Source organism: Spermophilus citellus, assembly GCF_964194105.1.
Source record: "Spermophilus citellus genome assembly, chromosome: 1".
In the NCBI taxonomy this organism is placed as follows: domain Eukaryota; kingdom Metazoa; phylum Chordata; class Mammalia; order Rodentia; family Sciuridae; genus Spermophilus; species Spermophilus citellus.
The window spans coordinates 28,196,750-28,320,761 of record NC_138182.1 but is presented as its reverse complement, the minus strand read 5'-3'; the positions used below and the strand labels follow the sequence as shown (position 1 = coordinate 28,320,761).

The 124,012-nt window shown below is 39.5% G+C and overlaps 1 protein-coding gene across 1 annotated transcript; it reads right to left on the bottom strand.

Moving 5' to 3' along the window:
• Positions 1 to 10,057: 10,057 nt before the first annotated feature.
• RXFP2 (relaxin family peptide receptor 2) lies at positions 10,058 to 72,732 on the bottom strand (the record flags this gene model as incomplete). Its single annotated transcript, XM_081308640.1, has 18 exons — positions 10,058 to 11,384; positions 16,797 to 17,015; positions 20,315 to 20,725; positions 21,501 to 21,730; positions 24,229 to 24,300; positions 26,832 to 26,903; positions 27,005 to 27,076; positions 30,552 to 30,623; positions 31,564 to 31,635; positions 34,361 to 34,432; positions 35,466 to 35,537; positions 37,114 to 37,185; positions 37,806 to 37,877; positions 45,959 to 46,030; positions 47,242 to 47,347; positions 50,725 to 50,802; positions 53,400 to 53,546; positions 72,690 to 72,732. The coding sequence occupies 18 exons, from the start codon at positions 72,730 to 72,732 to the stop codon at positions 11,125 to 11,127; spliced, it is 2,214 nt and encodes a 737-aa protein (XP_081164766.1). The 3' UTR covers positions 10,058 to 11,124.
• Between the last annotated feature and the right edge of the window lie 51,280 nt (positions 72,733 to 124,012).

Below are 124,012 nucleotides of genomic sequence, written 5' to 3'. Positions count from 1 at the left end.
GGCACAGCTACTGCCACTGTTGCGGCTAGGCCAGAAGCACAAGCCAGGGCAGTCCCTCTGAGAGCATAGTGGACAGGTAAGAGAATTAAAGGAATCTGTGTTTTTGGGAGCCCTCTCTGGGTACAGAGCCTTTGGAGATCAAGGACATTGCCCAGCAAACCTGAAAGATGCACAGGATAATATCTATACGGCAGGAAAGAAGCTGCCATCTCTCCAGGCAGCCTGTGGAGGACAAAGGAAGGAACCACTTTGCAGCCAGTGCATGGGGGTTAGCAGCTGAGGGGGCCAATTCCTGGCAAACCCGAGTTTGGTCTGAAATTCAGGTCCAGTGAACACATGCTGAGTGACATAGAGTGCACTTAAGTGACCAGGAGAAAATCAAACGTGGAGAGAGGTCTACATAGGGAACAACTGTTGTAGAAACCCACCTGGCTTTACCTCCCCACCTCCCCCAATTCTACTGCTTGCAGAACCAGCTGGGAGAGACACGGTACTTGTACTTCGAAGGGCAGGGGGTGGGAGAGATTGTTTGGAGACTGAACCTAAGACCAACCTAACAAGGGGTCTGCGGGTGACGGAGGGGACTAAGAATTGGCTCCTCCACCACAGGAGTGGAACCCAGGGGAGATCCCTGGGGTAAAGTCTTCCATCATGAACCAACAAGTATTGGGCACTGGAGATGTGCTGATTTAAAATTTCCAGACCAATTAGCATTCAGTGAAGAGACTAGAACCCACTAAGCCTAAACCCTGCCTCCAGGAATTCCACCTATGGGATTACCTCTCCTACTCCAGTAATCCAGAGCCCCACACTCCAGAAGACCTCGCCTGACATGCTGAGAAGAGAAGCTGAGAATATTTTAACTCCAATGGAAAGAATTCTTTAACTTTTCATCAAGATTTTTTTTTCTTTTTTTAAATTCTTTTTCACTGTTTAGTTGTGACCTTAATGGTACATGGGCATTTATACAGTTTCCTACTTTTTTTCTTCTTCCCATCTCTAGCATTTTTAAAGCCAGTTTTTAAAATGGATTAGTTTTTTTTAATGAACTAGGATTTTTAATTAGTATATTTTAGTATTCTTTTATTTTTAATTTAAAATTTTGCAATATATATCTATATATTTTTTCTCCTACCTATCTCTTCCTCTTGATTCTTTTTTTCTGCTAATAGCCAATCTCTTTCACTCTTCCTTTAATCTTTTACTCCTGTCTTCTTTCCTCCTCTCTCATAATCATCACATTCTATATCTCTTCTGTTCTCTCTCTGTCCACCATTTGAAAATGTAAACCCTTTTGCAAACTTGCTGTATTTATTATAGGCAATAACTAATCATATCATTTCTGTGTATTGTGATAATTAACATTGTACACATCATAATAGGAATTATTTGCTTTAATGTTATATATTGTTTGCATTGGTTGTTGTTAGTATTTGTCTCCCCATAAACAATGAGGTACTGGAAACATTCAGGGATACTGTAAGTCCACAGAGTAGAGACTCTATTACCTTAGATTCATACTGTTTCATGGATAGACACACAAATGACATGAAAAAGCAAGGAAACAAATCACCCCGAGCAAACAAAGATACTCCAATAACAGGATCCAACAACACCACAGTGGAAAAAATATCAGAGAAGAATTTTAGAATGTACATAGTTAAACTGATTTGTGACGTAAAGAATGATGTAAGAGAACAAATACAAGTTGCAAAAGATCACCTCAATAAAGAGAGAGAGATTCTGGGGAAAAAAATCAAGCAGATATCCTTGAAAGGAAGGAAACAATAAGCTAAATTAAAAATTCAATAGAAAGCATCACTACTAGGCCACTTGGAAGACAGAACCTCAAGCAATGAAAACAAAATATATAATCTTGAAAATAGAGTTGAAGATGTTAAGAAACCAGCAACAGAACTTCCAAGAACTATGAAATAACATGAAAAGAGCAAATTTAAGATTTATTAGAATAGATGAAGGCATGAAGATACAAACCAAAGGAATGTACAATCTTTTCCATGAAATAATATCAGAAAATTTCCCAAATCTAAATAATGAAATGGAAAATCAAATACAAGAAGCTTAGAGGGCCCCCAATGCACAAAATTACAACAGACTCACACCAAGGCACATTATAATGAAAATGCCTAGTCTACAGGATAAGGATAGAATTTTAAGGGCTGCAAGAGAAGAATATCAGATTATATATAAGGGGAAACCAATTTGGATCTCAGCTGATTTCTCAACCCAGACCCTCAAAGCTAGGTGGTCCTGGAATAACATATACCATGCTCTGAAACAAAATGAATGTCAATCCAGAATCTTTATCCAGCAAAATTAAGCTTCAGCCAGGTGTGGTGGAGCATGACTGTAATCCCAGCAGCTCGGGAGGCTGAAACAGGAGGATCATGGGTTCAAAGTCAGCTTCAGCAATGGCAAGGCACTAAGCAACTCAGTGAGACCCTAAATAAAATACAAAATAGGGCTGGAGATGTGGCTCAGTGGTCGAATGCCCCTGAATTCAATCCCTAGTACCAAATCATCATCATCATCATCATCATCATCATCATCATCTTCTTCAGATTTGAAGATTAAATAAAAACCTTCTATGATAAACAAAAGTTAAAAGAATTTACAACTAGCAAGCCTACACTACAGAACATTGTCAACAAAATATTCTATGAAGATGAAATGGAAAAAAAAAACAAGTGAAAAACATCAAAGAGGAACTACGCTAAAGGAATTAAAGGAGAATTAAAGGAGTGAATTAAAGGAGAAACTAATTCAAACTGAAAACTAGAAATAAACCTAAATGACTGGGAATACAAATCACATCTCAATAATAACCCTGAATATTAAACTCATCAATTAAAAGTCACAGACTCACAGATTGGATTAGAAAACAAGACCCAACAATATTCTGTTTCCAAGAGACTCACCTCATAGGCAAAGATATCCACAGACTGAAGGTGAAAAGATGGGAAAAAAACATATCACTCAAATGGATTGCATAAACAAGCAGGGGTTTCTACCCTCATATCAGATAAAGTGGACCTCAAGCCAAAGTTAATCAGAAGGGACAAAGAAGGCCATTTCATACAACTTAAGGGAATTATACATCAATAAGATATCACAACTGTAAAATTTATGCCCCAAACAATGGAGCATCTACAGACATCAAACAAACCCTTCTCAATTTCAAGAATCAAATAGGCTACAACACAATAATACTGAGTAAGTTTAACATGCCTCTGTCACAACTGGATAGATTCTCCAAGCAAAAACTAAACAAAGAAAGTATAGAAATAAAAAATACAATTGATGCTGAGAGCCATAGCCAAGTAGGAATGACGCATGGCATTTTTGGTTGAAAAGTGACCCCAGCAAGCCATTGAGATGATAATGATTATGTTAAGATCTGCATTCAATTAGAGATTAGACCCCTGCTGTCTGCCTAGGCCTGCTACTTTGGAGCTCTCGCTGGACTCCAGGAGAGTTACCATTGGTTGGGGAAGTGCAGTAGGAGGGATTTCAGGAGGAGGGATTTCCTGTTGGTGTAGTGGGTCCCGGGAGAAGGCTGCGTGCATGGCATTGGCGGGAGGTTTGGAAATAAAGCTTGTTCCTGCTTGAGTGGCTCGTGATTTTGTGCCCAGCCAGACTGCGGCAAATTGATAATTTAGATTTAGCAGATATATATAGAATATTTCATCCATCAATGACTGAATACACTTTCTTCCCAGCAGCACATGGATCCTTCTCTAAAATAGACCATGTTATGTAAGCTATCATATATGTTGGCATACAATTGTAATATTATCTTAACATATTTTAAGCATCTGTAGGATTGTTTTGATAGCTCCCTTTCCATTGATATTAATTTTTGTGTTCTTGCTTTTTTCTTGATTAGATTTACTTGATTTTTATCAAATTTTAGCTGTACTATTTCTTCTCTATTTCATATATTTCTGCTTCTACTCTTATTTTGTCTTTCCTACTATATAATTTGAAAATAATTTGATTATTATTCTAGCTACTTTCTGATACCAATACTTTAAGTTATAAATGTTCATCTGAGTACTGTTTCATCCCAGAGATCCTGATATTTTAAGCTTTTATTATCAATTAGTTCAAGGCACTTTTTATCTACTTTTCTTGTGCTTTCTTCCTTGACCTCTGAGATATTTCTCAGTGTGCCATTTAATTTTGAAATAGTTGACATGAGGGGGTGGAGGTCTATATATCTTAATGTGATTGATTTCTAATGTAATAAATCACATGTAATTATTTGCATGATTACAAATAAAAAAGTAATAGAAATGCTTTTTCTATTCATTGTATTGGTTACATACATCTCAAATCTGATCAAATTGCATACTTTAAATATGTGCATTTTATTGTACTTTAATTTTACCTCAAAAAAGCTATGGAAAAAAATTGTCATGTAATTGGTTGATGGGATTAAAAAGTCAAGATTAATATGAATAATGAAAATTAGCTCCTTCTATAGGGAGGTTGGAATCTGGGAGACATCCATAGAAGGCAAAAGTCAGGAAGCCAAGGACAAAACTCTGAAAATTTATACAGAAGTTTGAGGGACAAAAAGGCAAAGAAGGTGTTCATAAAGATTTGAGAAGAAAAAATACAGAAGTAGTTTAGAACAGGAATGAAGTATGTCCTTCATTTCAAAAGAAGAGTTTAAAGAAGGACTCAGTGGTCATTGTCACAAATTCTTTAGAAATGTGATGTAGCGAAAGAAAGGAACATGCCCATTAGGTTGGCATCATGGCGACCTCAAGGAGGAGAGGTCAGTGGAGTAGAGTGTGTGGAAGCCACAAGGGTTAGTTGGTCGGGAAGTCAAAGCAAGATGAGATGAGGACAACAGAGGGTTTACCATGCTTTGAAGATGTTCAGCTATAAAGAGAAGGCAAGACTAAGATAACCAAGGGAGGGACAGGATGAGAGGCAGGCCTTTTATAGGATGAGAAACGTGAGCATTGTGAGATGCAGAGAAGTTGCTGCTAGAGAGGCACAGAAGAGAGAGTACACAGCTGGTGCCACAGCGCTGAGGAGCAGAGCCCTCCTGGGCAAGAACCACGTGTTCACTCATGGATCCCATAGGGAAATCAGATTTTTTTTTAATCCTACAACCCTTTCCCCAAGAAAATACCGAGTCGTAAGTGATGGACATGACTGTGCACTTGTGACTATGTTAGAGGAGAATGTAAGCAGCAGACCTACTGTACGCTTATGTGAGAGGACCAGTTTATGAGTTCAGGTTAAAATGATTGCTTGTTCATTAAAAAAGAATAAAGTTATGGCATTTGCATATAAATGGATAGAGATGGAGAATATCATACTAAGTGAAGTAAGCCAATCCCAAAAAAACAAAGGCTAAATGTTCTTTTTGATAAATGGATACTGATCCATAATTGGGGTGGGGGGCAGCATGGGAAGAATGGAGGAACTTTTATTGGGCAAAGAGGAGGGAAAGGAGAGGAGGGGGAAAGTGGCGAGGAAAGATGGTGGAATAAGATGGACATCATGTATTATGCAGCACTAAGAAATGACAAAATCATAGAATTTGCAGGGAAATGGATGGCATTAGAGCAGATTATGCTAAGCGAAGCTAGCCAAGCCCTAAAAAACAAATGCCAAATGTCTGCTTTGATATAAAGAGAAAAACTAAGAACAGAACATGAAGAAAGAGCATGAGGAAAAGACTACAGTAAACAAAGACGAATCGGGGGAGAGAAACGGAGAGAGAAGGGAAAGCATATGGAAATGGTAGGAGACCTTCAAGGATACATAAAATTATAAGAGGTTATGAGGGGCAAGGGGGAGGGAAAAAAAAAAAGGGAGAGAATTGAACAACAGCAGGGGAGGTAGAGAGGGAAGATGGGAGGGGAGGGGAGGGGAGGGGGGATAGTAGGGGATAGGAAAGGTAGCAGAATACAACAGTCACTAATATGGCATTATGTAAAAATGCGAATATGTAACAGATGTGATTCTGCAATCTGTATTTGGGGTGAAAATGGGAGTTCAAAGCACAAATTGAGTCTAATGTATGAAAGATGATATATCATGAACTATGTAATGCGATAAATAATCAATAAAAAAAAAAAAAAAAGATGGACATCATTACCCTAGGTACATGTATGACTGCACATATGGTGTGACTCTATCTTGTATATAACCAGAGAAATAAAAACTGTGCTCCATTTGTGTACAATGGATTGAAATCATTCTTCTGTCATGTATAACTACTTAGAACAAATTTAAAAAAAAAGAAAAAAAATGATTGCTTTGTTAATCATCCTGATTACTCCATCACAAGATTTTGCTGTCAATAGGTCATCTAACTTTTAAATTGTGACTGACCTGCTTTCGAAAAACCTTACTGTACGAGATGTTCAATATTCTTTACATGGCAGAAAAGTGCCCCTGTTGGAAGAAGTGGATTTCAGAATATTTGTGCCCTCTGCATTGATTCTTCCTTCTTTTGGAATTTTTGAGATGGGGGCTAAGTTGCCCATTCTGACATCAAACTTGAGATCCTCCTGCCTCAGCCTCCAGAGTTTCTGGGATTACAAGTGTACATCACCATGTCCAATTTTAATTCCTCCTTTTAGTTTCCCAATGGAGCACAAATGGGCATATAAAAAGTTGCCTTTTTTACATGTTTTTATTAAAGCATGAATATCCCTGGGAATTTGGGAATTTAATGATATTGGTGCTTCATATTAATTTTTAGGTGCTTAACACTGGGACCCTCAAGATAAGGTTTTATCTTCAAATACATAATAGATTTGATTTTACCAGAAAGGGGACCAGACATCTGTTTTTGTGATATGAAATGATTTTAGGGAAACTCAGTTACAGAAGAGATGAGATTTAAAGATATTGTCTGAGGTTATGCAGGTAGTTGATGTTGAATTGAAACTGTCTCCAGTCCCCTGATTTTTGACCCTGAATTTCCTTGCCTTAAATGTGTGTTGCCTGTAACAGGAAAGGATATGGCTTTCATTGCAAAATTAATGAAATTCAACACCACAACACCATGAGTTCATATTATTGCCAAACCATTAAAAGTCTTATTGGTTCCCATGTGGTACAGAAATAATTTCTTCTTATAGTGAAACTAGTTATGAGTTGTGAAGTGCCACTGGGGGCTGGAGCCAGACTGTTGAGACAGTAGGAGATCCCTGTTCTTAGATCTGCAATTTCATAACTTGGCCTGTGGCTCCCTATTTCTTCATTTTTAATTTATTCCTTTTATATGTGTCATGTAGGAAAATATCCTGAAGACTTTTCTAATGAAATATATTGAATAATGGGTTTCAGTCAGCTTATAGATTTTAGGAAGTGTTTCTCAAGAACTTTAAAGTCATCCACTGAGAAAGTCATTTAAAAAGAATCACCTAATTTTGTTTCATTTTTGTGGTTCTGGACTGAACATTACCATTATCATTATTAATGTGCATGTTCTATCTTGCCCCAAAAGAATGTAGACAACTGGCTTATAAACACATAAATGTAAAGAGTGTGCTCTGCAATCACTTCTTATTTCTCAGAGTTAGGGAATAAGAAAATGGAAATAATTATCTTCAATGTTTTGTTTCTTGAGTAAAGAAAAGGCAACTTTTTATATGCCCATTTGTGCTCCATTGGAAAACTAAAAGGAAATATGCCTCATATGAATTCCTGGTTAATTTTGGAAGCTATAGTTATTAGCTACGCGTAATTTGTGATGCACTATCACATCTCGTTTCTATTGTGTGCACGCTCTGGAGCTCTACATTAATTACTTACTTGAGAATAGTAGAGTGGATTGAAGAATCATCTGGGGTCAGATAAACTCTTGAACATGTAACGTGAGCAAATATGAAGCAAGTCATTAGGAGGGTGCGGGGTCTGCTATTGCGGCTTCATGAAGCCATGGAGTGAGTCCAGGTAAACCTGGCTCTGGTGCTCAGGTGGAAGGCGGGGGTGGGGGGAGGTGGTACTGCTACCTGTATGTAAAGCTCAAACAGGAGTAATATCATTTAAAACCTTTGATCTTCAAGAAGCTACTTCAGCAACTACAATGGGGAGACACAAACCATTTTGACACAAAAAAGCATTGAACTTTAAGAATGAAGGAAAATGACCAACAAGCTTAGCTATTTCCAACATAAATAATTCATATACTCTCTGTATTCTCTTCTGAGGCTCCACATTGACTGTTAAGAATAGCATTTTCCTTTCAAGACATGATGTCAGTCACATACAGAAACATCATAGGGATGTGGAGCAGGTGATGTATCTTTAACCTCTCCCCCTGAGAGGTAGCATAGTCTATGGCATTTAAATTCTGGGGTGATATTGAGGTAATGTTTATATTTTCATAGAAAATGATTCATGAACTCAGGTGGTATTTTCATAATCACATAGAAATACTATGTTTGGAAAACAGGTTTTATGTAACACAAAAGATTTCATTCAATCCAGCTAAAAGACTACTATTTGCAAAAATCATACACATTTCTAATGGCCTTCCATTTGTGCAGCGGTGTGGAATGAGATTATAAGTCACTGAGCTATGAGATTTCAAATTATGCTATTCCTTGCAAGTTGTTGACCAATACTTCACTTCTGTTTTTCCATTTCGCTGCCAATTTCCCTGAAGTCTCAGATCTTCTTCTTTTCATCACGCCAACTGCCCAACAACACTGAGCTGATGTTCCCCAAAACTGACCATTCTCAGAGGATTGGTAAATGGACTGTGGACAGTGCTTTTCAAAAATGGGAGATACATGTTTGTACCAAAATTGAAATACCACAGGCTTAGGGTCAATCCCTTATTTATGCTCCTGCTGTTGGGAAATGAATCAGGAATAAGTCATCTGGTGATCATCTTAGTCAGATTTCTGTCACTGTGATAAGATTATTTGAGATAAACAATAAAGAAGGAAAGATTTTTTTGGCTTATACTTTCAGAGGTTTTAGTCCATGGCTGCTTGGCTCTGCTGCTTCCGGGACTGGGGTGGCACAGTGTATCATGGCAGAAATGAACAGATGGAGAAAACCTGCTCACCTCATGGCAGTCAGGAAGTAAAGAGAGAGGAAGGGTTTGGAGTCCCAATAGTCCTTCAAGAGCATGCCCCGGATGACCTACCTTCCTTTAGTAGATCCATGTCCTCCTCCCAACAGCACCACAGGCTGGTGACCACGCTGTGAACAGAGGGGCCTCTGGGAGACATTCCAGATCCAAACCATACAGGGATCAAGGACTGGCGAAGGGCATTGCATAAAATGTCAGTGAATCTAGAGAACAAGTTATGAAGCAGTTCATCGTATCGAAGAGAAAAGAGGGAGAAATGTTTGAAACTATAAGAAAAAAGGGCAGCCTAGTTAAAGGGTAGGAACGTCATTTCGAAGAGCCTCATGGGAAGATTTCACCTCTGGGAGAAATATATGACTTGATCAAAATGAAAGAACTCACATTATGACGTTAGTCAATATTAAGTAAAGAAGTAAATGACCAGGATGACTGTGACACACAGACTCTGAGTTACTTTGTATCCTGGATGGCGCTGGATAAAAGGGTATCTTCATCACCCTAATGCCAGGTGCTGTGGCATTCTTGGTCAGATCCATGTGTTTTATCTCTTTAAAGGAAACTCATAATGCAGTGAATGTGAAGAAATGGGTTTAAGATGTAAGATGTGGGCCGGGGGCTGTGGCTCAGTGGTCGAACACTTGCCTAGCATGTGTGAGGCACTGGTTTTAATTCTCAGCACCGAATATAAATGAATAAAATAAAGGTCCACCGGCAACTAAAAGTAAATACATATATGTTAAAAAAAATGTGAGATGTGTCTTGTTTAATGAGACTCAGCGCTTCCCAGCTATATTCTTTATCAGGAGAAACATGCTTATCAGTCAGTGAACCTTATTCATGGTTATCATTAAACTTTAAATAATATATGGACAAATGCAAAATATATTTTTATTTTTCTCTTTTTTCCCCCACATATAAACTTTTAGTATAAAAATATCCAGGCCTTCACAAGCATTTTTCATTTTTTGAAAAACAAATTCAAACTGTACTGATCTTTTTTTTTTTTTAAAGTATGTGTAGGGGATTTATCCAAGTAAACAAATGTTCCCAAATCAAACTACTGTTCTAATTTCCTTCAAGACTTCTGGCCTTGTGTTCTATGAAGACAGAAGTTACCAGCAATAGAAATACTGCTCTAAAGAAATTATACTTTAAAAATACTAAAATACGCTTGTTGGCAGTTGGGGTGCCCAATTTTTCCTTTGTACCCAGCGAAACTTTAGGAAAAATATCCTTTTTAAGATCTTAGCTCTTTCTTTTTGAATTATTAGCGGTATTTTTTTTTCATTTTTAAATACAAATGCAAAATGAAACACAAAGTCAATGTCATTGCATCTATAGTCAAAAATCTAACCTCTGCTTCAAAGTATCTTAGGTCTTCTGAGCTTAAATGAAAGCCAAAAAGGCAAATGGTACTAGGGGTCATCAATGGGCCTTTCTGGATCTGTTAGACATGGCAACTTTGTACGAAGTTCTGCTCTCAAAGTTGCTACTCCAGCAGCCTCTGTAGGTAAGACTTGGGGTAGGTGGAACATCTTCAGAAATCCTTTGCTGTCCAAGCATCCACAGGATGCTAATAATTTGGTTTAATACTATGAGAGCAAGGAAAGAGATGTCAGATTTATGTTACCATGGCCACACTGGAATAAGATGTTGTGACTGTACTTTAAGGACAGTGAAACGATGTAAAATGAAGAACATAGAGTGTCTACATGTGGGCATTTGAGGGCAGGTTGGTGGTGCTGAGTAGCTAGAGGTCAACGGCATGTCAGCCTACCCTCTCTGGAGTCACTGTGTGTTTCAGGCATGTAAGGTGAGGAGAAGAGTCCTTCAGTGCCGTTCCCAGCCCAGTTCATGTGTAGTAGAGCTGCCACCGGAATGCAGGGCCAGAAGTCACTTATTCCACTGTGTCGGCTGTGCCGAAGGGTTGCCACTGACCAAGATGAAAAGCATTGCGGTTGCTATCTTCCCAAAGCCGTACCTGTTTTAGGTACCCTTGAAAGTCCAGTGATCCAAAGCCATTACTAGGAAACTGGTTTCATTATACTGTCCCCGAGGGTTATTTTGTTCAAAACCCCAAGTTTAACTGAAGAGGAGTCATCTGTCCACACAATAGATGTAGATAGACTTTTTTTTTTAATTTTGAAAACGGATTTCCTCCGATGTTTATGCAGCAGTTGTTTCAACTTGTCCTTAAAGAAACTGGTGGTGAGCGTGTAGAGGATTGGGTTCAAGGCGCTGTTGACTGGAAGGAAAAAAATCACTATCCAGGAGGTGATTGTGCCTGGAGAAGGAAACAAAGCATGAAAACGAATTGAGGGTCAGGGTGTGTGTGTGTGTGTGTGTGTGTGTGTGTGTGTGTATGTGTGTGTGGTGCTGGGGATCAAACCCAGGGCCTTGCACATGGTAGGCAATAGCTCTACCACTGAGCAACACCCCCAGCCTGAAGGTGAGAATTTAAATAGACAAACACAACAACACTGCAGACAATGCTATTCATGAGAGGGTTACATAGGACATTTGTATTTCTTCTTACTTCAATGAGAAAAAATATCTTTGTTGGAAGAATGCAGGAGCTACAGGTTCAAAGTCTTCCCACTTAACTTTTCTGAGTTTTAGTAACTAGCTTGTCGATCCTTGGGACAAAACAAGAGGAAATAACTGAAACCTCTGTAAGCTAGAAATCGCTATGCCATGTATTTTTCTTGTTTTTATTGCCTTCACTTATAGAAAAATTAGAAAATGAGGAAATAATCCATAGAACAAGACCAGAAAACTTCTGGTCCAGAAGCTAGATTTGACCTTGGCAGTAACTCCATCCGGTCCTCAAGGCTGCCCTTGTGTACCAGAGATCTTATTTTTGAGGGGGAAATACTTGAAGAGGAAAGAGGAATGTGTCCCCCAGGTTTGATGAATTCTTTTGTGTGCAGTCTTACATCTGCTAATAGAATATTCAGGAAAGAGGCCAGAAAAGGCTTTTTGTGAGGAGAAATTTGGAGCGAGAGTGTCCTTCCCCAGTAGATCCTTTGCTGGGTTAGAATGAAATGCATTTCCCCCTTTTAAAGGCAACCTGCTCCTTTGGAGAAATACTTCTTAGCTCATTGACCCTGGACAAATCCCTTGCTGTCTCTGACCCTCACCGACCTTCTCTGTATAAGAAGGCTGCTGATAGCTGGCTGCAGTGGACATCCCTCTTCAAATTCTCACACCTGACCAAGATGCTGCCTCCTTCCATGTGGTCAAAAGCTCAAAGACCTCCCGATTGGGCGAAAAGCTGGGTAGTAAGACCAGTGGGACTTCCCCTCTTTGGTACTCTCTGACTCTGTCTCTAATCCTGCAATTTTCTAATCCTTTGGCCACTATAATTTTATTCTTCTCTTGACCTTGCTTTGTTTCTTATATATTTTAATTCTTCCTCTGTTTCTTTGCCATTTTTTCTCTGCTTACCTGACCTCCCTTCCCCCTCCTTTCCTTCTTCTTCATCTCTCTTCTCTCTTCTTCTGTATTTGCCTCCCTCTTTCCCTATCCTATATTCTCTTCCTTCTTCTTAGTTTTTTAAACGGACAGAAAATCAGAAAATAAAATCTATACCCTATCTCAGATTTATTCAAGATTTCTACTATTTGTTATTAATTTTTTTTTAAATTAGATGATCTGAACAGTTAATGAATGAAGAAAAGCTAAGTCGATTGGTTTTCGTCTGTTGTTCCTCACCAAATGAATTACGAACAGTAATCCTACCCCAACCTGTTGGAGAAACAATTCTTGAGAGCACTTACTTTCATTTAGGCAAAGACAAAAGGGCCGTGAAGACTCCATGGGTAATTTGCACTCTGCATGAGGCTTCCTGTTAGTCTCAGGGAGACTCCTAATTTAAAATCAGCAGCTGAGTTCTGGGACAGGAGGGCTAAAGCTGGTTTTATCTTTTGGGCTTTGTGATGGATTTCTTTCCTAGATCCACCAAGGTGTCCCAGACAAACCTCCAAGTAGTGAACATAAATGTAAAGGAGGACTGATGTGTGGCTCAATCCTGTTTCCACAGGACATTTTTTCCTGTTCTAGGGACCTTCATGGAGGTTGTAGTTAAACTGATCACAATCTAACCTGTCCCAGGCTCTCCCAGGAGGCTGGTCATTCCTGCGGCCATCAAATGTCTTTGCTCTCCAGTGGCCTCCTGATACTAAATCGGAGAGTGTTGTGGGCCAATTTTGACCCTAACCCCACCAAATATACACATTGAAGTCCCAGAATTTATGAATGTGACTATATTTGGAGACAGAGCTTTTCAAGAAGTAAGTAAGTTAAAATGAGGTCATTAGGGTGGTCCTATTCTAATCTGACTGATGGCTCCAAAGGAAGGGGAATTAAGGACCCTGGAAGAGAGATCCAGGATGTCCACACCGAGCAAAGGCCACATGAAGACACAGCAAAGACTTCTATCTGAATGACAATGACAGAGGCCTCAAGAAAAACCAAACTGCAATAGGAATTTGGGGAAACAGAAAAGTGTCCCCGAGCTGTTGAAATGCAGGAAACCCCCATGAACCTTGGAAATGTGAAACAAGTATTCCTAAGCAACACCTCCTTGTCCTTAGTCTGTGTTCCTGACCTGGGCCTAGACCAGTGTTCTTGCCTGCAAAAAGTAACACAGAGGCAATGCACAAGCTCTGGAAAAACTGGAGCCAAACTGTGTGACTCTGCCCTGGCTCCATGTCTAGTGCAGCCCCCACTGTCCCTCTAAATATCAACACTCCACACCAAGAGGTTTCGGTCTCTCCCTCTGGAGATGGTCCGGCATTCCTCCCTGAATGTGTATTCTTTGCTTTACCTCAAAGGATATCTCTTTCTTTATGAGATAGGGATTTGAGGACAAAGAGAGAAATGCTGGGAGCTATCTAGAAGCCATGTGTGAAGTGAAAGCGTGGTTGTAAATCTTGAGCAACATGCCCTTGGCCCACCCCTTTATAAAATGAGGGAAATACGCAAGTCCAGGGAAAACTGGTGTGAAATTGTGCAGCTCCACCCTGGATCCATCTCCAGTCCAGTCCCTGATACAGCCCTCCTATAAATTTGGACCCTCAGCTCAAGTTAGGGCTGCTTCTCAGTCTTGAGATAGCCCACATTCTACTTTGGATGTATATCTACCTTTCCTAATGAACTTCTGTTTTTTGACTTTGTCTGGTTTCTGCTGAAATTCTTTTTGCCAACAAGTGTCAAGAATCCCATTGGTCCTGGGTTCAGTTCCCCCTTGCTTCTGGGAACCTCTCGGACCCTTCTCTGGAGACATCTCTTCTCCTGTGACATCTTGATATAGCCTGCATTCTCCCTTGAATGTGTATCTGCTTTCATAAATAATCTGTCTCTGTCTCTAACTGGTGAATGCTAAAATTCTTTTCTATCTCATATGCCAAGGACCCCATTTGTCCTGAGTTGAGCTTCCCCTCTTTGGGAACTCCTTGGACTTTTGGTGACAAAACCTGTGGTCACTTTGATCTTGGTTTCCTAGCTTCCAGAACTGTGAGAAAGTAATTTTCTGTGATGCTTTATTCTGATAGCCCTTGTAGTTCAATAAAAAGAGAAAAAGCCTCAAGGAGCTAAGATTCACAGAATATTAAAAAAGGGAAGACATATGAGAAATCGTCTAGGTGAGATGACATTTCTAAGCTCTCTCCATGGATCAATGACTGGGTCAGGACTGGAAACTGGATCTCCTGTCTCCATCCTTTCCATCATCTCAGATAAGCTCAGCTTCTCTAATCAAGGAGGGAAGCTCTGCTTGGAAGCTCACGTGTTGTGGGTGGCCTTGTGTGTTCCTGACACAGGTCATTCTTCCTAGGTCACAGGCCAGCAGAAGCTTTTTCATTTATAAAAGCACTTTGGAAACCTCAAAGATGAGTAAGGCGTGGTCCCCTTGTTCTGAAGCTTATAACCTGGAGGGGGCCATGGATCCATTCAAAATCAGTGCTGATGTGGGTCAACTCAGGAAGGCGAGGAGTGCAGTGCAAACAAGATGTGGTGGGCAGTTATGGATCTGGCTGGATGGAAGGGGTGAGAGAGGTCTGGAAAACTACTTTAGAGGAGGGAGTACTTGCACTCAGCCTTGTAAGTCAAGAAGGGGTGTTTAATAGGCTAGAAAGGATGGAGAGTACAATCCAGGTAGAGGGAAGAGTTGAGCAAAGGCTGATGTCATTTCAGAAAAGTGCAGAAGCAAAAGCCCCATCATTCCAAAGGGTCTGATCATCGAAAATGTGAGGGTGGGGTGGGAGATAAGAAGCTTTACGATGCTAATCCCAGCATTTGGACTTTATTCCATGAACAACGGAAGCCAATGTACAGTTTAGTCCTACTGAATTTGAAATGATAGGATGCTAAAATTGAGATATCCAGGTAGTGGTCATAGACTGGACATTATTCAAGAGAACATCTGTGACCATTAATATTTAATGGACTCTCCTCTTCATGTACAACTAGCTCTGCCCAAGTGATCTCACACAAAGTCTTTTGGCTTCTTCTCTTACCACCCAGGCCAGCAAAATCTCCCAAGTGTTCAGTCCTGATCTCCCTTCTGATTTTAACTCCCACTTCCCTGGTTCAAGGGACATCTATGCTTGCTTGTGAAAACGAAGCCTTTTGGTTAAAGGACCACTATGGCCATCCTGTGCCATGTGCAACAAGGCATTTGACAAAGTTTCACACAATTGTGCACAAGGCAGAGGGAAAGAGGTTGCTATGGTTGCTTATAGATCTGCTATCCACTGAAATGATGAGTTTTTCAATCAACAAGAGTCAGGCTAGAGCCCTGGGAGGCTTCCAGATGATTGTGATCTCTAGATCCCAGAAATGGCTTCAAGTAGAATTTTAATTTATTATTATTATTATTATTATTATTATTATTATTATTATTTGATACTAGGAATTAAACTCAGGGGCACTCGGCCACTGAACCACATCCTCAACTCTATTTTGTATTTTATTTAGAGACAGACTCACTGAATTGCTTAGCACCTTGCTTTTGCTGAGGCTGGCTTTGAACTTTCAATCCTCCTGCCTTAGCTTCCCCAGCCGCTGGGATTACAGGCGTGTGCTGCGGTACTCAGCTAAAGTCCTAATTAACAAAAGGTGGTTTTCTCTGGTTGAAGTAAGACTGTCAGTTGAGAACCTGGTCTTTGGGATGAGGCACGTTTACGGTACAGCTAGCATTCCATAGAGCCCAGTGTGACTGACATTTTGGGGCTAGGACATGCAATAGACTGGTGGTTCTATCTAGTTGTGTGTATCATCAGAATCACAGGGGAGCTTTTGCAAAGCACCCCTGTACATGCCTGGGTCTCCAGAAACAAAATCAAAACCTCTGGGTGGAACCTGGCCATGTATATTTTATTGTTGTTATTGTTGTTGTTTTCCATGTTTCTGGTTAAGAACCACTATTTAGCTCATGTGCAAGCAAGATGCTCAGACTTATTTTCTCCCTAGCTCCCATTTTTTAATTATTCCTCACTGAATTGCCCTACTACCCAGTTTCCATCTCAGCATTCCAGTTACAAAACACTAAGGGAAATAATAACTCTTCATACGGAGGTCACAGGTGTTCATGGAGAATTTACTAGGTGTAAGGCACTGTCCTGGATTCTGTTCTCATCCAACAAAGGGCATAAAAAAGGAATGTAGTTGAGAATGACAGAGGGAACTGACTGACCTGGTATTTCCACTTTGAGGAGGGAAAGGATTTTAACGACAAATACAGGAATCCAGCAGATGGCATCAGAGAACACAATAAAAAAGAAGCGATTTGCCACAGCCACCTCTTTTCCAATGTGATTCCTCACTTCTGCTGTCTGCAAGGCGGTTTTTTGGATGGAACAGAACATAGTAATGTAGGAAAACACAATGATGAGAAATGCCAGCAAGTTTACACCTGTGGGGAAAAGCACATCTCTTAACATCTCAGGTGTAGAAGTCAATGGTAAAATACTGGGGAACTTAGATGTTATGGCACCTCTTGTGCTTCCAAGAAGCATTCTTTTGTATCAGCCTAGGGTTATTCTGTTAAAATTCCTGAGTTTAAGAAAACAAGATAAAGGAATTGGGTTTTCCAACTCAAAAAGATGTCAAAGACATAGATCCTTTTTTAAAAAATATATTTTTAGTTATAGATGAACACAATGCCTTTGTTTTATGTGGTGCTGAGGAGCGAATTCGGTGCCTTACATGTGCTAGGCAAGCGCTCTATCACTGAGCCACAATCCCAGCCCAAAGACATAAATCCTTTATGAAAAATTATAGACTTCTGAAATTCACATCTAGATATATTAGGAAGTAAACTCTGGCTTTTCTAAAACATAATAAAGCTATTTTTGTTCTCACAACCTGCAAATTCAAACCTTAAGGGATTGCTATAATCATACACATGTCTCAAAAAATAAATACAACCCCATTTCCTTATCTTATACATATGAATAAGATAACCTTGTTATTTATCATGAATAGAATTGCCTCAGAAACATTATTCCTTGTGTTGTTTGGTCTTAAATAAAAATAATACATAGAACAAAAATGCTTTTTTTTTTTTGCTTATTTTTCTCTAGATTGCTCACAGTATTTTAAACAACTATGGGTTCAGAACCCTTTAGATTCATCTCATAAAATGAAGTCAGAAAGTTACAAATTTAACTATATAAATCACTCTTTTGGGGCCAAATATAGTCCCAAGATTCTCACTTAGCCTCACTTTCCCTGAGGCACAGACTTTATAGTCTCTTAGTTTGCTCTATTCTTGCTGTAATAAAAACCCTAAGAGATTATCTCATTCTTCATAATGAACATAAAATTTGCACAAATTTTCATAGTTGCTTAAAACATGTTTAAGACATAAATCCTTTATGAAAAATTATAGACTTCTGAAATTCACATCTAGATATATTAGGAAGTAAACTCTAGCTTTTCTAAAATGTAAAAAAGTTATTTTTGTTTTCACAAAATAGGCTCGACTGTATGTAAGATTGGTGAAGTCTAGGAAAAATAATTTAAGTTCAAGGCTATTTTTTTTTAAACCCAAATGCTTCATATTCTGTGGAATCTCATTATACAGCTAAACAATGGAGTTTTATAAAATTGGTGTATCTTAGGCCAGAAAATAAAATGATGGTTAGAAAATGCTCCTCCAGACCAAATTCTGAAAACAGACTTCCAGAAAGAATGAAAAGTGTGTGTTCTCAATATACCGTGGTAGTGGATGGATTGAACAATAGGGGAAGCTACACTACGCTGACAACTTTCCTCTCAATCTAAAACTGTTCTTTAGATTATTAAAAAATAAAAAATTTAAATTAATTTTAAAATTGTATATTCTTAAAACAGAAAAAAAAGTATTCTAGGACGAGCTCTAGGACTCCTATCACATGCAAACCATGCATGTGAGGCAGTGACAGACAATAAGTATGACAGCAACAAGTACATGGTGTGTGTGTGTGTGTGTGTGTGTGTGTGTTGTGTTACTATCTCTGTATCTGAAATACATCAGAGGTTCTTAACCACTTTTAGTGGACCCCATGCTTTAATTGTAAGATCCAGTTGCACCAAACTTTTTTTTTTTAATATCTATTTTTTAGCTGTAGCTGGACACAATACCTTTATTGCATTCATTTATTTTTATGTGGTGCTGAGGATGGACTTAGAACACCCCACATGTGCTAGGCCAGCGTTCTACCGTTGAGCCACAATCTCAGCCCCTGCACCAAACTTCTTTAGTCCAACATCTGGACCAGCCCCTGGCTTCGGGCCTCGGAATCCACCGTGCCTTTTCCTAGCACACGGCCCCCACACCCACCTTCCTCTGCCTTCACTTAGCTATGCCTCCTTAACCTTTGGGCCTCCATTTGGATTCGTTTCTTCTGGAAAGCCTTCCGTGGTGCTCAGGTCTGGGACTCCTAGAACATCCTGTACTCTTCTATCGTGGCATTTATAAGCCTGTGATGTAAGGACGTGTTTACTGTCTCCATCTTCCTCTGCAGCTGGTGAGGTTTGTCAGGGCCAGATCTATTTTACCTCTAGTACCCAACAGAATGCACAGCACACGGCAGGCGCTGCATCCATCCTGTTGACTCAATGAATGTCATGTGGGGTGTGTGTGTCTAGGAAGTGCACCTACCCAGGATTAAGGAAGAAACGAGTCATGAGGGATACAGAGAACAGCCTACTCTACCCTGGGAGTGACATATCTATGAACAAAAGCTACCACACAGGGTGGTGTGTGAGGAGTATTATCAGAGGGGTGCAGGGGGAGTATTTTGTTTTCTAGAGGAGGAAGAAAAGGAGTAGATGGAGAAGAAGGGGAGCAATGGTTAGAGCCAGGTGGAACAATGGTTAGAGCCAGGTCATGATGAGTTGTAAGTGACTCATTTAAGCCTGGTCTTGAAAGTGGTAGGGGACCATTGAAGGTCTCTGAGCAGAGGTGTACCCAGTCTTTGGATAGGGAGGGAGATTATAAAGGGGGTGGTGAACAGAAAAATGGGAGGAGGGGAAGGTCTGGAGGTGGAAAGACCAGTATCCGCTAAGGTAATTATCCCAGGTAGAGGCAGGAAGGTTTCAAACTGAGACAATAGCAGCAGGTCGAGGCTGGAAGGAGCCTAAGACAGAGGCACAGTTTCATGAATATTACTTGGTGGCAAAAAAGGACCACAGAACTTGTTGTCTACATGCTGATGAGGAGCAAGAAGGGAAGGGGAAATGAAAATGGTCATGTGCTCTAATTAAAGAAATGACCCAGGGATGGCCTTAAGATTAAGCAGAATTAATACACATTATACTATAGAATTTAAAAGAAAAACACTTTAAGGTGCTAAATTTGTCATTCGTATAGGGTCTTTTCTAAAAAAAAAGGGGGTTCATAAACCTGGGTTGGGTTTCAGGACTAGGCACTAAACTAGAATTCTTCCAGCTCACAGTAACTGTATGTATACATGAAATCAAAGGTATATAGAGATAATAAAAAAGAAATCCACAAATCCCAATAGCATGTCTTTGTTTTCTGCACTATATCTCTGTAATAAAAAGTTAAAGAAAAGCTTCTAGAAATACATAGAACTTTTCTTTAACAAGGACAGAATCTTGACTCTATTTCTTTACTTTCTGAAACAGACAAATCTACCTTTTGCTGAAGTTTGTGGTATTTGCATCGAAATGATGTTTACCCAGGAAATGAAGAATAGAATTTACCTAGGAAAATTCCAAGAGAATATCCTCTGCTTCCAATATCTTCTGTTTGGTCGTAATAAAGTGGGAAACATACTCCATTTTTCCCATAAAAGTTTCCAAAATAATCCTCGCTCCAAAAGGGAATTACAGCAATTAAAAATCCCAGGGTCCAGATGCAAATGAGGATGACCAAGGTCTGCCGCTTCCCGGGACGAATGTTACTGAAGGGGAAGACGATGACCAGGAACTTCTCCAGGGTTAAGAAGGTTAGCAACAGGACAGAGACTTCGGTGGACAGCATGGCCAGGAACCCCATGAGGCGGCATGGTAAACTCTCCATCCACAGCAGGGCATACTTCTGATATTGCCCTCGGTATTTTATATCAAAAAAGCCAATGAAAAACAAGTAAACGCCCATCAGACAGTCAGCACCTGTGGACCAATCAAAGCAACTGATCGTTCCCAGCATCTCTCATGTTAATTTTCTGATTAGGTCTGTCTAGCTCCTTCAACCTGTATTTAATGAACTAGTGTAATCATCTACTGGAATACCAAGAAGCCAATGGACTTCAAAATCTATGCTATTTCTCAAGAACCACACCATGACTTTGTTTTATAATTAAAAAGTGGGGAGGTAGGACCTTTTTGCAGGGGAAGAGCTAGGTTTAAACCCTAAGCATGTATTACTGGCAGTGAATAAAAGGTATCATTTTCTGAGCTTGAGAAGTGTGGGTGTTACTGTAATTGAAGTTAATTAAGCTTAGTTTATAACCCACAAAACCATCTCCATAATCCATCACTTGAATTATCACTTTGTTTCCCCATTTCCACGACATAAACTCCCAGGGTAGGTCATTATAAGATTATGCAAATTATAATATAACTATAAGGGCTGGGGCTGTAGCTCAGTGGCAGAGCACTTGCTTAGCATGTGTGAGGCACTGGATTCAATCCTTAGCACCACATCAAAATAAACAAATAAAATAAAGCATGCTGTCCATCTACAACTACAAAAATATTAAAAAACATATATAGCTACAAAAAACTACATTTATATATTGCAAATAAATTTTCCCACCATATATAGTTCATATTAGATGTCATTTGTTGAAGATCTCTCTATACAATACATATGCTACATACTATATATCTCTAGCACAGAGCTCATAGAAGATACCCTGTCTACTTATATAGGAAACATACTTACAACAAAGGATTTTGATGGACATAGCGTGAGTTGTATTTTCAGCTTTAATGAAAGATCTCATGCCAATGACAGAAAGATTTCCAAAGCAGGTAATGAAAGCTATAACCCAGACAAATATTCTGAGGATATTGTTAGCCAAGAGGTCCTCAAATGAAGAAATGCCGTCAGTCGAGGGCATACATATTCGGACATGGGGAGCATAGGAGCAGTATCGAAAGTTTTTGAAATAACTAAAGTCAAAGGGAAAAAAAGAGTCACTTCATAGTAATGATACAGAAACTACAGCTGCAGGTAGGCAACTTCGCTATGTTTGTTTGCTTTTGTTTGTAGTGACTAGCTAATTAGAGGGCTCTTCATTAAATAAGGTGTTACTCTAGGCAGTGTCCTCTTAGAGATAAGGAACCTAAAGGACATGGAAGTTCAGAAGTGGCTTGGCTGAGAGCCAGGGGGAATTATGGGAATTTGAAGCCTCAGGGGCTCTATTCTTTTTCGGTGTTCACATTGGATTATTCTCTCACTGGGTATTATTAGAAATGGATTATCATTGCTAAATCTAGCCGACATCCAGGGACTTGTGCTGGGGATGTAAGAATTCTACTGTAGCTTACTGAAAGCATTCCTGGTTTGTCCTTAGTATTAAATAGTGAGGTCTCCTTAAAGTGCCTCCTTTTCCCTAACATGGGCAGGTAAGGGTTGGTTTCTGAGACTAGGAAAATTCAGCCTCCCCAGAGTGGGGAGGAGAAGCAGCCGCCTTAAACACAGATTACTTACCAGGGTCTGGAAGCACTTAATTTCTAGAGGAAAATATAGATTTGTTCAGATTTGTTTGTGGTCACTGAATTTACGAGCCGGGGAATCTCGAAGTGTTGGAATTGGTGAGGTCATTTGGCTTATGGCCATCCCCCAAACCTGTGTGTTTAGGATTTTCTCCCATAAAACTAATTTCTTCTTCTTCTTTTATTACCTCTGTAAGTTCATTTCTCTGTTCTTTTTAATTTTTTTTAAAGTCTAATCCCTTTTTTTTTCTCATCTCCCATCATAGTTTCTACGCAAGCCAGTTAAACAAAGCTTTCCTCGGCCACAATGACATGGCCTTGGTGATGGGACCCTGGGCTGCCCTGAGCCACCTTCTGCTCAGAACAATAACTTCTTCTAGCCCTCACACAAGCCAGACTCAGGCCCTCCACAGAGTCTTGCTATTGCTTCTCTCTGATTGGAAGATTCTTCTCCTGGACATTGATAGGACTGCTCCCTCCCTTCCTTCATGTCTACTCAAATGCCACGTCACTTTGACTTCTACCTAAGTCATCTAAATCCTCTTCCTATGCCTTCTTCATTTTGCTTTACTTATTTTCCTAGCATTTAATACCTGATTATTTATTTGTTTGTTTACTGAGGTTCTAAAGCGCCCCAGGACAGACATTCTCTTGTTCCTCACTGTGTTCTCAGCATCTAGAAGAGTGACTGGCACCTTCTAGGTACTCAACAGACATTTCCTAGATCAGCACGTGGGTGATGGATAATCAAGAGCTGGGTGTGTCAGGTAGAGACACAGTCCACCTGCCTAAGATTTGGTATCCAATTAGAAACTTGACATAGGATTTTTATTTATTTTTTTCTTTTCCCTGACACACATTTGACCTCTTGGTTCTTTGGATATTCCATTATCTCCACTGTCTTCTTTAAGTTCTTCCACTGTGACCAGATAGCAGGTGGAAGGGATGGAAGTGATGAGGTGGAGTTATTTCAATGAGGAAAGGACGGGGAAGATGAAAGAAATCAGTCACTCATCAGGGAGCGAGCTAAGCTAATATTGGTTGGGTCCTTCCTGACCTTGGCTTGAGGCCTATATTGAAAATAGGAGTTTCTCCATTGAATTCTAAAGCATCTCTATTCTAAGAACACCTCACCTCTGCCTGCAACAAGGAACTGATAGCCTCTTTAAATATTTATGTAATGGTGCCACAGGAAGGGAAATGAACAAAACCACGTGGGTATGCGCCAAACACCTGTCCATCACGCCTCTACTGTAGCACAGACTTAAACAAAATGTTCTCCCAAAAGAGCACCTTCACATCAACACTTTCATCCACTTGCTGCACCCAACTTGTGATCTTACGAGTGAGTCCTCCCTATTTTTGTGGATAACAATGGTTAATTTTTGAAATCATGAACATATAGATTATACAGTTGATAAAGAAATGATTATGTTATAAACACATATATCAACACAACTTCGTGCACTTTAGCCAGATATATTAAAGTGACTTAACAAAAACTACTAGAAAGATTAATTACCTCCATTTTGTAGTGCACTTAGTAACAGTAACAACACCTGGAATTTATATAGCATCTTGCTTCCTAAGGGCTCAAATCTTAGAGCAGCCGACTGCTCACTCATGTGAAGTGAATTAATGTTTCCAGGTCGCCTGAGTACCACTTAGCCAGTGACTTCATCTTGTGTAATATGTGGCATTCTGGTACCCTGATCTCTTATTGGGCCTCAATTGGATAAACATCGTGTTTCCAGAGAGAAGGGTCATTCATGTCGGCGCATCATAATATTGAACTCTATTTGACAGGGACCAAAGGTGACAAAATTAAAAAGTTCTCAATAAAAGACTTTTGTTGCATAAAAACACATTGCAGTGATACAGTAGACAGTAGACAAGACAACATGTGAAACATTTCACTATGTTTTCTTGTCCATTCTTTCATACATACATACATGTGAGAAAGATTCCTCATGGGTTGGAATATTCCTGTGTTTATATTTGGAATCTCTATCCTTTCCAGGTCTCTGGAAAATATACACAATAGGTTTAATGTTTCTAGGGTTCAACTTCATTAATAATTGCATTCTTTGTCAGCTCCTCCAAAGGTTTCAAAATTTTATGTTACCAGATCAAATTAGGAGGGAAATTTTAGAGTATGCTTTCTCAGAATATTATTCTTGGAGTTCGATTTGTCATTCACAGGCAGAACTACATTCCAGTAGAACATTTTCATTCATTTCTTTGGTTTAAAAACGGCAAGGGACTGTCGACTTGGGGCCACCATAAGCTGAGCAGCTTTTCCCTTCTGGGCCCTTCTGTCATGATGTTCTGCCTCACCTCAGGCCTATAGCAACTGAGTCAGCCAACCATGGACTAAACCTCTGAAACAGTAAGCCCAAAACTTCTTCTCCTCTAAGTTGTTACAGTCAGGTGATTTTGGTCACAGTGATGGAGAGCTGACTAACACAACCCCCAGTGGCTCTCACTCTTACAGTGAATGCCCTCCTCTTGGAGTATGGATGGAATCTGAGATTATGACGAGAACTGAGTTCTCACTGGAGGGCTCATAGGGGGGGCGTCATCTAGTTACAGGAGCCATGTATGTATTCTACAGGAGTTCTTTAAAATCTGAGCATTTTTTTTTCCAGTTGTTGGCAGTAAAGTTTATGAGAACCCAGTTTAGGTGGCTTGTACTTCCAACGTACAGAACTAGGAGATAATGAAATGGAGATTGCTTTAAAAAAAAATAGTGAGGGGCTGGGTTCTAGCTCAGTGGTAGAGCACTTGCCTAGCAGGTGTGAGGCCCATCCTCAACAATGCAAAAACCAATCAATCAAAATAGGCAGAGCTGTCTTGTGATTATGAAGTTGGTCTGCAGTCTGATCTGATCACATAGAAGTTAGAAGGTTCCATTCAGGGCTGGTTCTCCCAACTTGTGAACATCACCAAAGTGAATTTTGTGGGAAACTGAATTTAAATATCCATTTCTTCCCGGTTTATGGATCGTGAGGGTTGAAAAACCATGGAGGCAGCCAGAGTAGCTCCGGGTAAAGACAAACATTTTCTAAGAGTGGGAAGCATAATTCTGATTCCTCTACCTCTCTTTAGATACCCTCAAAAGGCTTCAATGAAACTGGCCAACTGTTTTTCTTTTCTTTTTTCTTTTTTTGGTACTGGGGATTGAACCCAGGGGTGCTTAACCACTGAGCAACATCCCCAGTTCTTTTTGTTTTTTATTTTGAGACAAGGTCTTGCTAAGTTGCTTAGGGCCTTGCTGAGTGGCTGAGGTTGGCCTTGAACTTATGATCCTCCTGCCTCAGTCTCACGAACTGCTGGGATTATAGGCATGCATCAACATGCCCAGCCCTACACTGTTAATTTATCCAGAAACTTCTACAAATGAAGACCCTCTTTAGACTGAATTACAACCTCTTTAGGATAGTGTGCATTAAGAGCTACTATGTTTTCAGAAAAGAGATGGAGGAAGAACAATCTATAACAAACAATCTATAACAATCTATAACAAAGGAAATGTTTTGCTTTTAAAAATATATGATTGAAAGATGCCTGGCTTTTTGTCTGTTTCTTTTTGGCTAATCTGAATAGGGATTTCCTAATATGGTTCTGAGTTTCCCTTTGCCTATCGGGTCCTTCATAGAGGAGTCACTTTACTCTCTGAAACTCGAGGGGGCTCTTATACTACGGAACCAACACATGACTCTAGTAAGAAACTCTGAGCTCCTTCCAAAGGACCTCACTTTCTTTCTTTTTCTCTCTCTGTTCCTCTTTGACTAATCACAGCTTTAGCTTTATGTGGATGATGTGATTGTGATTAATACCTTCTAATATCCTAAAACACAGAGAACTTAATCTTGCATTAATTTCCAATAAAAACCTATTCAACAAAAATAAAAAGTGATATTAAGGATTGATCTTTGGAATTAAATAAAGAAATGCTTCAGGCAGAAATCAGGCAATACTCTGTTGAAAACAAACAAATAAACATTAGCCAACAAATCGTCACCTAGGGAAAGAAATTATGAGGTTCAAAGAATAATGGGTAGAGTTCTTGACACCATTGAAACCTAATCTGATTGATGTTTTAAGATACTAAACAACATTACTTATCTACATATTTTTGAGAGAATTTTTTTACCTATTGAAAAGTAAAAATCTTGCAACATAGACCGGTTTCACGTAGCTTCTTACAGAAAAGGTAAAAGGGAAAAAGAATAATTTTCCATAATTCTAGAAACAAAATTATTGCAAATTTAATTTTTTGTTAAAATTGTAGGATGAGATTTTTCCATATGAACCCAGTTTTCAGGAAGAAGAGATATATGTTTCAAACACAGAAAGTGGCTTTGATACAACTGAATGGTAAAAAATGTGCCTCTGCTATCATTCAGTATATAATTGATGGTAGCCGTGGTATTCACAATCACCTGAGGGTGCATGCTCCTGTGTGTGAAACACCCATCTAAAAATCAATGTGTCTCTCAGTAAAATACATCCACTAAAATGATAATGGACATAATTGTGATATTTTACTTACAGAGACTGAAGTTGTTTAAGACTTCCAAACTGGTTCTTGTGGAGATACAAAAGAGGATTGGATGACAGGTTCCTTTTTTACCATTGGAGGAAGGGGAAGAGAAGTATGGATGTTATTATTTCGAAAACCTAAGATGTTGCCATTTACATCTGATGATCATGAGAAGAACTTACAGTTTTTGGAGAAGCTTCAGGTCTTTAAACAGGTGGACTGGTAGCTCCATTATCATGTTGCTAGACAGATCCCTGTTGATGACAGTGCAAACCCAAAGCAATTACCTTAGAAGTAATTGACACAGTTATCACTCTGCAGAGTTATCATCACCCCATTTTGATATAACAGAAAATACGAATTCAATTTAATTAACCTGGTAACCTGTTACACAACAAGGCCGTGTGAGTCAGCCAGAATGGATGTATTTTCCACCACTTACAGGCTTGTGACATTTCTTTCATCCAGTTCCTGTCTGGAATTTCCTTTCACACCCTCTCCAACACATCCTGGCTTTAATATCTGCTTTGATTAATTTCCTCTGTTTTAGGTACTCTTTGTACTACCACTCATGCTCCTGATTCCTACGTGCTTCATGTATGTGATCTCTTGTTTATCCAAATAACCTTTTTTGAGGTCAAGTCTTGCGTCTTCTATTTATTTTGCATTCCCACTGAGACAATCCACCCACATCATCTTAAATGGACTAATGTTTACCTCTTAAATACATTCCTACATAGGACTATTTTTGTATAAGCAAATGAGAGTTTAGAATTAAATATGATAGCATCATTCAATCTGTGTATGCTGGAATCAGAAGAAATCAACACTGTTTAAGAACCCAGAATATCTTTCTGCATCAGAGAAAATGTAAAAGATAAAACAGATGCACAATTGCCTAATTAAGAGTGAACAAAAAGTCTTAACTGTTCTTGACACTTTGGAGCTGCTGACGGAAATGTGGGAGTTACAACTAAGAGTTCTTTCCTTAAAGAAGCTTTAATTTAGAGTAACAACTACTGTTCATTGGGGCCCAGTGGGAGGTAACTAGGTCATTGGGGGCCTTATCCCCCAAAAGAGATTAAGGTAGTTCTCCTGGGATTACAGTTAGTTTCCATGAGAGTGAGTTTTGCATTTTTAAAAATGCAAGCTCATCCCAACCCTCTCTGGCTTGTCGTGTGTCCTAACATGTGACTCCTTCAGTACATACTAAGTCCAAAATGTCATTTGCCGTGACGCCTTCACTAGAGGCTGCATCAATGGGGCTACCTGATTTTGGACTATCAGCCTCCAAACCTTGGGTTAAATATACCTATTTTCTTCATAAACCCAGCATCAGGTACTTTGTTATAGCAATAGAAAATGGACTGATATAACTAGATTACAAATCAAGGAAAGAATGAAGCAGGTGCAATCACAGAAGGGAAGACAGTAGGTAGAAGAAAGGAGTCATCAATCTTGGCCTGAGAAATTAGGAAGTGTTTCAACAAAGCTCAATGATTTTAGGTGGGGTAAAAGATGAGCAGCTTTTTTAGGTGACAGTAAAGTGTGACAAGAGAAACAAATTCTTGGAATTGAATGTTGTCTTTAGGAGTGGTCCAACATGGGTAAAGGAGAAACAACGTGGGGGAAACATAGTAAAAGTGAGACTGGAAGTTCTTGGAGATAAGATGGGAGGGTTATGAATATACTCCAAGGCAGTCTTCTGCAGAACAATTTCCAGGCATCAGAATCACTGAGGTTTCTTAGAAAGATCCCATTTTCAGGTATCCAACCCAGAGTTACCATATCAGAATCTCAGGGAGGAATCCTGATAACTTGGATTTAAACTAATAAACCTGTGATTCCTCTGCACATTAACATTTGAGAGCCATGTCAGGCCAAACATCAGGCAACAAGGAGTGAGGACATTGAGCAGGATAATGGCATCTTAGGCTCTAAGTCATGGGATGACAATTACATCAGGAACAGAAAGAAAGGCTGAAATGCTAGAAGAGAGAATAGAGGTAAGAGGCTTCTTCATGGCCAGGTGAGAGCTGATGAAGACTTAACAGGGATATTAGCATGGTTTAGGGTCTGGGAAAACAGCATATTAAGAGAAAGCAGAGGACCAGGGAGCAGTCTTCAGGCTTGGCTGCCAGGGAGGATGCCACAGCCACGTGATGGCAAGTCCAGGTGAAGGAGCTGGCAATGGGGTAAGATGTGCTGCTACTTTAAACAGTTTGCTTTTGAGGTGATTCTCATGACATCCGAGCACCAGGTCCTGCGAGGTAGGAACTCTAATCTGGAGGTCCAGAGAGGAGGAGCATACCTGGATCCTGGCCCGGAAGGAGAGCCACAGGTGTGTGTGGGCCAGAGAGAGCAAGATGGTGGTGATCTCGTAAACCTAGACACTATCCTTGGAAGTGTCAGATAGAAAAATAAAGTACACTCTTCTGGGGGAAAGAATTGAGGGGCCTCATGTACTTATGCTTATTCCTCCCCAGGAAGAATTTGATGTTATGATGGCAAATTATTCAACACTTGTAGAATCAAGACTTGTTCAAGTTTAGTCTATCGACTTCTGAATTTTTTGAAGCTCAGAGCAAAGTGGATTGAACTGGATAGTATACTGGTGGTCTTAAAATCAGCAAGCTAGTATCTCTTAACTGGGGGGATCTATCGACATATAAAATAAGATGAAGATTAGGGAAATTTTCAAAATAGAACTCCAACTCACTGTTTCCTTAAGTTTACATATAAAATAAGCCCCTCTTTGTCTTGGGCTGCTGCCCACCCCACCTGTAACTCAAGTCCAGAGACTGATGAGGAATGGCCCTTTAAGGAAGTCTGTTCTTAATGGGCTACTTTTAATTTTTTTGTCATAAAATGATAATATTTTTCATTATGTAGAGCCTTGCCTATTCTAGTTACTTAGTAAATATTTATAGATTTGATTGATCATAATTGTTCATGAATTATTTTTTAAAATTACTTTTAAAATCACATTTATTTATTTTTTTCTCCAGTCCTTTCTGGATTAAAAAACAAGATGTAAAAAAAAGGGAGAAAGAGTTTTTTAAGACATTAATTTCCATTTTAAGGCCCCACTTAGAAGGACCAGTTCTTTACCCTAGTTGCTATGATTTTTAGTTTAATAGACAAATGAATTTTAATTTCCAATGATAACCATTATGTGTGTGGGGGGGGCAAAGCAAAAAGTTTTATATTTATAAAACAAATATTTGAATAGAAAAAGTTATAGGAATTCCTTGAATATTTTTCAATTTTTCAATGAGCCCAATCCCTGTGCTACAAAAGTCATAATTTCTCAAGAGATAAGAATTTTTATTCCTCATGCAATTATTATTAATATCATTTCAGTCAGTCCGTTATTCATTCAGCAAGCATTTTACTGAAAATTAACTATGCTCCATCCGTCAGAGATAAATGATCTCTGTGTTTAAGAAGATCTGGAAAACTCATTTACTCCCAAACATACATACTCATGAAATCACCCAAAGAAAATAGGTAGGGGAACTAGAGTAGGCTAACTCCATATTAAGCCCACTGTCTGATTTTAATGTGCTCTGACCTTTAGGATCATGTTGATTTTCTTAATTGAATTTTAACATCCAATAGTCTACAGGATTTTGATTGCCACTAGTGGAAAAGCAGTCTCACTAGTCATTTAAGCTTATAATCCTGGAAGAAGCAATCATATTCTTCCTAGTAGACGATGCTACTTACAGTTCTCCTAAATTTTTTAATGAAGAAAATGTCTTCTCTGGAACAAAATCAATTTGATTTCTAGGCAGAAACCTGTAAGACATGGTGAGAGTCAGCACCGTGGGTTTGCGTCTGCTGTCATAAATCAGTCATCGTTGGGAGATGCCACTGATCCGGCTGTAATCTAATAAGCCTCCTTTGAGATCTCAAAGGGAGGCATCTTCTGGTGTGGAACCTGAGGCAGGAATGTCTCCCTGACTCTCCAGGAAGCGCTCCTATGAGCAACTGGAGCTGCCGGTGTGGTCTGTAAACCTGCACTTGGTTTGGATTCTGATTGTTTTAGAAAGTGTCTCTTTCTCGTCTTTCTGCATCATTCTTTTCTCCAATCACCCATTCAATCAGCAATCGTTACCAAGTGCTTACTATCTGTGGAAAACCATAATTAAAACAAACACAAAATACTTGTGTTTTTCAGCTTACCAGTGCAAGATGTGCCAATTGACCAATCCTTCTGTCTTCCCGCCCCCAGAACAAGCATAAGCAGCATTCAGAATCACCAGTCAGAATCTTTGGCCAATCAAATACGTTAGGTTATTTTCCCTTTAGAATAAGATCATATATATATGCATATACTTTATTTTTTCCTTCAGGAAGAGAGATTTCAAGTGATAAGAGTCTTTGGCAGTAATTGCTAATCCTTGTACACCTAATCATATTAACATCTCATTTCACTGCCAACCTTTGGGTTAGGAAACGAACTTTTGGGAACCAGGGCAGCTGATAGTGTACACAGAAATGACAACTTCCCTCAGGATCAAGGAGCCAGCGGAAGACCCCCATGGTGGGCAATTTAATTGAAGTCTCAGCTCCACCATCAAGATCAATAAATCAACCTGTGCACTCTCCTACTACAGCAGCTTCAGATCAAGGCTGCAAACAAAATCCTGCCTTAACATTCATTGCCAATTGTTTTCCTCAAATTTCCAAATATATCAGGTCTCTCCTCATTTACTGAAGTTCATTGGGTACTTACAGCACGGTGAGCGCATCGCAGGACAGAAAGGTGGAGTTCGTAAGATACTTGATTCGATTACCTTCCAGGTCCCTGAAAGTCATGGAGGGAAAGTATCTTGAGTATTTTTGTACAAATCATATGTGGACAGATACATTTTGTTGACATAGCTGTTCTGAACTTTGTTTTTACTCCAATCCAAATTTTACTATATTTTTCTTATAATTGTTGCAGGGCTATGTAATTTATAAATGCCTCTTTTCTCTTTCCAGTTAATGTTAAAGCTTAATAAAATTGAGGAAAAGGGCAGCCTAACATTTGGTAAGTGTCTCTCTGTTCTGGACACCACATTATCAATGATAATATTGTCCAACCATCATATTCTGCCTCAGGTGCTCTTCTGCAATCAACACTTGAGGAATCTGAGATGCTTGGAGGTTCCTTTTCCACCTGGTCATGCATAGTAGGTGGTAGAACTGACCCAAATCAGATCTGTCTGAATCTAAAGCCCAGACATTTAACTGTGCCTGAGGTATCATGGATTATTTTATTCTCACATCCTTCCCAATATCAGGTGGATACTTTTGTTCTATTTTCCTGAAGGAGAGAATCAGATTAAAAAGTTATCTTGCACATACTGAACACCAGCGTCAGGCTATGTGCCTCCTGGTCTGTGTGATGCCAAAGCACAGATTCCTTCCCCTATAACTTCAGTGATGCCACGGTCCAGTGTGTTGGTGCTCATTGTGTGGCAGGAACACAGCCTTGGCACCACCGAGGAATGTATTACAATGGCTCATTCTCAGACTCCACCCAGACCTACTGGGTCAGAAACTCTAGGACAAAGTTCCAGCCCCCTGGGTCTTGGGAAGTCCTCCTGTTGTCTGTGATTCCCATTAATGTCCACAAAGCACAGGAGGAAGATGTCATTCTGCCAGCTGATTCCTTAGGACAGTGGCATCCCATATACTCTGGAAATGCCACCCAGAACCTTTGTGAAAGGCAGTCTTGCTTTAAGCAGTGCAGGGGAGAAAAAGAAAAAGTCAACTTTCCTGCCAACTTATATTTATAGTCAACTTCCTGTAAATTCTCCAAATAGGACAATAGCTACATTTCTGCTTCCGAACTCTTCTCATGGTCACACTAAAATCATACAACTCTATATCATGTTCCTTTAAATCCAATTTTAAAACCATTGTAAAGATTTTTGTAGGAACTCAATATTATTTTTCCATTTGAAAAGCTATGATTAGGTACAATAAATGCTACACTCTTTTCGATGTCCAAGTATTGCTGAGAAAAACAGGAAAATGTTTTTCACATTCTCACCCTTAGAACACTTTGGAGTCATGAAAGTAACTATCCCACTTGAAGGCAAGTGAAGGGGGAGAAGAGGCCAGACCAGTACAAGTTTTCTCTTGCCCTTAAGTGGGAGCAATTTGGATGTGACTTCTCACTTTTCTATTTTCTGGGCATAAGGACTCTTTCTCATTTGTGATCAGGTCATCTTGCTAAATCTGTATTTTCACTGGGCATCTATTTTCTCCCATGGTGGTTTTGGGAGCTTACGGTGACAATGAGCATGCCGGGAACTAGGGCTCTAAGGCTGGCTCCTGATCTCCTTGCTGTCCTTCCTCCCATTGGCTGGGAGGCCAAGCAGCCTGGGGCCCTGATATTCTCTTGCTCTTTCCTGTTTATTTCTCATTGTGCAGAGGTTCTGTGCCTAAATACTTTCCCACTTATTCTTAGTTTTCTTCTCATGCTTTTCAGACCTTATTTCTGCTTTTAATAATGGCACACTTTTATGGGTCCTCTAGTATTTTAAAAGGCTTTTGATAATAGATATAAACTTAAGTACATAGAAATAAAAGTGAGTAAACACAATACTGCCTAATAGAGTTTAAAAAGAAATTTTTAGTTCAGAGAAGAGTATCATTTTATGGGTACTAGTCCCTTGACTGGGTTACAAGAGGAGTTCTGGGGGTTAGTACATTCCCTATTTTTACAAGGTGGGAAATCAATGGCTGTACCAGCCTCGCTGTTGTAGGAGACCATTAAGATTCATGTGGCAGAGAATGGTGGGTAGGGGTGGTGAGGCCATAGTGTAAATTAAAGGAGTCTTTTATGTATGAGTAGCTAATATTCGTATTAGCAATGGCTTGGCACATCCATCGAAGGTTTACTGAGTACCTACTGAGTCCAAATACTGGGGTACTGAAATCAAATATTTCATTTCTGTCCTTAAAGAACTTAAGAAACAATAGAGGAGAGATGAACAAGTAAACCAGTGATTATATGATCATATACCCTGAGACAGCTGGGAGAGGTAGAAAATGGGGGCACAGTAGTTTTGTAAGAGGTGCAATGGAAGTAAAAACGCAGCCACAGAAACTGGCTGGAATGCCAGGAACAGAGTCCCCAGAGGTGATATTTCAGTTGACTTTGGAAGGAAATGTTGGAGTTAGCCAAAAGAATAAGGGAGCCAGAGCTTTCAAGTTCAAGGAACAGAATGTACTTAGGGAATTGGTTGCAGAACCAGTGGATCCGTAAATCCGGAAGGAAAGGACATTGGAGGAGGGGCAGGAAAAGAGATTACACGGGGTAAGAGATGAAAAATAAAGGGTGTTGGGTGCTCAGGGAGAAGGTCGAATGTCACTCTTGCACCTTTGGGAGCCCTCAAAGGATCTTAAAACTGGGAAGTAGCAGGATTAGATATTTGATTTTGGGAAAAAAATAAGATGGACTTTCATGAATGAATTTCGTGGCTAGTTTTTGTATTCTGGAGAAATAACAAATTGAACCTTGAATGAATACTCACATCCAGTTGAGTTGAGGCATTTGGGTGCACATCTGCGTGGGAAGGGCCTCTAAGTAGTTATTAACCATAGATCTTTACATAAAGAAAATATTAGTTAGAAACAAAATTATATGACATCTTAAGAACAGTATTTTTACTATTCCACAATTTAGAGATTTGCATGCCAAAATGAATACGAAGAATGAAGACTTTATACATAACTACCCCTTCAAAGTGGTCTTTAAATAGGTGATTGGCAAGAACTAAACAGCAGATGTCAAAGAAGCCATGAATGAGATATATCCTAATATGATGTGAAACAAAAGCATGTATATAGTAGTGATTTTGAAGTTCATGATCATTTTCCATGTATTCCTTAAGTTTGAAATCATTTCCAGTGCCATAATCCAATGTTTCTTCTTAGGGGAAACATTAATCATTTGTAACATTAAAGGGCCATATTTGAAACCACATTAAATTTAAGGAATGACAGTGGGGGAGACTTGGGAGAAAAAACAACTCGGGAACATGTGAAGTCTCACGATTAATTTATGACATGGTGGTCCCTTTTGACAAATGGAAAAATAATGACGCCATATGATTAACTGTAAAGAAACATAATAATCTCCTGCAGATGAATCATTACAGTATATTAATAAACAGCAAAAACATAATTATGAGAACAGCTCTGTTGGCAGGGCAAAGATTCTGGAATTTCCAGTGACTTTTTGCTGAACAAAAGCATATTTTTCTCTGTTAAATATGAAGTTGGAGTCAGGCTCCTGGGAGATCCTAATAGATTTAAATGTAGTTAGGATATAATAAAAATGAATAGGATACAAAAATGAATCTTTGGTCAACTACTACAAATAAAAACATGCCTCAGGACTTTAAGAAATGGAAGGGGATCCAAAAACAAAATGTCAACTAGTAGGCCTAAAATATACATTATAATCTAGTTAGATGTTCCCTTTGAGCCATGGGCAAGAAGAAGGAACACAGGAAAGGTTATGACTAATAAAATTTTTAGTGGATTTGAGGTTGTTTTAAGGCTTTTTCTTTAAGCTAGTGTTCAATTTCATTGTAATTTGCAGACAGATATATTGAAAGAGAGATGAACACTTACAGGAAAAACAAGGAATTTAATCCAGTAAACAACTGCTGTGAAATCCTGGTTATTGGATTGTCGTCTAGAATTCTGACAAAACATATCAAAAACATTTCCAATGTTAGACACACTTCTGAAATAAAACCAGAAAAATAAATAAATAAATGGTCCATTCCCATCTTGCCTCCTCAACACCTGGCCTACTCCTCCTTGTTCTTCCGCATTTGGCCCATGTATTACTTTCCCGAAAGCTCTTCCTTCACCCCGTAGCTAGAATATCACTTTCCTCCAAATTTCTGCAACTTCCATCCCATCACTTATCAAGTTGGAGCCTGATGGTTTGCTTTATTTCCCTGTATCTACTTTCTGCTAGACTTACAAGCCCAGGTATTTTTATCCTTTATCTCGGAGAGCCTGGTCCAGCATAATTCACACTTATTGGGTCCATAAATGCTTTGACTATTTGATTGGCTGAATGGAGAATGAATGCAAAAATAATCTTTAGGAAATTAAGAGATGGCTCTTTGGTCTCATGATATATTTAACAAGATCTGTACAAATGAATGAACGGATGTGATAACTATTCATAAGGACTTGGCAGGTGAAAGAGTAAACATATTTGTATATTCAAACCACTGTCTTAAATTATATAGAGTATTTTCTGTCTTGTAGAAGAAACTAGACTATGGGGAAATAGGTCACCTTCTCTCTTGTTGCCTTTGAAATCAGGTGTTATTTCCTAGTATTCTGAGGAGTCCCAAAGGGTAGGAAGTAGAAAGGGAGTTACAATAAGCACCTACTATGTGCCAGGAGTTTTGCATGTGGCATTTTATGTGTATTATCTGATTTAATCTTCATGACATCCCTCCTACAAAGGAATTATGATTATAGTTTACAGATAAGAAAAAAGAGACCTAGGTAGATTAGGTACATTGCCTGGGAGATTAGGCACTGGGTCAGGCACACACAAGTTCTGGATGAAGCCAAATTCTTGGCTTTTTCCACTGGTCCAGGACAACCTGCAGAAGATGAGCAAACTCACTCAAAGCTTTCTACTGCCCTTTGTTAATTGTCCTGAAGAAAGCAAAGAAATATGCCATGAGAGTCCTAGAGAGGGAGCTAGCGACTCAGTCTGGATAGTGGTGAAATGCCATAAATTACCATATTTTCACTTTTCTCTGAATGCTCTGGGAAGTAGAATAAGTCCTTAACTTGCTTACTTTCTGGGTCAGTGGTTTGCAACAGAGGGCGATTTTTCCTTGCAGGAGACATCTGGCAATGTCTGGAGACATTTTTTAGTTGTCACAACTCTTGGAAGAAGAGGTGTCCTACTGGCATCTAGTAGGTAGAGGCCACAGAAGGTGCTAAACATCCTAAAAATGCACCAGACATTCTGTTTTCCCTGTCTCCCCTGAATGAAAAATTATATGGGTCAAAATGTCAGTAGAATTGAGGTTGAGGAATCCTGCTCTTGGTGAACAGGCTGACTTGGCAAGCCTAATGCTTGGCAATCCACTGTCTAAACTGCTTGGGTCAAAGTGCTCCAGATTGTGTGCCAAGGAGAAACAGAATAATAAACAAGATACCTCCCAAAGCGGAAACAGCACTGTTGTGTATCATGAATACTGTGATCATTTATGAGGGAAACGAAATCTGGGATACTTACAGCCATGTTAGCTGATGTAAGTCTTTGAATACTCCAGGTCTGAGAGTAGTAATGCAGTTGTGGTTGAGATATCTACAAATAGCACGGGTGAGTTAATAACGCAAACTCAATACTCCATTTTAGTCTCATGTAATTAGAATATGAGCCACTGATGATGACTGTAAAGTATGGACATCTGCTTCTGAAAGCATTTTGCTGGCTGAGCAGAGGGGAAGACACCCAGGGATGATCAGAAGCTACAAATAACCACACGTTCAGTGTGTTCAACACGAGGGGCAGGGCAAGAGTAGTGGCCAAAAGTAATGCTCAGGGTATTGCATTATGGTAGAATATAAGAGTACAATAACTAAATATGTGGGTCAATGTTTGTTTTTATTCTTTTTTTGGCCACATCCTTAGTATATTAATATTTTCGGAAAGCATATAGAGATGGTTAGGAAAAAAAACATGCTAAAATATTGTGGAAGTGACCCAAGTTGGAGAAAACAATGTTATAGAGAGTCTTCATATGTTTTCTGATAGTATCTAAATCTTTGAATAATTTTTTAAACATAATAATTAATCTGAGTATTTTGTGATAACCTGTTCCTCCCATTTCTCTACCACTAAGTCAAACCTTGAAAGCCTACCATTCTACCCTTTTAGTTTGCTTAAATTTACACCCATTATTTAATCACAAAGACGTTACTCACAATATTTGCAGATTATATAATCCGAAAAATGCTTTCCTGGATATGTGTCTAAGGCAATTATGCTGAAGAAATCTGTTAGGAATAAGACAGAAGGATCAGGTAATTATGGTTTATGGGCTTTGCTAGTTTATTGAACATGCTCTTCACTTGAAGACAATTTGTGCAATTGGCTTATAAAGCGCAAGGTCCTATTTGCATGTTGGGGGCAGGTGTTGTTAATGAGAGATGGTTTTGAAGTAAGTCAGTGCCTACTGTCTGATAGCACCTGTGCAATGAAATTTGGGCATCTCTGATTTGTACTCTGGTGTGATATGTTGTGTCTGGGTATAATCCTATTTCTACAGGTTGGAGCTATGGCAGCCTCTTGTTCTGACTGGCAGGAGTTACTGGCCATGAGAGACCAGCCAGCCTTTTCTTCGAGATTTCTCTCTCAGCACAGAATTGAGTCTTTAACTCCTCATCCCTCCTCATTCTATTCCCATGAACAAAGGAGGTGGCCAGTTTTATTCTTTTCCATTTCAAGATGCAAAGTAAGAAGCCTAAAGTGAGTTAGTGAGGTGCTCAGGATTCCACCCATCATTGAACTGGGTCTACTGTGCCCTCTCAACTCATAGGATTGTGATTTACTTCACCTCTGAAGCAACTTAACAATATACTATTGATTCAGTAATAGTGCTTTCAGGATTCTCAAAGTAAATAATTTCCATCTCCTAGAAATGAGACAAAAGGAGGAGAGCCTTGAATTAATATTTTTTCTTTTTTGACATATATATTTATTTTTTAGTCATAGGTGGACACCATGTCTTTATTTTACTTTATGTGGTGCTGAGGATCAAACCTAGTGCCTCACGCATACTAGGCGCATGCTCTACCTCTGAGCCACAATCTCAGCCCTTGAATTCATATTTTCTAAAGGCTTCCAGGGGCAGGGATTAGCCACACAAATCATAGTAACTAATTAACATACAGTTTTCTGAATGGTTTTGATTTCTCTTGTTTTGATTTGAATTGATTCCTCAAATATTACACAATATTGTCTTAATTGTCATGGTACTCTACTTCACAGTATAGGCAGAACATGTGCTTATTCTGTGTCTGGTTGCACTTTGAATTTTCTTATAAAATAATTATTCCCTAACAGAGCATTCCAGCATTTGCCTTCGCATCATGAGTGTGGTACAGGGGTGCTAAGTTATTGACAGCCTTAGATCTCAAGGTAGCCCGGTAAAGCCAAGGTTAGCTTCCAGTTACTAGCAAACCCATTCTTTTAGCCCAGTATAAAAAATGTCATTTTCCTGGGGGACCACCATGTGGAAAGGGTTGGTACTACAGAGCACATGTATTACATCTATAGTGATACACAGAGTATCAATTTCAATGCTGAAAATAAACTTGAAACTCAGTGTGACCTTGTGCCCTCCCAACCCCCTATCCCCTGCACCATGTGTGTGGGGAGATGCTTCATAGTGCAGCACAAATACTGCTGTTGGTTTAAGGTTCTGCTATGAACAGGATGAACCGACATGGATCAATATCTGTTTTAGCATTTTCAGAGCCCTTGGACTGATGTAATGAAAGCTAATATGGTGAATTAGGTTACAGAAGCAAATGAGAATAGAAAAAGAATATCATACTCCAATAAAGGTATATTGAACTTTCTTTTAAATATAAAATTCATTACCTAACTAATGCTATTTATGTTTTATTTGAGATGATCAATCGAAAAGTACAATGCATATTTTACACAAATCTTAAGGGATAGGTACAGTTATAATCTTGTGAATTTGACCTTGTGCTTTTCTCTTAGAAGTCAAAGGCAATAAAGAATAAAACCAATGATCTGTATGATTCACCTGATGTGTACAAACTATCTCCCTTCACTGATGTCACTTAAGCTCCTTAATTAATAAAGAGCTTCTACTCCAGTTATCTGCTCAGCTGGCTGGCTGCCTCCACGTTCAGACCTCGAGTCTCAAGTCTCAGGTCTCAGGCATAGACTGCTGAACTTAAACTCCATCTTCAGTATCTACTTTCTTCTTTGCAGAAGAGTAGCTTAGAGAATGAGAGGGGAAATATGGAAACATGATAATTTGGTGAGTGGCGACCTCCTCTTAGCCAGAACTTAGATATGTACCCATTTAATACACTTTACACTGAATGGCTTTTCTAAGAATAACTTACTGCTTCATGAATTCCTGCTGTTTCAGCTGTCAGAATTTTCAAGCAGAAACACCAGGAATTTATGTACCGGAAACTAAAGCAAATAAATGCTTTAAAGACATGCATAGGCTATTTTTTTTTAATGTGACAATTTGTATTCAAGAGCCAGGCAAACACCTTGAATTACATTTTGTTGCCAATGATTGCATTTAACAACAATCCAGTTGAAGAAGGATTTCCTAATTTTTATAAGGTTTGTGTTACAATGAGGAGGAGAACTGCTGTTGGTTTCCATGGTAGCAGTGATAAAGTATTAGAGTCAATCCCATAACTTGTATTTTATTTCTCTGAAAGGTCATCTGAAACTGCTTTTTCTTTCTCAACTTTAGAAGGTCCTGACATTTTAAAAGATTATTAAAGTGAATAAATTGACCAATGATAAAAGCATTCAGAACAGTTAAGCAACATTTATTCATCTGGCAATTAAAGTTTAATTTTGATTTAGGCATTTATTTTACCCAGTACCTACCTGACCTCAATTCTACTGTATTTAGAACATTCCTGACTGGGGACTTGTTTGACATTAAATTCTGTACTCTCTTAGGATAAATTTCAATACAGCCAAAATATGCAGATGAACTTTACTCACTCAATAGACTCAAAAACAGGTTTTTGCATGCCTTTCTCTGCTAAAGCCAAATAAAATCTAGAATCTTTCCCTGGTATTCAGTCTCTCCGATTATGATTAAATGACCTCTCCAGAATATGCTACATCTTCTGTGGAAATTCATTTTCTTTAGGCAAAATGTCCAGTTCACCCTTTTCCCAGCATCCTTTTAGTGTTCTTAGTTTACATTCTTTTGTTCTTTCTTCTAAATCTGATCCTTACCTTCTCTTTAGTCCTGCATGTTGGTTCTCATCCATTGGGAAAACACTGATCCTCCCAATGTCCATAAGTATGTATGCTATAACATCCACGGCAGGGGAGTGGGGTACTATACGGTACTGTGAGGACCCAGGAGGACCTCCAACTCAAAAGGCAGCTATGGTGGCCCAAGAGTGCTTCCTTCACAAATCAAGGATGAATGTGAGGGTTTCATGAAAACGAAATCATAGTTGACCCACCGCATGTTAAAAAATCAGAAAGAAAAGTACTCTGTGGGAAATAAAAATGTACTTCTGATGATACTGTAGAAGTAAGAAGGTCTTTAAGAGAAGTGTAAGCTGGCCTTCTGGGACTTGCTTATAATGTTGTGAGAATGTAAAGAAATAACCAGTTGGGCACGGTAGTGCACGCCTGTAATCCCAGCAGCTTGGGAGGCTGAGGCAGGAGGATTACAAGTCCCAAGCCAGCTTCAGCAATTTAGTGAGGCCCTAAGCAACTCAGTGGTTGCTTAAAAAACAAAAAAGGGCTGGGGATGTGGCTCAGGGGTTGAGTGCCCCTGGGTTTAATCCTCAGTAGCAAAAAAAAAAAAAAAAAAAAGAGGAAATAACAGCATATTTCTCAACTCCTACTTTGTCCCTGTCTCTCACAGAAGGTGGCCTCAGGACTGAGATGAATTGAAAGGCTGTGGAGTTGGGGTAGGGAAAGTCCAAGATAGAATTTGTTAACCAAAAGGAAATAAAGCCCTCTAGTTTGTACAATTTATCTTAGCAATCGAGAAACACCAAAAAACGAGACCATCAAAGCAAGACAAATTCCAGAGGAATCTGGAGCAGCTAGAAAATTAGAGATGGCCAATGTGGTTCTGATTTTTCAGAAGGGGAAGTAGTAGGTTTTACAAGTTATGGTGAATGAGCTCCAAGCAGGCCTGCTGAGCTCCTAGAACAGGCTATGTCAATGTTGCTTTGTGAACATCTCAAAAACAAAGTGAACAGGACGGTTCATGAGAAACAGGACATGCCCGATTAACTTCAATTTCTTCTTTGAAAGACTGACCAGAAAAAACCATGGGATATATACCAGTATATCTATCAGGCACTGACCAGGTGGTTTGTGATAGACAAAATAAAGAATCATATAGTCCTTATCAGAAGGATGATGATGAAGGACATGTAAAGACAATTTGGCACTGTCTTCTTCAATATTTTACTTCATTAGTTGGTTAAAATATTGAGTTCATCTTATTTGCAGATCACAGAAATCTGGGAGGAATAGAACACACATTGGATGATCCAAAAAGGATCATCATTTAGTAAGAAAAATTGAATGTAACAGGATGAAGCTGACTAGTGATACATAAAGGACCCAATACTGCCTCTTAAGTGCTAAGTGTACAAGTATAAGAGGGAGCACATGTAGTCTCAGCAGTGACTCAGATGGCCTAGGATTAGGAACTTTAGGGGCAAGATCCACAGGAGTTAAGGGAGGTAGTTACCAGGGGTCTTCCACATGTCATGTAAGCACTCTACCACTGACCCTACATCCACACTCTGCATTTAAAAGTTTGTTTCTTGACTCCTTTTCTCCATTGTAGTTTAAGCTCCATAAAGAGGGGGCTTTTCACCCTTGTTGTTGACTGCTGTATGCTCAGCGATTGGCCCCTTGTAGGTATTGATATTTGTTGATGGGATGAAGGAACAGGTGGACTTTGCTGGCCTTTCCGCTCCTGCTATCCATCTGGCTCCTCCCTTTTCCTGATACCAGTTCCTGGGGATGGTTGGGTATTTACTATGTTGGTTATTTGGGCTAATGTATGTTAAACTGAGGAGAAAAACCAAGAGCAGTAGAATAAGAGGGACACAGTGGAATTGGGGCAGGGGGAGTTTTTTCTGGGAGTTTGAGGGGGAGTAGTAGAAGGAGCTGAGAAATGAAAGGAAAGGGGATGGGGAGGAAAAGAGGTATAATGAAGCGCTGCTGACTATTGTGCTGCTGTAGGATATTTGAGCAATGCTTGAAAGGGATGTGAGTTATTTTCAAATCAAAGTTTAGGTATTGGATGGTTTCTTTTTTTGTTTCTCTTTTTTTAGTACTGGGGATTGAACCCAGAGTTACCTAACCATGGAGCCACATCCTAAACCCTTTTAACATGTTATTTAGAGACAGGGTTTCACTAAGTTGCTTAAGGCCTTGCTAAGTTGATGAGGCTGGCTTGGAATTTGCAATCTTCCTGCCTCAGCCTTCCAAGCCGCTGGGTTTATAGGCGTGCACCACCACGCCAGGCCCCAGATGGTTTCACTGACGGAAACAATACTCTTGAGATTGGATCATATGGGCTAATGCTTCCTAAGGAGCATAGTCAGAAGGTTTGAGCCAGCTGTCTGACTCTGGACAGACAACCTTTCTTCCAGAATGGGATCCTTATTCCTACCCACTTCACCAACTTTGAGGACCAAAGCCCAAATAAGAACTCCAAATTCTAGAATTCTTCATAAGCTTTAAAAAGTGATATCTAAATGAAAGGAATTATATTTCATCCCCTGTGCTGTATCTTGTATATAATAGACACTTAGTGTTTCTCGATGAGGGTCTCATAATCTCTTTTCTATGAGATTCTGGGAGAAATAAGTTACCTAGGAAGCATTAAATAGCAGCTCACATGGAGAGAACCCCACTGGCTAATGTTCAGGTCATGATGTGGTTCCTGAAATTCTCAGACAAGGTAGAATTAAACATTTACTTGAAGAAGTTGCCAGCTGATCTTGGTAATGAAGGTTAATTACTAGGAAAATATAGGACTTGAATTACTCCAGTGCTTGAATTACTCAGTGGACTAGCAGTTACCATGCAAGAAAGTATTGACATAGAACAAAGTATGATCACTGGACAGGAAAGGACTTTGCCTGAGAAATCTTATTTTACCTCTCCGACCTAATCCTCTAGTGACCCTTCTACCTCCCCAGAAATTGGCTTTCCCCATATTAGGGGGCAAAAGATAAAAGGGTGAATCTGCATGGGTCAGGATAGTATGAGTTGGTACAAATATAGAACAATTTCTTTCCATCTCTAGGTCTTTTTTTTTTTTTAAATAAAAAATAAGCCCTGGTTTGACCATGAGAAGACCCGGGCTGTAATTTTGACTCTTTCACTGTCTGATTGTAGATCTTAGATGAGTCATTTAATCATTGTAGACTTTAGTTATCTCATGTATAATAAGTGGATCTAATTAGAAATTCTTATAGCTTCTATGACACTTGATGATAGAATTGGCTTGACTGTCCACAAAGGCCATGTGTTAAAGGCTTGGTCCCCAGGTTGGAGCTACTGGGAGTTGGTAGAACCTTTACGGGGTGTGGTCTAGTTGGAAGTCTTCAAGTCATTGGGGTTGTTCTGTTGAAGGTGATAGTGGGACACCAGCTCTTTCTTCTTCCTCATTGTCTTTCACTTCTTGATCATGAAGTGAGAAGTTTGGTTCTTCCATGTGCTTCCACAATGATGTACTGCCACAGGCCCAAAGCAACAGGGCCAACCATTCATGGACTAAAACCTTCAAAATACATTTGTCATGGACTGAACCATAATAAGCCTTTTCTCTTTATTAGTTGATTATTCCAGGTATTTGTTATAGTGATGAAGAACTAACAATTTTAACAGCTACTCTGAAACAAGATGCTTCCACTTTTTGTTTCTGCTAGTACTATTTTATTTTTCTCCCTTGAGCATAATTCAGGTATTGCAAGAACAATATTGATTCACAAAATGAACATGCTGTGATTTTAAGAGTTTCCAGGAAGATTAGAAGCACTGTGGTTAAAATTTCCTCTCCAGGGGAGCCTAGAAGCCCAGAGCTAATGCATAGTTACACCCGTGTGACAATGACAATTTTACCACATGTTCTTGGATGGTACAGAAGTCCTAACTGCAGCTGGGATTTACAGAGGTGATCTTCAAACTCAGGTAAGGTTGAGTATCTATGTTCATACGAGACCACCTGATGGACTTCCTTCACCGACTTCCTTTTTTTTTATGAGGGAATCCATCCTTGGGATTCATGAACGTGGAATCATTGTTGGTGTTTCCACCCAAAGATTCAGATCATTTTTGTCTGGTAGTTTATTTTGCAAATTTCATACAGCTAGAAACTTTTTCTTCTATGCTCCATGTCAAAGGATAAAACACAAAGATGAAGATATAAGCATGCACAGCATTAGCTTGCTGATTTTGTTATCTAGACTCATGGTCCTTTTGGCAGGTATAGCTCTCTAGTGCTCCTGGGGTACTGGCCAGACACCAGCCCACCTTACAGAGGAATCATATATGAACCTGTATATTTTTCACCTATTAAATATGAAATGAGGTATCCCATTTTGCTGATAGGAATGTCCTTTCCCTCTATCCAATGCAACTTTTCAATTAAATTGCTTCATTGTGAAGAAGATGGTAAGTTATTCATCATCATAAGGTTGCTTAGTGAGTAAGGTATCAAAGAAAACCATATGCATAATACTAAGAGACAGTTCATGAAAACTGTGGTGGAGATTGATGATTCATCCCTAACCTCCAACAGAGACCACCTCTATATTTCCCAATCCCAGTTATCTTTCTTGAATGATGCTGGAAGCATATTTGCCCTTTCCTTCTCACTGAATTCTAAATGCTGACTATGCACCACTACTTATTGATTTTCTCTTTCCTCAGATATGCTAATGTACTGATTGTACTAGAAATGTGTTTTTGCCCCTATTACCCTGGGGAGGTAGTCTCTGTATCCTGAGTTTTAAGTGATTTGACTGTTGTTATCTATGCTTTCACTACAGTACATGTATTGCCTCTGCATTGTTATTTTCCAAAACTTCTTAAGGAAAAATATGGACCTATGTAATTTCCTATTGAAATATTTATCTCAACTCTAAGTTAACTCTCTGAAAAAGTTTAAAATAAAATCAGTTCAGCCACTTTAAATCATGGAGTGGAAAGATTTCATACTTTTAAATATTTTATTTTCTAATCTTAAATTTACAAACATAAATTAAGTGATAAAGATGATAAACTTCATGTTTCATTTTGTTTTTATAAGGGTTTTCCCATAAATATGCTATTAATAGCTACTTACATCTTTTTAAGTTCTTTGTATTTGGTGAAAACTTTATCTGGAAGACTGTGGATTTTGTTTTTCTTTAGAGACCTAAAATAAAGTAAAGGAGACTTTATTATGGATTTTTATGGCGAATCAGACTCTTTTCTAGAAGCTGCATGACTGGGAAAAGAATATTTGCTGAGGTTCCATGGTACTAAACACACATTTGAACATGACTGTAACTGAAAACTTTTCATTGGAGAATAAAAATTCAGATAGAAAAACAAAGGTACAGTCATGTCAGCTTAGCCATAGGACACATTCCGAAAAGTGTATTGTGAGGTGATTTTGTCACCTCGAACATCAGAAAGTGTGCTTACAAATGGGATGTGTGAAGCCTAAAAGACATACTACTTTACAGTTAATTTTTTTAATAAGTAGAAGGGGTGCATTCTACAATGACAATATAAAGTATAGGATAGCAAATACTTAAACCAGTAGCATAGTCATTTATTATCATTATCAAGTGTTGTACGTGATACATAATCGTATGTGCTATGCGTTCATATGAGTGGCAGCACAGTAGGCTTATTTACATTAGCATTATTGTAGTAGTAGCTGTGCTAAGATATCACAATGACTATGGCATTCCCAGGCAAAGGAATTCTTCCGTTCTATTATGATCTTACAGTACCACTGTTAGACATGAGATCCTTCATGCATCGCATGACTGAAGTTTGCAGATATTTTACAAATTTAGCCAGTTAGTAGAATAAACGAGAGAATCTATGGTGATTCAACTTTTTCTTTTACTCTCTGGATAAGTTAATAAAACACAACAACCAAAAGCAAAACAACCAAAGATCCTAACTAACTCAAATATGCTCAAATGATGATGTGATAGCAGAGTTCTGAGGCTCTTGAAAATTTCCAGCAAAAAGCAGAAAAGTTTGCATGATATGATAGAACTAGCTCATTGATCTTTCATTCCATATTGGATGAATTATAAACATTAACAATGAGATGGCATAAGTGAGTGTGTTTGCTTTTTAACATTTCAGCACAGGCAGATTAGTAGCAATACATAAATCAGAAAATAATTAAAATAAGTGCTCCAGGCCTCAGGCATTTGTGAGCTGAATATTACCAGATCTAATCTAATATACAGTGTTGAAAACATGTCCCTCCTATAGATGAAGCATGCAGAATTCTCTGACGACTGGTTTTAAATGGAATTTATATTATTTTTTCTGATATAATTTCACTGGAAGGTTTTCTTGTGACTTTAGGAACAAATATCATCCCAATACTGTACTCACAGTAATGTCACGTTGGTGGAAATCACAGGCACAGACTGCAGGCCGGCATTTACACATTCCAATTCGGTTTCTTTGCAGTCACAGTGTTGTGGATACTGGCTTAAAACTAGGAGCAAAAAGAGAAAGGTTTTACTTGGGGCAAAAAATGCATTTTTTGTATTTATGACTTTGTTAGAATAACAAGCTTTGTCCTCTTTTCATCAAATACATAAAATTCACATATGTTAAATGGACTTATTTAGTGCATAATAAAAGCAAATAAGCATTCTCTCCTAATAGAGTATGGACTAGTGTGGCTTTCAGTGGTCATATCAGAGGTGTTTAACAGGTGAGTAGAAAGAAGTCACAGACATGTTCAAATAGCATAGAATCATATGTTCTTGTCAATGAAGTTTTTTAGTATGATTGAGTAAATCACAATGGAAATGATTGGGTTAGTTGAATTCAACAGCACAAAATAGATGCTAATAAATTTTTATTGATTAAAACTTATCTCACATTTTTTTCCCCTGTCAGACTTAGAGCTATGAGAAGAATTAGACACAGATTCTGCCACAGCCACTAATGTGCCCTATTAAAATCAATCCAATCAGATATCCTTTCATTTAGGCTCTTTGGTTTTTTTTTGTATAATTAATTTTAAAAAATTTGTTCTTTTTAGATATACATGATAGCAGGTGCATTTTGACAAATTAAATATACAGGGAGTATAACTTTTTGGTGCATTTATATGTGAACATAGGAAAGTAATGTGGTTCTTTGTTTTTCATTACCACGAAGTTGAGAGTAGAAACTAGAAGTTGTTTACAAAAAATTAAAGTTGTGTATAGGTTGAGAAAACCAAAGATCCATCTCTCTGAATAAAGAAAATGTTTTCATAATTTCCTCTGAAGGAACCTACAGAATTATTAAGATAATGGCATACAAAGGAGTATGCCAAAGGATTATTTGGAGGGGCAAGGCCGGGTTGGTCCATGGGACAATCACAGTGTGTGCGTGTGTGTGCTTGTGTTAGAGTAAGAGACAGAAGTGGGGGAAGGGGAAGAGAATATTTCTGGAATCTTTGCTTTCTTCACTAACCTTATGGATATTGATTTGATGCAGTTAACAAAGTGAGATTTGTGAATTTTAAATTTATATTTTTCATTATTTATTAAAATATGATTTCTAGTTGTCCTGCTTCTTTTAGATCACTTTTAAGACAAATGTTCTTTGAACAGTGAATTTAATAGCCAGAAAACTTATTATTGAGTACTTACTTAATGCAAAATATACTTATAGTGTATGAAGTTTAGAAACTATTTTATGTTATCTATAGCAAAAGTTAATGTAGGTATGATTACTTCAGTGTTTGTTCACACCAAGAAGATTATGGTTAAACTTTTAGATTAAAAACCTGTGGTGAGAGACTCTTACTTGATAATAAAAGGATTTTATATGGTCAAGCTATGTGTTGTCTAAACCAGAAATGTGGGTATAACCCTTCACCTTCCTGCCCTGCAGCCCAGTCTGCTTACAGGTTCTGTGAATTTTTTGAAAGGTCTCTTGCATCTCCTTCTACTTCACCTGTCCTTATGGCATTTTCTGGGCTCGAATTCATAGTGTTTTCCAGAGCATTGTAATACACATGGTAATCAATATCTCCTTTTTCATTCTTTCTGTTTAATCAGCATGATTGACACTTTGGCTCAAATAATTTTTTTTTTTTTGTTGTGGAGGCTGTTGTGGGCACCACAGGATGCTCAGCAGCACCTCTAGCCTCTGCCCACTGGATGTCAACACAACCCACTCTGCTGTAGCTTGGATCATCAGCAATGTCAGCCAACACTGTCCAACACAGTTGTCCCAGCTGAGACTTGCTGTTCTCACCCATTCTCTGCAACACTGATGGAGGAATTTTCCTCACATTTATTTCTGATCATGTGTTCTCTCTCTTTATTAAAAAACAAAAGAGAGAGAGAGATATAAAACAAAAACCTAACCCAAACCAACCAAACACAAAGGTCCACAACTTGAGTGACTGCCCATGGAGTATAGCAGTAAGTTCCAAATTGGGATCTATATGAGTCAACCCTTTGTAGCTGAGAAAGAAAATATTAGAATTTTTAGTTACATTTATTCTAATTTTATCATTTTTAATTTGTATACATTATATGCAATTAAGTTTACAATAAGTGAGCTATATATAAACTAGCATTGTATAACATCCAGTCAGTCATCTCTTGATATCTGGGGGAGACTGGTTTCAGGAACCCAATGGATACCCAAATCTGTAGATGCTCAAATTCCTTATATAAGATGTTTCATTATTTGCAATAGAACCTACACACATCCTCTGGTATGCTTTAAACCATCTTTACATTACTTATAATACCTTATGATACAATGAAAATAATTATTATATTGTTTTTTTTAGGGGATAGTGACAAGAAAAAAATCTGTACAAGTTTAGTACAGACACAATTTTTTTTCAGGATATTTTAATTTATAGATGGTTGAATCCATAATTATAACTATGGATACAGAAGACTGATTGTATACTGTTAGTATAGCATAATGTATATCAAATTATATATACCATATATAATATATGCATATAACATATATGTTATATATATTATTATATATAATATGTAGAATAATTATATATAATATTATTATATATATGTTATATATGTATATGTTATATATATTATTACTGCTATGATGTGAAGCATGTGTGGGCTGAGACCACATCTTAGTTATCACTGTACTTTAATACCTAAGGGGTTAGAAAGTATTGAGTGCTTAATATCTTTGTTGAAGGAAATAATGAAAGGGAATGAGAACCTTACTGTTTGTCAAAACTATTCAATATTCATATATTCCTGTAATCATACACTGATACATAAAATAAACATGAGTACAGATGGTCATTTTCTTCTATTATTTTAGTCCCATGGACAGAGGGTAGACCAGTTGGCCAGCAAAATACATTAAACTGAAATTAAAATTCAGAAGCAAATTTATTGCACTACAGTAGTCCCCACTTATTCACAAGGAACACAATCCAAGACCTCCAGTGGATGTCTGATACCATAAATATTATGAAACTTTACACTCACACACACACACACACATATATAAATCACTTTTATTCTATAAATATTTACTAATGTAAAGTTTAATCCGTAAGTTAGGACAGTGAGAGATGAATAATAATAAAATGAACAATTATAACAATATACCATAATAAAAGTTATGTAAAGGAGGTCTCTCTCAAAACATTATCATTATTATCTACAGTGCTGGGAGACAAATCCAGGGCCTTGGGAATGCTGAGCAAGCACTTTACCACTGAGCTACACTCCCAAGCCCTCAAAATACTCATTTTAGACTGCAGTGAAACATAAAGAGGGGGAACTGCTCTACTCATAAAAATACACCCACCACAAGTCATGTTTTTTGAAATGCGGATACTGTCTTTGAACCAATACCACTTACAGCACTCCTGTGTTAATGTCACGTTATTAACATTTCCAAGGACTGTGCCAAATATGGTTGCCCATCCACTAGTGTCACCTGTGAAACGGTGATTAATATGTCAGTTATTCTAGAAATCAGAATCATATTATAAAACAAAAGTATAAAAATTTAATAATGAAATGAAATGAAAATTCGTTTAAGCAATAGAATGACCAATATTTTAAATACATAGTAAGAGAGAAAAAGCTAGGCAAACATCTGTGGGATTCTCCTTTTTTATAATTACAAATATTTCAGATATATTTATCATAAAATGAAGAACACATGTATATTATTATTTTATATAAGTGTCTTGAAGATATCACCCATTTCTAATCCTGATATTTTAAGTGTTTGACCTTAATTTTGAGGACCTCAGAAGAAAATAAAATCTGAATTTTCTTTTTGTCATATATGTATACTGCCCCAGGTTTATGTAGACTCATGCTTGATAGATATGGTAGATTCTGCAAAATTTACATCATCTGAACTTTTAAAATTTTATTTTGTTTGTTGCTGAGGATTGGACCCAAGGCTTTGGGTATGCTAAGCACATGCTCTATTGCTGGGCTAGCCCTCAACTAAATGACCTTTAGAAAAAAGCAAAACCAAAGTGCTTATTAATAAAGGGTAAATTAATTAAATTAATAAATTAATAAAGTCCTGTTGAAAAAAAATATTTACTCAATTTGCCATGAAAAAGCGTCAATCTTCATATGTTCATATGACCTGTTTATTTGCCAAGTATCCTTTTTTAGTGATAAAATCACATTTTTTTTTTACAAAAAGGAGAATTAATTTTGAAGCATCATTACTTGAGCACATGCTATGTAAATGATAAGATCTGTATTATTATGTATGAAGCTTAAGTTCACACAAATCAAAAAGCAAATTTAAGTAATTGCCAACAGACTTCTTTGATCCCTGCAATCTTTAATTTAGTTCTGCTTCTGATTAATATCCTCTATGATTCCACTATGATGCCTTCAGTTGTGTTATAAGCACCTTCAGAGGCATTATTTACTTTGACCTCAGAACATTCTCATGAGGGAGATAAATACCATGTCCCTGATTCTCATGCAGCAAACTGGAGATCTCTTTGAGTGACTTGCTCATTGGCATCCAGAGAGCTGCCTTCAAAAGTGAGCACGTGATTAAGTTCCTACTGTGTCCTCTACTATTCTAGGCCCTGAGGACAGCAAAGCAAGTGAGACGTGGGCCTCTTCCCAAGGTGTTTATGTCTAGAAAGAGAAACAGGTGAAAAGATAAGACAGGTCACTTCAGTGTTTGTAGAGGTAAGCCCGGGGTGCTCTAGCAAGAGGGAGAAACTGCACCCATTAGAGAGTGAGAGAAGCTTCACTGGGGCCAACTGAGTGTGTCCCCTCTCAGGGGAGGGGACTCCTGAATGATCTTAGAGGAGAAGTAGGAAGGTGGGAAAAAGGGAAGATGCGTGAGTAACCCGGGCAGGAGGGTGGATGACAGTCAGACAGCTGGCACTCCTGGTCTCTGCTGCCCTACTTTGATTGTTGGTTGGGCCTTCTATGGCAGAACACACACACAGGATTCCTGCAGATTCAGGAGGTCTGTGTTCTAGTGTCTACTGTGGGACTAAGTAGACATTGCAGACTCCATATCACTTCCCTACACAGAAAAATAAATGTTAATTTGGACAATGTTAAATTGGCAAATATACAGACCCAACATTGGCCTGTATGATCCTATGTGATCTGGCTGCTGTGTGCCTCTTCATCCCCTGTGCATATCCTTATCTAGTCTGCTTCTACCACCCTGGCTTCTCTATTCCTCAAACCTGTCATTCTATTTCGTTCAACCTCAGGACCTTTGGACTTGCTATTTCCTTTGCCTGGAATTCTATATCCTCCAGAATGTTTTGTGACTTCTTTCTTTTGTTTCATTTAGTTTTCAGTTCAAATGTCACCCTCTTAAAAAGATTTTCTCTGCTTATATCTTTAAAGTATTCTTCCCTCCAAGACACTTCCATCTCATTGTGCTGTTTTATTTTCTTCAGGGCTCATATCAGTCTGAGTATTTAACTCATTGATACAGGTTTATTATCTTCTTAGTTCACACTATCCATGTTCATATTGACCTTGAGAAGGTCAAGACGCTGGACTCCCTTGAGCTAACTGGTCCCAAAGATTGGAAAGCCCCGGGCACATTGTCGACACTCAATATAGGTCTGTTCAGTCAATTAATTCTCTAGGTGACTTCCTTCACATTTTATGGGTAGTCTCACAGCTGATTCAAATGACCAGCCATAGGAGGTGACAGTCATAGGATCCCTTAAAGTTAAAATGAGTACTCAAGTAGATTTTTAAAATGAAGTTCCGATTTTCACAAAATATAACATTTCATAATCCTGTGTATCTCATTCAAGCAAGTTCTCCATATGAAAATACAAGTCGTTACCACAAATTGGGGAGTATTTGCATTAAAAAGGGTTTGCGTAGGGAACACCAAATCATCTCTTCCAGGTCATTGCAGATCACTGTCCAGCTGGCCACAGTTCGGGGGCTCAGCAGGAAGGTACATGTGGTGTGGGGGGATCTGGGGGTGGGGGATGGAGGTGGGGGTGTGTGGGGGTGTGTGGGGGTGGTGGGGATGGGGGGTGGACTCCACACGGGACTACTCACCGCAGTTCTCCTCATCTGCGCCATTGCCACAGTCGTCCACACCGTCACAGTGAAAAGCCCGGGGCAAGCACTTGGTCAGATTCCCACAGGGAAAATACCCTTTTTGGCACAAAGGAGGGATTGTACTGCCTTGAGTCTGTGCGAAGTCTATGTGAAAGGGGGGACAGAAATCTCATGTAAGAGAACCCAGTGTGAGCATGGCGGAGCCCTTTCTATCCCGTTGACTTTTTAAAAGAAGACCAGGTTGCCTCTGTCTGCTGTTCTCGGTAGCCGCTGCTGTGGCATCCTGAGTGAACCAGTTTAACTGACAGGGACCCACCCAGAGGTAACACACACCATCCCGAGAACAGGAACAAGGTTCATTTTGAATTTTCGCATTTCAGCTGAGTGATTTTAGCCAGAGCCAAAGGTATTGTCTGACTTCTGCTTGAAATCAAGGAGTGGTCCACACTTGGAAGCAGAAAGGCAAAATCGTGAGTGAGATTAAACAGATAGATGGAAATATTTGAGGTGAATTGTGATTAAAAAGTAGATATATGCAAAAGGACTGTTGGAGTATGAGGGAGAAATCCTGCACCCTATTAAAATTGTATCTAACACTTATTGAGTTTACTGTGCACCAGGCACATTGCACCGTACTTAACTAAGCACTTTGTTAATCCTTCTTTCAACCTAAGGGTGGGTGGTGTTATTCTTCATGTTTTAGGGATTAAGGAAGTTGAACATTTTGCCTGTCATTCACCTAGAAAGTGACACAGGGAAGGTCTACCTCCTCTTAACCCATTGGGCTCAGAGGATACCAATCAAGTCTGGAACCTGCATTCCAAAAATCACAAGCCCTCTATGAAGACGATTTAAAAATTATCTTCTATGTAGGGAACATACGAACAAGGAGAACTGCATACATTCTAGGTTGAGAAAAAAGAGTACAAGAAGGAAATACAATGAACACTCACACAAGTATTGTATCTATGGAAAGGATGGACAAAACAATTTCAGAAATTTAGATGTACGAGGCATTCTTTCAATTATAAGAGACTATTTTCTAGAAAATAAAGAGACATGTTCTTTGTAAATGGACTTTATAAAATTATAGAAGTTTGTGTGTTTTTTTTTTTTTTTCTGAGAAAGGTATTCGAGTTGAAATTTCACAGAAGTTGATCTAGGGAGAAGGTGGAGAGGAATGGTCATAGTTCCTGAGGACTCACCGAAGGGAGCTGGACAGATGTTGGCAAAGCGTTCCCAACCACGCCACTGAAGGTCAGCAGGGTGACCAGGAGTTTCTTTAGGCTGGTTCAGGGAATGAAGCTTTCTTAACATACCAAACTTTCATAGAGCATCTACTTTGTATCCTGGGTCTTTCCTAATTATGCATATCAATGGCGACTGTGCCTAAGGGTGTGATGACCTCTACGTAACAATGAGAGAAGACAAACTGGGTAACCAAAGGCACTTCTATTCTGGTTCTTGGGGAAAATGCCCTTGTGGGGCTTGGGCCCTCTAGCAAATGCTGCCTTGAGGCCAGGCATCTTCTTCCAGACTCCACAGACTCTCCTAATGTAGGGGAAGCTGCTGGCCCTCCTCGTTTGACAAATGATGCATTTGGTAAAGGGCAGGAACAGGTTTGGGCAGTAAAGCTCTATCTGAATAGCAAATGCACGTTAAGCCGTCAGTGACATCATTAGAGAGGATGAGTGGATTATTTGAGCTTTAGTGGTTTAGACCAGATGACCCTGGAGATTCAGCAAGTGCATAAAAACAGAGCCGCTGGCCGTCCTCAGGGGGCACCTGAATGTCATTGTTCAGTCTCTCAAGTATCTGCTGCTACATCTTCTGGGCCTTCCTGCTAGAGGAGGCCAACCTGCAGCGTGGCCCTAGCATGATCTCCTGCCTCCTATCTTTTGTTTTTTGTTTGTATAAAAGCAAAATATTTTCTCTTTGCTTGCTGCAGTTGCAGATGAATGATTTAGTCTCAGCAACCAGGCACAAGGCCAGTCAAGTTGTGACTATTTTAGGAAGTGTTTCTTCGCTGTGTGACTCTGGAGGTTGGCCTGGTAAACATGTTCACATGGGGGAGGCCAACTGAGCCACAGATATTAACATCTCTTAATTTTTTGTTTGTAAAAATTTCTATAGAAGGCAGATTTCTAAAACTTAGTTGTCTTCTCACACTTGGAATGTGAATAAGTGAGATTATTATTCTTAGTGTGGTAGCTTTGAAATTTTTTAAAATAGTAACTCACAGTTAGAAGTAAATTTTACACACACTAACCGCTCACTCACACATCCATCCACACCTATGTACACACCCAAACACACCCATGTTTCTTTCCCTCCATATACCTCTAGACACCTCTGCATACACCCATCACACCCATACTCCTGCATACACTCCACACACCCCAACACACTTACACAATGGAAACAGAATTTCTTGAAATATTACTTAACCTTCTACTCTCTGGGATGAACTCTGAAAATTATTATTATTATTAATTTTTTTTGATACTAGGGATTTAATTCAGGGGCACTTAACCACTAGCCACATCCTCAGCCCTTTTTAAAAATATTTTATTTAGAGACAGAGTCTCTATGAGTTACTTGGGGCCTTGCTAAGTTGCTGAGGCTGGCTTTGAACTTGAGATCTTCCTGCCTCAGCCTCCCAAGTCACTGGGATTGTAGACATGTGCCACCATGCCCAGCTATTATTCTATCTTATTCACTTGAAAAGAGATCACAAGTCACTAAATTGATTCATGATCCATGAATGAAATTCAGCCTACTCTTCAAAGCACCAGAGCTGGATTAGGATTCTTTTTGCCATTCATTATGTGATCTCGAGTCAGCTATTTCACTTCTTCAAACCTTTGTTTCCTTAGATTTAAGGTGGGGTTACTGTGAGTCTTTAATTTTGGGATAGGTCCTGTAGGCCCAGCATCCTCTATAGTACACAAGCATTAAATACGGGAATGCCTGGCTCAGAGTGAATACTGGCACACAGGCAATCTCAACTCACGGTACAAAACCAGGATTTTAAGAAGGAAGCTCTAGCCAGGCATGGTGACGAATACCTGTAATTCCAGTGACTCAGGAGGCTGAGGCAGGAGGATCCCAAGTTTAAAGGCAGCCTCAATAACTTAGCAAGACTCTGTGTCAAAGTAAAAGATAAAAAATACTGGGGATGTAGCTTAGTGGTAAAGCACCCTTGAGTTCAGTCCCCAGTACCAAAACCAAAACCAAAACCAAAGAAACAAAAAGAAGTAGCTCTGCAACATGAGAGCTTACTGTGCCTTAATGTTTTAAGATTTTGTGTGGCTTCTATCTGTGAAAGAAAAAAACGCAGACTATAACAAAAGCTCCTCCTACTTCTTCATGTTTACTCTATTTCAAAAGTCATATGACATGATTTTTATTTTAAGCCATCTCAAATTCTTTTTCTTCTTTCTTAATTTTTTTTGTAGATGGACACAATACTTTTATTTTATTTATTTTTATGTGGTGCTGGGGATTGAACCCAGGGCTTCATGTATGCTAAGCTAGCACTCTACCCCTGAGCCACAACCCCAGCCTCTCAAAGAGGGAGCAGGGCGTGGTGGTTGGGAAGGAGGAATTCAAGTTCAAGGCCAGCCTCAGCAACTTATCTAGGCCCTAATCAACTTAGTGAGACTCTTTTTTTTAAAAATATTTATTTTTTAGAAGTAGTTAGACACAATAGCTTTATTTTATTTATTTATTTTTTTATGTGGTGCTGAGGATCGAACCCAGGGCCTTGCACGTGCTAGACGAGCACTTTATCGTTGAGCCATAACCCCAGCCCCAGTGATATCCTGTTTTAAAATAAAAAATGAAAAGGGCTGGGGATGTGGCTCAGTGGTTGAACACCCCTGAGTTCAACCCCCGGTACCAAAAAAAAAAAAAAAAGAAAGAAAGAAAGTGTTGAAGGAAGGTTGTAAATAATCAATAAGCAATAAAAATGTCCTTTCAATCTCTTGATTGTAGTATTTTCTTAACATTTGGAAGGGAAGATGAAGCATTGGATGGAAGGGAATGTTTAAATGGGAGGCTGAGGCTGTCTGGGTACCACACTGTGAGACTGGGATGTCCTTCCTTCTGGGGTTCATTCTGAAGATTTTGTGAGTCCTTTGAGGGCTGGACCCAAGTGCATGCCTTTCCTCAGATGCAGACTTAGCTAGAGGCAGAGGAAGACCAGCAGCCAACTTTCGAGGATAAGAGGATTCAAGATTATTTCCTTTTCCCCAGAATATTAAGTGTCATTTAGTGAGTATGGACAAAGGGAGGGGAAGGGAGAGAGAGCCATGCATGCAGAGACCTGCCGATTGTGTTTCTCATAATTCCCCATTTCCCACCCCAGAGTGGCATTGTCCCAAAGTCATTTCAAGTAAAAATTGTATATGGAAAAAAAAATGAATCAGATCTACTTCTTATCCTTTGCCCTCTGCATCCTAAATCTCTTATTTTCTATCTAGTGTCTGGTATTATGTGGCACTCAATAATTTTTTTTTAGAGAGAGAGAGAGAGAGAGAGAGAGAGAGAGAGAGTGTGTGTGTGTGTGTGTGTGTGTGAGAGAGAGAGAGAGAGAGAGAACTGTTTAATATTTATTTTTTAGTTCTCGGTGGACACAACATCTTTGTTTGTATGTGGTGCTGAGGATGGAACCTGGGCCGCACGCATGCCAGGCGAGTGAGCTACCGCTTGAGCCACATCCCCAGCCCAATAATTTTTTTTTAAATAAGTGAACTAATGGGTCATTTGGAAATAAAAAAATGTAATTGAAGAAAGAGCCCCTTTCAAAATTTAACCTTCCAAAAGTTGCAGGCTTATGTTTTTATTCTCATGAAAAAATATTGTCTAGTGTTCAATGAACTTCCTTGATCATTCTGATCTGTCATTATCAAATTTAAATGATAATGAAGAGCCCCTGCTGGATTTTGGCACATACTGAAAAACCAAACAAAACGAAAAACTGGCTTGTTATCTGTAGGAGGCATATTCTGCTGTCTATTCCTTCTGCCATCTGTGGAAGATGAAAGAGACAGTTTTATTGAAATTTGGAGATTATAAAAATGGAGGATGCCTACATCAAAGCAATATTGATAGCTTCCCCAGCCATTTCTATGGGATCCCTGCCAAACACACAGCTGAGGGGAGATGGGAGCATGTGAAAGAAAATTGCTCAGTAATAGTCCCTCCTCTCTCTCCAGTCAATATTTTGGACATGTCCATGCAAAAGGCTTATAAAACAACTCCATGGTAGCCCTTGGAAGCCCAGGGGACTGCAGTTCAAGGGGATTTTTTGCTGTCCACCAACACTTGCCCTGAGTTATTGGGAACCAACAGATGAGAATGGTATTCTAGCTCTCAGTTTAAAGAATCAGTGAAAAGCCAGGTGCATGCCTATAATCCCAGCAAATCAGCAGGCCGAGGCAGGAGGATCTCGAGTTCAAAACCAGCCTCAGCAATTTCATGAGTCCCTAACCAACTTAGCGAGACCCTGTCTCAAAACAGGGCTCAGTGGTTAAGCACCCCAGAGTTCAATCCCCGATACCAAAAATAAGTAAATAAATAAACGAGTGGAGATATGCAAGTCCCTCTTTGCTTAGTCTGGTTTTCTGCTGATGGTAATCACAGGCAGAGCTGAGGAAAGCCCCTGTCCTCTCACCCTGCAGCTCTGGCTGACTCTCTCCCACACGAATGCCAGAGATGATGGTGCTGTGGTTCTGGGAGGAGCACAGAGGATACAGGTCAAGGAGGCCATTTCCCAGAATGCACCACTGCTAGTGGTGCTTCACCCAATTCAGATGACATTGTCACCGAGGAAAGCAAGGGAGCTGGAGAGGAACTGGAGGAATTGCAGAGGAAGCCTCTGCCGTGAACACTTTGGAATAAATGCACCAGATAAATGTTTAACACCTAGACCATGTTAGCTGAGTGCCTACTATGTGCTAAGCTCTGTTACTGAAAGAGACAGACAAGGTCCATTCATTCCTACCTGGAGCTGTGGTGCAGGAATCTCTGAGGGGAGTAGCAACACCACTCTGGATAGCTCCCATGCAAAACAAGGGTGAATCTAGCTCCATCTGATGAATTCACAAACACACTCTCTCCTCACTTCTTCGAAGAGTCCGAGTATCACTAAAAGCCGACCTTTGCAGGGTAGATAATTTATTGTTTGAAGAAAATAGGAATTTCTTTCTAAAAAAGCCATTTTATTAAAAGAGAGAAATTGGCCTATCCATTGGTTTTCTTTAAACTTGGAAATCCTATGCTTTCTGTAGCTGTTTTGGTCTCCCTTCCCTGATAGCATTGCTTGGCCACATCAATCATTCTATGCAGAATTTCAATCCAGGTTCATTATCACATTTACTCCACCTCCTTCCCAATTCAAAAATTCCTGTCTTAACTGGATTTCTCTAAGCCTCTATATTCTGTCATGTTCTGGGACAAACTAACCACCTCATGCTGCTGAACGTCCCTTGGGACACTGCTCAGGGACTTCCTGCGGAAATTATCACCCTGTCTTTTGTTTCAGATGACTGCCTGATATTTGAACAGATAGATTTGGGGAAATGTTACCCACATTTGTGGAACAGAATATAGGCTTGATATATTTAAAATAAAAAAAAATTCAACTTGCCAATATTATCCTCACCAGGGATGGGTTTCTGCCTTACATCTTTGCCTGGGAGTCTTTATGCATGTCACACTCTGAAAGCTGTGACTCTTGATGGGTTGTAAGAGATTGAAGGAAACAAGATCTCCCAAAATACCTCTTTGCTGACCAGTAAACTGCCTAAACCTCAGGTATATGTATGCATGCATGCATTTAGGTCAAAATTTTGTCTTTGTGAATTTAAATGCTCATGTTGCTGTGCATGATTTGGGAGGCTACTTATTCTTCCTGAAGCCTGCCTGAGAACAATGACCTCCTAGAACCTGCAGAGCAATGGGAAACACGGAAGGGTGTGAGTGGAGAGAGTGGAGAGACAGGCAGTGTGAAGCCCTGTGGAAATGTGCCATGGGGAACATGGAGGAGGGAGAGGCTGGTATTGTAAATTTGCCTCAATCCATGGCCTTCCTCTGTGTCAGAGAATTTTTCCTGGCTCTTTCTCTCAATTTCTAGTCCAATTAATTTACACATTTACCTGCATTCAAGAACAGGACATGCATCTGAGTAGGACATACCATGTACAAGTATGGGGTGTTGTTTGTGAGCCCTGTCTGTGCTGAGCTGTATGGAAACCACAGTTGCCAGCCATGGCTGGGGAATGTTGCTTTTATGATTTTACGATGCACAAAGGATGAACCCTCCATTGATGTTCCATACTTCACTTAACCTTACTTTTAGACTTTCACCATGAATCATTTCTTTTCTTTCCTTTATTGTCAGTATCTTGGGCTCGCCACTGTATTTTTAAACATATTCTTGTTCAATCAGGTCTCAGGGATTGAGGGTGTAGCTGGGTGGGACAGTGCTTGCCTAGCATGTGTGAAGACCTGAGTTTCGTTCTCAGCAACTCCACTCCTCCCCTCTAAAAATCAGGTCTCATCTTCAAAGCAAATCAATCAACCAACCAAACCAACCAACCCACCCAAATCTGGTTTTACCCATGTGCTTCTAGAAGACTGAGAAACATTCTTCTCCTATTTATAGTTACATTTCTCAGAAGAATCATACAAGTCAATGTTTCCACGTCTTTATACTCTTTGGTTCTTGAATCTGCAGCTTGTCGTCTTGGCCCTCCTGCTACACTGAAATGCTCATCAAAATCAGCATATTACTCAGCACTAAAAAAGAATAAGATCATGGCATTTGCAGGAAAATGGATGGCATTAGAGCAGATTATGCTAAGTGAAGTTAGCCAACCCCCCCCCCTCCCAAAAATGCTGAATGTCTTCTCTGGTATAAGGGGAGTGACTCAAAATGGGGTAAGGAGGGAGAGCATGGGAAGAAGATTACCTCTAGATAGGGAATAGGGGTGGGAAGGAAAGGGAGGGAGAAGGGGAATAGCATGGATGGTGGAAGGAGACCCTCGTCATTATATAAAATACATGTATGAAGATATGAATTTGGTGTCAACATACCTTATATACAAACAGAGATATGATAAATTGTGGTATAAAGGTGTATTAAGAATTGTAATGCAATAATAATAATAATAATAGTAATAATAATAATAATAAGAGGGCTCATGTATAATGGCATAATTTGGCGTGAACATACTTTATATACAGAGTTACGAAAAATTGTGCTGTGAATGGATAATTGTGATTGTAATGCATTCCACTATTGTCATGTATGTAAGAAAAAGAAAATCAGCGCTGTCCCTTCTGTTACTAAATCCACAGGCACTAGGGTGAAAGCTTTCTTCCCTTGGCTTGGTATTGCCGCTGCGCTGCTTTTACTTCCTCTTCTACCCTGAAGGCTTCTTTCTGTCTCCTTCTCCTTAATTCGCTGGCTCCCTGCCTTCCTGCCTTTTTTTTTTTTTTTTTGTCAATACCCTGAAATTCACTGATATGCACTAGGTGGGAGGTTTCCAGGTTTTTGCATTTCTTCAACCAATAAAATCAAAGAATTTAAAGGGACCAGCAAAAAAGCTGCAAATATTTTAGTTTGTCAATATGGATGTTGAAAAAAACTCTCGGCTACTTTATATTTTAATATTGATTTATTAGAAGAATCGTCCTTTATTGTTGAAAATTAGAACCTATCCACAGGAGAAGAAAACAATCCTTTGAAAGGAGTATATTTGGCTTTGTAAAAAACCAACTTACTTATGCTCCTAGTAGGCTGGTGAAACTTTCATTCCTGACAGCAGGGGTCTGGAACACAGTGTTTGGAACCGTGTGTGAGAAAACAGAATCTGGCAACGTGACTGGAATTCTCTAGGGAGGTCAGCCCTCTTGCTATAACTCACACATATTTTCTCCTAGTTTGTCACTTGTCTTTGATTTTGCTTGTGAGAGGAACTCCAGGGATAGAACTACTGGATCCTGACTTGAAAATAACCATGCGAACTGAAAGTAGAAGGTAATTTACTTGACTTAATTAAGGGTATCTATGAACACCCGTAGCATACAATATACTTGATAGGAAATGTTCTCACTTTGAGAATGGGAAAAGGACAGTCATCTCCACTATTCCTGCATTTGGTCAACATTGCACTGGAGGACTTAGCTGATGTAGTTGAGCAAGGAAAGCAAATCGATAGTATAAATATAGGAAGAAATACAACTTTGACGCATCATGCATGATATGACCACGGACATAAAACATTCAAAATAATAAATTATTGGCATTGTGGGTTTAGCAAGGTTTACTATAAAATCAATTGTGTATCAGGAACAAAGAATTGGAAAATAAAATGATTAAAAATATGGCTTTTATGGGGCTGGAGTTGTGGCTCAGTGGTAGAGTACTCGTCTAGCACATGTGAGGCCCTGGGTTCGATCCTCAGCACCACATATAAGTAAATAAATGAAATAAAGGTATCGTGTCCAACTACAACTGAAAAATAAATATTTTTTTAAAAAGTGGCTTTTTCTATGCTATCAATAATCTCATATATTCAGGAATAAATCTAACAAAAATGTTTAAGACGGTTATGTGATGTATTAATGTTACTGAGAGATAGTAAGAATCTAAATAAATGGAAGATAATATTTTAAAGATGTTAATTGTTTTCCAAGTTGATCTGTATATTCAAAGCAAGCTTGATAAAAATCCCAAGAACATGACATATACACATATAGGAATGGATAGGTTGATTCTAAAAGGTACATGGTATCTCCAAAGGACAGGAAGAGCAGGACACTGTTGAAGAGGGAGAACAAGGGGAGAGAAGTTGTCATCTGTGTATCAAGATATCATAATGGTACTGTAATTCAGGCAGTGTGATACTGGTGCCAAGATTGAAAAATTGACCAATGGAACAGAATAGAAAGTTCTGGAAAAGATACACACATGACATTTGACTTAAGACCAGTGGTGCTGCAGAACAGAGGGAGGGGAATAATTTTAGGTAGATTATAAGTGAAATATGCAAGGTAAAATGAGTGTTTCTGGAAGATATGAGAGGAGAAAAATCTCTATGATAGAGGAGTGAAGATCTTAAGGATCATACAAAGGAGAAAAATTAGACAAAAACACTAATCCTGAAGGAGAAATGCTCAGCATATGTGAAAATGAACAACTTTTGTTAAAAACGAAAAATTACCATTAAGAGACTGCAAGTTGAACAATAGAAGATATTTGCAAAAGCTGGTATTTAGAATATATACAGATGTCCTACAAAGCAATGAGAAAATGATGAATGGTAAATAAAAAAAAAAACAGGCAAGAGACTTGAATGGGCACTAAACAAAAGAAGATATCCAAGTGACTAAAAACATCTAAAGATATTAAATCTAATTTGTAACCAGGCACATGCAAATTGAAGTCATTCAGATTACTAGTATTGGTATAATTAAAAACAAGATAAAGATAGAGAGTTGAGTGAGCAGAGATGAAGCCATGCATGTTTTGGAGTGCCAATCAATGGGAAGAGCTGTGTGTCATGGTTTACTGAAATGGGACCCTTGCAAACCCTATGAGTCAGCAATTCTCTTTCTAGGTATGTGCCCATAGACTGCCTGCACATATGCACCCAGAGACTCCTAGGAGAACATTCTCAGAAGCATTAGTCACCATATCCCTAAACTGGTATCACTCCAAATGACTTTGAAAGACAAAATGGATAAAAAATTTAACATATACTTTAATGACATATAAATATAGACTTGAAAGTAAGGGAACAAAAGCATCCAAAAAGATTTCAGATCAGGCATAGCCTGTGGTCAGTTCTCCTTTAACTTTCTACGGTTAATCTTGTATTCCATCAGGAAAACGTTCCTGGCAGTCAGGACTTTTATAGTAATATGATAATGAGATTTGAGCATAGCTCGACTCTATGTCTGAAATGCAATTTTCCTCCTTCTACACTTCCTCTTCCTTTGATATTCATCTCAGAAGTCATTTCTAGGAAACCCTTATCCATTCCTAGACCACTTCAGAGTATGATCTTTCTCCTTCCCCAACCATCTCACACATGACTCTATTGTAGTATTTATGGCAATGCATTCTATTTTTTTCTTTTTTCTCATAGTTCACTGTTATCATTCGTTAATTCATTATTCTCTTAATGGGTAGAAAAGTTCCCAGTTTCTAAACTATGCCTCAAAAACTGTTGTCTAACTCGACATTTCCAGGAATAGCAATATTGTTTCCATAAGGGAGCCACATATACCTAAATCCCCGTATGTGGTGTGGGAATGACATGATTTAGGTTATATGTGACTTATAAGTAAACAACATTGCTAAGGCCAAACTGGGGTGTATACGTGTTGGATAAAATATCCATGTGGGTTCAGTGCCCACAGAAGCTCTATGCTCACCTTCTGCTTTTCGTTTATCATATACTAATGCATCATTTTTTAAATGCAGACATTTTTGCTTGAGGCCATCTCAGCCTCTCCACTTTTCCAGTGGGTTCTGTATTGGTTGGGCTAGGGTAGCCCACATTGGTCTGGGAATCAGATGGTCACAGCACAGGTAATTTCTTCACACTTCTCTTTTCACAAAACTTACAATTCACGCAGACAAATGGGCAAAAATAACCTAGCATTTGTGAAGCCCTGTGCTATCAGGGAGGATGACTTACTTTTCTCAGTAGATGATTTTTAGCTTTCGTTATTACAGTAAGAGCAGCATTTTTTAAAGTGGGAAACAGGAAACAGCCATAAAGGAAATGGCTTCAAATAAGGGAACAGGGGTTTTCAGTAACACTCAGCATAGATTATTATCTTTTTCCTGCCTATAAGGACGTTTACATAAAGACTCTCTCATCTCACCCTCAGACAGCAGTTGAAGCTTTTAAGGAAATCTTTTTGCAGAGGTCCTCCAAGACAGGATGGAAGAGGAGCAGCTATACATCTTCTAAATTTCTTATATATCATGGATTTACATAATAGGGGAATGGGAGTAGAAATATCTACAGCAATAGAGATACTATTTTTACCCCAGGTGGTTGAGACTGAATGTCCCAAGCAAGATGTGAATAAGAGAGAAAAATGGAGAGGGAGGCAGAGACAGACAAATAGGCAATGACCAATCTAATGTCCTCTGGCTGGACCATAATCAAACAAAAAAGTGGATAATGAAAGCCAGGTGATGAATGAGAAAGAGGATCTGGCCACAAATGCAAAACCCCTCTTCTCAAGACATCTGATATGAGTCAATGAATTTCTTCTAAAGGATGGAGTGATTAACATCGAGACTGATGATTAACATGGAGACTGATCTGTAGGTAAACTTGGATATTAAGGTTTTCATGTATTATATATAAACAATGGATATTATGCTATCAAGAAGCTCTATGTTGATTATTAGACAATGTAGGGTCACCTATTACGGTCATCCACTTAATTTGTCCTTATAAACTGCCGATTAAAAAAACATTCAAGTAAAATTAATGTGTTAAATAATTCAGGTGGATTCAATTAGCAATCACAGTACACATGAAGAGTAAAATAGCTGTCACATAAAGAGGTAGAATTTCTTAATAGAAAAAAACCTACTTCTATTTTGATGTGCAAACCACCATGCCGGTATTTCCAGAAGTGTGATCCATGGGAACAGGTTGTCAGAACCATGTGGAGGGCTTCTTAAATATGTAAAGTCCCAGGTCCCTTCCCTGATCTATCGTACATTCAGGGATTAGAGTCCTACATAATCTATCTTTAACATCACAATTATTGATATGATTATTTAATATTGTGGACAAAGCTGAGAGATTATTGGGTATGCTGAAGGCCAAATGCTAGTTAAGGTCATGACTTGACATGGGTCTACTGATCCCAATGAAGCAATCCAGTCACTCTGCTGTCCTTACCACTTAACACATACAGCCTTTCATTTCATAACTCCAAATCTCCCTGTGTGCCCGCTCCCATCCTGTCTCTGATAAAGTGCAACCCGAGGAATCAAAACCACCTTCTCTTTTGACTTCTGGATCAAGGTCACCCACTGTGGAGCAAATCTTGACTCTGCTTCCATGTCATACTCCTTTCCAAAGACACAGAAAAGATTGCTATTAGCTTTTTCATTCAAGCCTTTGGGTCATAGGAGAGAAAAATCTCCATCAAATATGAATAGAGAAAAAGCTACTGTTTTATGGGGACCTAAAACCATGATCTGCAGGGCTGTGACTGTCACCTGCAGTGACTGAGCCTCTGACAGAGGAACGGGAGGGAACAGTTCTGCCTGAACCCCCAAGGTTGTGGTTTAAATAAAGCCTCTTGCCTAGGGTCAGCAGGAAAGCAGTGTGGTCCTCTGGAAATGGGACATAGGATTGGAAGGGGGTCCTCCACAAGCAAAATGTCTGAGATACTAACATAAGCTATGCTTCAGATCTGAGTACTGTGGAGGCTCTAATGAGAACACTCATCGACAGACAAGGGCAGGAGAAAAATCTCTCCAACTTCATGCACATGTCCAGGATGCCCAAAAGGGAGAATTCATATTTGGAACAGAGCTTTAAAAAGTAGTTTAAAGTATGTATGCTTAATATTCTCAAATAATGAATGGAAGAAAGAACACCATGAGATAAAATCAAAGTTTATAAAACCAGAACATACAGCTTTAAACACAGTTGGAACTAGTAGAATGAAAATGTAGTTGTTAAAATTAAACAACAACAACAACAACCTAAGGGGATAAATAAAAATAAACTGTAATCAGAGAACAAGAGAATGAGTTAAAGCCTTATTTTTCCTCATCAAAACAGATTCTATTAACACTGAACTTCTCTGGAAAAGAAAATAGTCATTCTACCCCTGGTGAAGATAATGTAGTAGAGGATATTGTGGACCAGAATAGGGTGACAGCTGGAACAGATCTGTATCACCTTAGCAGAAACCTTTTAGAGAAATCTGATGTAATATTTATGTCTATTTTTAATTTCAGAAAGCTGATTTGATGCATATGCTATAAATTATATAACATTTCCTACCAGATCTGGGGCAAAATTCCATCATCAAATACATTCACAACTTGCTATTGCACAAACATGAAATTTTGTTATCATGCATAAATAGACTCTAAATAGCCTTTGGTCTATTCTGAGCAGATATTTTTAGGCAAAGGTGATCAAACTTTCAGTTAACACAGGTTTTTGGATTTCCTAATTGTAGACAAATCACTAGGACCTAAAAAAGAGCAAGTCAGTATTAAGTACTGAGATACAGTAGTCATTTAGCTCTGGTTGGTGACCGACCACTGATCAGGCCAGGAGATGATGAGATAGAGACAAAGAACAGAAAAGAAGTCAGGAGATGATGGGATAGAGACAAAGAACAGAAAGAAAGTAAGGGGAGGAGACAGGAAGTCACTGGGGAGGAAGCTCACAGCAGGAAGTGATTAGAAGTGAGGAATACTGGAATAAGGGGACAGGTTGAGGGACTGGATGTAGCCAAGGTGGACATGCAAAGGCAGATGTGAGTAGCCAGGGTGGGAGCAGATGTGGGAATTAGAGGGGGTGGGAATTAGAGGGGGTGGGATGTAGCAAGGTCAAGGACACAGTTGGAGATTAGAGCAAGAAGGTTGGAACAGATAAGAAAAGAGAGGAAGATTTCAGTGTGGAGGAAACCAGAAGAGAGATGTGAGTGAGTGGATGAGATGTGGATGAGATGTCCAAGACAAATGCACACAACAGCGAGAAGAGGAGAAAAACTCAAGAAATGAACACATGGAAAAAAGTGACAGCTTCATAAAATACCAAAGAGGTTTTTGTGGCCTCCAGTCATCCCTCTGAGCTGAGGAACACCAGAATTTATTCCTTCTGTGTTTTGGTCCCTATTAACCAACTTCCCATGATCCCTCCTTTGCCCATCCTTCTCTTCACCCTTCCCAGCCTCTAGTAATCACTACTTTACATTTGGATAGACTTTTTTTTTTTTTTTTTTGCTTTCACTGTGAGAATATGAAGCATTTGTCTTTCTGTGCAGGAAAGGGAAATTTGAAGGCTATAAACAAAGAAATGATAAGGAGAGGGAAATGCTAACTACCTGGGGTGGATCAGTGCCTGCTGTATGCATGAGCTGAGCTATCATATTGTACCCCTTTAATATGTACCATTGATGCATGCTAATAAACATGTAAAGCAATAAACTAGAAAAAAAAGGATTTTGAATGTTTTCACTATGAATGACAAATATTTGAGGAGCGAGATATGTTTACCCTGATTTGAACATTACACAATGTATACATATATCAAAACACCCCATAAATAGGTCTATTTTCTGGGCATCAGTTAAAAAATAAAGTAAGAAAAAAAGCAAGAGAAAGGAGGGAGTGGGAGAGAAGGGGAAAAGGGCACAGAGAAGAATGGAAGTAAAGAGCTAAGTCAGAATTGGGAAAGGAGGGGCAGGGTAAGAACGGAGGGCCAGAATTTTTTTTTAACATTATATTTTTTATATTGTATTTTATTTATTTTTATGTGGTGCTGAGAATCAAATCCAGTGCCTTACACGTGCTAGGCAACCACTCTACCACTGAGCTATAACACCAGTCCCAGGGCCAGAATATTCTCAATCATGTTGAACATCTTTTAATGGCCCTTGATTTCACAATAAAGTTAACTTTTCAGTTACAATTCCTTTCTAATATTAAAGCTTATCACACAAGCACTAAATCAATTATTTTATTTTGGTTTTAGGGTGCTTTTCAGAGGCATTTAACAGTGCTGACCATCATAGCAAGCTTTAGTTTTTAAAATACATGCTAAATCCCGGAAGGGACCCTTCTCATCCCTGGAAGTATAGGGGTGAGAAACTGATGTAACGTGAATAAAACATGCAAGAGAGATCCCCCCTCCTAAGGTAACTGTACCTCTAAAAGCACCATTATTATTATTATTATTTAATTTTTTATTGTTGGTCGTTCAAAACATTACATAGTTCTTAATATATCATATTTCACAGTTTGATTCAAGTGGGTTATGAACTCCCATTTTTACCCCGTATACAGATTGCTGTATCACATCAGTTACACTTCCATTGATTTACATATTGCCATTCTAGAAGCACCATTATTTCTCATGTAAAATAAGCATGTTCATTCTTCATGAATAAATCATGTATTTACCAGATAAGTAAACCAGGACATTTGGGCTTCTTAAATAGGTATAAATTCCTTTTAAAAAGTGCTTTAATAGTTTCATAGTTATGTAAAAGCATTCTTCCTTCTTAATTGAATTCTGTTTAGGACCCTATTTTCCAGGAATAAAATGTGTAACTTTTTAAACTCACTTATTGAAAAGCAGCACCTTCAATTTTGTCTCTAACCTTTGAGTGGTAGACAATTTTGCCACTTCAATGAGAGGCCTTAAAACTTTTATTACACCTGATCATATTCACTCACAGTACAACCAGCAAGTGAGTAAATATCTACTGGGATATGTATTTAGCTAGTGCATTGAGATCTCACAGGTAGGAAGCCTTGGTTTCTGGGTTTCCCCAACTTTCTCTATTACAGAGGGCTCCATTCACCTTAAGCAGCTGAGTTTCTTTCTTATTAGCAGTACAGCTTTAGCCCTTTAGGATGATTGGCCTGAAGCAGAATTGATTTTTACACTCCCCACAGCATGGATGTAATTGTGCGAAATGGAAATGCAGTTGGAAAGCCTTTTCTCAAGTCTTAGCGACCAAGATAACTGACATCGCTTGGAAAGGACCGTCCAAGGCATACCTTGAACTTGGCCGCTAGGGGGCAGTCGAACACTGCCCACTGCAGGATCCTAATCAGGCTCTGCTTTGCATGAAGGCATTTTTTGAAGGTTAGTAAATTATTTGAATAAGTAGCTATTGGTAGTTATCCAGTAGCATCCTTAATACTTGATACTTTAATTTCCTATGCAAGCACTTGATTTTGGTTTGTAATATTGTCCCTAATTAGTTCATCAACAACATTTAAAAAAGGTGGCTTAAGAATGCACAATGAATAAATTAATGATAAAACACGTATAAGAATATTATCTCTAGTTATCTGTTTCTGTGAGTAGATACTCAGTTTTATTCATTTCCAGACACTCACTCCAGGGTGATCATGGCCTGAAAATAGAAGACAATCATCATATTTCTAACTTTTCATTTTGTTTAGACTGCTTTAAGAGTCTAGCACAAATGTTTATTTAAATTTTAAAGCAATCTTCACTCTGATATAATTCTTAATGACCCTTCTTTGATTATTATCAAGAACCTTACGACTATAGCCATCTACGATTATATTGTGAAAAAGAAAACAGTTTAATTATGTAGCAAATACTTATTTCCACAAGTAGAGAAAAGATATCACAGCATGGATCAATAATTATTTTGGAAATGAATTATTATTAATATAAAGGTTTAAATTAGTAATCAAAGATGATATAAAATTAGAAAATAAAATTTTCTAAAGAAATAGAATTAACCAATAAACCTTTATTAGTTGGTACTGTGGACCTGGTATTTGGCATTAGAAATTTCATTTACTTAGAAATAAAACAAAATGATTTGCTTAGAACTTTTTTTTGTTTATTTAAAGAATGCCATTACATTATAGCAAATCAGAAACCACTACTTTAGAGATAGTTTTTTTTTTTTTTGCCTTATAGGGTTTAAGCAAAATCAGATAGATATATTATCATGAGCAGAAGCAGAGTAGAATGAAACTGGTTAACTGCAGTTACAGTTACAGAACTGGGCATTTTTAAGGGCACTGGTGATCTCTATGATGGATCTTAAATCCAGAAACCAACTTTTAACTCTTCATTCTTAAAAATGCTATAAAATTGAATATTACAAATATGGACAGGACATGAACTTCTGAGGTAAGATCTTAAATCAAAGAAATAGACTGCTTTCTACAACTGTATTTCAGGCAAGATGAGTTCATAGATTGTTTCTCCCTAGGTTTTCATGTAAGAGAGATTGAAACACAGAATAAAAATTGTGCTTGGAGACAATATTTTGAAATAATTTGAAAGGATAATTTAGTAACACTTCAAATTCAAAATAAAATTTAAGTATTTTATAATCTTTTATTAGATATTCTTAAATATTACATTTTATGCGTGTACATCTTGCCTTTATGCTCATAAATATGTGACTTTATTTTATGATTTAAATGTCTATTTGGAATACGTCTAATAACATTAAGTATCTTAAAAACCAGAAAAGGATTTCTCAGAAAACAAAAATAATTTTAAATTCTAATGTTTATTCTCTGAGGCTTATCAAAAGTCTTGAAGAAAAATTATGAATTGAAATAAGTGCATTTTTTAATTATGATAATGATAAGCCCAGTATACCATGGATGTGATGAGTAGATTTTAAGTATATGAGCTCACAACAAAACAAGTTTCTTTCTTTAAAGTCAGGTGAAGATTTAAGTTTAATTTTTTTTTGTCAGCTTTCCAAAAAATGTCACTGATTTAAAAATGAGCAGTTTGACTAAATTAAAATTGCCTCAAATTAAAAATAAAGAATTATATAAATAGATGCACTTTTGTAGATTTGTTTTCTGTCATTTGGCTTTTTATTTTTTTATTTTTTTTATTGGTTGTTCAAAACATTACAAAGCTCATGACATATCATCTTCCATACATTTATTGTACAAAAAAATCAGAATAACATCAAAATCAATTACTTCTGTGAAGACACTTCACAATCTTAAGTCATTTTTGTAGATTTTTTTGGATAACTTTGTTTTATAAAGGTTAATTTTTAGGGAGAGATACTGTGTTTTAGATTTCTATGACTTTACAGTTCCTAATTTGTATTAATAATAAAACAGTTACTAACAATTACATTTTTTTGTTTATAGACATATTACAACAGGTTCAATTTTTACAAATAAAGTTTTAGTTTATCAATTTATCCTACTTTACAAAAACAAATACTAAAAGTAGTTTCCCTGTTATAATTGATATAGTAAGCATTGTTTTTAAAAGTTATTTCATCTACGGCTTTAATAACACATAAAAGGCAAGTTTCTATGAAAAATTTGTTGCATCCAGAAATTGCTAGGCTGTATGGGGCTACCAGCAGTTAGGGATAATGATAATGAAACGCAAAATTGTTGTCTATTTTTCGAAGACTGCCATGAGTCTATTGTGAATACCATACATAGAGCTAAATAGAATTTTTTATATTCTTTGGGAATTACTCTTACTTAAAGTGAGAAAGCAGCAGCCTTACCTTTGACATCTATCAGAACGATGAAAGGAAGTAGAAGGAGCATTGCAATCAATCTGAGCCTGGAGAGATGTTTAATATCAGAAAAATAACAATAGGCTTACAGCGATTGAGTTATTAGACGTATCCTCCTTACACCTCAGAAGGAGTTCTGATATAGTAACTCCAGAGCCTCCCATGTGTCTGAGCATGCTCACAGCTAAAACTTCACTGGCACGAGGGGAGATGGACTCTTGTCACTATGCAGCCTCCCTTTTTCTGGGTTCTTTCTTTTTGGTTTCCTTTTAATTTAAGTCTACAGTTGGGTTTCTGGCCATTTAATTCATTATGATATATAAAATGAGATAGAAAATGACTTTAGTATTATGAATAACAAATGCTTTTTAATCACTTAATTTTTTTCCCCTCGAAACGTGGAAAAATTTGTGCTTAATTTATATCTAGACCTATGTAGAAATTCTGAAATATGAAGGGATATGAATTTATACTGAATAGGCTGTGAAACTCTGTCTGAGCATATTTTTCATGCAGTAGGCAAATGACAAGAAGCTATTTACTGACAAAAACACAAAGAACACCTACTTCTATTCAAACACACTTCAGTGTTGTGGAATAACATACAGAAAGACAGTCATAATTAAAAGATATGGCCTTGTGTTCCATAGTTACTTACTGTAAAACGTTTACACATCCCTGTTTTAAAATGGATAACTTTATCCCTGCTCTCAGTTCTGTGTTGCTTATCTATTAGAAGACATTAATTATGACTTAGTCCTTACATCCTGAAAGCAGCTTTGTGAGCAGCAGAGTTTGTGCAAGTAGAAGCCTGGAGAGGGACTTCAGTTGTAGGGTTTTGTTGGTCTTAGTGTAATCAGAGAGATGTCTCCAAAAGACATTGTGGAATTTCCTTATCTAGATAAACATTTTACTAACTTGGACATATCTACATAGAAAACAATTTTAAAGTCCTGAATTGGACGGAGGATTTTGTAACTGAACAGTGCAGTTTTGATGTCATTATTCACTGTAACCTAATAATGTTATTTGAAAAACTATGAAGTGGTGGTTGTCTGTTCCCATCACAAGTCATGAGGTGGGGTTTTTCTTGGTCTGTCAGTCTATCCTTTGATAGAATAAGCATTCAAACAGAATTTGAAATAAAAAAGCATTTCGTTTATCCCATGATAAACAGTTCTCTTAAGAACTGACTTAAATTCCCTGTGACACTTTCCAGATACATTTAGATGTGTTCTCATCAGCTTTTTCAAAACAAAAGAAAAGCAATGAAGAGAATAAAATTGAAGATGAAAAGAAATACTTGAAGATCTTTTCTTACATTTCAAACTCCTCTTTTTTCTTCACTCACCTTGAGGTCTTTTAAAATCTCCTTACTTCACTTAAAAAAAAAATCAGGGGCTAGGATTGTAGCTCAATAATAGAGTGCTTGCTTAGCATGTGTGAGGCACTGGGTTCGATCCTCAGTACCACATTAAAAAAAAACTAAATAAACAAAATAAAGGTATTGTGTCTATCTACAACAAAAAATATTTTTTAAAAAATCAGGGCTTAATTAGGTTTTCTTACATTTTGTGTTCTGCCAAGTTGATGGATGCTAGTTTTTGGTAATGAAACTTTGAGCATGAATTTTAAAATGCATTTAAATATCACAAATTGTCCATCAAAAGTCTTCTTGAAGTTTAAATATATTTTCCATGAAAATAAGATTTTTAGAGAAAGAAAAAAATGTCAAGATTCAAAGGACTTAGTTTAGACTTCTTCGTTAAGCTTTCGCAGTAGATTTAAATTGCTAAGAGGTCGAATCATTATCTCTGGTAGGCTTTTCTAAGTTAATCTCTGAAATATCAACGCAAAAAAGATTCAGAACTCAATAATTATAGATCATAGTCAAGGATATCTTTGGCTCGTTATTGGTTTTTAAAGGTAGAAAGTGCAAGCGTTGAAATGTCATTTCACTTAATATGTTTTAACTTTGATTTATCTTGTGTGCACATACAGCTTTTTGAACTGCAACTGGAATGGTTGAAATGTACACAGGGCTATCATGCGTGTGTTTAAACAAGGGTAAATAAATTTATTCACTCCTTAAGGACATAATTGGTAAGGAGGCTGCAGAGAGTGCTTTGTGCAGAACTAAGGTGGAAGACTTATGCCAGCTGGTTCATTACTGGATGTGAACTTCGAATCTGTATAAGTGTGTTTTATTGATTCTTGCCTGAATCAGCTCCTTTATTCATTCCAGTCTCCTGTCGGTAACATCCACACTTTTGGCAATAATACTATAAGAGCTCAAGTAAATACATGATTTGCTATGCAGCACAATTCAGTGTAATTCTAAGGGGATGTGTTTATTAAAATATTGGCTACCTGGTTCTCTGCATGGATGGGTGGAGGCAGGCAGTTTCTTAGAGTCTGCTGTACTTTTATGCATGACTTAGAAATTGTTAAAGTTCCTAAATCAAGAACCTAATTTATGATCAGAAAACCCTGATTTTTAACACATTATCAGAATCGTGTGATTGTTTTTCATACAGGCCATAATTCACTCTCTTGACAAATTAATATTTTCAATCCAGACACTGTACTTCATGATAGTATATCCTTGTAAAAGACTCTCATCTCTACAGACACTATTGTGTTTTATTCACAAAAACCTGTTCATTTAGCAGTTTGGTATTATTTTCTGTTTGGGGAAGAAAAGGACTTAGGGATATTCCATGAATAAAAAAATAAGGTATAGAATAATAAGTATCAGAATAAAGCTGGTACAGATCAACAATAATAATGCTCACTTGAGGAGTCTCTTGAGTATAAATCAAGTTAGAGTAAAACCTTAGCAATTCAGCCACACTAGCTAAGTATTTGTAACTATAAATGTTAGCCTTTCTGCATGACTTTGTAGCATTAACTCATCATTCAACAAGATTGATATTTTATGTAAACTTTTCAGCAGTGGTAGCAGATTTATTGGCACCCTCAGGCAGAGCAGACTGAACTGAATCCCACAATTCTATCAGCATTCTGTAGCCATTAGCTGAGCAAACCAGTCCTGTTATAGGCAAGAAAGTCTAAGTGTTCTAACTCTGATGTTCTAAATTTAAAATAATTTAAGTCATGGTTCATTTATTGGAGAATTTTCACTCTTGGCAAGCTCAGCTATTAGGAGCACAGCCATCAACCCAGAGTAAAAAATATCACAAAGACATCCACTGCTGGCAATACGGTAGATTAGATACTCTGAGAGGTTTTCTCACTTGAATATAAGAGTTCTTGCAAATAAAAAAAAAAATGTATTGCCTTCCTGGAGGCTTCAAAATGAGGAAAATCAAGTCCAAAGAGAAAACACAAGAAGAAATAAAAACCAAATGCTGAGATGAGGGTGAAGCACTCTCATCTAAATGTAAAAGACAAGGATGTCTTATAACAAACAGAGATACCAGCCTGGCAATTTTAGGCCACCCCCTGAGTGAGTGGCAAGTTCTAAGAACTGAACCAGAAACTCTGGAGAGGACCAAGTTGAGGACCATGAAGGCTGGTGCCCCTAGCATCTTCCAAAGGATACACAAACTCCGGAGGAACACACCCTCCATTTGGATCCCAGAGTACTTAACATCAACCAATTATTAGCTCATTATCAGAGATCATACCCACTGGCAAGACTCAGTGAAACAAAAGTAATTTATTTAGTGCCCAATCACTTTTCAAATATTGGAATGCTCAGTTATGGATTGTAAAATGTCCAAAGGGAAAAAAAAAGCATAATTTCTTACTGTTTCTTACAAAAACAGTAAGAAACAAGAAATCATCAAAAAGAAAGAAACTGTCTTTTCTAAAACCAAAGACAGTTTTAGAAAGTAACAATGTATTTCTAAAAACTCAATGAATAGGTTAAACAACCATTAAGACAAGAATTGAGAAAAACAGATGGGAATGGAAAATATAAGAAAGTTAAGAGATCCGAGGGAAAACATGAAAAGTTTCAACAGACAGCTAATTCAAGTCCCCAATGAAAAGAATAATGATCATGAAGAAGACAAATTATCTAAGGAGATAATGACTAGTAATTGTCTCGATTTCATGAAATGTAAGAATTTATTAATATAGGAAGAACAACTTCTACCAGCCAGGACAAATAAAAAGATCTGAAGATTCAGTTTTAAAATTGCATAACATCAAAGATATGGCGATAGCTTTAAAAATACCAGCTCCTGGAACAGAAAAATTAGAATGCTAGTCCATTGATCAACAACATCAATGGCAGCTGTAACAAAGAGAGCAGTAATCAGTGTTCTGAGAGAAAGTAAATGGCAACTCAAAAATGTGTACTTAGAACTATCTTTTAAAGGGACTGTAAAATAAAGTGAAGGAAAAGACATATTAAAGAGTTGTACAGAGAGAATTAAAAAACCCCAAATAACCCAATCAATGAATGGGCAAAAGAACTAAACAGACATTTCTCAAAAGAAGAAACACAAATGGCCAGCAAATATATGAAAAAATGTTCAACATCCCTGGTAACTAGGAAAACGCAAATTAAAACCATTTTGAGATTTCATCTTATTCCAGTTAGAATGGCAATTATCAAGAATATCAATAATAGGCTGAGTGATATTCCACTGTGTAAATATACCACGTCTATTCACATAGCTGTTGAAGGGCATCTAGACTGGTTCCAAAGCTTAGCTATTGTGAATTGAACTGCTATAAACAATGATGTGGCTGCATCACTACTATCATGTGTGTATATATATATATATATATATATATATATATATATATATATATATTTCCTATTATAATTGGAAATGCTGGTGAGGATGTGGGGAAAATGGTATATTCATACATGGTTGGTGGTCCTGCAAATTGGTACAATTACTTTGGAAAGCAGCATGGAGATTCCTCAAAAGAATAGGAATGACACCACCGTATGATCCAGCTATTCTACTCCTTAGTATTTGTCCAAAAGAACTCAAATCAGCATACTGTAGCGATACGCGTATACCAATGTTTATAGCAGCACAGTTCACAATAGCCAAGCTATGAAACCCATCCAGATGCCTGTCAACAAACAAATGGATAAAGAAAATGTGGTATATGCACACAATGGAATTTTAATCAGCCATAAAAAGGAATGAAATTATGGTATTTGCTAGTTAATGGATAGGACTGGAGAATATCATGATAGCAGTCTCAGGAAGTCAAGGATCAATGTTTTCTCTCACATGTGGCAGTTAGAGCAAAAAAAAAATGGGTAGAAAATGGGGTTAGGGATCATATAGAAATACAAGAAGATCAGGAAGGGGATAGAGGGGCAACAGAGGAGGGATGGGAAAAGGGAGGAGCCACAGAATGAAATTGGCCAAATTATGCTGTGTCCATCTAGGAATATGCCACAGTGAGTTTCACCTTTGGGTATATCTATAAAGCACCAATTAAAAAAACTATAAATAAACAGAAGGAAGACCAGTTGAGTAGAGAAAGGGGAACAGGAAGGAGGAGGAAGGGAGGGAGAGAGGAAGTACTGGGAACTGAAGTGGAGCAAACTATATTCTATGCACGCATGATTATGTCAAAATAGACCCCAATATTATGTCTAACTGTAATGCACTAATAAAAACATTTTTAAAAAGGGAAGAGTCAAAGTAAAGAATGCAGACAAGAAGTTCAATGGTATTTCAGGGGAGGGGACACTCTGAGTTGTGAAGGCCCTTAGGTAACACCTGAGTCGTGCCCATCATGGTGGATAGTTTGAGAGATTAAGGGATGGTGTCAGCTATTGTCCTGGTGGTATCCAACACTGAAGTAAGTAAGGCTGAAGGTAAAGCTGATTCTTGCACCTGTTTGGAACAGGGGAATCCTGACCGTACACAGAGGGACAAACCAAAAACGGGTAGATCAAAAATTATGTCAAAGGAATTGTGGCACCTTACTGTTCCCAGTGCCCCCACTCCCTCTGTAAAAGGGTGACGCACCCCCACCCCCCACCCCCCAGTTAGCAGTGACTTGCCGTGCCTCCCATAGGTGATGTATATTTCTCTGCTCCATTGTATTTGCTTAGGCCGCGAGATTTGTTTTCACCAGTTGAATGTCATCAGATATGACACATACCACCTTCCGGCAGAGGCTTTAAATGTGCTTTTGTGGTATGGATTGGCCTTTTGCACTCCCCCATCCCTTAGCCAGAATGAAAGTCACATGGAACAGGCTTGAACCTGAGTCGCTCCAAACCCTGAAGATCTATGGATGACCCACGCAGCCACGAAGGAGGAATACACGCTCACTGCAAACTGCTGAGACATGGACCTTATTGTGACGGACACAGGAAAACCTGACTGCTGTGACTCAAAACGGTAGACGGATCTGGAAATTGTCAGTTCAGTCCTTAGTTTTACAGAGCAAAGACTGAGATGATTGGCCTCTGGCATGTGCTGTGTTTGCAGAATAAAGTAATACGTAAATCCAATTTTGCCTTGCAGAGTTTTTTTTTTTCTTTTGGAATATCTTTTACATGGTATACTAGTCCCAAATTTCAAGTATGTTATTGAGGGATTATTTCTAGAGCTACCATTCCTTTTATTATTCAAAGATGATTCCTGAATATTAACTAAATTCTTCCTTTTTTTTCTGAAATTGTGTGCAATGAAACTGAACCTGAATGCATAGTCAATAGCTGCTGTTTTCTGATGCACAGGTATCACAGTCTCTATGTGCCTTCATTTTACAGCTTTAGGTAACATAAATTAGAACCTTACTGGGAGGCTGTTCAGGTGTTAAGTTTACCCTGACTGAATGAACCTTTATTTATAAAGTACCAACCGTGAATATTACTGGGTAATAATCTTTGATTTAAAGTGAAAAGTTACAAATCATTTTTATCTAAATTCTTTTCAAATTCATTATGCCAGCTTTTCTTTTTATAGGATCATAAAAATGCAAGCCCAGCCAAAGCCCTCTACCCAGCCAAGAATGAGGGGGTGTGGCACGTACAGAGGGCCGGAGCTAAGGGGCTTTGAGAGAACATCAAGTGTATGTGTGGGGGGATAGGGGCAAGCACAGGAAGTGCTATTTCAGCCACGGGAAGGGGTACAGACCTTATGTGGCAAGAAAGGGAGAGTTTTTGAAAAGGCTTGAATAAAAATGGAGAGGAGAGCCAGGCATGGTGATGCATACTTGAAATCCCAGCAGCTCTGGAGGCTGAGACAGGAGGATCACAAATTTGAGGCCAGCCTCAGCAACCTAGTCCCTAAGCAACTTATTGAGACCCTGTCCAAAAAAAAAAAAAAAAAAAAAAAAAGGTGGGGAGAGTAGATTGGCATGACTCCTGATGGAGAAGACAGAGCCTGAGGTAGGAGGACCTGTTAAATATATTGCTGAAGTCCAGGAAGGCGAGACCCAACACCTTGAAGGGGAAACAGGGAAGAGGGAGCAAACATGAGGTTTATTCCAGAAGTAGAATTGGTGGGAGACAATGAGAACTGAAGGAGAGAGAAGCGTCAGGTGTCTCTGCATGGGTAACAGACCCAGGTAGGGGAGGTGGCGGGCGAGCATTTCCACGTGCTGAGTTTGAGAGGCCTGGAGGACAGGACGTCTGGATAGCAGTGTTTAGCCAGCAGGTGGAAATGGAAATGTGAACCCAGGAGAGAGAAGTGGTCTGGGAAACAAGGGATCCACCTGTGAAAATATTTCCTTTAAAAATAAAGGGTTTGAAAAGCTAAGGGTGAATGCCACCTAATTTTAAATCCAAAATTTAAAATCACTCAGTTGTTACATGGCAGGAGATATTCATTAGAAGCCTTATTTAAAAGTCATTAAAATTCTATGGCATTCCAGGTACGAGGGCTCTATACAGCTAATATCAGATTATGGTCTAAAGAGCATTTATTATGTGATTAGCACACATGGGCTCCATTTGGGCAAACCTGAGTTAAAGAGCTAAGAACAGAAAAATTGTAATGCCATGGGTTATCGGTGAGGTTATGTGAATAATTAGATGCTGAAAATTGGCTAAATCCTGTCATACAAAGCTATGGATTTCAGAATGAGTGTTTTGCTTGCACACAAAGCAAGCAAAGAAATTGAGTAAACAATAAACTGTGAAAATGCTAAAAGAGTACTATCTTTTCATAGTCCATGGGATAGTAGCTGAAGGCCAAATAACTAGGCTTTTCCATGCACAGGGTTGGGAAAGGCTGAAATTCTCTATTAAATTATGGAGGGAGGCAGTTGCACACAGAGATGACTTCTCTAGGCCTTTATTTAAGGAGTCCCCTGAGCTCCAGTAAAGACCAAGCAAATGCAAAGAGATTCAGGCAGGCAGCTAGGACAGGAACTGAGGTACTAGAGAGAGAGATGATTTCACTGGTTGGTCCCAATAGTGGCCTGAAGTTAGTTAGTTCATTCATATATCTATGAACTGTTCTGTATAATATTGAAAAGAGAATATGAAAAGAGAAAGAAAACAAGTAGGAGTCAATGAAAAAAATATATAAAGTGAACAGGTGAAAGAGAGAATAGTTAAGGTTAAAACAACGAGATATTTCTGAATGTCCTGGCTATACTTCAAGTAAGAAGAAGTAGGGGATACTCTAGACTAATGCATTTTATTTTTCTTTTCTGCTTAGAAAGATCAGAGAAAATCATGAGAAAGATCCTTCTCTTCCAAGAGCATGCTAATTTATTTTCATTTACCTCATCTAGCAGTGCTATTTTTCTACTGGAGACAATTAACAGCCAGTTGCTTAGGAAGTCGTGCAATCGTATCAACAACCATATCAGGCAGGATTATATTCAGATATTGTTAATAGAACAACAATCCAGGCTCAGCAGTCAGTTTTCCCAGGAATGGCTTGGCTGCTGTTTTTTTTTTTTGCAGGAGGCCAAAGCTTACATCAGACATAGATTAGAATTACATTTGCATGCACTGGGCTCTAAAGAAATAGGGAGGGAGCAATCTGACTTTGCTATAGCATAGTTCTTCTGTCGCTTCTTTATTTTTATGTTGTTCAATTTTTACCTTAAGTACTTTGCTTGAAGTTTTTCATAAATGGTCTCTTGAGGTAATTGTATTAATGATTGTTTGAAATTTGAACATTGCAACTATTTCTAAATGTAGCAATAGATGAAGCCTCTGGTGGATATGGGAATGCATATAGGAACATTCCCGAAAACAGAAACATCATTTCCTATGATAGACCCTAGGGATCCTAGATGAGGTCATCATTTGAACTGAGTACTTTATAAAGAACTATTTTTCTAAAAGAAGAGAACTTCAACTCATTCTTTTCATATATATGATATAAACAAAAACATGGTGTACAATAATGGAGATTATATACACTTAATATTATTGAGTTATAGCTTACATGGAATATCACCAACTTTATGAGTATATTTGCATAAATTTTGGCTCCTACATTTAAATCTGTGAACAATTTTGAGTTATCTTTTGTTGGTAGTAAGAGACTGAAGGCTCCATTTCTTGCATATGGCTATCTAATTGCTCCAGCAAAAGTTGTTGAAAGGATAATCTTTTCCATATTAAATTACTCTGAGGGTTTTGCTAAAAATTCATCAGCCATCTCTACATAGGTCTATCTCTGGACTTGCTATTCTGTTCTGTTGAATTATAGTCTACCCTTCTGTTAATAGTGCACTGTCTATATACTTACTGTAGCTTTACCTTAAGTCTTTAAATTAGGTGGTGCAAATCCTGACTTTATTCTTTTTCGAAGTTGTTTGGATGGTTCTAGGTTATGTTCCTTTCCACAAGATGGGCTTTTCAATTTCTACATCTGCTTGTATTGTTACTAGGTTTGTATAGAATCTACAGAAAAATTTGGGAAGAATTTACTTCTTAACAATACAGTGTCTTCTAGTTAAAAAACATGGTATTGGTGCCCACTTGTTTAGGTCAGCTTTAATTTCATAATGTTGTGCATTGCAGTGCACAGATCTTGCACACATTTGGTTGAAATTATCCTTAAGAACCCCTTTTAGATAGCTTAGTAAATTATATCTACAAAATAATAAGTGCCGGTGAGGATGAATCTTTTTCTCTATTCTCTCCAGTGTGTGTGTGTGTGTGTGTGCGTGCACGCACACACGCACATGAATATTTATTAGTGCATTATAGTTATATATAACAGTGGGTTTCATTTCGATATGATCACACATGCATGGAATATAATCTGTTTTATTTCAGTTCCCAGTATCTCCTCCTTCCTTGCTCTTTTATCCCATCATCCCCCCTCCTCTAGTCTCCTGGCTTTCCCTCATCTATTTATTGGTTTTATAACTTGGTCCCTTATAGGAACACAAAAACGTGAACTTCATGGTAAATCCACACATAGACACAGACAATTGGGCCAACTTCATTTCACTGTCATTACCCTTTCCCACCCATTCTCCTGCCCCCTCAACCCCCCCTTCTCCATTCCTCTGATTTCCCTTCCATTTTCATGGTACCCCACCTTCCCACCTCCCCTATTTTGCTCTATCCCCCACATAGGAGAGGAAACAGCCAACCCTTGACTTTCTGAGTCTGGCTTATTTCACTTAGCATGATGTTCTCCAGTTCCATTCCTTCACTGGAAAAATGCCATAATTTCAGTCTTCTTTATGGTTGAGTAAAACTCCTTTGGGTATAGATTCAGTTCTTTATCTAATCATCTGTTGATAGGAACCTAGGCTGGTTCCATAACCTGGGTATAGTGAATCGTGCTGCTATAAATACATTGATGTGACTGTATCACAACAGTATGCTGATTTTATTTATTTATTTTAAAGTCTATATACTTAAAAAATTTTATAGTAGATGTACACAATACCTTTATTTTATTTTTATGTGGTGCGGAGGACCAAACTCAGTGCCTCATACATGCTAGGCAAGTGCTCTACCAACTGAGCTATAACCCCAGCCCTCGAATGCTGATTTTAGTTCTTTTGGATAAATACCAAGGAGTGGGATAGCTGAGTCATATGGGGCCATTCCTAGTCTTTTGAGGAAACATCATACTGATTTTTAAAGGTTGTATTAATTTTGTCCCATCCAAAATGTATGATGTATGTTTTCCCTCACATCCTCATCAGCACTTATTATTATCTGTATTCTCCATGATTGCCATTCTAACTGGAGTGAGGTGAAATCACAATTCTCAAAAGAAGAAATACAAATGGACAAGAACTATATGAAAACAAGTTCAACATATCTAGTAAATTATATTTTTTAAAAATAAAAACTTATTTGAGTTTTTGTTTCTGGCATATGGAAATATAGTTATTTTTTGTATATTGACTTAACATATAGAGACCTTGCTAAGCACACATACTAATTCTGGTAGCTTTTTGTAGACTTCTTAGATCTTTCTTCATAGATCATCATACCCATCTGTCAATAAAAATGGTTATACCTCTTTTCCAATCTGTGTGCCTTTTATATGTTTTTTCTTGCCTTATTGCACTGGCTAGGAATTTCAATATCATGCTGAACAGAAGTGATAGAAGTGGACATCTGTGCCTGTGTCTGATCATAGGCGTAAGCATTCAGACCTTCACCACTAATTAAGATATAAATTTCTTTTAGCTACCCTTTGTTAATTTGAGGAAATTTTCTTCTATTCTTAGTTTGTTAAGAGGATTTTAAAAATATAATCTTGAGGTATTGGATTTTTGTCTCAGGCTGTTTACATACCAATTTAAAGGGTCTCTTGCTTTGTGCTTATTGTCTACATTTTTTTCATAGACAATCTCAATTTTTCTTCAAAAGCTGTTTTTTTTTAAATCAGTGCTGTAATGATGATGATTTACTGTCTTCTTTCTTTCTTTGTTTTCAGTAAGAAGTCTTTGATAAGTCTTATCTTCATTTTCTGGTATGTAATATGGGCTTTTACTCTCTTGTTCTTTTTAAAACTGATTTTAAGAAATTTTATTATAATGTGCCTTGGTGGAAGGTTTGATCCTCAGCACCACATAAAAATAAAATAAAGGTATTATGTCCATCTACTATAAATTTTTTTAAAAAGTATGTAGACTTTAAAATAAATAAATAAAATAAAATCAGCATCCTATTGTGGTGCAGTCACATCAAGAAAAAAATATATGGATTTTAAAGAATTGAGAACATGTACAGGAAGAAAAAGGAAGGTAATACTAGCAAAATCCTCAAATGTGGGGTACATTTAGAAGGCTACCTCAGAGACTGGAAAATGGATGCATTTTAGGATGATGGAGATGGAACTGAATATGTTAGATTGTGCATGTCAAGAAGGGCTTTGATTTATACATTTCATGGAACTTCAGACTTGATGCAACAGGTGGCAAGAAGCCATTTGTGATCACTGATTAGAGAAAGTGGGGGAGCTGTGTTTGGGGATATGAATTAATCAGTGGTATGGAAGATGGAACAGGGTAAGGACAGAGAGGTCAGAGGAGGGGGAGCAATTTGGAAAAATTAGATCTACATCTCATGCCAAACACAAGAGTATACTTCAAGTGAGTTAGAGATTCAAAAGATGAAATTACAAGCATTATATGAAAACATGGATGAATTTCTCTTAAACTTTGAAATAAGGAAAGACTTTCAATCCAGAGGTAATAAAAGAAAAATTGATAAGTTTTAAACTGGAAGTGATTGTTACTTTAATAGGTTTATTAGTTATCTATTCCTATGTAATAAATTTCCACAGGGGCTAGGGATGTGGCTCAAGTGGTAGCGTGCTCGCCTGGCATGCGTGTGGCCTGGGTTCGATCCTCAGCACCACATACAAATAAAGATGTGTCCGCTGAAAACTAAAAAATAAATATTAAAAAAATTTCAACACTTATTGCCTTAGAACACTACACTTATTATAGTTTCTATAGAACAGGGGTCTGGGCCCAGCTGGTAGGTCCCTTGCCCAAAGTCTGTTGAGGCTGAGATTAAGGTGCAATGGGTTTGTGTTATTACCTAGAAGCTCCAGGGGAGGCATCAACTCACTCAGGTTGTTGACAGTTGTAGTTTTAAAGATCTTGGCCCTAAAGCAACCATGAAATTCATATGGAAAAATAAAAGACCCAGAATAGCAAAAGCAATTCTAAGCAGGAAGCGTGAATCAGGCGGTATAGCGATACCAGATTTCAAACTATATTACAGAGCAGTAGTAACAAAAACAGCATGGTACTGGTACCAAAACAGGCGGGTGGACCAATGGTACAGAATAGAGGACACAGAGAGAATCCACAAAGCTACAACTATCTTATATTTGATAAAGGAGCTAAAAGCATGCAATGGAGGAAGGATAGTATCTTCAACAAATGGTGTTGGGAAAACTGGAAATCCATATGCAACAAAATGAAACTGAATCCCTTTCTCTCGCCATGCACAAAAGTTAACTCAAAGTGGATCAAGGAGCTAGATGTCAAATCAGAGACTCTGCGTCTGATAGAAGAAAAAGTTGGCTCCGATCTACATATTGTGGGGTCGGGCTCCAAATTCCTTAATAGGACACCCATAGCACAAGAGTTAATAACAAGAATCAACAAATGGGACTTACTTAAACTGAAAAGTTTTTTCTCAGCAAGAGAAACAATAAGAGAGGTAAATAGGGAGCCTACATCCTGGGAACAAATTTTTACTCCTCACACTTCAGATAGAGCCCTAATATCCAGAGTATACAAAGAACTCAAAAAATTAAACAATAAGAAAACAAATAACCCCATCGACAAATGGGCCAAAGACCTGAACAGACACTTCTCAGAGGAGGACATACAATCAATCAACAAGTACATGAAAAAATGCTCACCATCTCTAGCAGTCAGAGAAACGCAAATCAAAACCACCCTAAGATACCATCTCACTCCAGTAAGATTGGCAGCCACTATGAAGTCAAACAACAACAAGTGCTGGCGAGGATGTGGGGAAAAGGGTACTCTTGCACATTGCTGGTGGGGCTGCAAACTGCGGCCAATTTGGAAAGCAGTATGGAGATTCCTGGGAAAGCTGGGAATGGAACCACCATTCGACCCAGCTATTGCCCTTCTCGGACTATTCCCTGAAGACCTTAAAAGAGCGTACTACAGGGATACTGCCACATCGATGTTCATAGCAGCACAATTCACAATTGCTAGACTGTGGAACCAACCCAGATGCCATTCAATAGATGAATGGATAAAAAAATGTGGCATTTATACACCATGGTATATTAAGCAGCACTAAAAAATGACAAAATCATGGAATTTGCAGGGAAATGGATGGCACTAGAGCAGATTATGCTTAGTGAAGCTAGCCAATCCCTAAAAAACAAATACCAAATGTCTTCTTTGATATAATGAGAACAACTAAGAACAGAACAGGGAGGAAGAGCAGGAAGAAAAGATCAACATCAAACAGATACATTAGGTGGGAGGGAAAGGGAGAGAAAAGGGAAATTGCATGGTAATGGAGGGAGACCCTCATTGTTATACAAAATTACACATAAGAGGTTGTGAGGGGAACGGGAAAATAAACAAGGAGAGAAATGAATTACAATAAATGGGGTAGAGAGAGAAGATGGGAGGGGAGGGGAGGGGGGATAGTAGAGGATAGGAAAGGTAGCAGAATACAACAGTTACTAATAGGGCATTATGTAAAAATGTGGATGTTTAACCGATGTGATTCTGCAATCTGTATATGGGGTAAAATTGGGAGTTCATAACCAACTTGAATCTAATGTATGAAATATGATATGTCAAGAGCTATGTAATGTTTTGAACAACCAATAAAAAAAATAAAGATCTTGGCCCCTTACTGGCCCTTGATGGAACTTTCCCCAGTTCTTAGAGAGCCCCTGAAGTCTCCTCAACATATCCTCTTTATCAAGGCAGCAAGTAAAATCTCCAGAGAATGTTGGCTTGTAAGAATTTTTTTCTATGTGGAATGGAACTACGGTTTGACCCAGTTATCCCACTCCTTGGTTTATACCCCAAGGACTTAAAATCAGCATACTACAGTAATGCAGCCACATCAATGTTTATAGCAGCTCAATTCACAAAAGCTAAGCTATGGAACCAACCTTGGTGTCCTTCAACAGATGAATGGATAAAGAAAATGTGGTATATATACACAATACAATGGAATATTACTCATCCATAAAAATGAAATTATGCCTTTGCCAGTAAATGGATAGAACTGGAGAGTATCATGCTAAAAGAAATAAGCCAATCCCAAGAAAACAAAGGCTGAATGTTCTCTCTGATATGTGGATGTTAACACATAATAAGGGGGAGGGGAGGGAAATATAGAAGTTCACTAGATTAGACAAAGGCAAATGAAGAGAATGGATGGGAAGAGGAACAACAGAATGAATGGGACATAACTTTCCTGTGTTCATATATGAATACACAACCAGTGTAACTCCACCTCATGTTCAACCACAAGAATGGGATCCTAATTAGAATAAGTTATACTCCATGTATGTATAATATGTCAAAATATACATAATCATATGTCAAAATATGATTATGTATATCTAGAAAGAAGAAATAAAAAAATAATATCGTCCAGTGAAAGGTAAAATAATGATAGCCTTCTATCATGCAACATAATAGAAATGCCCTGTTCTATTCGCTATATGCAAGTCACAGGTCTTCCCTCCACTTAGAGAACTTTACAAGGGCATGAACATAAGGCAGTTGGGATCAAGCAGGACAGCCTACAATTTTCCCATTGCAATAGGAAAACATGTGGCTGTCTGTCACCTGAAGTAGGAACTTGAGAATAAGAGAGGACTTTTTATAAGAAAAAATGAGAGTGACGTTTCCCCCTCCCCGCTCTCATTGCTCTTGTTCACCTGCAGCGCCATGGCTAGTGCTTTCTCTTGGGAACCCTCACGGAGGCTTTTAGCTCATTTCCCACTGGAACACTGGTCAATGTGCAGCTCTTCCGGCCAAATTTATTGGGTCACGGTTTCATTTATCTCCCGTGACTCTGCCTGAATGCAGAGTGACTGCAGATCTTCTTTGTTAGAAATATGGTGTGGGGAGCAGCAGCAGCCACAGATGCCTGGCTCTCGGGTGCGTCCTCAGGATTCAGCCTGGCTGGCTTTTGCTCTCAAGCTAGCCATTTTTCTTTCTTTCCTCCTTTATCAGATTTGTTCCTGGTCTCATTTTGATTTAGGTTCACCTGTTGAGTGCCCAAATAACAGCAGAAAAGAAACAATTTTCACTTTCTCACATAAAAAAGATGAAAAGAACATCTGAAAAGATGGTTGTCTAGGGCTGGCCTGGTAGCTTCCCTCCAGCAAGAAGGATTCATACCCCCAGAATAAAAGGAAGACATAGTCCTGCACTCTGAGTGGCAGCTAGCCTAGATACAAGTCACCAGAAGGGATGGAGGAGGGATGTGGTCAAGGGCAGTCTGTGAAACTGCCTCCATTAGCGTTCCGGTCTTTAAAGTAGGAGGCCTTTTATATTACAATTTTTGTGTGTTTATTAATATATTAAATAACAAAGACTGTGCCACCTTTATCATTCATCCTGAATTCTTCACATGTTCCTTGTCATCTACAGATGCACAGTAGGTTCAGTGACATTCACTGAACAATTCCTGCTACTTCCACTCTGGTTCTATTGAATGACTGGACATTATAGTCCTGACAAAACTAGAAACTGTTCTTAAGGGGGAAGGGTTTGCTGACCTTGGGAAATGAATCTGTTTGCCCCATAAGAGTGGGGCAACCCACCTCTTACCCCAGAAAGTCCCCTAGCTGAAGTAGGGACTCAGCGAGACCCATGAAACGTGCTGTCTTTCTGCTCTATTCCTGCCTCCCCATGGGGCCCATCTACACTTTGCAGAGTTGAAAATCTTCCTGGGGTTGTTGACACATATTTCCAGCCTGTGGTGTCTTTACAACTTTTCACCTTGTTCTTGTTTTCCTGAGTATTTAAGAGAGAGGAAGCAACTCGGGGCTCAGTACCTGGGTTTTGTTTTTCCACAGAGATCTCACATTATGGAGTTTCACTAGGAATTTCCCTGTCTAAAAGTCATAACCTAAAGCTCAAATTCTTAACATAGAACAGAATATTGAAATAGATGCATACAATAGTTGCAGATGATATTACCTATAAAATAAATTTCTTTCCATTGAGTCTTATATATACCCACTGATTTCCATCATAAAGCCAAGATGGTCTTTCTCTGGAAACCATTTGGCCCTCAGACATCAGGGAAATCATGTTTCAAAATATGGCAAAGCCTTTAAAAATTATATAAGGAAAGATTTTTCACTTTCAGTTAAACAATTCCATAAAACGAAAATAGGATTTAAGAAAATGTGAAGAAATCTACACTTACGTTTTTTTCCTCATTTTAGCTTAAGGGTCTAAATGAAAAAAATAATGATAAGTTTATTGAACACAATGGCTAAATAAAAAATGGAACTACTGTTTATAAAACTAATATTTGAAAGAAGGATCTATTGCTTCTTTCTTGCTTTGTTTTCTCACATTTGGTTACCAATGCTTTCTGTAAGCCATTGCTATCAGAAAGAGAGAAAGAGAGGGAGGGTGGGGTAGGGAGAGGAAAAGGAGACACTGATTTTAAGGGAATGAGATGGCAAAATAGTGCCAACAATCCAGAAAGTCTTGGTGATTGAAAAAGTCAGGAAACTCATTTACTAAAATAAGCACTGATATAACGAGACACCTCGACACGTATGTCTCCAATTACCGTATATTGAACTAGTTATGTGATTTAAAAACTCTTTGCTAATTTTATTTTATTTTATTTTTTTATTTTTTATTGGTTGTTCAAAACATTACATAGTTCTTGATATATCATATTTCACACTTTGATTCAAGTGGGTTATGAACTCCCATTTTTACCCCGTATACAGATTGCAGAATCACATCAGTTACACTTCCATTGATTTACATATATATTGACATACTCATGTCTGTTGTATTCTGCTGCCTTTCCTATCTTCTACTATCCCCCCTCCCCTCCCCTCCCCTCCCCTCCCCTCTTCTCTCTCTACCCTACTTACTCTACTGTAATTCATTTCTCTCCCTTGTATTATTTTTCCCTTTCCCCTCACTTCCTCTTGTATGTAATTTTGTATAACCCTGAGGGTCTCCTTCCATTTCCAAGCAATTTCCCTTCTCTCTCCCTTTGCCTCCCACCTCTCATCCCTGTTTAATGTTAGTCATCTTCTCATGCTCTTCCTCCCTACTCTGTTCTTAGTTACTCTCCTTATATCAAAGAAGACATTTGGCATTTGTTTTTTAGGGATTGGCTAGCTTCACTTAGCATAATCTGCTCTAATGCCATCCATTTCCCTCCAAATTCTATAATTTTGTCATTTTTTAATGCAGAGTAATACTCCACTGTGTATAAATGCCACATTTTTTTTATCCATTCGTCTATTGAAGGGCATCTAGGTTGCTTCCAAAGTCTTGCTATTGTGAATTGTGCTGCTATGAACATCGATATAGCAGTGTCCCTGTAGCATGCTCTTTTTAGGTCTTTAGGGAATAGACCCAGAAGGGAAATAGCTGGGTCAAATGGTGGTTCCATTCCCAGCTTTCCAAGAAATCTTCATACTGCTTTCCAAATTGGCTGCACCAATTTGCAGTCCCACCAACAATGTACAAGTGTACCCTTTTCCCCACATCCTCGCCAGCACTTGTTGTTGTTTGACTTCATAATGGCTGCCAATCTTACTGGAGTGAGATGGTATCTTAGGGTGGTTTTGATTTGCATTTCTCTGACTGCTAGAGATGGTGAGCATTTCTTCATGTACTTGTTGATTGATTGTATGTCCACCTCTGAGAAGTGTCTGTTTAGGTCCTTGGCCCATTTGTTGATTGGGTTATTTGTTATCTTGTTGTCTAATTTTTTGAGTTCTTTATATACTCTGGATATTAGGGCTCTATCTGAAGTGTGAGGAGTAAAGATTTGTTCCCATGATGTAGGCTCCCTATTTACCTCTCTTATTGTTTCTTTTGCTGAGAAAAAAACTTTTTAGTTTGAGCAAGTCCCATTTGTTGATTCTAGATATTAACTCTTGTGCTATGGGTGCCCTATTGAGGAATTTGGAGCCCAACCCCACAGGGTGTAGGTCGTAGCCAACTTTTTCTTCTATCAGATGCCTTGTCTCTGATTTGATATCAAGCTCCTTGATCCATTTTGAGTTAACTTTTGTGCATGGTGAGAGAAAGGGATTCAGTTTCATTTTGTTGCATATGGATTTCCAGTTTTCCCAGCACCATTTGTTGAAGATGCTATCCTTTCTCCATTGCATGCTTTTATCCCCTTTATCAAATATAAGAAAGTTGTAGTTTTGTGGGTTGGTTTCTGTGTCCTCTATTCTGTACCATTGGTCCACCCGCCTGTTTTGGTACCAATACCATGCTGTTTTTGTTACTATTGCTCTGTAGTATAGTTTGAAGTCTGGTATCGCTATACCACCTGATTCACACTTCCTGCTTAGCATTGTTTTTGCTATTCTGGGTCTTTTATTTTTCCATATGAATTTCATGATTGCTTTCTCTATTTCTACAAGAAATGCCATTGGGATTTTGATTGGCATTACATTAAACCTATAGAGAACTTTTGGTAATATCGCCATTTTGATGATGTTAGTTCTGCCTATCCATGAACAGGGTATATTTTTCCATCTTCTAAGATCTTCTTCAATTTCTCTCTTTAGGGTTCTGTAGTTTTCATTGTATAAGTCTTTTACCTCTTTTGTTAGGTTGATTCCCAAGTATTTTATTATTTTTGAGGATATTGTGAATGGAGTGGTTGTCCTCATTTCCATTTCAGAGGATTTGTCGCTGATATACAGGAATGCCTTTGATTTATGCGTGTTGATTTTATATCCTGCCACTTTGCTGAATTCATTTATTAGCTCTAATAGTTTCTTTGTAGACCCTTTTGGGTCTGCTAGGTATAGAATCATGTCATCTGCAAATAGTGATAATTTAAGTTCTTCTTTTCCTATTTTTATGCCTTTAATTTCTTTCGTCTAATTGCTCTGGCCAGTGTTTCGAGAACTATGTTGAACAGAAGTGGTGAGAGAGGGCATCCCTGTCTTGTTCCAGATTTTAGAGGGAATGCCTTCAATTTTTCTCCATTCAGAATGATGCTAGCCTGAGGCTTAGCATAGATTGCTTTTACAATGTTGAGGTATGTTCCTGTTATCCCTATTTTTTCGAGAGTTTTGAACATAAAGGGATGCTGTACTTTGTCGAATGCTTTTTCCGCATCTATCGAGATGATCATATGGTCCTTATTTTTAAGTCTATTGATGTGGTGAATAACATTTATTGATTTCCGTATATTGAACCATCCTTGCATCCCAGGGATGAATCCTACTTGATCATGGTGTACAATTTTTTTGATAAGATTTTGTATCCGATTCGCCAGAATTTTATTGAGGATTTTTGCGTCTAGGTTCATTAGAGATATAGGTCTGTAGTTTTCTTTCTTTGAAGTGTCTTTGTCTGGTTTAGGAATCAGGGTGATGTTGGCCTCGTAGAATGAATTTGGAAGTTCTCCCTCTTTTTCTATTTCCTGAAATAGCTTGAAAAGTATTGGTATTAGTTCCTCTTTAAAGGTTTTGTAAAACTCTGCTGTATACCCATCCAGTCCTGGGCTTTTCTTAGTTGGTAATCTTTTGATGGTTTCTTCTATTTCCTCAATTGATATTGGTCTGTTTAGGTTGTCTATATCCTCCTGTCTAAATCTGGGCAGATCATATGACTTAAGAAATTTATCGATGCCTTCACTATCTTCTATTTTATTGGAGTATAAGGATTCAAAATAATTTCTGATTATCTTCTGTATTTCTGAAGTGTCTGTTGTGATGTTACCCTTTTCATCCTGTATGCTAGTAATTTGAGTTCTCTCTCTTCTTCTCTTCGTTAGCATGGCTAAGGGTCTGTCAATCTTATTTATTTTTTCAAAGAACCAACTTTTAGTTTTATCAATTTTTTCAATTTTTTTTTTGTTTCGATTTTATTAATTTCAGCTCTGATTTTAATTATTTCTTGCCTTCTACTTCTTTTGCTGTTGTTTTGCTCTTCTTTTTCTAGGATTTTGAGATGAAGTATGAGATCATTTATTTGTTGGTTTTTTCTTTTTTTAAGGAATGAACTCCATGCAATGAATTTTCCTCTTAGAACTGCTTTCAATGTGTCCCATAGATTCTGATATGTTGTGTCTGTGTTTTCATTTATCTCTAAGAATTTTTTAATTTCCTCCTTGATGTCTTCTATAACCCATTGATCATTCAGTAACCTATTGTTCATTCTCCAAGTGATGCATGATTTTTTCCTTCCTTCTTTTATCGTTGATTTTCAGTTTCATTCCATTATGGTCAGATAAGATGCATGGTATTATCTCTACTCCTTTACATTGTCTAAGAGTTGCCCTGTGACATAATATATAATCTATTTTTGAGAAGGATCCATGTGTTGCTGAGAAAAAAGTGTAACTGCTTGATGTTGGGTGGTATATTCTATATATGTCAATTAAGTCTAGGTTGTTAATTGTGTTATTGAGTTCTATAGTTTCCTTATTCAACTTTTGTTTGGAAGATCTGTCCAGTGGTGAGAGAGGTGTGTTGATGTCTCCCATGATTATTGTATTATGGTCTATTAGACTCTTGAACTTGAGAAGAGTTTGTTTGATGAACATAGCTGCACCATTGTTTGGGGCATATATATTTATGATTGTTATGTCTTGTTGGTGTATGGTTCCCTTGAGCAGTATGTAGTGTCCCTCTTTATCCATTTTGATTAACTTTGGCTTGAAATCTATTTTATTTGATATGAGTATGGACACTCCTGCTTGTTTCTGAAGTCCATATGAGTGATATGATTTTTCCCAACCTTTCACCTTCAGTCTATGTGTGTCTTTTCCTAATAAATGTGTCTCCTGTGGGCAGCATATTGTTGGGTCATGTTTTGTGATCCATTCTACTAGCCTGTGTCTCTTAATTGGTGAGTTTAAGCCATTAACATTTGGGGTTATTATTGAGATATGGGTTATCCTTCCAGCCATATTTGTTTATTTATGTTACTGAATATGGTTTGTTTTCCTCTTTGATTATTTTCCCCCCTTTACTGTCCTACCTCCCACTGTTGGTTTTCATTGTTATTTTCCATTTCCTCTTCCTGTAATGTTTTGCCGAAGATTTTTTGGAGAGATGGTTTTCTAGCTGCAAATTCTTTTAACTTTTGTTTATCGTGGAAGGTTTTAATTTCATCTTCCATCTTGAAGCTTAATTTTGCTGGATACACAATTCTTGGTTGGAACCCATTTTCTTTCAGTGTTTGAAATATGTTATTCCAGGATCTTCTAGCTTTCAAAGTCTGTGTTGAGAGATAAGCTGTTATCCTGATTGGTTTACCCCTAAATGTAATCTGCTTCCTTTCTCTTGTAGCTTTTAAAATTCTCTCCTTATTCTGTATGTTGGGCATCTTCATTATAATATGTCTAGGTGTGGATCTCTTATGATTTTGCACATTCGGCGTCCTGTAGGCTTCTAGGATTTGGGATTCTGTCTCGTTCTTCAAGTCTGGGAAGTTTTCTCGAATTATTTCATTGAATAGATTGCTCATTCCTTTGGTTTGGACTCTATACCTTTCTGTATCCCAATGACTCTTAAGTTTGGTCTCTTTATGTTATCCCATATTTCTTGGATGTTCTGATCATGGTTTCTTAACAGTCTTGCTGAGCTGTCTATGTTCTTTTCAAGTTGAAATACTTTGTCTTAATTGTCTGATGTTCTATCTTCTAAGTGTTCTACTCTGCTGGTAGTATTCTCAATTGAGTTTTTAAGTTGGTTTATTGCTTCCTGCATTTCTAGGATTTCTGTTTGTTTGTTTTTTATAACCTCTATCTCCCTGTATAGTTGATCTTTTGCTTCCTGGATTTGTTTATGTAATTCATTGTTGAAGAGATCTTTCATTGTCTGATTTTGCTGTCTAATGTCTTCCTTGAGACTCCAGATCATCTGAAGCATGTATCTCCTGAATTCTTTATCTGACATTCCATCTGCTGCAGATATTACCTCTTCTAACGTTGAGTTGACCTGCATTGCTTGTGGTCCTTTCTTTCCTTGTCTCTTCTTACTGTTCGCGTTTCTTTCTGCTTACTGAGACTGTTGTGTTATTGAATTTTCCCCCTATATATTTGTATTACTCTTGTATAGTTGCAAAGTCTCCCGCGCAGGCGCGGGCAGGAGCTCTGCTCCTCCTCCAATTGGGGCAATGTGCCTACCACATCGGCAGGCCGCTGGGCCTGTTCTGCTGGTTGGTAGCAGGTGCACCTACCTTGGAGGCTCTGGCGGCGGCTCTGCCCCTCTGCGGGCCGCTAGGCCTGTCCTGTCGGTGGTCGTAGTTCCGCCTCCTTTGCAGTTGTGGGCAGTGGCTCTGCCCCTCTGAAGGCCACTGGGCCTGTTCTGCTGGTCGGTCGCAGGTCCACCTACCTTGCAGGCGCGGGCGGCGGCTCTGCCCCTCTGCGGGTCGCTGGGCCTGTTCTGTCAGTGGTCACAGTTCTGCCTACCTTGCAGGCACGGGGGGTGGGGCAGCTCTGTCCCTCCGCACGCCGCTGTGCCTGTTCTGCTGGTGGGTCACAGGTCCGCCTACCTTGCAGGCGTGGGAGGCGGCTCTGCCCTTCTGCAGGCCACTGGGACTGTTCTGTTGGTGGGTCGCAGGTCCGCCTACCTTGCAGGCAAGTGGGGTGGCTCTGCCCCTCTGCGGGTTCCTGGGCCTATTCTGCCAGTGGGTCGCAGGTCCGCCTACCTTGCAGGCATGGTTGGCAGCTCTGCCCCTCCGTGGGCCACTGGGCCTGTTCTGTAGGTGGTCACAGTTCCGCTTACCTTGCTGGTGCGGGGGGAGGGGGCAGCTCTGCCCCTCAGCAGGCCGCTGGGCCTGCTCTGCTGGTGGGTCGCAGATCCGCCTACCTTGCAGGCGCGGGGGGAGGGCGCGGCTCTGCCCCCAGCAGGCCGCTGGGCCTGATCTGCTGGTGGGTTGCAGGTCCGCCTACCTTGCAGGCGCGTGGGGTGGCTCTGTCCCTCCGCGGGTTGCTGGGCCTACTCTGCTGGTGGGTCGCAGGTCTGCCTACTTTGCAGGCGTTGTTGGCAGGTCTGCCCCTCCGCAGGCCACTGAGCCTGTTCTGTTGGTGGTCACAGTTCTGCCTACCTTGCTGGTGCGGGGGGAGGGGGTAGCTCTGCCCCTCAGCAGGCCACTGGGCCTGGTCTGCTGGTGGGTCGCAGGTCTTCCTACCTTGCAGGCACGTGGGGCAGCTCTGCTACTCCGCAGGTTGCTGGGCCTGACCTGCCGGTGGGTCGCAGGTCCACCTACCTTGCAGGCGCGGGTGGAGGGCGCGGCTCTGCCCCTCAGCAGGCCGCTGGGCCTGATCTGCTGGTGGGTCGCAGGTCCACCTACCTTGCAGGCGCATGGGGCTACTCTGCCCCTCTGCGGGTTGCTGGGCGTATTCTGCTGGTGGGTCACAGGTCCGCCTACTTTACAGGCGTGGTTGGCAGCTCTGCCCCTCCGCAGGCCGCTGGGCCTGGTCTGCTGGTGGGTTGCAGGTCCGCCTACCTTGCAGGCGCGTGGGGCGGCTCTGCCACTCCCAGGTTGCTGGGCCTGACCTGCTGGTGGGTTGCAGGTCCGCCTACCTTGCAGGCACGGGGGGAGGGCGCACACCTATTTGCATTTAGACAGTTACGCGAAATGGAGGATGTAATGCTTGGGATGAAAGTTGGGGGGAAGGGGAAGGTAGGTGCTCTTGAAAAGAAAGAAGGAGAGGGAGATAGATAGCATAGAGGAGAATGGAAAGAGCAGTAAATCTTGGAAGGGGAGAGAGAGAGGGAAAAGGGAGAGAAAAAAATAAAATGAAATAGGAAATAAAATTAGGTCTTAGAGATCCATTTTCTTCTCTTCCCGTAAGCAAAGCTGTGCCCTCCGGGCTGAGTTTTGCCCTCAATGTGTCAACAGCAATCCCTGTAAGGCGGTTCCTGGGAGTTTCTCAATCCTGTTGGTCCAGAGCCATTTCACTTCTACGGCCCCTCCTCCCCTTCCTCCTGCCAGCCAGCCAGGTTCTGCTCACCGGAGGCAGTTCCCCAAGGATTTGGTTACACTTTCAGCCCCACCGAGTGCTCTATTTCCCTAACTACTGAGCACTCTCTCTGTCATTCATCTATGCCCCAGTGCTGTGGAGCTGTGGTCTGGGAGTCAATTGTTTAATTTTTCCGGACCCCTTTGGTGGGCACACCTTCGGAATCTGGCAGCTAAGACCATTGGTGTCGCTGCTGGTGGTAATAGGAGTTGGGGGTCGAGGATCCCCTCTACTTCCTTCAGCCCCTACAGTCACAACCACTCTGCTGGCGGTAGGAGGAGTTGGGGGTCTGGAGTGTCCTCTGTTTCCCTCCGCCCCTACCGTCACACCCTCTCAGTTGGCGGTTGGGGGAGTTGGGGGTGGGGAGTCTTTCTGCTTCCCTCTGCCTCTACAGTCACGCCCACTTCACTGGCAGTAGGGGGAGTTGGGGGTCGAGAGTCCTTTGGCCCTTACGGTCACGCCCACGGAGAGATTTTGAAGTTTCCCGGTTGTTTGTATCTGATGTGGGTGGGAGTCACACACCTGCTAAAGTAGATTCCGCTGGGAAGGAATCTCTTTGGCTGAACTTTGGTGACTTCCCCTCTCTGCTATGGCGGGCCCCTGGCTCCTTGCCGGAGTGTCTGAAGGGAGGGGTAGAACTGGCTTGTCTCTGGTCTGACACAATCTCTGGTTTTAGTTCCCAGTTCGCTATTTCGTAAAGGGTTGGTTAGATTCCCTTCATGCTGTCTCGGGGGGTTAGCCGTTCGCCGGGTGGGCGGGGCTGTTAGTAGAGCCGGGAGGGCACGGGCTGTCTGCTGGGCCAGGCGGGGACACTTCTCGCTGCGCCGGGCCGCCGGGGGCTGCCTGTAGAGCCGGGCAGCTGCAGCCGCGTGGCTAAGATCTGGGCGGGTGGGGTGGCCGTTCGCTGAGCGAGAGCGGGGCCTCCCGGGAGGGCCGGGATGGCGGGTGCCGTCTGCCGGTTCGGGCGGGCCACGCTGCTCCGGGCCGCCGGCCGCTTGCAGAAGCGGCTGGTGGCCGCGGGATTGGACCTCTGCACCCGCCGGGGGGCGGCCTGTAGAGCCGGGCAGCTGCGGCTGCGTGGCTAAGTGCCTGGCAGGTGGGGTGGCCGTTCGCAGAGCAACAGCAGGGCCTCCCGGGAGAGCCGGGACGGTGGGATTGCGGGTGCCGTCTGCGGGTTCAGGCGGGCCGCGCCGCTCTGGGCCGCCGGCCGCTTGCAGAAGCGGCTGGTGGCTGCGGGACTGGACATCTGCGCCCGCGTGGCCGGCCAAGATCCACTTGACTGGGACAAACTGACACTTCCAATAAACCTACCAATTTCCGGCAGGTCCCCTCTTAACGGAATTTTCCTAGAAGTTCCTCAGTAGGTAGACTGCAGCTGTTCCAATGGGTCTTTCTGATCCCGTTAACGTGGAGACATTGGAATCGCTGCTTCCTCCCCGGCGGCCATGTTGGATCTCCTCTTTGCTAATTTTAATGAATTGAATCTTTGGTGAAATTTATAATCAGTTGTGTATTTCATTTGTCACTAAGCACTTTTCATTTAGTTTATCTTTTAGGAAAATAAATAAGTTGGCATTCCATAAAAAAGTAACACTTGTATTAGATTCCTTTTTTTTCTTCAGTACGTGAAACTTGTGAACTCAGGACATGACCGCAAACTGCAGAATATTTGCTAGAAAAACATATTGGATTATTTTGGATTTGGCAAATCTCTAGCCTTTGGGCCAAACTCGACCCTGAGCTCTAGTTCATCTGATATTTGGCAAATATCCCCCAAGTGAATGGGGCCTGGCAGAGCTTCTGCAGTCCCTGGGGTGATTTCATTGCTGGAATCATTCTATTTTAGAAAGAGTCTGTGAAGCTTTAATGATGTGCTGTGGAGAATTGTGAAGAGCAGATTTTAATTTTAATTTTCTTTTTTCTGTTCTGGGAATGGAACCCAGGGCCTCACACATGCTCGGCTAATGCTCTATTAGGGAGCCACAATCCCAGCCCTTGAACTATAGACATTAGTTCAAGAAAATACTTCCTTAACAGGACTCCTAAAGAGCAATAAATAAAATCAAGAATCAATAAATGGGATGGTTTCAAACTGAAAAGCTTCTTCTCAGCAGAAGAGTCAGTGAGGTGAATAGAGAACCTATAGAATGGGAGCAAATTTTCACCATACCCACACATCAGATAGAGCACTAATCTCTAGGATATATAAAGAACTCAAAAAACTTTACACTAAAAAAACAAATAACTCAATAAATGGGCTAAAGAACTGAATAGACACTTCTCAGAAGAAGATATACAATCGATCAATAAGTATATGAAAAAATGTTCAACATCTCTAGCAATTAGAGAAATGCAAATCAAAACTATCCTAAGATTTCATCTCACTCCAGTCAGAATGGCAGCTATTGAGACTAGAAGCATCAATAAGTATTAGCGAGGATGTGGGGAAAAAGGTACACTCATACATTGCTGGTGGGACTGCAAATTGGTGCAACCACTAAGGAAAACAGTATGGAGATTCCTTAGAAAACTTGGAATGGAACCACCATTTGACCCAGCTATCCCACTCCTTGGTTTATACCTGAAGGACTTAAACACACCATACTACAGTGACTCAGTCAATCAATGTTTATAGCAGCACAATTCACAATAGCTAAATTGTGGAACCAACATATATGTCCTTCAATAGACCAATGGATAAAGAAACTGTGGTATATATACACAATGGAGTATTACTCAGCATTAAAAAAGGATAAAATTAATGCATTTGCAGGTAAATGGATGAAGTTGGAGAATATCAAGTTAAATGAAGTAAGCTGATCCCAAAAAACCAAAGGCCGAATGTTTTCTCTGATAAGTGGATGCTGATCCATAATGGGGGTGGGGGTGGTAAGCATGGGAGGAATGGTGGAACTTTGAATAGGGCAAAGGGGTGGGAGGGGAAAGGAGGGGGCATAGGGGTAGGAAAGATGGTGGAATGAGATGGACATCATTACCCTAGGTACATGTATGAAGACATGAATGGTGTGGCTCTAGTTTGTGTACAACCAGGGAAATTAAAAACTGTTTTCCATTTGGGTACTGTGAACTGAAATGCATTGTGCTGTCATGTATAACAAATCAGAACAAATAATAAACTAAAAAAACGTTGAAGGGCAGCAGCTGCATCTTTTGGGTGCTATCATGTCACATGCCACAGGGCTTCCTCTAGTTCTGGAACAGTAGACCATAACGGTGGGATGCCTTGTTACTTATTCATATGTATATTGTTCCTCCTTCCTCCCCCCACCCCTTCCTTCTTCTCCTTTGTGCTGGGCACAGAGGAGACCCTAAATAAATATCTGCTGGTTGAGTGAGGGGATGATTTCTTTCTTTCTTCATCAGTCTTTGCCCTTTTCTTCGCTTCCTCTTGCCTTTATCTTCTCCGTTTTCTTTGCTCTTTTGCTGTTTCCGTCATTGAAGTGGACATGCTGCAGAACTCAAATAGATTTAGACTCAAATAACTTTAGCTCATCAAGAATTCAAGGTTCTTTGCTAGATAGATTCATAGTCCATGAGTAAATTGATAGATATGATGTTTTATTCTCAGAAAAGAAAAACATAGAAACTTATTTTAAAATCTTGATTTCTCTCTTTAATAAGTCCTTGATAGAAAATGTTTCTTTTATTTCCTAATAATTACTTAATAAAAAAAATTACCAAAAAGGATTTAGCATAGTAGCATTGAAGTGAATAAAACTCTTGCTTTGCATCTTCCTTCAGTATTACTTGCTTTTGAAAGGTTTATTGTAAATACAAAGAGATTTAGTTTTATTTTCAACCTTGAAAGAGAAAGGAACATCCTAAGAAAATGACAACCCGATTTCATAACTGTATTATGAAAATCAAGACCAGGTTTGTTCTAACTAAGAGATACTCAATTGTGATTAGAGAAAGAGCTCTCACACATTATCTTACGATGGCCTTCCCTTGAGGTGTCTTCTCTGGAGGTCAGGTGTGAACTTGACATGGTATCTTTGCACCATGAAACAGACTGGGATTCCCATGGGAAATCATTACAAACTGGATAAGAATGTTAACAAGATTGGGGTTGCAGCTGGGAATGGATAAGTTCCCTAACAACTATTATTTTGAAGTACTGGGGTTGAACCCAGCAGCACTTTAGCACTCAGCTACATCCCCAGGCTTTTTTACTTTTTGTTTTTAGACAGGGTCTCACTAAGTTGCTCAGGGCCTTATTCATTTGCTGAGACTGGCTCAATCTTGGGATCCTCCTGCCTCAGCCTCCAGTTGCTGGGATTACAGGCATTTCCATTGCATCCAACCCAAAGCTAATTATTGAAGGAGAGAAAGCAGAGCTAGGAAGGCCTTAAGAACCAGTTTTTGAGTTATCATGTCATTGTGCATGTAGCCCATGAAGAAGTGGGCATAAAATGGCTCAATATAAAATCCTGGGAGCAAATCACCAGATGCTGGGGTGGGGGAAGTCCATGTCGAGTCACATAAGGCAATCGGGGAACCCGTGACTTCTGCAGAGTTGGAAAGGGCCTGCTGGTCTTTTGTTGCTGTTGTCTCGGAATGCCAGAGTTGTGGGAACAATCCTGGATCCCACTTCCTCCCAGAGAAGAGAGTGGCTCTGGGCACAGAAAGAATGTTTCTGAAGAAAGAGGAGCCTGCTCTGGGCAGAGCACACACTGGAGAACACACACCGGAGGAGCGGATTCCATTTCAACACTCACGGGGGCACAGACAGGAGCAAATCTGGAATAGAGAAACTAGAGCTGGAGAAATAGAGCAGATGAATAATGTGGATGTGCTCCAGGTAAGATCGCAGGGCATTACAGACATGGAAACAGAAGGGACCGTCCCAGCCCAGGTTAGTGCAGTTTGGAACTGTCCTATGAGGACTCAGGTATAAAAGAAGAAGAAGGGAATCTGAGCTGGGACAGTATAAGGACATTTCCCCAAGTCAGTGCCAGAGTGAGGAAGGACTGGACGTTGACGTCAGCTCATACAGTGCATGGAAGGTTTACTCATTTCTAACTCAGGCAGCTGCTTCAGAGCTAATGCCACAGTGTACAGAGCCACCCTCAATTAGTCCTTCTGCTCTATTTCTGATATCCCAAGGACTCCCTGCAGGTTAAAGAATTTAAACTTATATGGACACAACTTCAAGCTCATATAAAATCTGCAAACATGACATTAGTACAAATACCCATAATACACTTTCTAACCAGATTCAATTTTTGTTTGATGTTTTATCTGATTTGCATCATTACTGATTCCATCTATTTATCCATCTATTTATCTCAGAAGCATTTTTATTCAGTATCATTAAAAAGTTAATCACCTACATGTTGTCCTTTTAAATATTTTAATGTACATTTTCTAGGGGTAGGAATGTTCTCTTATGCCACATACTTCAACTTCAGTCAAATTTAACACTGATGGATCACTTGACTATCCATATTCCAAGCATGCTAATTGATCAGTATTTTTCTTCTTAGCATTTTATCTCCCATGATCTTACTTAGGATTAAGGATTATATCCAGTTGTCATGTTTCATTATTCTCCCTTAATCTGGAATATTTTATAGGCTTTGGTTGTCTTTTATGACACTAACATTCTTGAAGAATACATCCCTGTCCTCCTCTCTTAAAGTACAATGGTCTTTATTTTGGGTTTGTCTGATGTTCCCTTGTGAGTAGACATGGTTATGTGTTACTGGCCAGATCACAGGTTGTGTCTTCTCTCAGGCCATCTCACCTAGAGGCACAGAGCACCCACTGACCCTGATTCATGATGCTAACTGTTTACCTAATCAAGGCATTTTTTGGTTTTGTCACTGTGTAAGTACAAATTTCCCCCTAGCAACCACTGTGCAATCTGTGGGAAACTCTCTTAGAACCATTGAAATATCCTGCTCCCCATAAAAATATGCCTTCCTGTCTTTAGTATCTACTGATGATTAGCCCCTGATATATCCCTTTCTATGATGGGTTGCAAAATGCTGCTTTTCTAACTTTGCATTACTCTAGATACATTCGTCTGGAATAGGCATTCTACAGTAAACAGGAAGCTGCCTTGCCTTTCTTATATAGTTCATGATCAGATGCCACCTTTGGTCAGTGGGTACCCCTTCAAGTTGGCTTCTGTGTCTATTTTGTTATTGACATTATGGCAAAGCCAGACATTCCTGCCCTGTCCCAGCCCAGGGATCATTGATTTCTGGAGTTCTGGTTCTTTCTGATGGAAGATGAGATTAAAGACCATGAATGGAAAACAGATGATCAATTGCATGAAGACTGTGGGAATACAGTAGGAAGACCTGGCAAAGTCCCCTGACAAATGAACTATGAATGCTGCTTTATGCTAATAGGATTTGTCTTATTAGCAGAGAAGGGGGAATGGGGGTGAGGAAAGTTGGCTCATGATGTGTCAACTGACATGAGTCTCTCACGAGTGTCAACAGCACTCACAGTTCTCACCAAGAACACTTGCACTCAGAGTTCTTCTGTGTGTCTATCATTTTGTGTCTTTTTTCCCTGTGGAGTCAGTTTGCTGCAGTGTTGCTGTGGTTTGGATGTGGAACATTCCCCAAAGGCAAGGTGAGGTGCCCAGAGGGTCAGTATTGGGAGGTGGTAACAACTTTAGGAGATGTGGCTTAAGGAGAGGTCTTTAGGTCTTCAGGGGCACACCCTCAGAAGAGATTGTGGGACTGCAGTCTCTCTGATTTCCTCCTTAGTGATCTATGGTTTCTCATACACATACACACACTCCTGCCCTGATGTGCCTGCATCCACTGCAATGGGTCATCTGATCTTGGACCTTGTACCTCCAAACTTTTATTCTGTATAAAGTTATCTGCTTCAGGTATTTCACTGTAGTAATGCAAACAGGACTATCTCAAGCATCTAGACAGTAAATTCCTTAAGGACAATTCATCTCTCAGCATCTTATAGACCTAGTGTTTTAGTCAGCTTTCCACTGTTGTAACAAAATACTTGAGATGATTGAATTAAGAAGAGGAAAGATTTATTTTGGCTCACAGTTTTGGAGGTTTCAGACCATGATTGGTTGTCCCTGTTGATTTTGAACTTGTGAGGCACCACATCATGGAGGGGAGCACATGGTGGGTCAAACTATTTACTAAAAGCAGCCAGGAAGTGAAAAGAGAGGAAGATACCAGAGTCCCACAATGTACTTCACAAGGCATGATCCCAATGACCTCACTTCCTTCTCCTAGGTTCCATACCCCAAAGGTTCCACCATCTTCCAATGGAGTCACAGACACAGACCAAACCTTTATCAAATGGGTCCTTGGGAGATACTTATCCAAACTATAGCATCCACACTTCCTTGTCCACTGTTGAGCACCCAACAGTAGGTAATTAGTAAATAGCTCTTGATTGAAGAGCTGCTGAGGGCCATTGCCAAGTAGGAATGACGCATCGAAATTTCCTTGCCAGCGTACCCCATGTTAAATGGACTTGCCTTGGAATTTCACTGTTGACATTGCATGTAAGGTGACCTTGCTCAAGGACCAGGGCGGATCCGGGTTTAGAGCTGATCAGGTTTGAGGAAGTATCCGGGTCCTTGGGTTTAGGGTGTTCCTGGTTTAAGACAAGTTTAAGGTGTTCCCGGTTTAAGACAATATGGGTTTTAGGGAAGTTGGAGGTTGAAGATTATTGCTGCTGGAAATAGGGCGTTCCTGCTACCTGAGCTCCCGTTGAGTTCTCGTGAGATTCAGAAAAAAAAGTTTGGGAAAAAAGTCTCGTGGAGTAGGTGAATTGGGTGGCAGCAGAACTGGGATTTCCCCAGAACGTGTGTGTAAGAGGCCGGTGTGAGTTCGGGAAGAAAGAATTGCTGTTTGAATCTACAAAGCTGTGGTGGCTCGTGATTCTGTGCCCAGCCAAGACTGCGGCAAAGAACACAACAGTCACAGTAAGATGGAGGTGAGATGTTCTACCATTTTGGGCCCTTCCCTGGGTTGGCTATACTCCCTCCCGTCTATTCCTCTGCCTATCTTTCTCAACAACCCTGTTTTGTTCACTTATCATCTCCTCTCTATTTCCTCCCTAGATGAGGGAAGGGCTTAGGTTTTAGTCCAAAGTTTTCATGCTTCTATGCTTTTGCCTGGTCTTGCTTATTTTCATGGTGTCACCCATCACCTGCTGCCAAATCTGAATTGCCAAATCTGAATTGCCAAATCTGATTTATTCTGAGTCCCAGCTTCATGATTTCTGCTGATGGTGAACTTTCCAAGTTGATATTTCATGATCATTGACTTGTTTCCTTTCTCAATACCACTCCCATAAGTACATTATTAGAAAAGCCTCCTAACTAGAGTACATCATGTCTCTCTAATCCATTCTGGGTTATTCCTAGATGACCCACTGTCTCCATAATTAAACATGGTGTCCTTATTTTGGGTTTCAAAGCCTTCTTTAACTCTATTCCTCATTGGAAACCTCATAATTCCTTGATTCTAGCCAATTAGTCTACCTTAATGTTTCTCAAATATATCCATGATTTCTCACCTATAACCTTTGTTTATATAATATTCTTCCTGTCTGAAGGTTTGCCCAGGATATTATGTGTGTCTGTACATGGTTTGTGTCCTTCAAGATGTGGCAAAAGTCCCACTATCTTCTCTTTAGAAGACTCTCTCCTTTCGATATCTGAGGCCATTTTAATCCACAATACATAATTTATTGCTGCCTACCTAGCACTGTGATGTTATTTTTTACTATAGGCACATGTTTCCCTTTCTTTTCTGAATTCTAAGCTGTACAGTGGCTAAGACCTCAGTATTCACTGTATGTTAGAGTGACTGGACTCTAGAAATTCCTCTATAATTATTTGATAATTGTAATATTAAAGATCATATCTGCTCTCAAATTTGGAGGAAAAAAGTTGGATACTTTGTCTTAACTTTGGGAACTTTGTTCATAGGAACAGTAAAGGAGATAATACCTTTGAACCAAATATATTAGTGTTATTTTATGACTTTCCAAAATATCGACTTTACTTTGGCTATATCAGAATAAATTTAATAACTAATAATATTTCCCTTCCATAGGTACTTTAGAGTGGCAAAGTGTTTTCACAGGCTTCATTTAATCTTCATTACAACCATGAAATAGGCAAGGTTGGTGTTATCCGACCTGTTTTCCATGGGTGAGAAATTAAGGTTGTCAGAGTTCAAAGGGTTGTCTCAATGTCACTTCAGCTCTGCTAATTAATGGACTAGGACTCGTGTATCTTGACTCCTTGCCTGATGTATTTACCCACTTAAAATTCACATTTATGATTATTTTTAAGTTGTTAGGGGAAAGGATTCATAACTATTTTTGGGTCTGTCAGCTTAGTAGAAATGAAACCTAAAGCTCCATTTGTGGCTGAATTCACCTAGGGCAATAATGACCTAGGAAAACAAGGCAGTGCTGCCCAAATGGATAGCAGTTCCCGTTGAATCAGAGTCAACTTAATCATTTTTAATGAGGAAAATGACTTTCAGAATCATGTTTGTAAGGAAGACCACAGTAATAAGATCTGTTTTGGAAATAAAATGCCAATTCACTCTACATATGCTTAAATAGAGCTTTCTTTTTTGGTACTGGGGATTGAACTCAGGAGCACTCAACCACTGAGCCATATCCCCAGCCCTATTTTGTATTTTATTTAGAGACAGGGTCTCACTGAGTTGCTTAGTGCCTTGCTTTTGCTGAGGCTAGCTCTGAACTCAAATCCTCCTGCCTCAGCCTCCCAAACTGCTGGGATTACAGGCGTATGCCACCACGCCCAGCTAAGTAGAGCTTTTTCTACTTGGAGAAATATATACTCTCATTTGATCCACCCAGCACCCTTCAGTGTCAGGCAGCACAGATATGATGGCCCCCATTTTCATTCTCAGGGAGATATCACTCTGATCTTCCCTAAGAGCACCCAACACGGAGTCCTGAGAAGGCAGAATGCAGGTATGGGTGAGAGACACACAAGTCGCATATCCTTCATTATTTTTTTTTCCTATAATGTCTTCATTTTCTCCATGTGATCAATTGTAAATTACTTTGAGATGAAAAGGGTTCTTTGGAAAGGGGTGAATGGGCAAAGAGTGTTTCAAGAGGCGGTAGGAAAGGAAGACTCAGGAGCTGAATCCCACTTGGTAGGTTAGTCCAGGAGATAAGCCAAAAGTGCAGAATCATGTGGATGGAAAGAGGAAATCAATTGCAATAAATCCCCACAGACTGAGAAGAGAAAAGGCAGCCTGAAGACTAGGTGGGGAAGAGGTAGGGTGTAGAGGTCAGGGAGCCTTCCTGTTCTCAACCCTTGGTAGGCGGCATGGTTGAAAAGTCTTGCTAACACCCTCAGTGATTGTGTGGAGGTTTGAGAGGCTCAAGGAAAGAATAGAGACACATTAGCAAACCAGGGGAGACCAGGGATATGCAATCAATTAGAGAAGTGGAGCCAAGAGACTCCCCCCACCCCCCGTTACAGGGAACCTCGAGTCCCCATCTGAGCTTCACAGATGGAGGAGCCCAAAGCCCAGGGCTTCCCCGAACACTTTGCAGAAGCAGCCGCTCCAGTCTGGGGGAAGAGAGGAAGCACCACGAGATGCAGGCAAAGTCCAGAGCCCAGGTCTATGCCCAGAGCAGTGAGAGGGCGTAGGGAGCCTGCTGGACCTGGGAGGCGGGAAGAAGGCCTCCAGTGTGGGCATCTGACCTCTGCAGACACAGCAGACAAAAGAGCAGCCAGAAGGTTTCAGCCAGAGGAGGACAGGCAGAGGATCCTTCTTTAAATCATATCATGGCTCATCGTGACAAGTCAGGATTCCCCCTCCCCCATCCCAGGAAACAAACATGGAGAAAAAAAAATTAAAGAGGCAAAAGAGGGAGACTCTTCAAAGGGAGGTGTCATGTACATGTCAGGAAAGAGAGAAGGTGTTTGGTTTCTTGTACTAATTAAAAAACAAGCCACACAAAAACACCACTTGGGGGCTCAGTGCAAGGGATCTCAGAAACAGTACAGGCTCTCTGCAGAATGGGTAGTCTGGGCATGAGCAGATGGCAGAGATCTACTGTGAGGAAAGAAAAAGGACACAATGCACAGCTTTCGAGGGATTTCTCTTGACCTGTTCAACATGGTGTACGGCACAGTCGGAGAAAAAATCCTGTTGACTTATACCTGTAGAACTGCAGACTTTGAGTCTAAAACCAGTGGCTGATAATAGGGCTGTTTGAGACCCAAGAGACGTATATTTATCTTCTAGGCTATCATTACAAAGTACACAGAACTGGTGGCTTAAGTGACAGGATTTTAGTTTCTCACAGTTCTGGAGGCTGGAAGTACGAGATCAAGGGGTGTGCAGGGTGGGTTGGTGGCGAGGCCTCTCTCTTTGGGTTGAAGGTGACCACCCTCCCCCTGGGTCCTCAAGTGGTCTTGTCTCTGTACATGTGCATGTTCACATCCTAATCTCATTTTTTCTCAAAGGACACAAGACATATTGGGTTAGGGCCTGCCCTAAAGACTTCATTTTGACTTAATTACCTTCTTAAGCATCCTATCACCAAATATAATCATAATCTAGTTGCTGGTGGTTAGGAGTTTTGCAGGTATTCATTTTAACCCATAACAGTGGGAGACACTACTGAGGTTGAGATGGGGACAAACCTTTGCATATGTTTTTGGGAAATCAAGCAGATTATTTGGAAGAAGATCTCAAGTTCAGTTTGAAGCTTTAAAATGGCAGACTTATTTCTAATCATCTGGTAGTAGGGGTAGAGAAGGGATGGCCCAAGGAAACATGCCAAGTAGCTAGCTCAGGGAAAATTTTGCTAAACAAATGATATATTTGATATAAACTTATTTTTAATATCATAATGTATATATAAATTTCAACTCAGATATTCTCACAGCAAGATCTTTTGGCTACACTGAAAATATCTTTTTCATACATATTTTACAAGACAAAACTCACTAAATTAGTTGTCCTCTGATGATTATTTTTCACCAGATATAGGAGCTGAAAAATTGTAGGCCCTCTCAATTTCATCTACTTCTGATAGAGTATATAAATGTATCCAATTAAATATGAAAGGGCTTCATCAAAAGATTCTTCCTATAAGTCAAGACATTCTAAAGCTGAGTCATAAATTTTCAAAATTAAATCTTGGACATAATTGAGCTCTTTTTCTAAAAATTTGTTCATTTCCTCCTTGGATTTAATAGAGAAAAAGTCAGAAAGTTTATTATTTTCAATAAAGACAGTTCTTTAAAATCAGAAGCTGAAACTTTGGGCACTCCATTTGTTTCATCCTTTAAGATTTTAAAGTTAATTAAAAAAATGCAATCAAGATTTAGAAAACTTGTTCACCAATAAAGTTACTGAATGTTGTAGGGTAAGGTTGGTCTGTCTACAAAGTGATTGTTTCAGTGTTTAAATCATTTCTCCACATCTAAACGACCATGGACCGCTATATTAGATTGCTGGATGCTGTACCAACGAACCACAACTGCAGGGCTTAAAACAACAGAAGTCTGTTTTCTCACAATTCTGGAAGCAGAGCTGGCAGTTGGTTCCCTTCCCTTCTTGACTTGTCGACAGCCATCGTCTCTGTGTGTTCACATCCTTTTCCTCCTGTGCACATCTCAATCTCCTCTTCCAAGGACATCAATCATATTGAAAAGAGCCCATCCATCCAGATGACCTCATCTCATCTTAACTTCCTGTTTAAAAGCCCTGAACTCCAAATTCACTCATATTCTGAGATACTGGGGATTAAGACTTCAACATATGAATTTTGAGGAGGACATCATTCATTTCATAACAGCAACAAAGACAGAAGGCATGCATTGCCTTACCTAGAAGTTGTTTTGTATTTGACATCAGGGGACTTATCAATCTCTATATATTCCATCATCTAGAACATTCCTCCTCTACCCAAAGCTACCTTATTCCTATAGCACTAACCAACCCCTCCAGTGTCTAAGTGGAAGCCATGAATTAAAGGAAACATTTTACTTGATTTGCTCCAATTTATTTAAGCTTTGGCTCTCTGAGAGATTTTCACAAAACAATTCTGGGCTTGGTGGTGGGTATGCAAAACTGATTCCCTTTCCTAGGTGTTATCTCTGTGGCTTTCAGAGGTCCCCACTGGCAATACTTATTCACACTTGCCATCCAGTCTTCTCTGCTTGAACACTGAGGTTTGCCCCCTGAACTCAAAGACTAGGAATGGAACCACCCTATGACCCAGCTATATCACTCCTCAGTATTTATCCTAAAGAATTTGAGTTATCATACTATAGCAATACATTCTTGCCCGTGTTTATAGCATCACAATTCACAATAGGCAAACTATGGAACCAGCCTAGATGTCCATCAATGAATGATGAATGATGAATAAAGAACTGAGGTATATACACAACAGAGTTTTATTCAGCTATAAAGAAAAAGTATGTCATTTGCAGGAAGATGGATGGAACATTATGTCAAAATGGAATTTGAGAACATTATGTTAAGTGAAATAAGTCAAACTCAGAAAGTCAAAGATCATATGCTTTCTCTCATATGTGGAAGCTAGAGATGAAAAGGAAAAGATAAAAAATGGAAAATATTTAAAAGTAAAAAAAAATGTGGCTGAAGATGAAGATTTATTATTCTTTCCTGAGGACTCCATGTTGTTTCCAGAAAAAAAAAAAACACATCCTATTCTCTTTCCTCTGGCTACCATAACTTCTAACTTTAATTGTGAAGAAAGGACTTGGATTTTCCCATGGGAACAGTTAAAGACACCATTGTGAGAACAATGACATTTTACAGGTGAGCCTCAACTCTCCCTGGGGTTGAAAAGAATCAAACCATTATGCGTTGAAAATTGCACTCAGTCCCCCAAACCTACTGAACCATAGCTTAGCAACACGGCACACATGGGGTCTTGGTTTTCTCCTCTCACAGTGATGTAGCTGACTGGGGGCTGCCACTGTCCAGCATCACGAGAGAGTGTCAGACTGCATAGAGCTAGCCTGGGAAAAGACACAGATTCAAACCTCTAAGTACAGTTTTTACTGTATATGCATCCCTTTTACACAGTTGTAAAGTTGACCAACTTTAACTGTAGGAGGAAGACCACCTTGGCAGCTTTCAAATGGCAAGCAAGTAGCAGAACAGAGCTGGGCTCCAATCTAGAGAGCAGGAGAAGACACCTGCCCAGAGCAACAGCCACACATGAACATCTATTTTCAGTGACTGTGCTTGTGCTCTTGAGTGGAAACTATACAGTAAGCTTCTGGCTTCATGATACCAAGACCCTCACAGGGTCATCTCTCATGGAAATTGCTATGTAAGCCCCTGGCTCTCTTTTTTTCTGTGTATGGATGGTCAAATTCAATTCTTGGGGCTGCAGCAATGGACACTTGGCAATCTTTTCCTTCCCTATAGCCTCTTGCCTCCAAATCCCTACTCAAACTACACTTATCCCTCCTGTCCAGTTACACAACCAAAAACCATGTGTTCAGATAAACAACTGGTGTGGGGTGTTGTGTGTCTTTTGCTCAGTCAGAAAATATCTGATTTTAACTGGCAATATATTAAGTCACTTCTAGTGTGGCTTCATTGTTATTACTATTTTTTGTTTACCTTTTCTAGATAGAAGTGATGCCATTCTAACAACATTTTATATATTATTAATGTTCACTACAATCTCATGAAGTAAATACTATTATATATATATTACAGAAAGAAATATTTTACAACTACTAAATATCGTTGGGCATGTTGGCACACGCCTGTGATCCCAGTGGCTTGAGAGGCTGAGGCAGGAGGATCATGAGGTTAAAGCCAGCCTCAGCAACAGCAATCTGTTAAGCAATTCAGTGAGACCCTGTCTCTAAATAAAATACAAAAAAGGGCTGGGGATGTGACTCAGTGATTAAGTGCTCCTGAGTTCAATCCCTGGTACCTCCTCCCCCCAATCATGTTAATAAAGGATATGGAAAATATTTATAATGCAAGTTAAGTGAAAAATGCAAGGTAAACATGTTTACATAGTATGATATCAATTTTAAATAATAAATGAGAGCATGTACACATATATGCATAGACGAAAAACTGTCAATAAAAAAGTTATAGTCCCAATAGGTGGTGAGATTAGATATTATTTTTATTTTTTATGTTTCTTTATTTTCAATTTTTTTTTGCAATGAGCATTCACTGCATTTATAATCGAAAGTGTTATTAAAGAAACCTGTCTGTCACTAACGTGAAAGATGAATCAGATAGGGAGTGAGGGAAATGGATAAACACTACATTTACAAAGTTTTAATGGATCAGACATGGTTTTAAGTATTCATAGTAATTAAAGTGATCTCCATAACAACTGTATAAGAGGACTGCTATTATTGTATCCGTTCAGGAGATGAGGAAACCTAGACATGAAGAGAGGCCAAGTTGCTTGAGGTAGGCAGGGTCAACAGTTAATCTCAGACCAGCTCCATGTTTGTTCCTGGTTCTTACTATAAGTTCCTGGCTTTCTTAGGCCATAACCATTAGGAACTCAAAGCAACCATCCAGAAAGTGTTTGTTATTATTAGTGGATATGCATAGAATGGATTTATGTAGTCTCCAGTGTGAAGAGTTAAAACCTTGCTATCAGAGGAATGCTCAGTAGTCTACCACACCTTCAAGTCTTTACCAACTTTCCCTACTGTGCTCCTCAGATGACTTACTTCTGAAAAAGATACTTTCATGTTAGAAGAAAAATCCATTTTTTAAGACATTGAAATGCCAAGAGGTCAAAGGCCATGAAACTAGGTATGAACTCAGAGGGTAAAACTTGGAATTGACTCAGGTGGCCAGTTAGCTGGGTACTACTATGAAAATTTGGGGGTTCCAAACTTGCTCCTTTCCAGAATTTTCCACAGGCTATTCCTCTACCTGGAATGTTCTTTCCCCAGATATTGGTGGAGCTCAAACTTACTTCACCCAGGTCCATGCTTGGAGAAGTCTTTTTGACTAATCATGCAAAGTATCAAACTCCATCCTTTCCTTCCTCTCTGCCAGCTTCATTTCTCTTCCTAAGCCCCATCTCTACTTGTAATCATATTATACATTCCTTTTCTTGTTGTATCTCTCTCCTCTATTATAGAATTCTACTCCACAAGGCCAGAGTCGGTGGCCGTTTTATTTATTGATTATTGTCAGCTCTCAAGCTTATCATAGACACTCAGTATGTTAATTGGGGAGGGACTGAGTGAATGATTTCATGAATGGAGAACCTTATACAGTATTAAGAGAGAAGAACTGGTTTGCAGATATTTAGGAGTGATTTCTCTACTTTGAAAATTTTGGCAGTTGCCAGTTTAGTTAGGACAAAATAAAACACCATATTCTTAATCAACCACATGGCTCCTCTATGTTGAGAACTTATTATGAGGAAGAATCATCAGGGTCTATTAAGGTTACCTTGGTATAGATTTGAAGAAAGCTTCCTGGAAAGTAGAATTAAGTCCAGAAAAATTAACCATGGTGATCTTGTTGCTCCAAAGGTATTTTTTAATGTCTGCAATGAATTTCCTTTCTGAGTAAGAAATGCTTCAACTACCTTGCAGGAGCTGGTCCATAGGATTTTATTGTTGTTATTGAAAATGGAATTACATATTTTGCATGTAGAAAATATTTCCACTTTAACCCTAAATACAGAAAAACATCTGGATTACTTGGCAATTTAGAAATTGGTCTAATAATGAAACCTAGGCACTAGAATTTTTATTGCCCAAGGTATATTATTAGTCACATTATGTTTCCCCAGGGACAGAGTTGAATTTGTTTATATTAAAGAAAAAACAAAGTCTAAAAAAAAGTAGCAGTTATAGGTTTTTCTAGGTAGTATTATTCATTATCTCATGATCTCAGGTCTAATTTACCATATAGATCTTTGGATTCTCATTTAAGTGAAAGCCAAATAAAATAATTTAGAGCCCTGAGTGCTGTAGGATCTTTGATTGATTGGAAGTTAGGAAGATGGAAGGCAGATGTTCAACTCTCCCAGGCAGATAAAAATTTCTCTGTAACCATGAATTGAAAGCGTGCAACTGTGTGGATCAGCCAAGTGGGAAAGAACAGTTTCCCTAGAGTTGGGTTATTTATATATATCTTATTTTTATAAACATTATTGAGTATAACATAAAATGTCTCAATCATAGTTGTATAGTTGCATTCATTTTAACATAGCAAATAAACTCTTTGTGTGACCTGTACTCAGATGACGAAACACAACACTACCAGAGGACCCCGCCCTTTATGTGTCTTCCTCCTGTCACAGCCACAGCCTCAAGGGCCACTACCATTCTGATTTCCAAAACCATACACTACTTTTGTTTGCCCTTGTACTCTGCACGAATGGAATCACACATAATGCCTTTGTGGGTAGAATCTCTGACTCAACACCACACCAAGAAAATTCAATCATGAGGCATGCAGCTAAGCCTCACTCATTATCACTGTTTTTTACCCTAAGACTATATCAAGATCCATGCATTCCTTATCACAGGAATAAATATTTGGGCAGTCCTGGTCTGGGTACAATTGTGCCATGAATATCTGTAGAGGTGTCTCTTGGTGAGCATGTATGTGCATTTTACTTGGGTTCATAACTAGAAGTGGAATTTCTGGGCCACTAGACACGTTCAAGTGCAGCTCCAGAGGTCACTGACAAAGAGTTCTCCATATTGACTCTACAGATCCCCATGATCAACACTCCGGAGCTGCTGTACACCTCCTGCCATTTTGTCTGAATTTTAATTCAGTTGGGTAGCCTTACCATCTGATGGCTTCTTCAATCTGCAACTCCTTGATGACTTTTTTTAAAAAATTATTTTATTGTTGGTTGTTCAAAACATTACATAGTTCTTAATATACCATATTTCACAGATTGATTCAAGTGGGTTATGAACTCCCATTTTTACCCCGTATACAGATTGCTGTGTCACATCAGTTACATTTCCATTGATTTACAAATTGCCTTTCTAGTGACTGATGTATTCTGCTGTCTATCCCATTCTCCACTGTCCCCCCTCCCCTCCCTTCCCCTCCCCTCCCCTTCTCTCTCTCCATCCCCTCTACTATAAATCGTTTCTTCCACTTATATAATTTTTCTCCTACTCCTCCTTTCCTCTTATATGTGTATAACCCTGAGGCTCACCTTCCAATTCCATGCAATTTCCCTTAACTCTCACTTTCCCTCTCGCCTATCATCCCTGTTTAATGTTAATCTTCTTCTCCAGCTCTTCGTCTCTACCCTGTCCTTGGTTACTCCCCTTATATCAAAGAAGACATTTGACATTTGTTTTTTAAGGATTGGCTAGCTTCACTTAGCATAATCTGCTCTAATGCCATCCATTTCCCTCCAAATTCTATGATTTTGTCATTTCTTATTGCAGAGTAATACTCCATTGTGTATAAATGCCACATTTTTTTAATCCATTCATCTATTGAAGGGCTTCTAGGTTGGTTCCACAATCTTGCTATCGTGAATTGTGCTGCTATGAACATCGATATAGCAGTGTCCCTGTAGCATGCTCTTGTTAGGTCTTTAGGGAATAGACCGAGAAGGGGAATATCTGGGTCAAATGGTGGTTCCATTCCCAGCTTTCCAAGAAATCTCCATACTGCTTTCCAAATTGGCTGCACTATTTTGCGGTCCCACCAACAATGAACAAGTGTACCCATTTCCCCGCATCCTCGCCAGCACTTGTTGTTGTTGGACTTCTTAATGGCTGCCAATCTTACTGGAGTGAGATGGTATCTTAGGGTGGTTTTGATTTGCATTTCTCTGACTGCTAGCGATGTTGAGCATTTTTTCATGTACTTGTTGATTGATTGTATGTCCTCCTCCGAGAAGTGTCTGTTCAGGTCCTTGGCCCATTTGTTGATTGGGTTATTTGTTATCTTATTATCTAATTTTTTGAGTTCTTTGTATACTCTGGATATTAGGGCTCTATCTGAAGTGTGTGGGGTAAAGATTTGTTCCCAGGATGTAGGCTCCCTGTTTATCTCTCTTATTGTTTCTTTTGTTGAGAGAAAACTTTTTAGTTTGAGTAAGTCCCATTTGTTGATTCTGGTTGTTAACTCTTGCGCTAAGGGTGTCCTATTGAGGAATTTGGAGCCTGACCCCACAGTATGTAGATCATAGCCGACTTTTTCTTCTATCAGACGCCGTGTCTCTGATTTAATATCGAGCTCCTTGATCCATTTTGAGTTAACTTTTGTGCATGGCGAGAGAAAGGGATTCAGTTTCATTTTGATGCAAATGGATTTCCAGTTTTCCCAGCACCATTTGTTGAAGATGCTATCCTTCCTCCATTGCATGCTTTTAGCCCCTTTATCAAATATAAGATAGTTGTAGTTTTGCGGATTGGTTACTGTGTCTTCTATTCTGTACCATTGGTCCACTCGCCTGTTTTGGTACCAGTACCATGCTGTTTTTGTTACTATTGCTCTGTAGTATAGTTTGAAGTCTGGTATCGCTATACCGCCTGACTCACACTTCCTGCTTAGCATTGTTTTTGCTATTCTGGGTCTTTTATTATTCCATATGAATTTCCTGATTGTTTTATCTATTTCTACAAGAAATGCTGTTGGGATTTTGATTGGGATAGCATTGAACTTATAGAGAACTTTTGGTAATATCGCCATTTTGATGATGTTAGTTCTGCCTATCCATGAACAGGGTATATTTTTCCATCTTCTGAGGTCTTCTTCTATGTCTCTTTTTAGGGTTCTGTAGTTTTCATTGTATAGGTCTTTCACCTCTTTTGTTAGGTTGATTCCCAGGTATTTTATTTTTTGGGGGGATATTGTGAATGGAGTAGTTGTCCTCATTTCCGTTTCAGAGGATTTGTCGCTGATATACAAGAATGCATTTGATTTATGCGTGTTGATTTTATATCCCACCACTTTGCTGAATTCATTTATTAACTCTAATAGTTTCTTTGTAGACCCTTTTGGGTCTGTTAGGTATAGAATCATATCGTCTGCAAATAGTGATAATTTAAGTTCTTCTTTTCCTATTTTTATGCCTTTAATTTCTTTCGTCTGTCTAATTGCTCTCGCCAGTGTTTCGAGGACTATGTTGAACAGAAGTGGTGAGAGAGGGCATCCCTGTCTTGTACCAGATCTTAGAGGGAATGCCTTCAATTTTTCTCCATTCAGAATGATGCTGGCCTGTGGCTTATCATAGATTGCTTTAACAATGTTGAGGTATGATCCTGTTATCCCTAATTTTTCTAGAGTTTTGAACATAAAGGGATGCTGTACTTTGTCGAATGCCTTTTCTGCATCTATCGAGATGATCATATGGTTCTTATTTTTAAGTCTATTGATGTGGTGAATAACATTTATTGATTTCCGTATATTGAACCAGCCTTGCATCCCAGGGATGAATCCTACTTGATCATGGTGTATAATTTTTTTGATACGATTTTGAATCCGATTCGCCAGGATTTTATTGAGGATTTTTGCATCTAGGTTCATTAGAGATATTGGTCTGTAGTTTTCTTTCTTTGAAGTGTCTCTGTCTGGTTTAGGTATCAGGGTGATGTTGGCCTCGTAGAATGTCTTTGGAAGTTCTCCCTCTTTTTCTATTTCCTGAAATAGCTTGAAAAGTATTGGTATTAGTTCCTCTTTAAAGGTTTTGTAAAACTCTGCTGTATACCCATCCGGTCCTGGGCTTTTCTTAGTTGGTAGTCTTTTGATGGTTTCTTCTATTTCCTCTATTGTTATTGGTCTGTTTAGGCTGTCTATGTCTTCCTGACTCAATCTGGGCAGATCATATGACTTAAGAAATTTATCGATGCCTTCACTATCTTCTATTTTATTGGAGTATAAGGATTCAAAGTAATTTCTGATTATCTTCTGTATTTCTGAAGTGTCTGTTGTGATATTGCCTTTTTCATCCCATATGCTAGTAATTTGGGTTCTCTCTCTTCTTCTCTTCGTTAGCATGGCTAAGGGTCTGTCAATTTTATTTATTTTTTCAAAGAACCAACTTTTGGTTTTGTCAATTTTTTCAATTGTTTCTTTTGTTTCGATTTCATTAATTTCAGCTCTGATTTTAATTATTTCTTGCCTTCTACTTCTTTTGCTGTTATTTTGCTCTTCTTTTTCTAGGATTTTGAGATGATATATGAGATCGTTTATTTGTTGTTTTTTTTCTTTTTTTAAGGAATGCGCTCTAAGCAATGAATTTTCCTCTTAAAACTGCTTTCAATGTGTCCCATAGATTCCGATATGTTGTGTAAGTGTTTTCATTTATCTCTAAGAATTTTTTAATTTCCTCCTTGATGTCTTCTATAACCCATTGATCATTCAGTAACCTATTGTTCATTCTCCACGTGATGCATGATTTTTCCTTCCTTCTTTTATCGTTGATTTTCAGTTTCATTCCATTATGATCAGATAAGATGCATGGTATTATTTCTACTCCTTTATATTGTCTAAGAGTTGTCCTGTGACATAATATATGATCTTTTGTGAAGGATCCATGTGCTGCTGAGAAAAAAGTGTAACTACTTGATGTTGGGTGGTATATTCTATATATGTCAATTAAGTCTAGGTTGTTAATTGTGTTGTTGAGTTCTATAGTTTCCTTATTTAACTTTTGTTTGGAAGATCTGTCCAGTGGTGAGAGAGGTGTGTTGAAGTCTCCCATGATTATTGTATGGTGGTCTATTAGACTCTTGTACTTGAGAAGAGTTTGCTTGATGAACGTAGCTGCACCATTGTTTGGGGCATATATATTTATGATTGTTATGTCTTGTTGGTGTATGGTTCCCTTGAGCAGTATGCAGTGTCCCTCTTTATCCTTTTTGATTAACTTTGGCTTGAAATCTATTTTGTTTGATATGAGTATGGACACTCCTGCTTGTTTCCGCAGTTCATATGAGTGGAATGATTTTTCCCAGCCTTTCACCTTCAGTCTATGTATATCTTTTCCTATCAAATGCGTCTCCTGTAGGCAACATATTGTTGGATCTTGTTTTGTGATCCATTCGACTAGCCTGTGTCTCTTAATTGGTGAGTTTAAGCCATTAACATTTAGGGTTATTATTGAGATTTGGTTTGTTCCTCCAGTCATATTTGTTTATTTATGTTATTAAACCTGATTAGTTTTCCTCTTTGATTACTTTCCCCCCTTTACTGTCCTACCTCCCACTGATGGTTTTCAATGTTATTTTCAGTTTCCTCTTCCTGTAATGTTTTGCCAAGGATTTTTTGAAGAGATGGTTTTCTAGCTGCGAATTCTTTTAACTTTTGTTTATCGTGAAAGGTTTTAATTTCATCTTCCATCCTGAAGCTTAATTTCGCCGGATACACGATTCTTGGTTGGAGCCCATTTTCTTTCAGTGTTTGAAAAATGTTATTCCAGGATCTTCTAGCTTTCAGAATCTGTGTTGAGAGATCAGCTGTTATCCTGATTGGTTTGCCCCTAAATGTAATCTGCTTTCTTTCTCTTGTAGCTTTTAAAATTCTCTTCTTATTCTGTATGTTGGGCATCTTCATTATAATGTGTCTAGGTGTGGATCTCTTATGATTTTGCACTTTTGGCGTCCTGTAGGCTTCTAGGATATGGGATTCTGTTTCATTCTTCAAGTCTGGGAAGTTTTCTCGTATTATTTCATTGAATAGATTGTTCATTCCTCCGGTTTGGAGCTCTGTGCCCTCCTGTATCCCAATGACTCTTAAGTTTGGTCTTTTAATGTTATCCCATATTTCTTGAATGTTCTGCTCATGGTTTCTTAGCAGTCTTGCTGAACTGTCTATGTTCTTCTCAAGTTGAAATACTTTGTCTTCATTGTCTGATGTTCTATCTTCTAAGTGATCTATTCTGCTGGTAGTATTGTCAATTGAGGTTTTAAGTTGGTTTATTGCTTCCTGCATTTCTAGGATTTCTATTTGTTTGTTTTTTATTACTTCTTACTCCCTGTGAAATTGATCTTTTACTTCCTGGATTTGTTTCTGTAGTTCCTTGTCAATGTGATCTTTCATTGTCTGATTTTGCTGTCTCATGTCTTCCTTGAGAGTCCAGATCATCTGAAGCATGTATATCCTGAACTCTTTATGTGACATTCCATCTGTTGCAGCTATTACCTCTTCTAGAGTTGAGTTGACCTGCATTGCTTGTGGTCCTTTCTTTCCTTGTCTTTTCATGTTGCTTGCGTTTCTTTCTGCTTGGTGAAACTGTTGTGTTTTTGAAAAATTTCCCCCTGTTTATTTATGTTGCTCTTGTATATTTGGGATATCTCTCTTGTAGGGCGGGTAGTGGCTGTGATCCTCCTCTAATCAGGGTGATCTATCCACTACACTGGTTGGTTGTAGGTCTGCCCGCCCAGCGGGCACGGGTGGCTGCTCTACTCTGCCCCCACTCCAATTGCGGTGACGTTCCTACCACGTCCTCGGATCGTTGGTCCTGATCCGGATGTGGGCAGCAGCTCTTCTCCACCCCTACTCCAATTGATGTGACGTGTCTACCACGCTGGTCGGCCTCCAAGCCTGTTCCGCTGGTGGGTCTCAGATCTGCCCACCCTGCGGGCCTGGGCAGCAGTTCTGCTCAACCCCCACTCCCAGTGGGGGTACCTAACTGCCTCTCCAACGGGTCTCTGGGCTCCTTCCGGACGCTGGCGGCGGCTCTATTCAACCCCCACTCCAACCAGTGTGACGTGACTGCCTCGATGCTACTCGTCCACCACACTGGCCGGCTGCCGAGCCTGTCCTGCCAGTGGGACGCAGGACTGCCTACCTTGCAGGGTCAGACGGCAGCTCTTCACGGCCTCCACTCCAAGTGGGTTGACTTGGCTACCCTGCCGTCGGGTCGCTGGTCCTGTTCCAGGCGTGGGCGGCTACTCTCCTCAGCCCTAGCTGCAGTTGGGGTGTCGCGATACCACACCAGCGGGACCCTTAGCCTGCTCTGGGCACAGGAGGCAGCTCCACTCTGCCCCCCAGGCCCCCGCAGCACCCAGCAGGACCCGGACCAAGAAGCAGTCCCTGTAGGATCCCCAACCCTGAGCCAGAGCCGCTTCGGGAGCCAGGAGCCGGTCTCTCCGATCCCCGCCACGTTCTGCTAGGAGCAGGCTCCTCAGGGCAACCGCCGCGGGTTCCCCAATCCCAGGCCAAAGCTGCCCCGGGAGCCCAAGCCTGGCCGCACCAGACTCTCCCTGCTTGGTGCCCAAGCCTGGCCGCACCAGACTCCCCTGCTCGGTGCACGCTCCGCTGGGAGCAGAGTCTAAGACGCACTTCCCGCGGGCTCCCCAGCTCCGGGCCAAAACTGTTCCAGGAGACAGAGTCCCGCTGCCCCTCGTCGCAAGTTTCAGTTGTGGCTGGCCTCAGCTCGCGGTCCCCGCAGGCTCCGCGGCCCTGGGCTCAAGCAGCCACGAGAGCCAGAACCCAGCCTCTCCGATCCCTGCCACACTCTGCTTGGAGCAGGCTCCACAGAGGTACCCCAGCCTCAGGCCCAGGCAGCCCCGGGAGCCCGAGCCTGGCAGCTCCAACCTCTCCCAGCTCAGTGTACGCTCAGTCAGGGGCAGGGTCAAAGACGCAGTCGCCGCAGGTTCCCTAGCCCCGGGCCAAAACTGTTCCGGGAGTTAGAGCCACGCCGCCCCTCAGTGCACAATCCACTTGTACCTGGCCTCCGCCCGGAGTCCCCAAAGGATCTCCCGCCCTGGGCCAAAGCAACCCAGGGAACTAGAATCTGGCCACTCAAAGCCCGGCGCCCGCCTTGCCAGGGGTGAGGCCTGAAGAGTATTCTCCTCAGAGTTTCCAGTCCCGAGCCTGAGCGATCTGTCTGCGCGACGCAGGCAAATACCAGCCTGGAATCACCTGTTCTGTAGTTGAATGAGCTGAGATCAGTAGAAAACAGGGATGATTGCATCAGCTCTCCATGATGGTGGCTGCTGTCCTCCTCCGTGTTCCGACCCGTGTCGGGAATCGAACTGGACCAGTTCTCTCCTCTATTTCAAAGCTGGAGCTCAGCACTCAGCGCGGCCAGTGTGCCACTGGCAGGAGCCTGCAGAATCCGCTTCGCTGTAATCCTGCTCTGGTACCTCGCGGCTAATTAACTCGGGCGCATCCCAGACTCCATCCACGGGGCGGTCCGCCGACCAGGTACTGCTTCCCTCCGTGCGGAGAAATCGACCGCGACCAAGCCCCTGCAGCCGAATCCCGCGCGCTGGAATTCTGTCCTCTAGATTCTGGAGCACCTCAATTTCACTGGGGATTCCCACCAAGGTAGCCTTCAGCCATTTCACCTCGTGTTTCTCCCGCACAGTGGCGCAGCGTACTGGTGTGCTGCTCTCCCTTCGCCGCCATCTTCCCTTGATGACTTTTTCATATATTTATCAGCCTCTGTAAATCCTCCCCTACAATTATTCACCCCAAGTTTCCTGCTGACCCGTTCCTAATGTTTATATCATTCTGTAGTAGTCTGACTAATGGCTCCCAAAGATGTCCAGGCCCTAATTTTCAGAACCCTAAGAAGGTTGTCTTATATGGTAACAAGGATTTTGCTGATGTGATTAAGGATGTTGAGATGGGAAGAGCCTCTGAATCATCCAGTGTAATCACAAGCATCCTGATAAGAGGGAAGCAGGAAGGTCAAGGTTAGAGAAGATGGAAGGACAGAAGCAGAGGTCAGAGAGGAGAAAAGATGCTATCCTCTAGTTTTGAAGATGGAGGAAGGGCCTGGAAACCAAGGTGGTTTGCAGGTGGACTTTAGAAGCTGGAAAAGGCCAGGAAACAGATTCTCTGGAGATTCCAGAAGGAACACAGGCCTGCTCTCACCTTGTTTCTAGCCCTGTGAACTTATTGAAGATTTCTGACCTTCAGAACTGTGAGATAACGCTATTTGTTTCATGCCATTAGCATTGTAATAATTTGTTACAGCAGAAATAGGGACCAAATACACCTCTCCTCATTATCCACAGGAGTTATTAGTATTCTCAGAATATTGCCCTTTCCAGACATAAACATTTCAAGCATCCTCTAGCATTCTGTGACCACCACCTGCCCACACAATGGCATCCTTAGATGATCAGGAATTCTTAATTTCAATTTAGTCTAGTTGAAATTTTTTCTTTTATGGTGAACAATTTTTGTATACTGCTTAAAAATCTTTGCCTACTCCAAGATATGAAGATATCCTCTTGTGTGTTTTTTAAAAATATTTTATATAT